Source organism: Aedes albopictus, chromosome 3 (genome assembly GCF_035046485.1).
Source record: "Aedes albopictus strain Foshan chromosome 3, AalbF5, whole genome shotgun sequence".
NCBI lineage: Eukaryota > Metazoa > Arthropoda > Insecta > Diptera > Culicidae > Aedes > Aedes albopictus.
The window spans coordinates 197,518,531-197,654,348 of record NC_085138.1 but is presented as its reverse complement, the minus strand read 5'-3'; the positions used below and the strand labels follow the sequence as shown (position 1 = coordinate 197,654,348).

Sequence of the window (135,818 nt, the reverse complement as noted above, 5' to 3'; positions counted from 1 at the left end):
TGTGTGAAGACATCAATAACGCTCCTGCAGCTGCAAGGCTCCACAAAGTCCTTTCAAAAGACCATTCTAATGGTCTTGGAAGCCTCAAAAAGGAAGATGGCAGTTTTATTGTCGATTCTTCTGAAGCTTTGAAAGAGATGATAAAGACTCATTTTCCGGGGTCGATTCCTTACTCGGCTGAAGATCAGGATTTAGACAAGGTAAACCATGTATTGTCGACAAATGCCTATCAGAAAGCCTGTGAAATCTTCACGCCATCGAGGGTCGAATGGGCACTGAGTTCTTTTCAACCTTTCAAATCTGCTGGGATAGATGGAATCTTTTCAGCGTAACTTCAACAAGGGAAAGGAGCGATTGGTCCGCTCCTAACCGAAATATTTAGAGCCAGTATCACTTTAGCTTATGTCGAATTCGTTTTTGAACCTGGGTTAGAACTGGATTGGCGGAAAATGTGTAAACAAGCAAACGTCAAACAAACTCAAACAAACTGTAGTACAAGCGAAACCGAAGTTGGGTTGGGGTTGTAACTGTGATCTCATCCAGTTCCAACCCAGGTTGGAACTGAATCAAAAACGAAAACGACATTACATACCTAAGGCATGGCGTAAGGTTCGTGTTATTTTTATCCCAAAAGCTGGCAAAAGGGATAAAACAACACCTAAAGCCTTCAGACCTATAAGCCTTTCCTGTGTTCTGTTAAAGGTCATGGAGAAAATAGTGGATGACTTTATCAAGTCTACCAGCTTAGTAGAAATGCCTCTTAGCAAGTTTCAATTTGCTTATCAAACAGGTAAATCTACAATAACAGCGCTACAGTCGCTAGTCAGCAAAGTTGAGAAATTGCTTCAAGCCAAGGAAATAGCCGTGGTTGCTTTTCTCGACATTGAAGGAGCATTCGATAACGCATCCTACAGCTCAATGCGGTCAGCAATGGAAGCAAGGGGCTTGGATAAATGCATTATCGAATGGATAATATCGATCCTTAAAGATCGAGAAATCTCTTCCGTTCTTGGAGGTGCGCAACTATCAGTCAGATCTGTGAAGGGCTGTCCTCAAGGAGGAGTACTATCGCCCTTATGGTGGTCTTTGGTAGTGGACGAACTCCTTAAAAAGCTTATTAATCAAGGTTTTGAGGTTATTGGATACGCAGATGATGTAGCTATTCTGGTACGTGGAAAATATGACGGCACGATATCCAGCCGGCTACAATCTGCGTTGAATGTTACCCTCAAATGGTGCCGAGAGGAGGGATTGAACGTAAACCCTTCAAAAACTGTAATAGTACCTTTTACTCGAAGGTTGAAACTAAATCTTATTGAGCCTTCTTTAAATGGAGTACAAATTCAGTTCTCGGAAGAAGTTAAACATCTTGGGGTAACTTTGGACAAAAGACTGAATTGGAATTCACATTTAAACAATGTTTTAACTAAGGGTACGAATGCCCTTTGGGTCTGCAGCAAAGCCCTAGGAAAAACCTGGGGTCTTAGACCAAACATCATTCACTGGATTTATGTTGCGATAGTCCGGCCTAAGATTACTTATGCTTCACTTGTTTGGTGGCCCAAAACAAACGAGGTAACCTCTCAAAGGAAGCTAGGTAAGCTACAAAGACTTGCTTGTATATCGATTACAGGAGCAATGAAAAGCACTCCATCAGTTGCTTTGGATGCCCTTCTCAATATACTGCCTTTGCATCAATTTGTTAAACTACAAGCGGCAAAAAGTGCCCTGCAGTTTATCCGTTACAATAATGTACTAGATGGGGATCTTGTGAGACATTTGAGGATCATCAAAGACTTCAAATTAAACATGGACATAAAAACAGTAGAAGATTGGATGATAACAAAGACCAACAATGATGTTCCCTTCAAAGTGGTGAAACCATGTCGCTATGTTTGGGATGCTGATGGGCCAAGTTTACGTCCAGGTTCTATTGTATTTTATACTGATGGGTCCAAGATGGGTGAAAATACAGGAGCCGGTGTTTTCGGCCCTGGTATCAGTAAGGCTATACCAATGGAATGCAGTCCCACTGTATTTCAAGCAGAAGTTCAAGCCATTCTAGAGTGTGCCAACATTTGTCTGAAACGAAAAAAAAAAGGTTTGCTAAGATCTGTATATTTTCGGACAGTCAGGCGGCTCTAAATGCGCTAAAGGCTTTTACTTGTCAATCAAAGCTAGTATGGGAATGCATTATTTCTCTGAAGCAATTGGCCAGTAGGAACGAGGTAACTTTATACTGGGTGCCCGGTCATTGTGGAATTCTGGGAAATGAAAACGCCGACAATTTAGCCAGACAGGGTGCGGCATCAAGCTTTGTAGGCCCTGAACCTTTCTGTGGAGTTCCTGAGTGTGCTCTTCGGATGAAACTAAAAACTTGGGAAATGTCCACGGTAGAATCTAATTGGGATGCCACGGATACATCCAAGCAAGCGAAAAAGGTTTATAAAACCCAGTGCAGAAAAAGCCAGGTCCTTATTAAATCTAAACAAAAAAGATCTCAGGGTAATTACTGGTCTGGTGACTGGTCACTGCCCGAGTAAATATCATCTAAGTAAGATTGGAAATATCCAATCCTCCGAGTGTCGTTTCTGTCAAACGGAAAACGAAACTGCTGAACATTTACTCTGCAACTGTGGAGTATTATCCAATCAGAGATTGGCGGTTTTAGGTAAAGGGTTTCTAGAGCCCTTGGTAATTTGGCGAAGTAATCCCAACAGGGTAATAAACTTCATAAAACTGTCAAAGGATGCAAATTCTTAGTGGAATTCAAAGGAACCGTACTTAACCCGATTTTCTTTTATTTACAGATATTCCCCTAACAAGCCCAGGTTAATCATCATCATAAAACGAGTTGTGCCTAGTTGGGATCAGGTGTTACATCAACCATTGTCCATCACAGCTCAATTGTGACAGGATATTTGACTAGCACCAAATTAAATATGGGTCATACCACAATATTTCTAAATAATGGACGCAGTGGTTAAAAGGCTCTACACAGATGAGGAACAAAAAAAATAAGGGTGAGATTATCAGAGTGTTATTTATTAGCTCTTTAGTTATCACCTGGGGTGACTTTGGGTATTATTATCGGCAGGTTTGTTCTTTTCGTCATGGACTGTTAGTCAAATATCCTGAAACTTGGCTACATAATTTAACTTGGTTGGGAAGGATTTAAGACCAATTCTAAGTTCAACATAACAAACCAACAGGTAGATCATTCCGATCCGGTATGGCACCAACTCTCTACCCGAGCAGGGAATGAGAACTAATTGAAAACAAATTGAGTTATTTAGATATCACGAATTTTGATAACAAAGTGAGTTTTCATTTTGTATGACTTAAGTGTTAACATAACAAAAATGATAACAAAATAATATACTGGAATATCTAATTAAAAACAGAATGAGTTCTCATTGATAACAAATTAATATCTCATTTTGCTATCCACATTTTACGACTTGATATCATACGCAGTTCTCAGGGAGTTATCAAATCTATAGGGTAATAACTAAAAATTAATAACAAATTTAGTATTCATTTTGATATTTTATAAGGCATTAATTTACATGAATAAGTAAAACTATAGGTACCATGATTAAACTAAAAGATTATGGATGATGTACATTGAAGTGACAAAGAAAAGTAAATTGGAAGTCAAAGGACAACTGCACGTAATATTTTTGTATAATTATATTTTACTTAAGTATTTTACTTAAGTATTTTACTTAAGTATAATTATATTATACTTTTCCTTCTGATTATATGCACTGCAGTAAAACAAATGTGGAAGATGTTCACGACATCCCAGAGCCACAGGCATCGGGACTCAAATTGAATGACATCGAGCAACGAATTGAGTCGTATTTGGCTTCTCAGCTTTTTTCCTCGTTACCCGGGGAAAAATGACGACATTGAAAAAAAAATAAGGCATCCGATTGGAAAAATATTTTACTACATTAATTCTATCGGGTTTGGCATAACGTCGTTGGGCATAGTCTTTTGGCATTATGGCAAAATGGCAAAATCTGGCATAATAGTCGTTTGGCATAACAATAAGTGGAATGGCATTCATCATGTTCAAGTATGATAAATATCTGTGGTATTTTCAAAACTCACGGCACAGACAAACAGACGTCTCACTCTACTCACTTCCAATCATTTCCCTTTTTAACGGATTATTCAAATATTCCGTTGTTAGCAAATCGCTCACTCATGGCGCTCAAATCGCTTTTGATCCTGTTTGATGTTTGCTCACTACCGCCATCTACTCAGTGGGTTTGTGCACCTGCCACAGCATAATTATTAGCATTGGGCGATTATGTTTGCGTGACGATGATTTTTATCGCAGTTTGTTCCAAGTGATACCGCTGTTTGTCTGTGATCACAGGATTCATCATTTTGATGCGGAGGTACAATGAATCCTTTTTCATGCGAGAAAACTTTATAAAGATAAAATATGTGACCTTCAACAGTAGAATGACCGTGAATTACTTCGGTTGGTCATATCCAACTTCATTTGTCTTTAATTCAGAATTATGCCTGTAATATATAGAACCTAATTACTCTACAATTGGATGTTCACGACAATGCCAAATGCGCATTATACCAATTGGCTATAAAGCCAAACGACTGTTATGCCAAACGACCTAAAGTGTGAGAAAATTTTGAGTACTCGTTATTTCCTTACGGAAGTGCGAATGGTGCAGTTTTGAAATATAGAACTGGATAAATAATCACCCTGTAGTTCAAATTTCAAAATATTTGGCAATGTTTAGATTGGAATAACTGATATAGGGGAACTTTTGTATTCTGGGCAGTTTTGTTCTCTTCGTTATGGAAGGCTTTTTGAAACCTGTTGAATTCAACGTTGGTCTCATATCTTTCTCAACCAAGCTGAGCTATACGACCAAGTTTCAGGCAATTTGGCCGATGAAAAACCCCTCATAACGAAGAGAACAACCCCGCCGATAATAACCAGTCACCATAAAAAGAATTATTAAAGTTCAAGCCAATTTAAATCAATAGCATGACCATGGCCATTACCCAGAATCAGCAAATTATAAATTTTGTGTAAATATGTAGGTACAATACTTGTGTCAATGTGTAAGTACAATAGGTAAATTTAACAAATATTTTGTGAATAATGTTAATAAAGCATATTAAACCTATTTTGGATTTTTGAAATCAAATCTTGTTATCATTGAGTTTTTGAAATGATAACAAAATGATATCTCAATTTGATATTAAATAAAAACAATCCGGAACGAAAACTTGTTTTGATTTCATTTTGTTATCAAGAACAAAATGAGTTATCAATTTGTTATAGGTTTGTTCTCATTCCCTGCTCGGGATATCTATCCATTATTTAAAGATACAGACGTATTTTTTTAATGAATCCCAAAAAATCGTTTTATTCGTATATTTTGAAAACGCGTAGTTTTAGAAAGTTGCAATGTTCTACAAAGTTATATAAAAAATCAAAATAAACAACTTTGTAGAAGTGAATAGGGTTCTAAAATGTCAATAGGGTTAGTTATGGCTATTTTTGAGCAAAAAATAGTCGTTTTTCAAGGCTCCATAACTATCTTGGATGCAACCGGATGGCGAATAGAAACACCTTCCAGCATACTTGGGCAAGTATTTCTGGAATCGTGCGAAATAAAGTCAGTTGCAAGGGTCTTAACTTTGGGTCCCACCTCCCTCTTTAAGTGCTGTAATCAGGATTCAAAACCAGCTTTTATTTCGTTCACTTTTTTGAAAAAAGTTTGCTTGGGTCTATTCGCGTTTTATACAACTTTAAATATTTTTTTCAATTTCAAGACAGAAATAACTTTTAATTCAAATGAAACTCTAAGACTAGATTATAATAATTCACCAAGTGAAGAAAAAATTGTCAAGTCGAAAAAAAACTTAAGTCTCTTAAGAATACATAGCAAATCGATGAAACGCAATTTCAATGGCGGAAGTTTTCTTGCCTATAAATCGATACTTTGCTTCTAAAATTTTTCACAAAAAAAATTAACGGAATTATCATCCCAAAAAAGGTTTATTGAAACACTGGTAGCATCCAACAAGCTAATGAAATTAAATTTTGATGAAGTTTAAAACATAATTGCCATATTTTTTACAATAAGCTATTTGTTTCTATTCGTCCCAATGTTTCTATTCACCCCGTTTTACGGTATTAATTGTATGTATCACTGGCGCCTACCCAAACCAATTACTATCGAATTATATAATATTATTTTAAAAACACTGCATAGAAGTGAGCTAAACCAGTCGGACATATGTGTATTCAAATGATCTTACCATCAAGCAAAACATAGTCATGCGTTCGAAACATGAATGTATTGCCCGATTTATAGATTCCGACGTAAATAAATGATTAGGCTTATTTTCAGCGTAGGTACGTTATAAATGTTTGTTTACTGTGCAAAACTATCACCAAATGTGTACCTAACAACACAGCGTAAAATATTTACCAGGACGCTGTCTGGTTTTATATCTGTGGGTCCACGCAAGAAAAATCCACGCAACTAATTTTTGCGTGGGAGTCTAAACAGGTGGAATAGTAACCGAATAAACAGCAAGTCAACTCATATTAGATCACAGCGTTTCTAATGTCGATTTACCAAACACTAATTTTATAATTCACTTAAATGTGTGTCAACAAGCATGAGAATTTTTGATCGCTGTGTGAATGCTCTAAATAAAGGTTGAGTTCCCAACCATTGTTTATGTGAATTAACTGATGAACATTTCTTTCGGGCATTAGGAGAAGTGACACACGAGCAAAATTAGGCAGATTCGGCTATTTCTTTCACAAATAAAATCATTAATTGTAATACTTTAATAAATGTTAATATATGAAATTTATTGCTTTCAGCGATGTCTTTCAAAATAATCAAACTCTTAGCAAAAATTAACTATCATTAATATAATGACTGTTCCAGAGGATCCACATACTGAACTGGTCACGTTTCAAGCTGAAGATTTGAAATTTATCGGCTCGTTCGCTAACTTTGTTTTTCGAGACTTTCATATCACTTTTTTCTTAATCGTCGGTTTTGAAAATACTATCCTATTAGAGTTAAAACAACATAAATAAAAAAAAAAAATAATAAAAGAAACAACATTCTACGTCGACGTGTGGGACAACTAAAAGCGCATGATTCGTCAACAGCAGGACAAACAAGTGAAAAGTTTCCAAGCAGATAGAGTAAGAATTTGTTCATTTCAGCGCTACTTAAAAGATTAGGAACTCTTCTAAAATATGTGCTATGGTCTGTGTGTGTTGAAAGGTAACGAAAAAGTGGATTACTAAAGCTCATTCGAAATCAAATCCTAAAAACAGTTTGCACCACATCTTGTGCTGTGACGTGGACCGCGTTTGTTCGTTACTTTCGATAGCCCGAATGAAAGCACTGTCTTGTTCGTCTAGTTTTGTGATTTTCGACATTGGTTGATTGCACATGGCGGAACATTGTCCGTTTGTATCCTGTGTCAGAGTGCTGGGTGCACTCCGACAACGGTCGATAATGAACTTTATCATAAACCTACGATGATTTTCGAACGCTAAGGATTCGCCGTAGGCTGATTTTAGTTCTTCACAAAGTTTCAAATCGTACGCCGCTAGGTTAAGGCAAAATAAGAACGATCTTACCTTCGATTCGTTCAGGGATTCTCTATTGGCAGTCGGGATTAGCCAGCGCAACAGATCGTCCACCGTTGCGACTGTTGAACTCACCAGCGAACCAGTGTACTGCATTAGCTCATCGAAGTCATGCTCATCGTGTTCATCGAAGAACGATGTTTCGGACATTTTCGCCAGAACGAACTGCCGATGGTTGTAGCAGCTGTAGTCGTGGATGTGCTTGCGGATGAACTTTTCCGTTTTGTAGATCTCGAATTTTAGCAGCTGAGGAGCCTTCATGATGACCCATTGTCGATGGCACCAGGCGTGATAGTTGGTAGTGCTCTTATCGGCACATTTCTCGCACAGTCCTATCTCGAAAGCCCAATCGATAGCATCGTAACCTACAAAAACATTAATTGTTAATGAAAGTTTTTTTTTGTTTTTTAAGATGAAGGTAACACGACGAAAATGGGATAAAATGAACATGATTATTATTTTATATTAATAATCTTATTGACAATATAAAATTGTGGTTTGGTGATCCATGAACAAAAAATGTTGAATAGGTGCTAAGTATACCGTGATTTCGGGTGAAATTGATCACTTTTCGTAGGTTTTGGCGAATAGTTATCGGTATGATAAGGTTAATTCCTTTAAAATAAATACGACCATGGTTTTTTATCAGTCAAAGAGGTTGAAAATTCTACTGTAAATCATTTTTGTTATGTTCGACCTAGCGTCGGAACCCTTTGCATTACACTGAATGAACCTTATTATGGAATGAAAACTGTAGTGAATTCGGATTTATAGCACAGAAGTACGAAGCATGAATAAAGCTAATGTATCAACCTCTTGGATCGTGACTTTCAACCGAGTTAGACGTTTTTATGAGTACCTCCGAAAATCAAATAATTAACTTTACAAAAAAATATCATTTGAAATAAAAAATCAACAATTTTACTTTCGGGATGAAATTGATCAGTCAATGTTGTTGTAAGTATTGAAAATATTGAAAAAAAAAAAACTAAAAAAAAACTTGATTGACCGCCCGCAATTGTAACTCCAGTATCACGAGATTAGCTACAATGAGAGTATATTACAGGTGGGGAAGAAGAAGAAATGGCTATGTATTAGTAAGTAAAGAAAAATGTAAACACAAATAGTGATGTCACTATTTGACACGCGTTCTTATTGGAGCTCGCTTTGCGTGTAGTAGTGGCATGTTTTGCACCAGACACGGATCTCACGCACACGAAGTATCTTCTTTCTCACCTTTATTAGACTCTCATTGGATCTGGCTTCTTGGGACTAACAGGCATCTTCAGTGTGTGAGTATTGGTGGTCTTGAATTTTTAAGCGACAATGGCGCCTGCTGCGTCAGGTTGCAGTCAATGGGGGGCGGGAAGTGATGATGATGATTGCAATCGCAAGTTGCCAACAGGCCGTTGAGTCCTCTGCACTTGCACAAGCTCATGCGGATGTCGGTGTGTTGGTGGGAAATGCTTTATTCAATGAGAGTCTAATAAAGGTGAGGAAGAAGATACTTCGTGTGCGTGAGATCCGTGTCTGGTGCAAAACATGTCACTACTACACGCAAAGCGAGCTCCCATAAGAACGCGTGTCAAACAGTGGCATCACTATTTGTGTTTACATTTTTCTTTGCTCACTAATACATAGCCATTTCTTCTTCTTCCCCACAGTAATATACTCTCATTGGTTTTTATTTTTGGCACAGGGCTCATGCATTGGTCCATGGATGCCAGGCGTAAAGTTATAGATTGTGTAAAGATTACTGTGAAGCGCGACACAGTTTGCTTGGTTGCATAACTTGTAGGCGTTATATGATAGATTGAGACACTGTGCTGTGGTGAAAGTTGGAAGGAAGGGAAATGGCTCTTCAAAATCCGTTTCTAGTTCTAGCGATCGCTACGAACATACGAACATACGATTATACATGAGGTGTATATGTAGGAGGGAGAGAGAGAAAGTAGATAGAAAGATACAAAGTAGGAGGAAAGGAATGAGCCAGGGTTTGAACCCAGGACCTTCTGCATATGAATCAGAAGCGGTAGCCACTACACCACCAAGCTCGTCTGTAAGTACTGAAAATATTTTTTCCACTTAAACTAACCACCCCAAAATGCGAAAAGCTATGCAAAACTTTTACAAGTTTACTTAATTTTTAATTAGGTATTTAAGCTTGAAGTTTAATAAATCCTAATAAAGTATGCAATTTCCATACTAAATATGTTATAACTAGAAAAGTACAATTTTATGCATAAATTTCAATATTTATAGATCTTTTGACGACGACATTGGGTTGAGCGAATACTTGGCAGCTAGAAACAGAAATTCGAATGTATGTATTCATTACATATGCGATACAACTACGGTATCATAAGTATGAAAGTGTCTTTGAAGTTCACCGAACACGCAGTTTCGTGAAATATTGAATTTTATACAGGAATATGTGTCTAATTGGCTGTAAAACATGTACAAATTGTTTTAAGTTTATAGCCCAGTTTCGTGTTCGAAAGAAATCGCTGCTCAAGAAACTTCTTGAACGATTCCTGGCAGAAACTTTTCACGGTGATTGCCATTTGAACTGTCTTTCCTTCGCAACTGCGTACTGCGATTGAAGAAAAAACGGTTTCTTGAGCGAATCAGGCAAGGAATTTCCCATGCTTCAAGATAGGCTGAGAAATTCCTTCTGAACTGCAAATAGCCCTTATAGCGTTATTTTCAACAAATAAAAATGACCTTCACGTCGATCAATTTCACCCTAAATCACGGTACACGTGTATTAAATTCACGACTACGTGTGATGATGATAAAAAATCTATAGTAGAAGTTTCCTTTCTTAGTTAGTTATGACTTATGAGTAAACAACATCAAAGAACAAAAACCGCCTTGCAAACCAGCCTATTGGCACCACGATGACATATTTACCACATGCATCTACTCAACAAGCAATTAACAGGTGCTTACTTTGAAACAAGTAAAGCCACCGTCTGTAAGCGAACGCCTCATTCGATTTGGGCTTTTTACTGAGCACCACTGCAGAAAACTGAAACTCCTTGGTGATGTCGAGCCGATTTTTGGCGAACAACTGCCTTCGCAGGTTCCAAAATGTCGCCACATCCGGATTGATCAAGATGGCACAGTTCAGGTACTTGATGATTGCATTATTGCCGGTGGTGCTGCTCAGCATTGCACCGGAACTGCTTCCAACTAGATTGGTCGAATTCTGACCCGGGCCTCCTCCTCCGGAAAGCTTTTGGCATTCGGCTTTGTGTCGAAGCAGCAACCGGTGGGCATATTCGTAGATATACTTGACGCACCACGATTGCAGTCCCAGGTTGTGCTCAATGTGAATGACCGGCGATTTGTTCGTGTTGGATGGCATCGGTATTATCTCAAATCCGGTTCTGGAAAAAAAATATGGATTAGGACTAATTAAAAAAATAAAGAAACATTGAATGAATAATTTAAGCTTTGAAAATCCTCACACACTGCACACTGAGAATGAGGAAGAGGCCCGAGGTTCTCATTGTCTGTGCAAATGTTTATTTAGTGCCTATTCAACAAGAAGGTGCGGCTCAAACTGCGTATTTGCTGGTATCAAAGACTCAATGAATGAAGAAGTATGAAATTTACCCACAAATTTTCATTACCAAATACCTCTTTACTTTATGTGTAAAACACTTTTTCCGCAGACACACACATTCTATACACTCAGAATATCAAGATATTCAAGCTAAACATAACTTTCAGTCCGAAATTTGAATACATACTAGCACCATCTACTGGGCTAATTGTAATTCAATTTATGTATCATAAGATCGCCCGTGGTCTTTTGAACAATTTTGTCGAAGACAGCATTATTCTAAGAAGTCACGATCAAAAGATCCAATCATTCGTGTCGTGGAATCCAATAGACCCTAGGGGTACGAAATCGCCCGGTTCAACTTTGACATAAAAAATAATCTTTAGTACGCCATGAAACTATTGGTATTTTTGTACAAATAAAGCTGATACTAATTTCATTTTGACTTTTTGCCAGAAATAGTTGTAACGAAGTCGTATAGCAGATTGTTTGAAGGGGTTGACAAATGACAAAAATATCAACAATTTGTTTTGTCCAAAAAGTTGTATTTAAACAAGGATTCAATGAAAATACGTCTAAGATGAACTTTCATATGTATAGAATTGAACTACGTTTGCCTTTTTCTTAACTGGTTGAAGGAATCATACTTGTAAGATAAACTATTCAATGCCTGTCGCACTATCAAAGTTACCCGCATTATCAAAGATACCCCGTTTTACGGTATTACAAAAAATACTACTCCACCAAGGATTTCGTCTAGGGAATCAAAATGTTTTATATAAAATGAACCAAACAAAAAGTGATTTTGCGATTTCGTAATAAATTCGTTTAGTAATAATAGAGTTCCATGTGTAATGTCTTCAAAAATTGTCTGTTATTGTGTACCTATGATTAAGTTTCTTTTTAGAATTCAAAATAAGTTATAAGAAATGTATGCAATTCCCACCAAAACATATAGAGCGACTACAGGGTGAATCGCAAACTATTGCACACCTTATTCAATAAGTTGATTCTGCTGAAACATCTCAAAGGATTCCACCAACACTATACACTATTTTATTGCAGAAACGGAGAATTTATCATATCACCATACAAAAATCCAGCTCACTACTTCCAATCTAGTACTTCACTGATTGCTTCTTATTGCATAATTTTTTTTTATGTCTTTATTAAAGAGATTTTCAGCCCAAGGCTGGTCTGACATATCAAAAGTTACGTAATGATTATTTTTTTTGCAACTGTTTTTCTTTTTTTTTTTGCTAGGTTTCTAGCTGCACTCTGAATAGAGTTGAAACCTCTACACTAGACCCGAAGATAGAAAAGAGTACGTAATCTTTCAGAAGAAGTTTGCCAGCCGTACGCGGAAAATGATATCCATTAAGACACTGTTGCCTACTGACTCAGAAAGTTACGGTAGAAGATTAGAAAGTTTTCAATTGGTCAGTCAGTCAGGATTTGCCTATGTAGTGTTATGGTCACACGGTTTGTGTTTGTCTCCTTGTTTGATTTTGTGGTATGGTTAAATATGTTTTTCTCCTCGTTAAGTCAGTTGTCGTATGTTGTTTTTTTTTCATCGATCCTTTTTAGTCGATCCTGTGTCAAATTGTTTTCTTGATTTCGCTAATCCTTTTCTACTTGTGTTCATCTCTTGTGTCCTTAAATTGTCATCGGTCCAAAATCCACAGAAACATGTAACTGAACTTCTGAACATCTAAGAGATAATCAAAAATACGCCAAGTTGGTCAGTTGATTGTAATAAAATTTTAAAATAATAAAGATTTCATGTCAACTTTCATCCTGCTACAAATACTATTAAATATCTACAAATTCGTTCAATTGTCCTATCGGTCCTACCTAGATGAACCATGCCATTTTCTCAAGCGTAGCCTAGAAATGTCAACCTAGTCATACACAAGTAACGTTGTTCAGTTAATATAAAGTTGTCAGTTTTTGTCCAAAATGTCACGTCGAACGCATTGACGTCAACAATGCGTTAAAGTGTTCGCACGTTAGCTTTGAATCTATCAGCACAATTAAGTGCTGCAAATCTCCTTCCCACTATTGATTCTTCGGTCGATTTTTATTGCTTTATTTAAAGAAAATATGACCAACTAACATTGTAAAAATTCGAAAAAGCGACTATGACATTTATAAAATACTATGTAATAAAAATCAACCGAGAAACGTGGGAAATAGAGCCCAAACAACATTTTGAAGTCAGATGGCTGTAAAAGGTTCCAAAACCTGTCACAAATCCTATAATACTTTTATTAGTGTTGTGGTCAACAGAACTGGATTGGCAACACTCCCGGTTGCACAACTACTCCCGATGGGCTCACCGATGACAGAGAAAGCTGTCACTCGTGTGAGGCAAATGTTTTGATTGTGACAGTTGAGTTTTAAGATTGTTTTGTGTCGCGTGATAGTTTTAACGTTCCGTAATAAAATTGTTAAGTTTTAATCACGTACGCGTTTTATTTCGGTTCGTCTTTTACGTGAATCGTCCACCGTTGTCCGAACAGTCGTGCGATACAAAAGTGGCGACGAGTTTGTGCGAATTGTTGGTATTTTTCTTGTGATCGAGTCATCTCAATATAACCCAACATTTCGTCACCCGCGCGTAAACGGAGGAAGAGAAGCTACAGTGCGATGGAAGAAGGACGTGATCCGCGGGATGTAGACCGACCGCAGCAGTTCCTGAATCAACAGCAGCAGCCGCAGCCGTTGAATATGCAGCAAGGAGCCACGGGTCCACAGATCCTGCGTGATGGTGATCAACAGCAGCAGCTCCCAAACCAGCAGCAGCAGCTGGGAGCCGCAACCCATCATCAACAGTTCGTTCCCTCTGGACAGCCACCGTACGTTCACACTTCTCCTCAGCAGCACGGGATAGGACAATCGGAGCTCAGTCAGGTTGTGACAGCAATGCAGCAAATGATGGGCCAAATGTTCCAGATGATGCAACAAAGTGATGCTCGCCATCAAGAGCTGATTCGTACTCTAACGGCATCGAGAGATCAGCAAGCGCCCTACAATCCGGAGCAAATCCTCGACTCTTTGGCGAACAACATAAAGGATTTTCGTTATTAACCGGACAGTAATGTAACATTTGCGTCTTGGTATACTCGCTACGATGAGTTGTTCGAAAAAGATGCTTCCAGATTGGATGATCAAGCGAAGGTGAGGTTACTGCTGCGCAAACTGGGACCAGTTGAGCACGAAAGATACGTGAGCTTCATTCTTCCCAGACTACCGAAAGACTTCTCCTTCAGTCAAACGGTCGAGAAGATGAAGAATCTCTTCGGAGCAAAGGAGTCTGTGATAAGTAAGCGCTACCGTTGTCTACAAATCACCCGAAATCCTACCGAAGATCACGTAGCCTATGCCTGTAGGGTAAACAAGGCTTGTGTAGAGTTTGAGCTCGGTAAATTGTCAGAGGAGCAGTTTAAGTGCTTGATATACGTTTGTGGTTTAAAATCCGAAAGCGATGCCGAAATCAGGACCCGGCTCCTTTCGAAGATCGAAGAAACCAACGATGTTACACTTGAACACCTTTCCAACGAATGCCAGCGTCTCTTTAATCTAAAACACGACACTGCTATGATTGAAGGGCCAGCTTCTTTCGATCAAGTGAATGCTATCAAGCACAGCAGGAGGCAGTACAACATTCGTGAAGAAGATTCACCTGACCAGCGTTCGAGTGACGGTGACGGAAAGCCCTATTCGCCGTGTTGGTTCTGTGGTGGATTGCACTTCAACCGAAACTGCAGCTATAAACAACATAAGTGTTCAGATTGTGACCAATTTGGGCACCGCGAAGGATATTGCAGCAGTGCAAACAACGCACGGAAAACTAAAAAGAAGAAGCAGAAGAAACGATCGGTGGACAGCAAGGTGGTAACAGTGGACGTATGCAGTGTACAGGATCGGCGAAAATTTGTTACGATCAGCCTGTGCGGAACACAAATTCAGCTGCAGCTTGACACTGCCTCGGATATCACCGTAATTAGCAAGGAGCTTTGGACGACAATTGGGAGTCCGGTGTTAAAACCATCGACGGTCCACGCGAAGACCGCCTCAGGAAACATTTTGCCGATCGAGGGCGAATTTCTGTGTGACGTTTCTATAGGTGCAACTACACGGAGCGCGGTGGTCAGAGTAACAGAAAAGCCGATAAAACTCCTTGGGACAGATTTGGTCGACTGTTTCAATCTTTGGTCAATTCCGATGGACAGTTTCTGCTGCAATATATCTTCCTCTCCGGCGTCTCTGCAGACGCTGAAGTCGACGTTTCCTGAAGTTTTTAGCGGAGATCTTGGCTTGTGCAACAAGGCGACCGTCAAGTTCGAGTTAAAGCCAAGTTGTAAACCAGTCTTCTGCCCCAAGCGACCTGTCGCGTACGCCATGCAGGACGCCGTCAATCAAGAGTTGGACAGACTGGAGCGGCTACAAATCATTACACCGGTTGATTACTCGGAGTGGGCTGCTCCAATAGTGGTCGTGCGCAAAGCGAATGGTGCAATCCGGATCTGCGGAGACTATTCTACTGGACTCAACTCTGCACTGCAGCCGCATCAATATCCTCTGCCTCTCCCAGAGGATATATTCGCTAAATTGGCCAACTGTAAAGTTTTCAGCCAAATTGATCTTTCAGATGCCTTTCTGCAAGTGGCGGTCGACGAGAAGTTTCGTAAGCTGCTAACCATCAATACTCACCGTGGACTCTACCTATACAACCGCCTTCCTCCAGGTGTAAAGATAGCTCCAGGGGCTTTCCAACAACTTATCGATACGATGTTGGCAGACTTACCAGGGACATCTGGATATCTCGACGATGTTGTTGTAGGCGGCAAAGACCAGGAGGAACATGACCGCAATCTTCGAGCAGTTCTCCAACGGATTAAAGATTTCGGGTTCACTATCCGACCCGAGAAGTGCTCCTTCGGTAAACCAGAAATCGACTATCTCGGGCTCATCATAGACGAAAACGGGTTGCGTCCGGATCCAGCCAAAGTTGAGGCGATCCGCAAGCTTCCGCCTCCATCCGACGTATCAGGAGTGCGCTCTTTCCTTGGAGCGATTAATTATTATGGTAAATTCGTTCCTAATATGCGAGCGCTTCGCTATCCTCTCGATAGTCTCCTCAAATCCGATGCGAAGTTCGTGTGGAGTTCTGCGTGTCAACAGGCTTTCGATCGTTTCAAGCAGATCCTCACTTCAGATCTGCTACTCACACATTTCGATCCGAAGAAAGAGATTATTGTATCTGCTGATGCGTCTTCGGTCGGTGTCGGGGCAACAATTAGCCATAAATTTCCCGACGGCTCCGTCAAGGTTATACAGCATGCTTCAAGAGCACTTACTAAGGCGGAACAAAACTACAGCCAGCCGGACCGAGAGGGTTTGGCCATCATTTTTGCAGTAACAAAGTTCCACAAAATGATATTTGGTCGTAAGTTCCGTCTGCAAACTGACCACGCTCCACTTCTTCGTATCTTCGGCTCTAAGAAGGGCATTCCAGTGTATACGGCCAACCGTTTGCAGCGATTCGCCCTTACCTTGCTGCTTTACGATTTTGATATCGAGTACGTACCGACTGAGAAATTCGGCAACGCCGATCTTCTGTCTCGATTGATTAGTCAGCATGCAAGACCGGATGAAGACTACGTAATTGCCAGCGTTACTCTCGAGGAAGACGTCAGATCTGTAGCTGCGGATTCGCTCAACGTCCTGCCTCTGAACTTCAAACTTGTTTCACAAGCCACCCAGGCAGATCCATTACTTCGCAAGGTATATCGGTACATGCAAAACGGCTGGCCACAGCCTGAGCAAATCGAGCCGGACATCAAACGATTCTACGCTAGACAGGAATCTTTCACGGTAGTGGACGGATGCATTTTGTTCGCTGACCGACTCGTTATTCCATCGCCGTTTCGGAAACGATGCTTGGACCAACTTCATCAAGGCCATCCCGGAATGCAACGGATGAAAGCAATAGCTAGGAGCTACGTGTACTGGCCATCGCTCGACGAGGACATCGTGGGCTACGTCAAGGCGTGTCACCAGTGTGCGTCCGTTGCGAAATCTCCTCCTCACGCTCAGCCAGTCCCGTGGCCCAAGCCAAGCGGTCCATGGCAACGTGTACACATCGACTACGCAGGACCAGTTGACGGCGATTACTTCTTGGTTGTGGTCGATTCTTTGACGAAATGGCCGGAAATTGTTCGAACGCACAGCATTAGTACCAAGGCTACGATTGCCATTCTACGTAGTATATTCGCCCGGCTAGGAATGCCGATTACCCTGGTGTCCGATAATGGAACGCAATTCACTAGTTCGGATTTCGCAAGTTTCTGTGCAATGAACGGTGTGGAACACCTCACTACAGCCCCTTATCATCCGCAGTCAAACGGCCAAGCAGAGCGTTTTGTAGACACCTTCAAAAGATCTGTGAAAAAAATTAAAGAGGGGAGAGGAACGTTGGACGAAGCTTTAGACATCTTCTTGCTTACTTACAGGAGCACTCCAAACCGCTCCGTACCTGAAGGCAAGTCACCATCGGAGGCTTTGTTCGGACGTAAAATTCGAACTAGTCTTGAATTACTGCGCCCACCGCCAGCACTTTCGACGGTTGAAGATACACGCTCTGATGGACTGCAAAGATCATTCAACCGCAACGATACTGTATACGCAAAGGTATATTCGAGGAACACTTGGTCTTGGGTCGCCGGCGTTGTTCTCGAAAGAGTGGGCGATGTAATGTACAACGTGTGGACTGATACTCGCCAAATGGTACGTTCACACATAAATCAGCTGCGTAGTCGCAATTCTGCTAGTCGTCTAGGCAGGAACACAATACGACAGAATACTGCGAGCCCTCTTCCGTTAGATATTCTTTTGTCAGCATGGGACTTAGCTCAGTCACCAAGAGTGTCGCAAGAATACGGATCCGTTCCTTTGGTACCCGAGCCTACAGATGCATCAAATGAAATAGCATCAGAGGTGACACCAGTTCCAGTTGTAGAGCAGCCTGCGTCTTCTACACCGAAATGTGACTCATCATCAAGCACCAAGGGTATGAAGGTTCCAAGGATATCTGAGTCGTCTTCGGGGTCAACTTCTACAACATCTACTGGGTTCGAATCTGCAACCGAATCAGAACCTAAAGTAGTTCTACCACGGCGATCTTCTCGCCCGAGAAAGCAGCCACGATGGTTCGACCCTTATCAGCTATATTGAGAGGGGAGATGTTGTGGTCAACAGAACTGGATTGGCAACACTCCCGGTTGCACAACTACTCCCGATGGGCTCACCGATGACAGAGAAAGCTGTCACTCGTGTGAGGCAAATGTTTTGATTGTGACAGTTGAGTTTTAAGATTGTTTTGTGTCGCGTGATAGTTTTAACGTTCCGTAATAAAATTGTTAAGTTTTAATCACGTACGCGTTTTATTTCGGTTCGTCTTTTACGTGAATCGTCCACCGTTGTCCGAACAGTCGTGCGATACAAAAATTAGGATTTGTAACGATCATCAAAACCTTCTCAAATCCAACCGACTTGGAACTATTGCTTGGGAATAGACTCTACTGAGCCCCGGCGGTTCCTCCTGTTTATCGAGCATGCCTGATGCATATGATCAGCCATACTCCATCTGCAGCAGCCGGTTCGGGATGAACCGTTGGAGGCGCATTAAAGTGTTAAAAAGGTGATATTTCTTTAGTTTCACTAAAGAACACTACATTACAATACAGTGGTTTTTCGATTTTATCACGGTCAAAAAAAATTTAGCCGTGAATGTAGCGAAACCGTGAATTTAGCGAAATGAAAAATAAATGTGAATTTTATATTAAAAATCGATAAGCTACAAAATTTTTGAATCGTTATTCATATATTCAAGAGTTTCAGCAATTTGTGAATGATTGTATTGCTCAGGCGCAGTATGTAAACTACGTAGACTCATTTTGGGTAATCTTAGACGCCCTTCCCCCTGGTAGACTTTCGTCCATACAAATTTAGAAAATTTGTATGGACCGTTGCTTTGACGAGATATCCAAATATTTTTTTTCCTTAAATGGGCAATGTTCAATGACTGAACATCAAAAAAAAAAGAGGAGAACGTGCCGCTGGTGCCGACCTACTGATGACTGAACATCACTATAATTTTATTTTATGAAAATCGAGGAGAATGTAGTACAAATTTGTTGATTTTTCGGCTTACAGTCTTATAAATTGCGTTGATTAATTTACTATCATCGACGACGTTTCGGTTCGGCTATTGAACCTTCCTCAGGGCCTAAAAGTTGTTTTAATTTATTCACCCAAAATACATAATCTACAACATCCAACACACAAATTGACTATTCACTCGAACAATCAACACAACTCACAAATCAAAAAGTTAATTTACTAAAAATTGAAAATTGTCGGGTTTGAAAGGTTACTCCGTCTAGTTCACATCTGGGCCATCCGGTTAGTTGGTTTTGGGAATTCCTTCAATTTCGTCAAATAAAATAAAAATAAAATATCAATAATTCATGAAAATTATTTAAACATACATACAATACATAACAGCTCTAGGGGCAAGACACTGTGCAAACGCGAGCAACTCTGAGAATTTCTGAGTAACTCTTTTTAGCAATGATCGACGAAATTTGTCGAAAGACATCCCCAAAACTGCAATTTTCATTCAGCACATGCAACACTCTGCAGTTTGACATTGGTGCTAGATCACACTTTGGCATAAATGGGAGAAATTCTGAGGAACTGTGAGGAATTCTGAGCAACACCTCGAACACAGATTTGCTCTCGTTAGATCTGTCCTGCCCCTAGTAACAGCTAGTCGAGGGTTCGAGATATACATCTCTATAAATAAAAATGAGTTTAAATTCGCTTTGAGGCATTGAAACGTACGAACGGAGGAACCGATCAGCATAAATTTTGCACTGTACGATCCGTCTTCAGGGTGGCTGTATTTACATGAACCTGGCTGTCTTTATATGTAGGAAAAGTTATGAAAATCATCCGAAAAAGTATTAAAACTGTAGAAATACTGATTTTTATTAGCCGAGAATAAATTCAGCACTATCAGCATCAGATAAATCTAGAGTGAGGTGCTGCAATAACCTCAACAGTTGTCCAACCACCACAACTTGACAAAACAAAGTTTTCCGGGACAGCTAGTATTCAATAAAATGTACAGTTGACTTAAAATAAAATTATTTTTCTTTTTGTTATATATTTGCTATGAAATTTAGAATCCACTAAAACCCTCTTTATCCAAAAAAGCTATTATTTCTTTAATCTCATAGTCAAGACTACTCCAGACTGTGGATAGCCCTAAAAGGTAGTCACGCAATAACATTTTTATGTTCTGTGCTATTTCATGTTGATTTCACAATGTTTTAGAAAAACCGTGATAAAAACGAAACGAAAGCCGTGATAAAATCGAGAGTGAATTTGGCGAGTAGTGAATAAAATGACTAGTGATAAAACCGAAACGCCACTGTAATCAAAATGAAACTCCTTTACTTTAATACCGTCAACCCCTGCGAACTTGGCCAGGGTATTTTTATTGCAACTGTTTTTCATTATGCAATCTATTCTAAATGCATGATGAAAAACAATAAGGAATAAGATATTGAAGCGGGTATGACGTTTGAAATAATGTAGATCGACACACCATCAGATTTAATGTACCCGGTGAAGTTTTTGTTTCATGAACAAAGATTGAATAACGCTTTTAACCGAAACACACCCGCAAACCGGGAATCTGACGATGCAGAATGAGCGACGTGACGTGCAGCAGCATATTTTAACAAGCTGAATTGTATCATCCAATTATTATAAATTAATACCAATTTACGAAAACGCCATAACGTCACGGCGACGCAGCAGCAGCACAAGAACGCGCGCCAATTTTGGCAAATCGCACGAGGTTAGATATGATATGATAACATTTATTTGCCTAGACTAGGAGACACATGAACTAGGCAGTCTCTGCCACTGACTGGTCTCAACGACTTCAATAATGGAAAGTTGAACTCTGAAGCCGGCGTGGCTCACAACACGCAAGAACGAATATTTCTGTTGAAGATTGTTTGATTACAGGGTGATATATTTGTATCATATTTACCATTTTGTGAGGACATTTGACGACTTCATTTATTTAATTGGGCTGCAAAACGGTGACTCGATAAGGAGAGCGTCTAACATAGCTCTGGTCCTCACAAGTTTCTACCTCATGCATCCACGGATCAAGCGATGACAAAAACCGCCAGCTAAGAGTTGTGTGGATAGCTGGTAGTGCAGTCTGGACACTGTTGTACTTCTGACTTCAGCTAGATTGAGGAGGTACGTCCCGAGCGGCTGTTCACCAAGCAGGTGCAGCTTAAACAGCGTCTGTTCTGGCATTCAACGGTTCAGTATGAAATGCTTCTCCACCGGAAGCTACACACCAAATTTGTTGAAATGCTTCCAGCACAAAAAAATCAGCAAAATAAACTGCTGAATTTCAGCAACATTTTTGCTGAATTTCAGCACAACGTTGCTGATTAACTGTTAAAATTGCTGGAAAGTTCAGCAAGTTGAAAAATAATTGCTGATACTCAATAAACTCGTATTGCTGAATGCAATCAGCACAAAAAAAATCAGCAAAGTTTGCTGAATACGAGTAAATAAAATTTGCAGTGTATCTAAGACAGCAGCCCCACCACGGTGGATAGGAGACCTTAGGGCAACAACCTACTGTTCCCGAAACTCAAAATCCGTTACTGAAACCGAAAATGAAAGATTACGAACTGTTTTAACGACAACGACTTTTAGCGCGAAACAACGGACAATAATTGGAACTTGGAATGTATTAACCCTAACCCAGCAGGGTAAACTGGCAAAACTAGCCAATAAGGCATGCCGTATGAAGCTTGAGATCCTAGGACTGAGCGAAATCCGTTGATCGAACACAGATTGACCTCGGGTCAAATTCTGCTATACTCTGGCCTACGAGGGGAACACGCTCCTCGCCACCGTGGAGTTGGTTTACTGCTTAGCGCTCACGCTTCTTCTACGCTCATGAAAAAGAAACCTATTAATGAGAGGTTGGTTCCGACAACTCGGACTATGAGCACGTCATGGGACGCCATGGTCTCGGAGAAACGAGCGCAAACGGAGAGCTGTTTGCGTTGCCGTTCTCGTTCATTTCTTTGAGACCATGGCGTCCCATGACGTGCTCATAGTCCGAGTTGTCGGAACCAACCTTCGCGTTGAAGTCGCCCATGAGGATCTTGAAATCACCTTTCGGAATCTTGTTCACGACAGCATTCAGTTGACTGTAAAAGTTCTCTTTGTCTTGCAATTTGGCAGCATCGGATGATGGTGAGGTTTCGAACCCGTGTTCTGAATCTGGCTACAATTACCCTCTCATTAATAGATTCCCACTTCATGAGCGCAGCGTGGGCGTGAGCGCTGAGCAGGAAACCAACTCCACGGTGGCGATGAGCGTGTTCACCTCGTAGGCCAGAGTATAGCAGAATTTGACTCGACGCCAATCCGTGTTCTCCAAAGTTCGGCCAACGGATTTCGCTCAGTCTTACGATCTCAAGCTTCATGCGGCATGCCTCATTGGCTAGTTGTGCCAATTTACTCTGCTGGGCTAGGCGGCTAGGGTTAATACATTCCATGTTCAAATTTTTGTCCATTATTTCGCGCTAAAAGTCGTTGCCGTGGAATCAGTTCGTAATCTTTCATTTTTCGATTCCGTAACGGTTTTTCGGTTTCAGAAACAGTAGGTTGTTGGCCTAAGGTCCCCTATCCACCGTGATAGGGCTGCCACCTTAGGTATAGCTTCCGGTGGAGGAGCATTTCATACTCAGCCGCTGGATGCCAGAATAGACGCTGCTTGAGCCGCACCTCCTTGGTGAACAAACGCTTGATACGTGCCTCATGTGCATACCTCCTCAATCTAGTTGAAGCCAGAAGGACAACAGTGCCCAGGCTGCACTACCAGCTAAGCACACAACCACAGAGACAACTCTTAGCTGGCGGTCTTTGTCATCGCTTGATCCGTGGAAGCATGAGGTAGGAACTTGTGAGGACCAGAGCTATGTTGGACGCTGTGCTAATCGACTCACCGTTTTGCAGCCCCAAAATAGACATATGAGAGCTGATTTTTAGGAACAAATTTAACTTGCATTCTTTAATAAAAATCTATGGTTTTCACAGCTTTATTCATCTTACATATTATATTAGGATCTAGTATGTAGTAAAATTATGCTGATTTAGATCGTAACAGGCTGAATAACACACTAATAGTGTATGACCAAAACACCTAACTGGCCAAAACACGAGACGAACCAGCCAAGGGCTGAAAATCTCGTTAATAAAGACAATAATAATAATAACTGGCCAAAACTGATGCTTCTACCCTATTTGTTTTTTTTTTCGAAAATATTTATTACGATAAATATGGACATGTTTTTTTAAAGTAGGAAGGAGGCACAAATACGAGCGTGCTGAGAGATCTAAGCCGAAAGAGAGAAAAATTGTAGGTAATGGTAGAAAATTACTTTTGTGATTCCGCCAGAGATTTCCTCAGAGATACTTCTTGGCATTTTCCCAATAATGCCTTCTCCAGATATTTTTACTGGGATTCCTCCAGTAATTTTTGCAGTGATTCCAGACGTCCAGAGATTTCTCCAACGACTCCTGTAGAAATTCTTCTTGGAATTCCTCCAGTAATTCTAATACTGCACTGTAATGGTATTACTGCACAAACATCTCCGATGATTACTTCTGAAATTCTTTTGGGATGCTCCCACTAATAGCTCCTGGTATTCCTTCAGAAGCTTCGGCTGTGATTCCCCCATGGATTTCTCGAAACATTCTTTTCAGTAATCTCGTAATTACTCTTAAGTATTCTTACTATTAGTTCTCCAGGGATATCCACAAGGATGGCTGTTAGTAATCCATCCCGTAATCTAGCTGGGATTACTGGCAATTACTGCTATGAGTCCTTATGAATTACCGAAGGACTCCCGAAAAAAAAAATAGATTTTTTTGAGAAATCAGTAAGAATTCCTGTGGAATCCTATCAAAAAGTCCTGAGAAAGTATTCTAACATGAACTCATAGAGGAATTTTGGAATAAATCCGTTAACATTCCTTTTGCATAACGTTGGCAGCAGCTCACTAACGTAGTGTAAGGTTTGTTTAAAAAATGACCCTAATAATGCCAAAGGAGGGTTAAGGAATCACAAGAGGACTTCGTAGATAAATCCTTGGAAAAATCGTTGTTGAAATCTCAACAGGAATTCTTTTTGGATTCCTTTAGAAATTTCTCTTGAAATACCTATAGAATTTCCTGATGGAATTCTTTCAAACAATCCTGCTACGTTTCCCAAGTAGCTCATGATGAGATTTCCTAGCAATTCCTACTGGGATCTTTGCAGGAATTTCTCAAAAGTGCCTTAAAAAGTTAAGAAATTGTGCAGACTTATCACTGCCCCTAATCGTAAAACAGCATTTCCGCAGAGTTTAATGTGCAAATAACTATAGCTTAGGTTTTGTTAAGATTTGGAAAGATGTTGTTTACGATTGCTCAACATTCGATAGAATTTAGGTCATCGTTAATTGTGTATATCAAGCCTCTTAGATTAAAAGTTGAATAAAATAAACTAAAAATCGCATTTGCTATGTACGGCTTCAAATTATTCATTTAAATCAAATAGATCAACGCTACTAGAGATAATTGAGAACCGCTGCGCTGCTGCTGCACTGAGCTAGACTATCTCACGCGCCACCACCACCGAAGATCGTCAAGTCGGTCGAACGCGATCAACAACGCAACGGTGCCTCAATTTGTGTTCTCCTTTTGCTCAATCAGCTCCCCAATTGACCTACGGATCAATGACACCCTTCTCTTGTCGCTCATCTCGCTGTACCACTCTTTGGGTATTTGGAAGGCAAGAAGATATTCTCATCATCTCTCGACTAGCCAATCTTCAACCTGCACTCATTCATTATTCGTAATTATATTTCACGCATCCCTTATTGTGTCCCCTTCACTTCCGGACTGCAGGGCTAAGGGATGACTCGTCGAAAAACACAATGATTGATGGATGTACTTACAGATCAGGATCCTTCAGGAACACCGCGTAGATCTCGTTGATGATCTTCTCGCAGAAGGCATTATTATCATCCAAATAGTCCGCAGCTTCCGTCGTCGAGGTCATTGCGTTCCCCCTTACTGCTACTGCTTATCACACGGCAAAATAGTCAATCAATGAATGCACCGCACCACCCAACAACGACACACTTCACGGGGAAACTCGGCTGCTGAAGCCAGAACACAACGCAACGGCGCGCACCACAAATTCAACCTTCACCGAGCAGAATTCTACCAAATAGTGATCAACATTGTCAGGAATTTCGCAAATATAAAGCCACCAGGCAGTACAGGAGACGATTCCACACAAAAGCGCAGAGCACGGCGGACTTGCTTCTTTTCTTTTGCTTTTGCTGGCGATTCGCACGTTTGTTTTGATAAAAACGCTGAGGGAGCAGTGGGCGATCTTCGCAAGGCAGTCGACTTTTTGGGCGTTTTAAATTTTTGGTCTAGTTTTTATTTTATCATTAAAACAACAGTTTAGGCGTTTAGGGTTACTGGCTGGGTTACTGCGTCATCCCGCATAATTATAAGCATGTATATTAGCGGGATCAAATTAATAACCTCTCTCAAAATCTTTAAATAAATAATATTCTATGGATTGGCTTGCACAAAACAGCTTTTTAAGTCACACTTCTCTTCCAACAGCGCCCAATACTATGCAGCCTGACAGTGTTTTGAATGGCCGAGGGACAGTTCGGAAAATGGGACACTTTGACAGATTATCAGCTGAGCGATGCTGATCAGCGAAACCTCTTGTGAAATTGCAAATCGTCAAACAGTATAACAAGAGATTGTGCAAGAACAAAACAAAATTACCTGTAAAATTCTCCAAAAAAATCTCCCGCTAATCAGTGAATAATGGCATCCAAAGTGGTGGCCACTGCTACGGTGCGTGCTGTTAAGAGGAAACTTATTCCAACGCGGGCAGCTCTTTCCCTGGTAAGTTGATTGACCCATCGCCGTTAGATGCGCGAGCAAGTGCGCGAGCAACCCGTGCCGCTGAATAGCCCGAGCAATCATGATATTTACAGCGGAAGATTGTCTCACAAGCATCGTACCGCTGCATCGCGCGAGCAAAATGCACCTGCAAAATTGCTACTCAGAAATATGCACTTTAAAAAACTATTACTCAGGTTTCGTCTAATGGTTGACCAGGACCTGTTGTGACATATGTTATGCACTTTTACATATCGGTTGACGCAATGATGACGAAAGCTCATCTGCTTTATAATAATACTATTATTACGCTCCATCAAAATTCCTCGACACATATCACAAGTAGCAAGAAGTAATCCCTTCAGGACGCGCGCCGTTGTAAATAGTACAACACTACAAAAAACCTCGCTCGTCATATACAGCGCAAGCGTGGTGCAGTTTCAGCTGCTTGATGGCGCGCGTCCTGAAAGATTAACTGCCGCATTTGTGAGCGGGCAACCGTACCGTCACAAGGTCTGAGGCGCTCACATGCTAGCACCATGAGGCCATGTTGAGCAGAGACCATAGACGATGTGTTGGGATGTATCGCCAAACTTTCCAGAATGGTCAACATATTTTCGAATATATAGCGCATTTAGTTCACCACTGGACTATCGCACTAGTTTTCACGAGTGCGAAAACGCTAATAAAAGTGCGCGATTGCATCAAATCAACTCGGTGTCTTCAGAGCACTTGTTCTCCATAGATTGAAGAAATAGTGCGCCGAAGACATCAACCTGATTTGATGCAATCGCGCACTTTTATTTACGCTTTCGCACTTATAATGTCGCAGTTCGCAGTCCAGTAGTGAACTAAATGCGGTATATAGCAATTTCTTTGAAGAAACTCTCAAGGAAGCTATTTGAAAAAAAAAATTGTTCGGGTGACAAAAAAGTAATATCGCCAAACTTTCCAGAATGGTCAATTAGACTTATGAGAAGATGACTGCATACTCGGTTTAGCCCGCTAGGCCGAGAACATATCGATAAAATCATATTTTCGAATATATAGCAATTTCTTTGAAGAAACTCTCAAGGAAGCTATTTGAAAAAAAAAAATTGTTCGGGTGACAAAAAAGTAATATCGCCAAACTTTCCAGAATGGTCAATTAGACTTATGAGAAGATGACTGCATACTCGGTTTAGCCCGCTAGGCCGAGAACATATCGAAAAAATCATATTTTCGAATATATAGCAATTTCTTTGAAGAAACTCTCAAGGAAGCTATTTGAAAAAAAAATTGTTCGGGTGACAAAAAAGTAATATCGCCAAACTTTCCAGAATGGTCAATTAGACTTATGAGAAGATGACTGCATACTCGGTTTAGCCCGCTAGGCCGAGAACATATCGAAAAAATCATATTTTCGAATATATAGCAATTTCTTTGAAGAAACTCTCAATGAAGCTATTTGAAAAAAAAAATGTTCGGATGACAAAAAACTAATATCGCCAAACTTTCCAGAATGGTCAATTAGACTTATGAGAAGATGACTGCATACTCGGTTTAGCCCGCTAGGCCGAGAACATATCGAAAAAATCATATTTTCGAATATATAGCAATTTCTTTGAAGAAACTCTCAAGGAAGCTATTTGAAAAAAAAAATTGTTCGGGTGACAAAAAAGTAATATCGCCAAACTTTCCAGAATGGTCAATTAGACTTATGAGAAGACGACTGCATACTCGGTTTAGCCCGCTAGGCCGAGAACATATCGAAAAAATCATATTTTCGCATATATAGCAATTTCTTTGAAGAAACTCTCAAGGAAGCTATTTGAAAAAAAAATTGTTCGGGTGACAAAAAAGTAATATCGCCAAACTTTCCAGAATGGTCAATTAGACTTATGAGAAGATGACTGCATACTCGGTTTAGCCCGCTAGGCCGAGAACATATCGAAAAAATCATATTTTCGAATATATAGCAATTTCTTTGAAGAAACTCTCAAGGAAGCTATTTGAAAAAAAAAATTGTTCGGGTGACAAAAAACTAATATCGCCAAACTTTCCAGAATGGTCAATTAGACTTATGAGAAGATGACTGCATACTCGGTTTAGCCCGCTAGGCCGAGAACATATCGAAAAAGTCATATTTTCGAATATATAGCAATTTCTTTGAAGAAACTCTCAAGGAAGCTACTTGGAAAATTTTTGTTCGGGTGACAAAAAAGTAATATCGCCAAACTTTCCAGAATGGTCAATTAGACTTATAAGAAGATGACTGCATACTCGGTTTAGCCCGCTAGGCCGAGAACATATCGAAAAAATCATATTTTCGCATATATAGCAATTTTTTTGAAGAAACTCTCATGGAAGCTATTTGAAAAAAAAATTGTTCGGGTGACAAAAAAGTAATATCGCCAAACTTTCCAGAATGGTCAATTAGACTTATGAGAAGATGACTGCATACTCGGTTTAGCCCGCTAGGCCGAGAACATATCGAAAAAATCATATTTTCGCATATATAACAATTTCTTTGAAGAAACTCTCAAGGAAGCTACTTGGAAAATTTTTGTTCGGGTGACAAAAAAGTAATATCGCCAAACTTTCCAGAATGGTCAATTAGACTTATGAGAAGATGACTGCATACTCGGTTTAGCCCGCTAGGCTGAGAATATATCGAAAAAATCATATTTTCGAATATATAGCAATTTCTTCGAAGAAACTCTCAAGGAAGCTATTTGAAAAAAAAAATTGTTCGGGTGACTAAAAAGTAATATCGCCAAACTTTCCAGAATGGTCAATTAGACTTATGAGAAGATGACTGCATACTCGGTTTAGCCCGCTAGGCCGAGAACATATCGAAAAAATCATATTTTCGCATATATAGCAATTTCTTTGAAGAAACTCTCAAGGAAGCTACTTGGAAAATTTTTGTTCGGGTGACAAAAAAGTAATATCGCCAAACTTTCCAGAATGGTCAATTAGACTTATGAGAAGATGACTGCATACTCGGTTTAGCCCGCTAGGCCGAGAACATATCGAAAAAATCATGTTTTCGCATATATAGCAATTTTTTTGAAGAAACTCTCATGGAAGCTATTTGAAAAAAAAATTGTTCGGGTGACAAAAAAGGAATATCGCCAAACTTTCCAGAATGGTCAATTAGACTTATGAGAAGATGACTGCATACTCGGTTTAGCCCGTTAGGCCGAGAACATATCGAAAAAATCATATTTTCGCATATATAGCAATTTTTTTGAAGAAACTCTCATGGAAGCTATTTGAAAAAAAAAATTGTTCGGGTGACAAAAAAGTAATATCGCCAAACTTTCCAGAATGGTCAATTAGACTTATGAGAAGATGACTGCATACTCGGTTTAGCCCGTTAGGCCGAGAACATATCGAAAAAATCATATTTTCGCATATATAGCAATTTCTTTGAAGAAACTCTCAAGGAAGCTACTTGGAAAATTTTTGTTCGGGTGACAAAAAAGTAATATCGCCAAACTTTCCAGAATGGTAAATAAGACTTATGAGAAGATGACTGCATACTCGGTTTAGCCCGCTAGGCCGAGAACATATCGAAAAAATCATACTTTCGCATATATAGCAATTTCTTTGAAGAAACTCTCATGGAAGCTATTTGAAAAAAAAAATGTTCGGGTGACAAAAAAGTAATATCGCCAAACTTTCCAGAATGGTCAATTAGACTTATGAGAAGATGACTGCATACACTGAAATAAATTTTGTTGTGAAAACTACCGATTCCATAGTAAAATTACTAACCGTACCTATGATTCTCAACCAACAACAATTTCCAGTTAATTCCACTAAAACACTGTCAACTTAACTAGCAGTGCAGATAACATAACCAAAAATAATTTTAATTTAACAAATGAGCATTGTATTTTTAACCATACTGTGTTGTAAAATGCGTGTCCTGGAAAAATTAACAATGTTTTGTTGTTGAGATAACTATGCATTTAGTTAAATTTACTACACTGCATTGTAATTCCAAGCATATTTCAGTTACCTTAACAGATTGTGTTGTCGGTTGAGAATCATAGGTACGGTTAGTAATTTTACTATGGAATCGGTAGTTTCCACAACAAAATTTATTTCAGTGTACTCGGTTTAGCCCGTTAGGCCGAGAACATATCGAAAAAATCATATTTTCGCATATATAGCAATTTTTTTGAAGAAACTCTCATGGAAGCTATTTGAAAAAAAAAAATTGTTCGGGTGACAAAAAAGTAATATCGCCAAACTTTCCAGAATGGTCAATTAGACTTATGAGAAGATGACTGCATACTCGGTTTAGCCCGTTAGGCCGAGAACATATCGAAAAAATCATATTTTCGCATATATAGCAATTTCTTTGAAGAAACTCTCATGGAAGCTATTTGAAAAAAAAATGTTCGGGTGACAAAAAAGTAATATCGCCAAACTTTCCAGAATGGTCAATTAGACTTATGAGAAGATGACTGCATACTCGGTTTAGCCCGTTAGGCCGAGAACATATCGAAAAAATCATATTTTCGCATATATAGCAATTTTTTTGAAGAAACTCTCATGGAAGCTATTTGAAAAAAAAAATTGTTCGGGTGACAAAAAAGTAATATCGCCAAACTTTCCAGAATGGTCAATTAGACTTATGAGAAGATGACTGCATACTCGGTTTAGCCCGTTAGGCCGAGAACATATCGAAAAAATCATATTTTCGCATATATAGCAATTTCTTTGAAGAAACTCTCAAGGAAGCTACTTGGAAAATTTTTGTTCGGGTGACAAAAAAGTAATACACTGAAGTTTTTTTTTACGACGGTAATGGTCCCGCGTAAAAAAAAACCGCGTAAAAAAAAACCGCGTTATTTCAAGACCCGTCGTAAAAAAAAACCGCGTTATTTCAAGACCCGTCGTAAAAAAAAACCGCGTTATTTCAAAAAACGTCGTAAAAAAAGTCAAGTCACGTTAGATGTGGTGCTGAGTATTTCACGCGTGTTTTTGAAAAAACGCGGATTTTTTTTACGACGGGTCTTGAAATAACGCGGTTTTTTTTTACGACGGGTCTTGAAATAACGCGGTTTTTTTTTAGGACGGACCGCGTAAAAAAAACCGCGTAAAAAAAAACCGCGTAAAAAAAAACCGCGTAAAAAAAAACTTCAGTGTATCGCCAAACTTTCCAGAATGGTCAATTAGACTTATGAGAAGATGACTGCATACTCGGTTTAGCCCGTTAGGCCGAGAACATATCGAAAAAATCATATTTTCGCATATATAGCAATTTTTTTGAAGAAACTCTCATGGAAGCTATTTGAAAAAAAAATGTTCGGGTGACAAAAAAGTAATATCGCCAAACTTTCCAGAATGGTCAATTAGACTTATGAGAAGATGACTGCATACTCGGTTTAGCCCGTTAGGCCGAAAACATATCGAAAAAATCATATTTTCGCATATATAGCAATTTTTTTGAAGAAACTCTCATGGAAGCTATTTGAAAAAAAAAAATGTTCGGGTGACAAAAAAGTAATATCGCCAAACTTTCCAGAATGGTCAATTAGACTTATGAGAAGATGACTGCATACTCGGTTTAGCCCGTTAGGCCGAGAACATATCGAAAAAATCATATTTTCGCATATATAGCAATTTCTTTGAAGAAACTCTCAAGGAAGCTACTTGGAAAATTTTTGTTCGGGTGACAAAAAAGTAATATCGTTAAACTTTCCAGAATGGTCAATTAGACTTATGAGAAGATGACTGCATACTCGGTTTAGCCCGTTAGGCCGAGAACATATCGAAAAAATCATATTTTCGCATATATGGCAATTTCTTTGAGGAAACTCCCAAGCTATTTGGAAAATTTTTGTTCAGGTGACAAAAAAGTAATATCGCCAAACTTTCCAGAATGGTCAATTAGACTTATGAGAAGATGACTGCATACTCGGTTTAGCCCGTTAGGCCGAGAACATATCGAAAAAATCATATTTTCGCATATATGGCAATTTCTTTGAGGAAACTCCCAAGCTATTTGGAAAATTTTTGTTCAGGTGACAAAAAAGTAATATCGCCAAACTTTCCAGAATGGTCAATTAGACTTATGAGAAGATGACTGCATACTCGGTTTAGCCCGTTAGGCCGAGAACATATCGAAAAAATCATATTTTCGCATATATAGCAATTTTTTTGAAGAAACTCTCATGGAAGCTATTTGAAAAAAAAATTGTTCGGGTGACAAAAAAGTAATATCGCCAAACTTTCCAGAATGGTCAATTAGACTTATGAGAAGATGACTGCATACTCGGTTTAGCCCGCTAGGCCGAGAACATATCGAAAAAATCATATTTTCGAATATATAGCAATTTCTTTGAAGAAACTCTCATGGAAGCTATTTGAAAAAAAAATTGTTCGGGTGACAAAAAAGTAATATCGCCAAACTTTCCAGAATGGTCAATTAGACTTATGAGAAGATGACTGCATACTCGGTTTAGCCCGCTAGGCCGAGAACATATCGAAAAAATCATACTTTCGCATATATAGCAATTTCTTTGAAGAAACTCTCATGGAAGCTATTTGAAAAAAAAATTGTTCGGGTGACAAAAAAGTAATATCGCCAAACTTTCCAGAATGGTCAATTAGACTTATGAGAAGATGACTGCATACTCGGTTTAGCCCGTTAGGCCGAGAACATATCGAAAAAATCATATTTTCGCATATATAGCAATTTCTTTGAAGAAACTCTCAAGGAAGCTACTTGGAAAATTTTTGTTCGGGTGACAAAAAAGTAATATCGCCAAACTTTCCAGAATGGTCAATTAGACTTATGAGAAGATGACTGCATACTCGGTTTAGCCCGCTAGGCCGAGAACATATCGAAAAAATCATACTTTCGCATATATAGCAATTTCTTTGAAGAAACTCTCATGGAAGCTATTTGAAAAAAAAATTGTTCGGGTGACAAAAAAGTAATATCGCCAAACTTTCCAGAATGGTCAATTAGACTTATGAGAAGATGACTGCATACTCGGTTTAGCCCGCTAGGCCGAGAACATATCGAAAAAATCATACTTTCGCATATATAGCAATTTCTTTGAAGAAACTCTCATGGAAGCTATTTGAAAAAAAAAATTGTTCGGGTGACAAAAAAGTAATATCGCCAAACTTTCCAGAATGGTCAATTAGACTTATGAGAAGATGACTGCATACTCGGTTTAGCCCGCTAGGCCGAGAACATATCGAAAAAATCATATTTTCGCATATACAGCAATTTTTTTGAAGAAACTCTCATGGAAGCTATTTGAAAAAAAAAATTGTTCGGGTGACAAAAAAGTAATATCGCCAAACTTTCCAGAATGGTCAATTAGACTTATGAGAAGATGACTGCATACTCGCTTTAGCCCGCTAGGCCGAGAACATATCGAAAAAATCATACTTTCGCATATATAGCAATTTTTTTGAAGAAACTCTCATGGAAGCTATTTGAAAAAAAAAAATTGTTCGGGTGACAAAAAAGTAATATCGCCAAACTTTCCAGAATGGTCAATTAGGCTTATGAGAAGATGACTGCATACTCGGTTTAGCCCGCTAGGCCGAGAACATATCGAAAAAATCATATTTTCGCATATACAGCAATTTTTTTGAAGAAACTCTCATGGAAGCTATTTGAAAAAAAAAATTGTTCGGGTGACAAAAAAGTAATATCGCCAAACTTTCCAGAATGGTCAATTAGACTTATGAGAAGATGACTGCATACTCGCTTTAGCCCGCTAGGCCGAGAACATATCGAAAAAATCATACTTTCGCATATATAGCAATTTTTTTGAAGAAACTCTCATGGAAGCTATTTGAAAAAAAAAATTGTTCGGGTGACAAAAAAGTAATATCGCCAAACTTTCCAGAATGGTCAATTAGACTTATGAGAAGATGACTGCATACTCGGTTTAGCCCGCTAGGCCGAGAACATATCGAAAAAATCATACTTTCGCATATATAGCAATTTCTTTGAAGAAACTCTCAAGGAAGCTATTTGAAAAAAAAAAATGTTCGGGTGACAAAAAAGTAATATCGCCAAACTTTCCAGAATGGTCAATTAGACTTATGAGAAGATGACTGCATACTCGGTTTAGCCCGCTAGGCCGAGAACATATCGAAAAAATCATATTTTCGAATATATAGCAATTTCTTTGAAGAAACTATCATGGAAGCTATTTGAAAAAAAAATTGTTCGGGTGACAAAAAAGTAATATCGCCAAACTTTCCAGAATGGTCAATTAGACTTATGAGAAGATGACTGCATACTCGGTTTAGCCCGCTAGGCCGAGAACATATCGAAAAAATCATACTTTCGCATATATAGCAATTTCTTTGAAGAAACTCTCAAGGAAGCTATTTGAAAAAAAAATGTTCGGGTGACAAAAAAGTAATATCGCCAAACTTTCCAGAATGGTCAATTAGACTTATGAGAAGATGACTGCATACTCGGTTTAGCCCGTTAGGCCGAGAACATATCGAAAAAATCATATTTTCGCATATATAGCAATTTTTTTGAAGAAACTCTCATGGAAGCTATTTGAAAAAAAAATTGTTCGGGTGACAAAAAAGTAATATCGCCAAACTTTCCAGAATGGTCAATTAGACTTATGAGAAGATGACTGCATACTCGGTTTAGCCCGCTAGGCCGAGAACATATCGAAAAAATCATATTTTCGCATATATAGCAATTTTTTTGAAGAAACTCTCATGGAAGCTATTTGAAAAAAAAAAATGTTCGGGTGACAAAAAAGTAATATCGCCAAACTTTCCAGAATGGTCAATTAGACTTATGAGAAGATGACTGCATACTCGGTTTAGCCCGCTAGGCCGAGAACATATCGAAAAAATCATGTTTTCGCATATATAGCAATTTTTTTGAAGAAACTCTCATGGAAGCTATTTGAAAAAAAAAAATTGTTCGGGTGACAAAAAAGTAATATCGCCAAACTTTCCAGAATGGTCAATTAGACTTATGAGAAGATGACTGCATACTCGGTTTAGCCCGCTAGGCCGAGAACATATCGAAAAAATCATATTTTCGCATATATAGCAATTTCTTTGAAGAAACTCTCAAGGAAGCTACTTGGAAAATTTTTGTTCGGGTGACAAAAAAGTAATATCGCCAAACTTTCCAGAATGGTCAATTAGACTTATGAGAAGATGACTGCATACTCGGTTTAGCCCGCTAGGCCGAGAACATATCGAAAAAAATCATACTTTCGCATATATAGCAATTTCTTTGAAGAAACTCTCAAGGAAGCTACTTGGAAAATTTTTGTTCGGGTGACAAAAAAGTAATATCGTTAAACTTTCCAGAATGGTCAATTAGACTTATGAGAAGATGACTGCATACTCGGTTTAGCCCGCTAGGCCGAGAACATATCGAAAAAATCATATTTTCGCATATTTGGCAATTTCTTTGAGGAAACTCCCAAGGAAGCTATTTGGAAAATTTTTGTTCGGGTGACAAAAAAGTAATATCGCCAAACTTTCCAGAATGGTCAATTAGACTTATGAGAAGATGACTGCATACTCGGTTTAGCCCGCTAGGCCGAGAACATATCGAAAAAATCATACTTTCGCATATATAGCAATTTCTTTGAAGAAACTCTCAAGGAAGCTATTTGAAAAAAAAATGTTCGGGTGACAAAAAAGTAATATCGCCAAACTTTCCAGAATGGTCAATTAGACTTATGAGAAGATGACTGCATACTCGGTTTAGCCCGCTAGGCAGAGAACATATCGAAAAAATGTGAAAATATGATTTTTTCGATATGTTCTCGGCCTAGCGGGCTAAACCGAGTATGCAGTCATCTTCTCATAAGTCTAATTGACCATTCTGGAAAGTTTGGCGATATTACTTTTTTGTCACCCGAACAAAAATTTTCCAAATAGCTTCCTTGAGAGTTTCTTCAAAGAAATTGCTATATATGCGAAAATATGATTTTTTCGATATGTTCTCGGCCTAGCGGGCTAAACCGAGTATGCAGTCATCTTCTCATAAGTCTAATTGACCATTTTGGAAAGTTTGGCGATATTACTTTTTTGTCACCCGAACATTTTTTTTTTCAAATAGCTTCCATGAGAGTTTCTTCAAAAAAATTGCTATATATGCGAAAACATGATTTTTTCGATATGTTCTCGGCCTAGCGGGCTAAACCGAGTATGCAGTCATCTTCTCATAAGTCTAATTGACCATTCTGGAAAGTTTGGCGATATTACTTTTTTGTCACCCGAACAAAAATTTTCCAAGTAGCTTCCTTGAGAGTTTCTTCAAAGAAATTGCTATATATGCGAAAATATGATTTTTTCGATATGTTCTCGGCCTAGCGGGCTAAACCGAGTATGCAGTCATCTTCTCATAAGTCTAATTGACCATTCTGGAAAGTTTGGCGATATTACTTTTTTGTCACCCGAACAATTTTTTTTTTCAAATAGCTTCCATGAGAGTTTCTTCAAAAAAATTGCTATATATGCGAAAACATGATTTTTTCGATATGTTCTCGGCCTAGCGGGCTAAACCGAGTATGCAGTCATCTTCTCATAAGTCTAATTGACCATTCTGGAAAGTTTGGCGATATTACTTTTTTGTCACCCGAACAAAAATTTTCCAAGTAGCTTCCTTGAGAGTTTCTTCAAAGAAATTGCTATATATGCGAAAATATGATTTTTTCGATATGTTCTCGGCCTAGCGGGCTAAACCGAGTATGCAGTCATCTTCTCATAAGTCTAATTGACCATTCTGGAAAGTTTGGCGATATTACTTTTTTGTCACCTAGCGGGCTAAACCGAGTATGCAGTCATCTTCTCATAAGTCTAATTGACCATTCTGGAAAGTTTGGCGATATTAGTTTTTTGTCATCCGAACATTTTTTTTTTCAAATAGCTTCCATGAGAGTTTCTTCAAAGAAATTGCTATATATTCGAAAATATGATTTTTTCGATATGTTCTCGGCCTAGCGGGCTAAACCGAGTATGCAGTCATCTTCTCATAAGTCTAATTGACCATTCTGGAAAGTTTGGCGATATTACTTTTTTGTCATCCGAACATTTTTTTTTTTCAAATAGCTTCCATGAGAGTTTCTTCAAAGAAATTGCTATATATTCGAAAATATGATTTTTTCGATATGTTCTCGGCCTAGCGGGCTAAACCGAGTATGCAGTCATCTTCTCATAAGTCTAATTGACCATTCTGGAAAGTTTGGCGATATTACTTTTTTGTCATCCGAACATTTTTTTTTTTTCAAATAGCTTCCATGAGAGTTTCTTCAAAGAAATTGCTATATATTCGAAAATATGATTTTTTCGATATGTTCTCGGCCTAGCGGGCTAAACCGAGTATGCAGTCATCTTCTCATAAGTCTAATTGACCATTCTGGAAAGTTTGGCGATATTACTTTTTTGTCACCCGAACAAAAATTTTCCAAGTAGCTTCCTTGAGAGTTTCTTCAAAGAAATTGCTATATATGCAAAAATATGATTTTTTCGATATGTTCTCGGCCTAGCGGGCTAAACCGAGTATGCAGTCATCTTCTCATAAGTCTAATTGACCATTCTGGAAAGTTTGGCGATATTACTTTTTTGTCACTCGAACAATTTTTTTTTTCAAATAGCTTCCTTGAGAGTTTCTTCAAAGAAATTGCTATATATTCGAAAATATGTTGACCATTCTGGAAAGTTTGGCGATACATCCCAACACATCGTCTATGGTCTCTGCTCAACATGGCCTCATGGTGCTAGCATGTGAGCGCCTCAGACCTTGTGACGGTACGGTTGCCCGCTCACAAATGCGGCAGTTAATCTTTCAGGACGCGCGCCATCAAGCAGCTGAAACTGCACCACGCTTGCGCTGTATATGACGAGCGAGGTTTTTTGTAGTGTTGTACTATTTACAACGGCGCGCGTCCTGAAGGGATTACTTCTTGCTACTTGTGATATGTGTCGAGGAATTTTGATGGAGCGTAATAATAGTATTATTATAAAGCAGATGAGCTTTCGTCATCATTGCGTCAACCGATATGTAAAAGTGCATAACATATGTCACAACAGGTCCTGGTCAACCATTAGACGAAACCTGAGTAATAGTTTTTTAAAGTGCATATTTCTGAGTAGCAATTTTGCAGGTGCATTTTGCTCGCGCGATGCAGCGGTACGATGCTTGTGAGACAATCTTCCGCTGTAAATATCATGATTGCTCGGGCTATTCAGCGGCACGGGTTGCTCGCGCACTTGCTCGCGCATCTAATTTGGGTGATTGACCCAAATGTGTTCATCCGAGAACGTCTCCGAGAATGCTTACAGAATTTTATTTTTCAGACACCAGCAGCCGTAGCAAGAGTAAAACAGCTCCTAGAAGGGAAATCCGAATATGTACGTATCTCAACGTTGTGATTATTCGCAATCTCATAAATACTAAGTCTTTCTCCGCAGATTGGTCTCAAAGTTGGAGTACGGCAAAGGGGCTGTAACGGGTTGAGTTATACGCTTGATTACGCTACTTCAAAAGGTAAGTTTTGTTTCAAAAGTATACATAGGGTTTTAAGTGAAGTATTATATAACGCAGTCATTTATGTAAAAGATTGCATGCGCTGCTAGAAAGCGACGAGCATTGTTTTTGTTTACGTTCTCGATGGAACCACAGATGCTAGAGGAACAGATGAAAACTCGGTTGTTAAATCATTATCATCAGTACAGTAGAAATTCGATAAGTGCAATGAGCCATTCTACGAGACGTTTAGGATCAGCTGATCGCTCATTTCATGAATGAAAATTTGACAAGAGGTCGCGTCCGTACTCGTGGATCACTCCATTTGATCAACATGGTGATTCATAAATAGTGTACAAAATTAAGGTGATTCATCGGTGTGGGGTCACTGTACCGTCTACCCCCGTTGGTTTGACCTCATTTAATCTGAACACTTCAGGCAAAACATTTCTAAAGGTCCAATCTGCAGAAAAGAGGCTCTCTTTGGTTTCCCTCTCTTTCGTTAATATCTCAGCTGTTTATTTGAATTATGATTGTCTCCTTGCATAAAATGATGGTCGAAACAATCGTCTTTTGATTTGTATTACAAAAGTAGTTGAAAAGTGTATCATTACATTGGAATAATAGGACGTAATCAGTAAAATACTAGATTGAAAGTAGTGAGCTGGATTTTTATATGGTGAGATGATCAATTCTCTATTTCTGCAATGAAATGGTGCAAACAGCGTGGGTTATATGATTTATTGGTTAATTTTATGCTGTTTGAGCAAAAGTTTGGGTAACTGTGTTGTTGTATTATTTTTTTGCAACTTCAACAACACAGTTATCCAAACTTTTGCTCAAACAGCATCAAATTAGTCAATAAATCAAATAACCCACGCTGTTTGCACCATTTCATTGCAGAAATGGAGAATTGATCATCTCACCATACAAAAATCCAGCTCACTACTTTCAATCTAGTACTTCACTGATTGCCTCCTATTGAAAGAGAAAGTGAACAAAGAGAGCCTCTCAAATGCAGACAGGACCTATTGAAATGTTTTGCCTGACTTTTTAATTTGACCCCCCTCTAATCTGCACATCGTTCAAACTAAAAATGGTTTAAACGTCATTCTGCTCATGAAACGGGGTGAAACGGAACGCAGAATCAAAACAAAACAGCAAAAACGGTTACCATCAGTGTGTTTTACGATGTCTACAGGGTTACTAGAAGTTCAAATTAAAAAACGAACCCCGTTGATTTGCATGAGGTGTCGTTCAAACCAACGGGGGTAGACGGTAGTGCAATGAATGCATGGTTCGTTTAGCTGCTAACTGCCATGCAAACTGACGTGTGAGTATTTATTTTTTCTCTACGAAGAAAACGAATAAAAAATGCAATAGGGAATCGCGCCACTTGGGCGGTGGCTTCTATATTCGTCTGTTTTCCACTATAACTCAGTCAAATTTGAACCAATGGACACAACTTTTGGAATGTGGTGAGATAGGTATAGTATCTACCCGTGTACAACATTTCAAATCAATTGGTTCAAAATTGACTGAGTTATAGTGGAAAACAGACGAATATAGAAGCCACCGCCCAAGTGGCGCGATACCCTATGTAATTATGTAATTATGAATTGTTTAAAGGCCGTTTCATAAGCTGGGCCTTATGGAAATCTTAAGTTTATTTGGCTGAGTGTATATACGATCGATGTCTATAAGATCATTTTCGTCAAGAAAGCTTCAGCAGCATGTGTGACAGTGGAATGATAGAGCCATTCCTCTGCCAGACCTCCTGATCGCTCCTTCGAGTAGAATGTTGAACATAAAATTTGGAACAGCATCACTCTGCTTAAATCCATCGAAGGTCACAAACGAGGTAAACTCTTCGTCTGCGCTCACAAACACTTGTTTTTGATCCATCCAGCGTTGCGCATATCAGCCTAATAAATGTTACCGTAAAACCATGTTTTGATAAAATTTTCCAAAGCTCATTTCTTTCAATTGAATAGTACGCTGCTTTGAAATCAACGAACAGTTGATGCTAGTTATTTTTTTTTTCTTGCAGATAAACTAGACGAAGAGGTGGTACAAGATGGTGTCAAAGTATTGATAGACAAAAAAGCACAACTTTCGCTTTTAGGTAAATATCATAACATGTAATAATCACTAAGACGGTCGATTCCAATATCATTTTTCTTCCGACTGTTTTAGGCACTGAGATGGACTATGTAGAAACCAAATTGTCCGCGGAGTTTGTTTTTAACAACCCCAACATCAAAGGCACTTGCGGCTGTGGAGAATCGTTCAGCATCTAGGGCGGTGGTCGAAAAAATTGTAGAGTGATAACCAATAAATTATGAGCATGTCAGACATACTTAGCCTAATTTGTTTAAGTAGACTTTTTGAAGCAATTATCGGTTTTATTCTTTTATCATAATTTATGTACAGTTTGACGGTTTGTAATTGACACTGCAAACGCCTTGCTCGATAGGACCGACTTTTGACCGAAAATCTCGCAAATATAGCAAAATGCAAAGGCGTTGAGGCTATTGTTTGTTATATGCATGGCTTAATGGCTTTAGCTTACTTTTGAATATATGTTCATATCAACACGAAAGTTGTTGTTTTTCGGATAACCAACCAAAATGGTATATTAGACATACCAAGGTACATACGTAATGCCTGAAGATCATAGACACAAAATATGTTGAAAAATAGACTAATTCGAACTAAAAATTGCAAAAAAAATCCACGTAGTTTTTGTGTGGTTTGAACCCACGTCTCCCCAATTTCGCTAGACAGGGTGCGTTCGCCAACTTCGCCATTTTTTGTCTATGAACTTTAGGCATTACAGATAAAACTTACATATAAAACTAGAGAGCCATTTGGCTGTGCACATGAAAAAGAGAAAAAATAATATAGATGAAAGTATGTTGATTTAAATGCGTATTTATTCATTTTCAAGATTCTAATCATCAACTTGTCTGTGATAATATCATATCCTTAACAGAGACATAGGCATAGGGTAGATAATCATAACTTGAACCAAATTGGGTTTTTAAATTAAGAATAATATATTGATTTTTTGATTTTATTCGAAAGAGCACCTTTTTATAAGCCAGTATGATTTTTTTCAGATTTTTAAAACTTTATTTTGATACCTAAATTCAATTACAAAAAGATTTTTTGAAATCACCTTTTGACAGCTGGGCAACTGCTTGACAGCTCCGCCCAGTACGAAATGCGACGAGGGGTGATTCGACAAATCGCTCCCATACAAACTTTAAATCGATTTTTAAATAGGTTCCCGGGTACCAAAGTTCATGAAAATTTGGATTTCGGCTCAGTTTGGCATGTAGATTGTGAATATGGAATTATCTCAACACCACTAAAGAAACCAATTGCGGCTTTCTAAAGAAGCGAAAAGTTTGACCGATGTTTTCTCCCACATGAAAATAAGTTACTATACGTTAAAATGTCATGTACAAGAAAGCCACGGGTATTAGTATTGTAATATGATTGTAAAATGATAAAAAGTTTGTATTTGAAACAAATTTCATTGAAAAATTTGAATATTCTTCAACAATGATTTTAATCTTAATTTGAATTTGTAAACACTTGCTTCAACTGAGATGCATTCAAGAGCATTCAAGTGAACACTCAAGTCATTTGCTCAGTCTAAACACATCATTTCATTGGATTGAACATTTTTGAGAAGTTAGCAAGTGAAATGTTCGTTTCAGTTGAACAATGTAAACTAGGCATAAGTTTTATTTTGGTAAAGATGGGCGGAGCAAACTGACATTAGAAACGTCGCGTTAAGCAAGCCATTTGGGCGATTTACTGGGGGAAACATGGGGGAAGAACTGGCGTCACAAATTGAACTGAATTTGTTCCTGACATTTATCTTACTATTAAATCTATGGTAACATTGCTGCATATGGCCCCAAAGATAGCACACTGAAATCATGGCTACTACTGCAAAATGCAGTGATGCCCATCGAATAGTTTAACCCGACGGGCGGATCACTAGCGCATTTTCGATTTAGCCTTGTGTATTGACATAACGCATTGGTTGCATTTTTTTCAACGCATTAGGCCAAATCACGAGTTTTCTAACGCATTTTCGATTCAGTTGTTTTGATAGTGATCCGCCCAAGATAAGTAAAAGGAATGTATTCCAATATGATATATCATACAATCCGCCATATTGGAATTCGGAATGACAGCTGGCAATTTTGTTTTGATTTGGAACTGTATACAGTAGACGTTCGGTCGGTGCAAACGGTTTAACTGCAATGCTTTTTAACTGCAAGTCCGGTAAGTGCAACAAATTTGCAGTTATCGCACCGCCAAACGTCAAAATGGTGCGCCATGTTAGCCCTAATGAACAGTCGAATGAATTTTTCGTTCATTTTACGTCAATTGATGGCTTGTTGACACTGTCAGGCGTTGCAGTTATCGGATTTTCGTTCGCTAAGTGAAACGTAAACATGTTGCAGTTATCGAACGTCTACTGTACATGACATACAAGCCTTGACCCAAAAGTGTCAGAGCCTCGAAGCGATCACTTTTGTGCACTTTTTCTGCACGTTCCATCCGAAAGACTTTAGGAATGCCACAGACACCACAGAGTGGTTTAACAATCATGAGTAAAGCACATAGAAAAGTAAAGATTTCGGTTCTGGATTAAAATCGATAACTAATTAATGAGGCCTCCGATTGGAATGCGGTCTTCGGCAAAGTTATAGCTGTTAGAGAAGCCTAGGATTACCAAGGGTCAACTATCCCACTAGGGTACTTGGGGAAATGCTACGGTGGATTGAATGAAAAACATCGTTTCCCATAGTTATAGGCTCCTAAAGGCCTATCTCAATTTCTGCATAATTCGATCAAGCATCGATTAAAACGACATGTTTACTCATTTTTTAAGTATTCCTATTAAATAAAGCCCATAAAATATATTTCTGGAGCTCGATTTGAATAGGTCGTATGTGCTTTTGTCGATTAAAAATTCGATCAGTTGGATTCGCTTATTATAGCGAAAACCGTTGAAATTGAGCAAAGTTTATACATACAACAGAATCCTCACATAACAGGCTTTGTGTTCCATCATTAAAAGTTTGCAAAACATCTACCATATTGCTACAATGACTAAAATAAACTGATCGAATTTTATATCGAAGAAAGCACATACGAGCTATTCAAATCGAGCTCCAGATTTTCAAAAATTTTAATAGTTTTTGCAACACTCCTTGTTTAGCACTAAATTTTGGGTAAATTTTGTTTACCGTGTATGTCAAACAGGAACATTTCTGGAGCTCGATTAGAATAGGTCGTATGTGCTTTCGTCGATATAAAATTCGATCAGTTGGATTCGCTGATTGACGCGAAAGCTGTTGAAATTAAACAAAACTTATACATATAGCCGATTCCTTACAAAACAGGCTTTCCGTTCAATCACTAAAAGTCCTCGAAAAATAATTCATATTGCTACACTGCCGTGTGCAGCATAGTTGTCCCATGTTCTATGGGAATCCCTATTAACATGGGACAATTATGCTGCACACGGCAGTACAGTAACTAGAATAAACTGATCGATTTTTATATCGACGAAAGCACATACGACCTATTCAAATCGAGCTCTAGATTTATTGTCAAAAGTGAGCCAATGTGGTGTCTTTTGCAACCCGCCGTTTCACTTTCGTTACGTCAAGGTTGACCTCGAACGTCAAACAAGATCTGCTCATCATTATTTTATTTTCAAGTTTATTAACTATTCTGTTATTGTTTAAGTTCGGAAAAATTACTATTGAGATCAGAAAAGCATGCTCTTTCGTGTTATGCAGCAAAACCGGGGAAATATTTTTCATTTTAGGACCCTCCCAAGTAACCACAAGCATTATATCATTGCACGAATTAGACTGAATATGAACCTTTGCAATGCAAAATGCAGTAATTCCACACTTCTCATGCAATAATCCTTTAGATTGGCATTATCAATGTATTGATGCATTACATTTTTCCTTTACATTAGGGTGCATTAAAAGGTGATATACGATAATTCAATAATTCAGCACTGCAAAAACTGGATAGATGCAATGTACAAACTAGCAAAGGTTGCTCTAACAATACAATTATAAAAGCTTGACTCTAATGGTAAACAAATGAAATCAAGAAGAGTGAACAACTTTACGGTCAATTCTAGCGGTCTTTAACACTTCTGGTTCGACTCCCGACCAACTTATTCTCCGTTTGAACCACCGATCCACGACTTTCTTCAGCAAAACCTTTTTAGAGATGACTTTTTCTCTTAATTTCTGTTGCCTGCTATCGCATGCCAATAATGCTGGAAACCACAATTAGCATATGAGTAGTGTGCGAGGGGTGTTTTAATTTTCTTATATTGAATATATATATCCTAAAATGCATTATGTATTTTTCAGTGATTTATCAGAATGTAATTACAGGAATTCTATTACATATGGCATAGTCGTTTTGCACTCTACAGCAATGATTGAGACAGAAGAACAGTTTCCTTTTAGTCAATGAAATTTCTGTTGTTATCACTGCAGCAGAAACAGTCCAAGGCGCCAGCACGTATGGAACTCATCTAGCGGTCTTCAACACTTCTGGTTCGACTCCCGACCCGACAACAAAAAAATGATGGTTAAAACATTCATGTGTGGGGCATTAGTACCGTCGATAACGAAACTGTGCTAAAAATAGATTTTTGTTTTGGTTTTTCGTGTTGCACGTATTAAGCATGTGAAAATGCAAATGTACAGCACATGCATTTATGTCACTTTAGCAATGGCTGTCAACGTGCTGCAATATGAGGCACTCCCGCATAGAAAAATACAGTTTGCATTAAGGTTCAAACAGTATGTCTCCTTTATCTGTCACTGTTACTGTATCACGAACAGGTGATTTTCTGTTGAAAACTATTAAACTCCGACATTCGATCATAAAGAACGGTCTACGTAACCCATACCAAGTTGTAACAATATGTCATATTGTGTAGAAATCGTCAAAACATATAGCGATGAAAGCTTGTGAAACATGATGGCAAACTGGAATGACCATTTGTCAAATGGTTTGTGATTATATTTGCGCAACACACTCACACATGGGTATTACACTGTATGCCACTTAAACTCAACAGTTTGCCAAATAGTTGCACACATTGGTGTATGTACCAATCAAACGCCGCAGTTTGCAGTTTTCTAGAAAAAAAACGAAAAAAACTTTTCTGTTATTTACCTGAGTGAAAACAAACGAAAAACTCAAACGGATCACTTCGCGGTAAGCAATTTGAAATAACTGGAGAAAGAAAATGGTAAGTTTTGAGTGATAATTCTATTTTGTTTTTCGGTGCTTTATCTCATACATGAATATCGTTTTACAGAATTCACGAACTTGAATTCAAAGGAAATCAATAGCATCCTGCCCGAAATTGCAACTACAGAATGTTTCGCACAATCCGGGAGAAGCGAAGGATTCGTCCTGATGCCGGTGGAAATTGTGTCTCTTTCCATTAGAAATCCGCTGCCGCTCAGGAATGTTCACAACTTTAATCGCCGTATGTGCTGCCGGGCGAACGATAAGATGCGTCGCGAGTCGGAGAACTTCAGCAGTCATCACTGCTCTCGGAATGACCCGGATGCGCTGGATATGATGCGAGGATGTCTTTGCATGAAGGTAAATCGTCTTGTTCATCCACAATATAAATATGATGGCAAATATGTATTGTATAATAAATAAATCGTCAATAAACGCATAACCGCCTTTTTATTTTTAAATGGTTCAAATGCACTAGACCCATATATCATTTGCTTAAAAAACCATGGAAAACCTTAAATCAATAGTAACACATATAGTGTGCATTTTTCCTGCAGATTTATTGTTAAATTGTTCTCTAACCATTTGCCATGCAGTGAGTTGTCTTAAAAACTGGATAATATATTGACTGTTTCCTTTACTGTATTGCGAAAAATTTGTTCGAGAAAGCGAGCGATTTTTTATGGTAACCTATCTTAACCGCCTATTCCACATACTGTAATTTGGCGGCTTACCATTTGTCAAACTGGCAAATCTGTACATGGAATGGTTATCTTACTGTTATCTCAAACAGCCTGAGAATTGGTTAAATGATATTATGCCTCTCAAGAAAAATCAGAATATGGCGATTATCTGCCTCTGGCTTCTGATATCAGCGCGAAAGTCACTAATCATAACAGCGTCACCAGATTTAAAAGTATCTAATTCCACTACATGGGGTTTGACAGCAAGAACACTCATTCCACTGAGCTACTCTTGCCGTTCGTCACAAATACATTCAAAAACATCTGTCACTTCGTGAAACCCACGTGCTTTTGTTTTTGGCGGGAACACTTTTTCTTTTGTTTTGCCTTGCGACTGTCATGCGGCGGTATGCCTTGCGAGCGTACGACCGCCGCAGGACTCTAATAAAAGATAAGCGCGACAATAATTGTTTATGGTCATCTACAGTATGAAAAACGTTCAATTTACAGTTCGTGATTATGCGGGTAATTTGATTTCAGTGGGGCCCTTTTCGACTTTAATATTGCTTCAATGAGGTGTTTAAAGTAATGCAGCATTATATACACAATTTTAAATATAAATATATGGCAAAATTGATGCACTTATATGCGGCTTCGTGGTTACTTGGGCTATTCCCATACAAACTTTGAAGGGCTTGTGCAGTCTCAATTTTCAACCGAATTAACTCAAATTTTGGGAGAAGGCATATAATCTGATTAGGAATCGAATAAGCGCGGTGTGGAGCAAAAACGATTTTTTGAATCACGCTAATAGGTATAGGCGTTTCAATGGCGTGAAAAACTCGTGAAAACCGTCTATCCGCGTCCCAATCGAATTGGGTAAAACGGGTAAATAATGATAAAACTAACGTCCGGGGCAAGAGTGCAAGAGTACATCTACAAAAAAGGCACGCATACATTTGAACGTGATTACCTCTATTTACCGTTTACCAGTAACGCCAGTAACGATCTTTACCGTGCATCAGTAACTATTGACAGTTTGTTATCTGAGCTCGGTAACACCATAGGGCACTGCATCGTTTTGATTTTGTATGGGGCTTTGACGTTTCTTGGCCTTGTTGTTTTCAAAATTTCTTTAAGAGTGAAAGAGAAGGAGAGAATTTCATGCAGTGACCTATAGGGCAGTGCATGAAATTATCTCCTTCTCTTTCACTCTTACAGAAATTTTGTAAACAACAAGGCCACGAAACGTCAAAATCCTATACAAAATCAAAACAGTGCAGTGCCCTATAGACTTGATAGTAACACATTTACAGAATATCCGCAAAAGAAACAACCGAGCGTACCGAGTTCAATCTGCTGTTGAGAACCCGCATAATCACGAACTGTAAATTGAACGTTTTTCATACTGTAGATGACCATAAACAATTATCATTTAACCAATTCTCAGGCTGTTTGAGATAACAGTAAGATAACCATTCCATGTACAGATTTGCCAGTTTGACAAATGGTAAGCCGCCAAATTACAGTATGTGGAATAGGCGGTTAAGATAGGTTACCATAAAAAATCGCTCGCTTTCTCGAACAAATTTTTCGCAATACAGTAAAGGAAACAGTCAATATATTATCCAGTTTTTAAGACAACTCACTGCATGGCAAATGGTTAGAGAACAATTTAACAATAAATCTGCAGGAAAAATGCACACTATATGTGTTACTATTGATTTAAGGTTTTCCATGGTTTTTTAAGCAAATGATATATGGGTCTAGTGCATTTGAACCATTTAAAAATAAAAAGGCGGTTATGCGTTTATTGACGATTTATTTATTATACAATACATATTTGCCATCATATTTATATTGTGGATGAACAAGACGATTTACCTTCATGCAAAGACATCCTCGCATCATATCCAGCGCATCCGGGTCATTCCGAGAGCAGTGATGACTGCTGAAGTTCTCCGACTCGCGACGCATCTTATCGTTCGCCCGGCAGCACATACGGCGATTAAAGTTGTGAACATTCCTGAGCGGCAGCGGATTTCTAATGGAAAGAGACACAATTTCCACCGGCATCAGGACGAATCCTTCGCTTCTCCCGGATTGTGCGAAACATTCTGTAGTTGCAATTTCGGGCAGGATGCTATTGATTTCCTTTGAATTCAAGTTCGTGAATTCTGTAAAACGATATTCATGTATGAGATAAAGCACCGAAAAACAAAATAGAATTATCACTCAAAACTTACCATTTTCTTTCTCCAGTTATTTCAAATTGCTTACCGCGAAGTGATCCGTTTGAGTTTTTCGTTTGTTTTCACTCAGGTAAATAACAGAAAAGTTTTTTTCGTTTTTTTTCTAGAAAACTGCAAACTGCGGCGTTTGATTGGTACATACACCAATGTGTGCAACTATTTGGCAAACTGTTGAGTTTAAGTGGCATACAGTGTAATACCCATGTGTGAGTGTGTTGCGCAAATATAATCACAAACCGTTTGACAAATGGTCATTCCAGTTTGCCATCATGTTTCACAAGCTTTCATCGCTATATGTTTTGACGATTTCTACACAATATGACATATTGTTACAACTTGGTATGGGTTACGTAGACCGTTCTTTATGATCGAATGTCGGAGTTTAATAGTTTTCAACAGAAAATCACCTGTTCGTGATACAGTAACAGTGACAGATAAAGGAGACATACTGTTTGAACCTTAATGCAAACTGTATTTTTCTATGCGGGAACGCAGTAAAAAGATGGGATTTTGAGCATTGCAATTAAATAATTTTCCCTTAATTTTAATGATACCAATGCGACACCTAATGTTCGCCCGCGCCGAAGGGTCGATAAAACAGACCTAACGTATGTCTGTTCCTTGCTTGATTTTCGGATGACAGACGACAGCTTTGCGACGTTCTTCTCCCTTTTCTTAGCGCTCTCCAATTTTTTCCGATTAATCATCGATGGTTTTTAGTGAAGTGAAATTTGTGAAAAAATAGCAAATAATTGCTAGAAAATGTGAAAAAATAGTGCAGATATAATGTAGAAGTGTACAAGTAACGCGTAACACTACAGGTTAGTAGTTTCCGGTGTGTTTGGATAGTGTTTTTCGCGTTTTCCTTTCGGCCCGTATCAATATTGATGTTTTTGTTGTTTTCGGTGGATTGTAGAAAAACATCAAAAATTTTATATTTTCATATTTGCACCTAATTAAAAAAAATTTTAATAAGTGCAATTCGTCATGTATGATAGTTTTCATTGTTCTACAGGGTTTGGAAAACATTGTTGCAAACTTAGGGACAGCAGAGGTCTTGTCTGATTAGGGGTGAGTGTCGTCGAGGTCGCAAGGAAGAGGGGATTGCAGTAAAAGGCGCAGGGTGGGGACAGAAAAATACAAAGAAACCATGGCAGATATGATGAGAATGAGCGGAAGTGGTGCCCTTGGAGGATTTCAGCGGGATAAGCTCGGATCACCGTCTACCGGGTCGGAGGACGGTGGAGGGATCGATCTGGGGGACATGGCCCAGGAGCTGGATCAGGACGAATTCGATGGGCCTGTGGCGTTCAATGGTAGGACTTCTGTGGGATTGTACGTTATGAATTGCATTAAAGCTATGTTTCGTTCTTTCACCTGCAGGTGACAGACCAGCAATTACGGCTCCCCCCGAAAGCGAATGGTACCACGGTCGTTTGGACAGATTCTGTGCCGAGCAACGTTTGAAATCTGCTTCGAGGCTGGGAAGTTATCTAGGTAAGTCAAAATTTTGGAATATTCTATAGATTGTTATATTGTTTTTATATCCCAATGCACTATGGGCGAATATGCTATCGAATAGCAATAGATCAGCGACAGATCGGCGAAGTACTAGATTTGTAGTAATGAGCTGAATTTTAGTATGATGAGAAGGTCAATTCTCCGTTTCTGCAATGAAATGGTGCAAAAAGCGTGGGTATTATGATTCCTTGCCTAATTTTATGCTTTTGCTTTTTTATTCCTTGCCTAATTTTATGCTTTTGAGCATAATTTTGGGCAGCAGTGTTGTTGTTTTCTCAATTTCTTGCAACATAAACAACATAGTTATCCAAAGTTTTGCTCAAACATCATCAAATTAGGCAAGGAATCATAATACCCACGCTTTTTGCACCATTTCATTGCAGAAACGGAAAACAACTGACCTTCTTACCGTCACCATACAAGAATTCAGCTCATTATTACAAATCTAGTACTACATCGAACGTGCCCCATATTTTCTCAACGGAAAACGACAGTAGGTAGGGTATTGGTTCCCTTATTAAGCATGTGGCTCCCATTTTCATCCTACGAAAAACAAAGGATTGAAGCGCTGTTTAATTTGTTTATTGTTTTTGTATTTTTTGTTAGAAATGAGCGCCCATGAAAACAAAAAGAACGGAATCAATCGGTGCCATAATCGCTTGTTTTCAAATAGGATGAAAATGGGAGCGTGAGATTACTAATGTCACACATACCCTATATGTACTGTTTTTTCCGCATTGAACTAAACTGCCCCCGCTCGAAAAACAGTCCCATATGAATAGGAAACCCAGCAAAGATGGGATTGTTATGGGAGTGGCGGCAGTAAACTGAACACATTGAATAAACAAGAGCTACTTGCAATGTTCTAAGCACTTCCACAGTTATTAACTGTGCGCTTCCTCTGCCGAAGACCATTTTGAATTTGTCGTGCGACAGACACGGAGAAATTCTAAGCCCAAGAAAGTCAAGGAAATTTCCTTTATGAAAAGATCCTGGACCGACTACGAATCGAACCCGTCTGGAGCTACAAGTAAACAATTCAATGAATTATTTACAAGGTTCCGGGTCGTTTGGCTGAAAAATTAGGATGAACTTAAGGACAAACGTCTACAAATCTAGTACTTCACCAATTTGTCCTATAGGACACGATTGGTGAAGTACTAGATGTGTAGTAATGAGCTGAATTTTTGTATGGTAAGATAAATAAGGTAAGATGATCAGTTCTCCGTTTCTGCAAGAAATGGTGCAATAAGCGTGGGGTTATTATTTCTTGTCTAATTTGATGCTGTTTGAGCAAAAGTCGAAATCAAAAGGCTCACAAAACTTACAGAATAAGTAAAAACCAGGATAATCGATCGATCGATGAAACATTACACTTTTTGCTGGATTGATACTTTTTAGATTTTTTTTTGTATAGTGACCAGGTGGAGCTGCATGACAGCTGATAGCAAAGCCTGGACCCTTTCCCAACTTTCCCCCTACTAGTACCAATACTCACGATGGACTAGACGATGTCGTCAACTTGAGCAAAGTGTGTAGTAATGAGTATTGGGTCGTAGTAGTTTTTAAAATTACTGTGTTTTAACTATTCCCATCGCACTAGTGTTTTGACCGAATGGAAGCTCCAAAGATGATATGATAATTGAACAATATTTCAATAATCGAAAATCTCCGAGATCACTGGACAACATTCAGAGAGAAAAAAAGCTGTAGGGAATCGCGCCACTTGGGCGGTGGCTTCTATATTCGTCTGTTTTCCACTATAACTCAGTCAAATTTGAACCAATTGACACAACTTTTGGAATGTGGTGAGATAGGTATAGTATCTACTCGTGTACAACATTTCAAGCCAATTGGTTCAAATGGTGTTTTCCACTATAAGAAAACAGACGAATATAGAAGCCACCGCCCAAGTGGCGCGATACCCTACATGTTAACGCCTTCAAGGCACTATTCCTGAGAAATATTACAAAGAAGAGCAAAAAATTTGTCAAAGCTAATTTTACAGGTTTGATATTTTTGAAAATTATTCGGAGACAGCTGCCAGAGCTAGCGTTTTTAGCCGATATGGGCAACTAGTTTTCTGATAGCATCTCTAAACAATAAATCAAATAATAACCTAAGTTTTTTACAATACATTCTAAAAGTTGTTTCAAGCTGATTACCAATAGTCCCTGCCCTTCAGTTCAGAGAGGGTTTAGGCAGCGTCCTGCCAATTCGGTCGAGGCAGGATTCTTGGGAGAACAAGTAAGGGGTTGTTGAAAGATTATGTAATGTTATTCATTGTGTAATTAAAATCTAATATCTAATCTTTCCTAAGCATGTTACGTAATATTTGAACAGCTTCATCAACGCTGATATTCTAAAGGGCTAGAATGAAGCATTGAGCTTGTAGTGATCCCTTGAAGATGGGATGTAAATCATTATCTCGCGATCGCGTTTTTCGTACTTTATGGAAAGGGTGCATTACATAAACGAACCATTTTAAAAACACATCCGATATGTTACCATATTTAATGATTTGCTATCGATGTCCGTGGAACCATTCTGAATAGCCATTGAGTGAATACACTGGATTGTTTTATATTTTCATCTTGCGAATCGACCAGTCATATAGAAACTGAATCCAGTGTATCACCACAGCCTCTCAAACTAATGTATTTACTGAATAACAACTACTAATCATATTCTTTCCTTTCCTTTTCTTTTCCTTTCTTTTTACATGAGCAAAATAACTTCTCCGAGTATTACTATCACCACGCCCGAAGGCAAAACACCATGCATCATAAACAGCGGAATCGAATGAAGAGGAATCGTGAGTAAAAATCATAAAAACACCTAAGGTAAGAACTTAACTATTCTGTTTCCAACGTGTGATTAACTATCAAATAGATTCACTGGTCACGTGGAAGACGGATTTTTGACGCCGGAACGTCGCGTCATGACTAAATTCGACAGAAATGGTTCATTACTTGACTAGGTTGACATCGTGACAGGTTCTATACGTTGACGTTTTCAATGTAGTTGGCATTATAAAAATAAGACAAGTTTGCTTACAGTTGAAGCTTTTATGTTAACATTCAAATTAACTGCTATTAGAATATTCTGCTATTCTGCTATTATCAACGCATCCCCTGGCTTTCGCCCATCTGCGTATTCTTTTCACTAGGCAATACGTCTACCAATTGATGTTTATGGGCTTGCCGGACCAAGTCGTGTAGCTAAGCCAAACACCCCACCTACAACTGTTGGGTAGGCAACATTGTCCCGCCTACTGGTCTTTTACAGCTAGTTGTAGGTGCATGTTTGCGTGTAAGTATTGGTGTATGTGTGTTAGTGTTGGTGTATTGTAGGCGCCAACTCGTTCTAATCCACTCTGATTGCTAACACCCTATTGAACCATTACCCTTAAATCTGGCAAATCTATGAAATAGAATGAGTTAAGCGCCTGTACATAATAGTCAGTTAACCCTCTAATACCCAATCCCGCCTTTAGACGGGGTATAGTTTGAGCATTTTTGTAATTTTTGTTTCGTGGACAATCAAAATTTTTATATTTTTGGCTGACATTTCGGACTGTTCTGTATGGTATGTGGGGGCAAGATGGGTCAGGGGGCAAGATGGGTCAGTACCGTTTTCAATCGCACAATATAAGTTTTGAATCTTTCAATAATTTTCCCAGATGAACGACGGGGATACACAAAAAAGTGGTATATTGTTTTGAAAATTCTATACGTTCCTCGCACAGAAAAAAATAAAATATTTTTTCGTTAAACTCCTTATGCTATACATTCCATATCACTACGTGTATTGTGTAGACGGGGCAAGATGGGTCACCCTAATTTTTCGGTATGTTTGCATAGTTTATAAAAATGTTTTATTTTTCATGGAAAGGCTATTCTGTGACCTACATTATCGAAGCGATGAGAGCACTGAAAATTTGAGAACATATTTTTTAAATTTTCCTTCAAAAAATATAGGTTTTCAAAGTCCGTTTATGGCTACCCGAACAAAAATCTTCTAGTTCTGAGAATAATCTACCGATATGTTTCAACACTTTCTTCATGTAATCTGTACGTCTATGAAGCTTAGATGTATAGAGAAAAACTAGAAGATATAGTATTTTTTGTTGGAGGAAAATCGAGTTTTCTTATAGCTGACCCATCTTGCCCCCGTTAAAATTAGGTGGGGCAAGATGGGTCATGTTTCAAAAATTATTTGTCAAGACGCAGGTTTCAAACTTTATAACCTTTTTATACTCTTATATCATAGCTGACTAGTGTATCTGAGAGTCGTGGTAGAATACAGAGAAATGCGATTTATATTCAGAAAGTTATAGGGATCCATTTCTTAGGTGACCCATCCTGCCCCCACTTACCATATATCTCTAAATGGTTTTTGGTGCCTTTTAAAACGTATTTACATTTTTTAAAAATCATTGAAAAATTGATGTTTTAGTCACTTTTTAGAAGTCATTGTTTATTTTGTATTGAATCGTTACAAATCACATATTTTAATTTTTTCTCAAATCATTCTATCATAGTAAAATAGTTTGAGGGAGTCGAATACACTCTAAAATTATTTTCCTTAAAATTACATGGAAAATAAAATATTACATGAAAAAAAATTAAAATATTAATATTTCAACAATAGTCAGAAAATCTTAAAATGTTTTCGTCTCAAAAAATCCGCATACCGAAAAGGCTTCCAGGAAAAATATAAAAGTGGGGGAATGTTTAAAAATAAAAATTAGAAAAATCAAAAACCGAAATTTACAAAATCGAGAATTAAAAAGAATCATCTTCCAAAACATGCTTAAATCGATTTTAGATGACGAAAAATGAAATTTAGATCAAAATCAAAAATTTGGGTATTAGAGGGTTAATCAAACAAGGTATATTAGTAATCAAGCGAAGATACAATGAAGCAACGCCCCGAACCTCGAGAGCACAAACCCCAAGAACCAAATGACAGGCTGCGCAAACAGTCGATCGACTGGCAACCACCAGTGAATAACCAATCGAGCAAACCCTCCAGCACAAACCGCCACCAGCTCTCCCGACCTGCGCCCAACAAATCCGAGGCACAGCCCAGCCATAGCTTCACCTTAAAACCAAAATCTAGATTGCAGAGCACAATACTTCCCAAGTAACCACGCAGCTCGGACCGCAAATCACGCACAACACGTAACAAATAAGACAAACACTACCCCGCCCGTACAACCGAAACCGATCTAGGGTAGAGAAGGGTCTCTTTTCACTCCAACCCGGACTCAACTGCACCCACAGGGTAGCGCACTCCACACACACTGCACTCATGCATCCATCACGACCCGAGCCGCACGGTCACCTGGGTTGCTTCTATCTGCATGACCTCACCCAACCCGTAACGCAGAGTTTAAATCCCTCTCTTACATTACAAAGCAGTCCCTCTTCCCAAAGTTTGTGCGTAGTATAAATGAGATTATAAAGCTGAAGAAATCGTCACCAACACAACCGCCAACAATGAGCACTCAATGGTGTCGGCAGAATCAATGACGACCCCTTCAATCCCAAACCCAATTATCCTACACTACCCAAGTAAACACAATGCTGAAGCCGTACGCACTGCACGTACGAAGTACATACAAACCTACCCGCACCGCCTAAATAAACCACCTAGGCCGAACACAAGCGAAAAGCGGCGCCACCACTGTTGAACCACGACTATACCAGTAGGTATAATCGCAATTAAGCAATCGTAGATCCATTCCCCGCTCCTACTCAGCCCTAACGATCCATAGCAATGCTTGTCAATATATGCACCCCACACACGCAACCCAACAGTATGGTCACTTGAGTATCCCTGGGATTTTGATTAGGTACATGATGGTCAGGGATCACAGCCATCAAAACGTTCCACACTTCACCAGGGCTTGCGACCTGTAACCATGATGATTTCCGCTATGGGAAACCATTATGGCTAGCGGTGTTAACACCAAACTCCGTCATTATTTATACATATAAAAAACGTTGTAAAAATGTTTGAAGGTGTTTAGCAAAACATAATTTTTATATTGGCCCCAAATAGTATTGTGATTATGCCAATAGCTTCTTGAAATTGCGGTTATGAGTGCATGTTAGCTAACTGAAAATTCTGTCTTTACAATAAAAATAATTAGTAACTTTTTTCATAATTTCAGTTCGCGAAAGTGATCGAAAGCCTGGATCATACGTGTTGAGCTACTATGGCAGGACTGGAATAAATCATTTCCGCATTACAGCCGTATGTGGCGATTTCTATATCGGAGGAAGACAATTCTTCTCGCTGAGCGATTTGGTGGGCTACTACACTTCGTGCAGTGATCTGTTGAAAAGGGAGCGCTTGGTAAGCCCGGTGGCACCCCCGGAACCAGTCAACGATAAGAAACGTGTGGTAGCCATTCTTCCGTACACCAAAATGCCGGATACGGATGAGCTCACCTTCCAAAAAGGTGACATTTTCTTCGTTCACAACGATATGGGCGACAACTGGCTGTGGGTAACGGCTCATCGTACCGGTGAGCAAGGTATGATCTTTCGGGAGTTGGTGGAAGACCTCGATCCTAGCATCGATCCAAATACCGTTTTCTCCTGGTTCCATCCGACCTGCTCGAAGAACGAAGCCGTAGATATGCTCGTTAAAGCTGGACCGGGAAGCTTTCTGGTACGACCGAGTGACAATTCACCCGGAGATTATTCCCTGTTCTTCCACATCAATAATCAGATTCAGCGGTTCCGTATCGAGAAGAAGGGCGTTCGCTATCTGATGGGTGGACGTACTTTTGAGTGTTTGGATGCTGTTATCAACCGCTACCGTAAGGAACAAATTGTAGAAGGCCATACGCTGATGCACCCAGTTATCAACGGAAGCCAACCGGAGTACCATCCGCCGTCTAATGTGGCAAGTGCAGCGGAGAAGATCTACGCTACACTCCGGGAATGCCGCGATCAGAACATTCTAAAGAAAACCAAGGGCATCAAGCATCACGGCTATCTGCTGAAGAAATCGGACAAAACGGCCAAGTGGAAGCAGCTGTATTTTGCCCTGCTGGTTGAAGGATCGGAAACGCATCTTTGCTTCTACGACAATCCGAAGAAAACCAAACCGAAAGGGTTGATTGATCTCTCTTGTGCTTATTTGTATCAGGTAAGGAGGCATAGAACTCCCAACGATTATTAATAGGTTTGCTATTAACTTCCGTCTATTTTCCAGTGCCATGAATCGTTTTGGGAGAGGCAGCATTGCTTCCAGATCGTTGAACGCGCTCTGCCGTGCCTGGCAACGATCACCTATCTTTGTGCCAACAGTCAGGAAAGTTACGTCGAATGGGTTAATGCGCTGAAATCGCACTGCGTGTCCCAGCTTAGCAAAGCCCAGTCCAAGGTGCCACGTTTGCGTGAGCTGCGGTGCCTGAATTTGCAGATACTGGAAGCGCACCGTTTACCATTCAAATTGGTTCCCCATCCGTACTGTGTTGTTTCGTTGAACCAGGTCAAGGTGGGCAAAACCCGAGTCAAAACCGCCCCAGATCCAGTGTGGGAGGAGGAATTCGTGCTAGAGTGAGTATTTTACGAGACACATGATAGGCATGTTTCTATTCAGTGAGTTGTTGGAGTCTTATTTTTGCCATTAAATTTTGGAAGCCGTTACTGAATATGTATAACTGTGGCTTTTGTCATATTTGAATGAGTATGCAAAGAAGGGAGGGAAAGAAGATAGAAAGACATAAATTAGGATGAAAGGATTGAACCCAGAATTTACTGCATACGAATCAGTAGCGGTAGCTATTAGACTTCCTGAGTCCAAATTACGATAAAAAACACAATTTTACTAACCGATTATTCTATTCACTCCACAGTGATGTCCCTCCGGATGTAGTGACCGTGACTATTACCGTTCTCAGCAAGGGAAAACGCGGTAAGGATTCAGAAGTTGCGGAATTGACTGTCGACTTGTGTGGTTTGAAAAATGGACAGGAAACCGAGGAGTGGTACCCCCTGGTCGGAATGACCCCAATGGGCGAGTGGGGATCCATTCGGCTTCGTATACGATATCTGGATGATTTGGTAATGCCCTGCGATGAGTACAGTCCCCTTCAGCAGCTCTTGGTGGAACCGGAACTAAATGCAGTTCGGGCATTAGCCGAAATCTGCCACAACGATCGCATTCCCCTAGCTACGTCTCTGTTGAAGGTTTTCCGCCACGAAAAACGTGAAACCGAACTGCTGAGAATACTGTGTCAAGCCGAAGTGGCTCGGGAGAATGAAACAACAACCCTGTTTCGAGGTGCTTCCCTGGCCACAACCCTGATGGATCTCTACATGCGAGCGGAGTGTACCGTTTTTCTACAATCCGCCGTGTCTGACACAATCCAAAGAATACTCGACAGCAAGCAATCCGGAGAACTGAATCCAACCAAGATGGATGTGAATGACGACGCTTGCTCGAATGCCGAATTTCTGCTGATGATTTTGGACCAGGTGACGCAGTCCATCTTCACCTCGCCGGATGCTTGTCCTCGCACCGTGCGCTACATTTGCAATTGTCTGCAGAAGGCAGTGGTGGCTAAGTGGCCGTCGCCTAACGAGCGGCTGGTTCGCACCCGGGTCGTGTCCGGGTTCATCTTTCTGCGTCTGCTGTGTCCCGCTTTGCTCAATCCCCGTCAATTTGTTCTAGTCAGTGAAACTCCTCATCAGATGGCGACTCGCACGCTCATAATGGTTGCGAAATGTCTGCAGAATTTGGCAAATCTTGTGGAATTCGGCGGAAAGGTATGAGTTGATGTTTCAGTGTGTCGAAAGAAGTTCTTAATAGAATTTCATTTTTCGTTTTCAGGAGCCCTACATGGAGGTAGTCAATCCGTTCATACTGAAGAATAAGGAGAGGATGATAGTTTTTCTGGATCAGCTATCCTCCGTCACGGATCCTAATCCCCCTCCTGGGTGCATGATTGAGCAGAACAATTCCTCTACGCTCTCTAGTTCCGATGCAGGTAAGATCATTCATTTTCCATTTATTTAGTATTACATCAAATCACATAAAACTCCATCCTCGATCGCGCCCAATTCTCGCCAGGTCAAGCTCTACCTGGTCCGCCCATCGTGCTTTCTGCGCTCCACGCCTTCTTTTGCCAATCGGATCAGTAGCGAGCGCCAGCTTTGCAGGGTTTCAGTCCGGCATTCTGGTAACAGGCCCTGCCAGTTGACAGCTTTCGCTCGCAGACTTCGGTCGTGTTTGCATATCGCTCCCGTACATCGCTCTTCTTCCATTGTTAAAATGAGCTGTATTCGAAAAAATACACTCATGGTTGATTTTGGCGTTCTTCGTACGCGACCCGAATTAACCGTAGTGTGGCCAGCAAAAAAAACACCTGTAGAATGCCTACTCTCATTAATCATAAAAATATCGAGATTTGAAATCGAAAAAGGTAACCGGGTATCCTGCTGGCCACATAAAATCGAGTGTTTCCTGGAAAAGGAAATTAAACTAAATCTCGCGAACGTAAAGTGTATTCAACTACACAACACCCGCAACTGTGTCTTTAATGAGATGATAGACGGCGCTGCGGTATGAAAAAGCGCACAACATCCAACGGTCTATTGTGTGCAATGGCAAGCCGTTCAAGATCCCTGTGTATGTGGATAGCGAGGCTGTTATAGTTCGTGTGTGCGACCTTCCTCCATGCATACCTTACGTAGCTGCCGCGGAGTATATGAGAAAATTGCCACCGTATTTCATACAAACCACGTTAAGACGTGTAGATGGTGCTGCAAACCTGTTCATCCGTAGCAGAAATGTTTGGAGGTAACTTCCTCTAACCCCACGTCTCCAATAGACAGAAATGTCTTACCATTTTAGAGACGAACCAGCCAAGGGCTGAAAGTCTCTCAAATAAAGATAAATCAATCTTACCATTTTGCTGTCAGAAAGAGAAAACGCAACAGAAATGATCAACACCGCTGCTTTCCATGCAAACAGCGAGAGAACATTTCTGTCATGTCATGACACATCTGTCCAGCAAAATGGCAAGACATTTCTGTCTAGTGGAGACGTCGGGTAACATACATCCCGCCGCCGCCGCCGCGGTTATCAATTAATCATCATTCCACCGAGCAGAAATTCAACGAGGCTGATTTCCCTCCAATCAGTCCATCGGTCGAAGTAAGATAGAAGTTGCTGGGCAGAGGCTAGTGATCTCAATGGGATCTGTATTGCACGAATTACCCAGCTTTGCCAAGAAGATCCTATACAATGAATTAATAATTTAACCTTTCAAAACGCGCGCCATCAAGCGACCAAAACTGAACCGTGTTTGCACTCTTCATACAATTTCGTTTTTTTTTTTTACAGGACGCGAACTCGCCACGTTGCATCACATCTGCGTTTCGTACCTTCCGGAATTGCAATCGATGAGTAAGTCTAACAATTCGCTCAAGAAGCTGGTCACCGTTACGGAGATGCTTTCGAAGCACAAACTCAAGTACCGTGAGATGATTAGCTAATTTGCTGGGCCGGATGCAGCACCGTGCGGGCGAATTTTTGCATGACACATTTAAAGGATGGAGAAAACCGATAATCTTTATAAACTCAAAAGTTATAAAACAGAACAAACCAACACAGGATTAACATTTACCGAGCGTGTATTACAAGCGTAATAGTGAAACCCTTGCAGATAATCAAGAAGAAAAAAAACGAAGAAATATTTTAAGTTTCAAAATTCCGGTACAACGGCAAGTAGGTATAAACAATATTGATAACATCGGCTTCCGAGCGAATGGCTGTTTTGCAATTTCTCATCACAACTTTTTTTAGCATTTTGCTGTACTCAGGAGAGGTAATTTTAGGCTACAAACAATATTTAAAACAAAAAGATATAAAGTACGAAACGAATCAACAGTTACATATTCCACGATGAAATAGAGCATCATCGCACAAAATTTGCCAGTTCGTTTAGCAGTTTAGGTGTCCGGTTTTCAAATCTCTTACCTACTCCTCACGAGAGAGTTGTTCAAATGTACTACTACAACATACCACTAACGCAGAATCGAAACCAGTTTATTGTGATCATCCAATAGCAACCAGTTGGGATGAAGTCTCTAGTACCTAGTAGTAGCAGCAGTCTGCAGTTCTGAGTAGAATACTCAAATTGTTCTCCTGTAAGTAATAGTCTTTCTTTTCTATCACTATTCTTGCGCGCAAATCAACAACAAAAGATGTAATTTTTACGTTCCTGACTTGCTGCTTTTGCATCTCAATTTAGATGTTCATTTGGCTATATTTCCCTACTTTTAAGCGATGTCGATGAAAAGTTTGCATAACAACTGGATCTAGAACGTACCGTCCTGGGATCGGAAACAGTCAATTGAACTCATCAACTAATCCTAATGAAATCCTAATAATTATTTTGCATTGTTTATCGAACATGTCTGGAATATTCAGTGATTTCTGGAACCAATCAGGAAATTGTTGATGAATGAATGATGATGTAAAGAATTTAGTTGGATTTTTTTGCATCTCTCTTGTTTAATGTTACGCGGGCGTAACTGGAGTGATCGTTCGTTTCTCTTCATCGATTTTCTCTTCGGATTACTCCGGAAATTGGATCTATACTCGAACAAACTCAGTAGAAGGCCGATTAGGTCTAGGGTCAAACTAGAACAACAAAAACAACCGGAAAACAATTTCCATATTTTTTTCTAGGATTCATACTGAGATGAATCATGGTTACTGACTGATTCTTTTTGGGTTTCTTTAGAGATATCTGTCGTCCTGCGATTGTGTCGCCGATACATTTTTCTCCGTTCACTATCGCGAGTGTAAGTGGACCATCCCCAAGCCAGCCATCTCGACGGCACAATCGGCAAGTGCCCTGAATCGTACTGGTCATGGGGCGTCGCCGATTTGCCATTGCTAATCTACGAGCGTCTGGCCGCCCGAGCATGGTCTTCATGTGCCCCCTCAAGCCCGCTGTTCGCCGGTTACTATTCGCAGTGATCGTTGTTGACCTGTAAAAGCAGACCGGCGCGAGTAACCAAGCGTCCGGCCACGAGAGCCGGTGATTCCGGGTCGTAGTAACCCTCAGACCGTGTGGGTCAGAAATCTGCCTGTTGGTTGCAGCCCTCTCAAACCAGTTGCCCAGCGCCCGGCCCTCCCGGGCCTGTTTCCTCGAGACGAAGTTGGCACACCACGTGGGCCAGAAACCACGGCCTTTCTTTGGTCGCGATCGATGCTAACCTGGCCAGCCACCGCCGCTGTCGACCCGCCGTTGTCCACCACCCACGCCGTCCGCGGCCAAGCATCCGGCCATTCCGGGCCGGCTTCTTCGGGACGAAGCCATCGTCGCAACACGTGGGGCAGAAACCCCGCCATCGCCGTTCCTTCCAGGTCGGTCTCTTCGGGACGAAACCGTCGTACCTCGTGTGTCAGAAACCCCTGGCTGATCCTAGCTACCCACGAGCGCACCGGTCCAGCCACCGCCGTGTTTGCCCCGCTGCGGTTTACCGCCCACGCCGCCACGATTTGATCGTGGAATCCACCCAAAAACTGTTTGACCGTAAGTACCTTGTTAAGAGTTAGGTTCCCGCCTCCGAAAGCTCCCCCTCCATCCGTTCGTCCTGAGACCCGGTCCCAAAAGAGTCCGTGAGTGCACACCCCGGAGACTTCCGCCGGCTTAGACCAGCAGCCTGGGGTTTTAGGCCGGCTTCCCTCTGAAATCGAGCCGAGAGGTACCGGGGCCAAAAAAAGGGTCTTATACCCTCCCGGAATTCTTTCACATATTCTTCCGGGTTCCTTTTAGGGATTTTTCCTAATATTGTTCCTGAGTTTCTTTCAGGCATCTATCCTGAGATTTCTTTTGAGATTTCTCACGGGTTTGCTTCAGGTATTCTTGCGGAGTTCCTTCCGAGATAAATTCTTTCTCAATCTAGGAATTACAAAATCTTTTCTCCATTTTATACGTGACACTTTAAATTCTTACAGCTTAATCTAGAGAAAATGGCCCTGAAATTATTTTTATAAAGCTGTTCCACCCTGTAAAAAATCAGGGAATTTTATTTATATAAACAAGTAGACATTCTATTACCAAAATCGGTTGAAAATTAGGAAAAGTGGACCAAATTACCACCAACATTGAGTTGCTCAAATATGTTAGGAACGTAAAGATTTCAAAAGGAACTTATCTTCTTCCTACCCAAACATCATACATTGCAAGTCAACATTATTATCTAAATGGATGTAATTGAACCAGTAATAAACCAGAGGAGAATTCGTTAACAAAAGGTGTTCACAAAACTACAAGCAACGGTTGCAATTGTTCATAATTTCTTTTTTCTATACATAATTTATTGAAAAAAAAAGTTGACGATCGATTGCAAACGATTTCAATGGTTCTGTGGACACCTTCGAGAGTAGAGACGGCAATAACATTTGTAGGAAGTAGCCAAACCATTATAAAATACAAAAAAAACAGCAACTACCAACCAATCAACCAACAACGGTATAAGGAAAAAACGAAATAATTTTAATTCGGAGGTATTCTTAGTCGAGGAAGACAGAGGGGAAACAAAAATGAGAACAGCGCATGTTTATACCAAAAAAAAAAAGACGAGATATTTAGTTAACGTTAGGAATTAATAGACCGATTTGTGTTTCGATTCGCCCTCTCTCCTTCCTGCTATGCAAACGTTGATATATTATGCGTTGCGCGAAAATTTGTACGCGCAAGCGCCCATACATCTCCGCCTGTAAGAAAAATCATTTCGGTATTTTCGGCGCAGTATTCCTTGGCCAATTCGCGCACTTATTGTAGAAGACACCATAACGATTAAACATACCAGCGGAGGTCTATTAGCGATTTTGCACCTTTTGCGCTCTCTATTTTCTTGCAACGGGTAATATCTACCACGTGGAACATCGCCGCCAATCGGATGAGAAGTATAATAGGAATGCGAATGCCTCCAGGCGGGCGGCACTAGTGAAAACGTTCAAAAAAGCAGACGCCATTTTAGTTTGTATGTTGTATTTTTTTTATATGCTTTTATATATATTTTTACAATTCTATGTCATCCAGATCAATTAGGCCAAGCTTTAGCCCAGGACAATTTTCAATGCATTTTTATAATCGTATATTTAACAGTGAATATAATAAACTATTACCACTCAAACTGATTAGATGTGTTAGAATTTTATTTTTACTGAAAGAAAATCAATTCGTTACTTGAGCTTGACTGCGGCCCACAAACTAAGCAGGTATGTACAGGGGATACTCAAAATAACTGGGACAGGTAAAATTTTCACTTTTCAAAAAAATTTCAACTCGCTGTAACTTTTCGAAAACGGCATCAAATATTCTCAAATTTTTATTGTAAGTTCATCAACTATTTGTATATTAGTGGTCAAAATTTGGAAAAGATCGGGCCATTCTACACAAAGTTATAAAGGTTCTAGAAAAAAGGTATAATTCGACAGTGATTTTTCTTAAGGGCCTAACTGACTTGATCGATTTCCCCTCGTCGACTCTCTCTTACGCTAATAACTTGATCAAAACAAACAAAATCATTATTCTTTTTGTTTCTATAGCAACATGTAGTCGTCTTCTTCGCATTTCAACCAAAAAATCTTTGGAAAACTCAATACAAATTCTGTGATAACACAAAGAGAGAATCGATGAAGAGAACTCGAAAATGTCAGTTAGGCCCAAATGAATAATCAGTGTCGAATTATCCGATAGCTAACTTTGAGCTGTTATATCTCCGGATTCAATGATCCGAATGCAATAAAATTTTGATCATTTATGACTTATATAATGAGCTATATAAAACATTTGACTAAACTTAAAATTCTTCACACGAAAGAAAATTATTTCGATTAGATTATTTTTCTAATATAACACCAATTTATCCAAAACTTCATCATCGTTTCAAAATTCGAGATAGTAATTATAGTTCATTTAAATTCCCTCTAATTGAATTGAACATATTTATGTTTCAAAGGAAAGCAACCAAATAGCCTTCATTAAATTGAAAAAGTAATGGGATGCATATGAAAAATAGATAAATTTACTGAAAAAAACATGGAATAAATGAAAACGCCATAACGCCATTTTTTCTTGTTAATAATTTCAAATTAAGTCAACTGTTTTTCAAAGTTCATTATATTAGTCATTAATGATCAAAATTTCATTGCATTCGGTTCATTGAATCCGGAGATATAACAGCTCAAAGTCGGCTATCGAATAATTATACCTTTTTCTAGAATCTTTATTACTTCGTGTAGAATGGGCCAATCTTTTCCAAATTTGAGCCACTGATACACTACCCATGATCGCATATCAGTCCCATATTTGCTGGGTTTCCTATGCATATGGGACAATTATGCGATCATAGGCAGTACACAACTAGTTGATGAACTAGTAAAAATTTGAGAATATTTAATGCCCTTTTCGAAAAGCTACAGCGAGTAGAACAGTTTTCGAAAAGTGAAAATTTTATTTGTCCCAGTTATTTTGAGTATCCTCTGTACATGTTGGTAAAGAAACTGAGCGAGTAGGACAAACCTTGGCAGCAGCGTTACGATGGACGTAAATATGTTGGATATGTACTGAAAATTTGTAATTAGAAGGCATAGAACGTTTCAATTTGCAAATTGAAAGATTAAATTGTGCAAAAACCGCGTTCTGGCGGAGTTTAGAACCACGATTCCGTATTCGCTAGACCGGCGCTTTAAGGTTGAAGGATTCGTCATTGATAAAATCGTCGTCATCAGAAATTCGAAAGCAGTTTTCTCACTCAAAACTTGAATGATTGCATTGAAAATGTATTCAAAGTACTCCATTCTGCACCCGCAATACAGTGAATACATTTTCATTGCGGAAATTTCATCTTTGAACGAGAAAACTGCTTTCGAATTTTCAATGATGACGATTTTGTCAATGACGAATCCTGCAACCTTAACCAACTATGTTACAGTTACAGAACAGGTAATGATTCTGCGGAATAGAAAGCCAAACTGACTCCGAGTCCACTCCCTTTTTTTGTTGGATGTGCTAGCTAGAGGAATTTGTCTACCTTGGATCCTTGTTAGCTGTTGACAACAATGTGAATCGTAAAATACGAAGACGCCCAATCAGAGGAAAGCGTGCCTACTATGGGGTCCAGGACAATATACATCTCAAATTGGTGCAAAAACGTTAATAAAACTGGAGATCCTCTAGTCTATACACACGAGTTTTAGACCATGCTCGAGGAGGATCTAAATCTAGTACGATTGTCAAAGCAATAGAAATAATCAAAGATTGCCTTGGTGATCGCGACGTTTAATCAGTTTAATCGGTTTACGCTGTTAAGTGAATCCCCCTTTTATGTTCTCTATGTCTGTCAATCAACCTTCTGCCCAAGAGCATCGCCACGGGCGTCCCTATCCGTATTTCCGGGTCCTGAATAGGGACCCATGTTCACACCGGTGGTATCTAAACGGGAATGAACAATAAGGACGCGACATGGGATTAGCGATGGGTTTCCACATTTGGGGGCCCACTCAAATCTTGCACTGAGTTGCTATTCCGATGGTTTGTGTGACGTCACTTTCTTTATTTATACATTTTGCGGTGAAGTGAGCTGAGCTGAGTGGATAAATAAAGCAAGAGGTGAATATTGATGTAGGGTAACGAACCACTTGGGCAGCGGCCGGTATTTTGGGCACTCTTCGCTATAACTCAGTCAATTCCAAACCAATTGACTTGAAATTTTGTACACAACTAGATACTATCTCATCGCGTTCCAAAAATTGTGTCAATTGGTTCAGAATTGGCTGAGTTCTAGCAGAAAAGTGTCCAAAATAGGACCCCTGCCGAGATGGTTCCATTTCCCTACTTTGTCTTACGTGACAAGATGTTTTCCAGAACCCTATCACAAACAAACAGACGCAGTACTAATAATTCCCACGTACACCGATTCACGTTTATTCAAAAATTTAATAGTTGACCAACTGCTCATCTGTGGCGTTCGCAGCGTTTTTGTTCAAGTTTTACATTCGCTCACGTAGTTTAGTCAAGTTTTACATTGTCACGTAGTTTATGATTGGCCACTCTATAGGCCAAACTCAGTCCTTTTAGATTGGGTGAATATGTTTCCACGACTATGATTTTGAATAGCAAACATATCACTTGAAAGAAATTGCTATTAAAATCATCGTCATTAAACATTAATCCCCAATGCCAAACACGCTATTTTACAAAACGCTCAGTAGGTGCCGGTAGTGAGCGAACGTCAAGCAGAAGCAAAAATTATGTGAGACGGCGAACAATTTGCAAACTACAGAATAGTTGTTTAAATTTTCTTTAAAAAATAAAACGATAAGAGATGACTAGAGGGAGACCGGAGACGTCTGCTTGACTGTGACAAAATGTTAGAAGTGTTACGTGTGCTTGTCTGTGACCCTTTATGCCATTTTATGCAGGATTCATCAAGAGTTTGGATATATTTAATGTTTTAGTTTCTACTACGTCCGATAAAAAGTAAGGACCACTTTTAGCAACGCACGGTGGAAAATCAACATGTTTTTGAATTCCCTAAACCCAAAATAGAAACCACTGGTGGGAAGGTGGGATGCTATCCTAAAATAGCACCCGAAAAGGAGTGGTATAATAGGGATAGCTATGAGGACTCCCGTGGCGATGCTCTAAGTAAAGTGTCCTAATTAAGCTATGGATTTCGGCGTAAATCAAATTCCCATTTATCCGACAAAAGTGTAATAATAGTATTTGGAATCATTGAGGACTTACAGAAATCAACTTCAAACCGGATTACGTGTAGAACAGTATCGAAGCGGCCATCAATACACAAGCCAGCGCCACCCACGGGGATTTCCGTTCACCGATCCGTGCTAGCTTCCAAAATATGCCCATCATTCTGCGGATAGTTGGAAAGATGTTTCCATTAATTCGTTTATATGGAAACCATACCGGAATGGCGTTGTACTTACCCAGTTTTATTCCTATCAATGAAAGAAGGAAACAGGGACCGAAGATACGCACAGGTGCAGATTGCCAGCAGGATCACCGAGAGCAAGCTTTGAAAGTTGAATATCGCACTCTGAAAGAGGTGGTAATTTGCAGTTTAAAACGATGAAAGTGAAACGGTGTAATGTCAAAATTGAACTAGAACTTACCATTTTTAGTATCTACAATAAAACTAAACTTTTAAAAGCAATATTTTACTTAAAAATTGATTCTCAATTTTTGACCAGTGATCCGAATACGAATGACGTCGACGTATTTTTTGCTGTTTGGATCCAATGAGGTACATATACAGGTGGCGCAGATAAACATTGCAAACCACTAGTTGTCTCTTTTGTTCTACCGCTGATCGAATGCAACTCAATTAGTGACGTCACTAATTGAGTTGCATTTGATCAGCGGTAGAACAAAAGAGACAACTAGTGGTTTGCAATGTTTATCTGCGCCACCTGTATCTGTACCTCATTGGTTTGGATCAGGTTTCGGAGTCATACGACAGTGCTGCCAAACATACTGAATTGTTAACATGGAACCGAATACGGCTGAAACAAAAGCTGCTCACAAGCCTCATCAGAGAGTCTTGAATTTGTTATGCGTTGATGAAAAATCAAAATATTTATCGTGAAACAAACTATAGGAAATGGCTTCAAAACCTTCTCAAAATCGAGCTCATAAATTTTACAAGTAGTTTAAAGTTAAGATGTGTGTGAAAATTTTCTGGCAGCCCAGAAATTTGTTTGTAACTGGAGAGCTAACGTGGCGCACTTGATGACAGTTAAATTTATGTTTGGGCCACCCTATGAAAAGCCTCCTTTTCGATGACCCGATTGAGAATTGCAAACCACATCTAAAACAAAATGTTATAGCAACTTTGATTGGCATGATAAAATTTAATTAAACATGATTGATTTACGACCCCCATTAATAGCAAACTTATTACAAATTTCAACCCAAGCAATCTTTCCGACATTCATTGCTTCGGAAGTGGATTTCTAGTACAAAGTTGTGGCAACGAATGTCTATCTTATTTTGTTCTCATTACTTGTTCGGGACACCGCTCTGAACAGCCCGCGGTGTCAGGATGGTGAGGATAGTTCACAATCAAAACATAAACATTCTTCCAAGCACGAAGCACGTGCATTCAATAGTCGGTGCAATCTTGTGAATATTCGCATAGTTTTTAGATTTCTGCATGTAAGCTTCGTTAGTTTTCGATAACGCAGTGTATGTTTAGTTGAATAAAACAAACTAAACAATGTCCAAGTTCAAGCAAACTAACGCGCAGATATATGCGAAATCGGCGACGGTGCTGTCTCCGGATACAATCTATTGGAAAAAGCTTGGGGTAAGAAAGTAATATGCTACAATGTAAATATCTGTTTTTTACCGTATTGATTATTTTGTAGTACACAGCGAAATAGAGTACAACAATTAATATAACAAACAATAATAATAAAACATTCGCACTAACCTCCAATGATATAAAATTTATAATATCTATAATATAGGGGGACTAGGGGCATAATGGACACCCGGGGCGAAATGGACACCCCTGTTTTTGTCGAAACCATTGATTTTTATATTAAACTTTTAATGCATAAGTGCAAAGGAACAAGTAATGGTTCTATTTTTTAAATGTACCATTTATATTGCCCCAAAATAATTAAAATATCATTAAAATTGAAGTATGTTTTTCATATGGTGGATTTCTTATAATTTCGAAGCAGCATCAAATAAGGTATCACGAGTGTTGAAGTGTGTCCACCTTAAAAACAAGTGAATTGTTACCTTATCTACATGTATACGAAGATTTAGAAATTGATGAAGTATGTTATTTTTGATCAGAATGTACTTAAGATAGCAATTTTAATGTTGTAGTCGATTCGGGGCGAAATGAACACTTGCAATTACGAAAGGATGTATGCGCATTGCATACTGTTAGGCGTTTTAGTGAGTTTGGAAAAATCAATCCGATAATTTTAGCATAAAGTTTATTTAATTAACTGTGATGTTATGTAAACTCGTCTTAGATGGAGTCAGACGCGCCAACTTGGTCAAATTATTGGGGGGGCAAAGCCTGGTTTTTCTGATTTTTTGTATGGGAAAATCGAAAAATCATCAAATATTGGGGGGGGGGGGCAAAACCATGCTTGCCCCTGTTAAAGCATCGAAGCAATCGGTGCTAATTTGAATTTGGCAACATCATGCCGTTGCTATGTATTTTCCATAGCAACCATACTTGTAGCTCATAGACCTGAAATAAAGATTTTTCATTAGTAGTTCAACCATTAACTGGACCACACGTGTTCAATTCATTTTCTCCCGGAAAAGTCTCTTCCTTGCGGCCGAATCTCCAATAGGTTATTGGCCCAGCCGGAGGTTCCAGATCAAGAAAATTGAAGCGTGGACGTTTGCTGTTTTTTCCCGACGGAATGGAGTGGGCGAAAATTGTGAAGTTGAATAATTCGAACTACCAATCATGGTCGTTCTCCGTGAAGGCGTTGCTGCGAAGGGAGCAGCTCTGGAGGCACGTGGAGCCGGGTACCCCGCCGGTACCGTTGACGGACGCTTGGACGGAAAGCGACGAGAGGACGCTGGCCACGATTCACTTGATGGTGGATGAGAGCCAGTACGGGCTGATTCGTGACAAGACGACGGCGAAAGACACGTGGGCGGCTCTGAAGGAACATCACGAGAGGACCACGTTGGGGCAACGGGTGACCCTCCTCCGTCAGATCACGAACCAGAATTACAAGGTAGGTGATAACATGGAGGCCTATCTCGCCGAAATAGAGAAGCAGTATGCACGTCTCGAAAATTCCGGATTCGAGATGCAAGAGTGCCTGAAGGTAGCGCTGATACTGCGGGGACTTCCGGAATCGTTCAATCCGCTGACGACGGCGCTGGAAGCACGCAACGAAAATGAGCTAACCCTGGAGCTCGTTAAGGTGAAGCTGCTGGACGAAGCGGATAAGCTCCGGAAACGGTCCGGTTCCGACGAACAAGTGCTGCGAACGGGCGGAGCAAGTGCATCGCAGAAAAGCGTGGTGTGCTATCACTGCGGCAAGCCCGGACATCGGAAGCGAAATTGCAAGGCGTTTTTGGCGGAGAGCAGCGGCAAGATGGATCAGAAGCGAGAAAAGGCCAAGGCCAAAACAGTGCGCGAAAACGACGCAAAGTCGTTCACGTTTATGGTGCGGTCCGATAAGCAAGATTCGAGTGCGTGGGTGATCGATTCGGGCGCGACGTCCCATTTAGCGAAAAATCGCAGTTCTTTTACGCGTCTCGATGAAACTGTGCGTCCGATGATGTCGACCGCCGACGGTAAAGTGCTGCACACGGCAGGTGTCGGTGACTGTGAAATCGAGTGCGTGGACGGTCGTAATGAAAAAGTGTCGATTACGCTAACCGGTGTGATTTTTGCCCCGGGACTTGAAGGCAATTTGATTTCCGTACCGAAGCTCGCGGAGAAAGGTGTGCGTGCAGAATTCGATGCGGACCAGTGTCGATTGGTGTACAACGGGTCGGTGATTGCGACGGCGGATCGCACCAGTGGATTGTACCGACTAAACGTGGCTGAAAAATCGTTGCAAGTGAGTGATAAGCAGCACAACGGCGATTGTCTGCACACGTGGCATCGAAGGCTCGGTCACCGAGATCCGGATGTGATTGGCGATATTGAGCGGCGAACTTTAGCTACCGGAATGAAGATCAAGCCCTGTGGCATCCTGAAGACCTGTGAGTGCTGCGTTGAAGGGAAGATGGCTCGGCCGGCGTTTCCACAGGCAGCCGAGAAGAAGTCGAAAGCGGTGCTGGATATCGTGCACAGCGATGTATGCGGTCCTATGACAACATCACCGGGCGGGTGCCGATATTATATGACGATGATTGATGATCACAGCCGCTACACGGTCGTCTATTTCCTGAAGGAGAAGTCCGAGGTCGCCGACAAAATCCGTGAGTATGTGAGGTTCACCGAAACGCAATTCGGGAGGAAGCCGAAGGTCATCCGTTCCGACCGGGGTGGCGAGTACACCAGCAAAGCTTTGCGCAAGTTCTACGCAGAGGAAGGAATCAAGGCTGAATTCACCGCTGGGTACGCTCCACAGCAAAACGGCGTGGCTGAAAGGAGAAACAGAACGTTAAACGAAATGGGACTGTGTATGCTGTTGGATGCTGGCTTACCTCGTCGTTTTTGGGCAGAGGCTGTGAACACAGCGGCGTACATCCAGAATCGGTTGCCATCATCAGCGATCGGATCGACTCCGTACGAGATCTGGTTCGGTGTGAAACCGGATTTGCAGCACCTGAAGGTATTCGGTTGCAGCGCCTACGTGTGGATCCCGCCGCAGAAGAGGAAGAAGTTTGAAGAGAAGGCAACCAAAATGACCTTCGTTGGATACGCGTCCGACAGCAAAGCCTACCGTTTGCTGAACACTTCTACAGGCCAGGTAGTCATCAGCCGTGACGTGCGATTCCTGGAGCTCGACGAAAAAGGTAAAAGCGTGAAAGATGGCACCATTCGTGACCTACCAGGTGAGTGCTACAACGACGATGAACAGGTTGCAGTTCGATTGTACGATTGTGCACAAACTGGCGAGCAAGTTCCCCACGACGATTCCCAAGACGAGGAAGAATTTTTCGGATTCGAAGACGACGACGATGACGGTTTCATCGAGGCAGTACCAAGGCAGGAGGAGCAGGCTGTCGTTCCAGTTGCTCGGGATAATCTGCGGCGTTCACAGAGGACGAACTTTGGCGTTCCACCAGCGAGATACGACGGCACGATTGGGCTGGCCGTGAGCGAGTGCGCAGAACCAGGTACGTATCGAGAAGCGATTGCGAGCCCGGAAAGCGAGAAGTGGAAAGCTGCCATGGACGAGGAGATGGCATCTCTTCGTGATAACGACACGTGGACCCTCACTAAAGCACCCCAACAACGCAACGTGATTGGATGTAAGTGGGTGTACAAGTGTAAACTGGACGAAACTGGGAAGACCGTGCGATACAAGGCCAGGTTGGTCGCACAGGGTTTTTCCCAAAAGTACGGAACGGATTACGATCAGGTGTTCGCACCGGTGGTGAAGCAAATCACGTTCCGTACCGTGCTAACAATTGCAAGCAAGCAGCGGATGATCGTCAAGCACATCGACATCAAGACCGCGTACCTGTATGGCGTGCTGCAGGAGGAGATTTTCATGAAGCAGCCTCCGGGGTACTCGAATGGTGATCCGTCTACCGTGTGCCGCTTGAAGCGGAGTCTCTACGGGCTCAAGCAGGCTGCGCGGGTATGGAACCAGCGGATTGATGCAGCATTGAAAGGCATGGGGTTTCATCAGTCATCGGCTGACCCGTGTCTCTACTTGCGAATCGTGGACGGCGTGTGCACGTACATTTTGATCTACGTGGACGATATCGTTGTGGTGTGCAGAACGAAGCAGGAATATCGGAAGCTGGCGGAGTCTCTGAGCAAGTCCTTCAAGATAGCAGAGCTGGGGGATTTGACATTCTTCCTGGGGATCAACGTTCGACGAGATGAGGACCGATTCACGTTGAGTCAGAAGTCGTACGTGCAGAAGATTTTGTCGCGGTTCAACATGGAGAACTGCAAAGCATCTCGTGTTCCGATGGCCAGTGGATTTGTACAACAAAAGGAGGAGGATAGTGACTCGTTGGCAGATGGACAACAGTACCAAAGTCTGATCGGTGCTTTGTTGTACATCGCTGTCAACACGCGCCCGGATATTGCGATCTCGACCTCTATTCTCGGGCGGCGCGTCACGAAACCAACAACAGCGGATTGGAACGAAGCTAAGCGGGTGTTACGTTACCTCAAAGGTACAGCGAACTACGAGCTGCGCCTGGGTGCTGATAGCAACCTTCAAGTGGAGTGTTTCGTCGATGCGGACTGGGCTGGTGAAGTCGACGATAGGAAGTCCAACACTGGCTATATTTTCAAGTTCGGCGGAGGGCTCATCGGCTGGGGAAGCAGGAAGCAAACATGCGTGTCCCTGTCAAGCACTGAAGCCGAGTACATCGCGATGGCGGAATGCCTACAGGAACTGCAGTGGCTTCGACGACTGTTGGGCGATTTGGGCATCCGTCTGACGTTGCCCATAATGGTCAATGAAGACAACCAGAGCTGCATCGCACTAACCGCGGCGGACAGGACGTCTCGAAAGTCGAAACACATCGACACCAAGTACTGTTTCGTTAAGGATTTGGTAGCAGCTGGTATCGTCTCCATTCGGTATTGTCCCACGGAGCAGATGGAAGCGGATCTCCTTACCAAGCCTTTGGGAGCGGTGAAGCTGAAGCAGTTGCGAGAAGCCATAGGGATTCTACCACATGATGTTGAGGAGGAGTGTTAAAGCATCGAAGCAATCGGTGCTAATTTGAATTTGGCAACATCATGCCGTTGCTATGTATTTTCCATAGCAACCATACTTGTAGCTCATAGACCTGAAATAAAGATTTTTCATTAGTAGTTCAACCATTAACTGGACCACACGTGTTCAATTCATTTTCTCCCGGAAAAGTCTCTTCCTTGCGGCCGAATCTCCAATAGCCCCCCCCTAAGTTGGCGCCTATGGATGGAGTAGTATATCTGTGGTATTGATCTCCGTAGGCAAATTACTTAACTGGTCGATGTAACCAAAGAATAAGCATAAAATATGCAGGGGTGTCCATTTCGCCCCGTACCTTTCCTGCCAGCCCTCAAAACACATAAAGACATGTAAATGATTGAAAGACGTAGAAAACAAGTTAAAGTTGTAAGTCAACTGACAATATGTTAAGTTCTACTCTGTTATACAGGCCTAACGTACTCATTTGCTTAGGGTGTCCATTATGCCCCTAATCCCCCTATTATGTATGATTTTCCTTGATCTGTCCAACAGGGTGTCGTGATGTTACTACTAAATTACAAATAGAGATAAGTGACATTTCAACACACGAGCACTAGTGCGGATTTTTTTCCAAGGCTACTCAAATTGTATATGCAAATATTACCCAATCGAATTGTAAAACTAACGTCCGGGGTAAGAGTGCAAATGTTTTCCTCGCAGTTTCACAACTACATCTACAAAAAAGGCACGCATACATTTGAACGTGATTATCACTATAATAATAACAAACGGTGATTCAGTTCGCGGTAAACGCGCGGGTATACAGCAAGACCGTGCTGAGGAGTGTCCGTTCAATTCTCGATCCGTCAAGGAACTTTTTGTAATGGAAATGTTCTTAGCTTTCTTGGGTAGGACATATTTCTTTATTTTTCATGCCAAACTTAAAAGAAACGACTATTAGAAGTGATAATCTTCACAATAATTGGCGTGTGTGCCAGTCAGGTACCGCATTTTCTATTAAACTTAGTACCTGTTTGGGACGAGAAGCCCAAATTTCTCGAGGCCCCATTAGGCCCTTATCCATAAATCTACAGGCAGCGCTTGTAATAATGCAACCAGAGCAACACACTCGCACAAAGTTTTTAGTCTCTAATTAACAAAGTCGACTTTTATCTTCTTGCAATTTTCCAATTGATTTCAGGTAGTGTATGCAAGGGCAGTTATAGCCAATAATGATACCCCGTACATATAAGTGCTTAGGTCAGTGGTGTTTAAACTGCGGCCCGCAGAGTACTTAAAAAAAGTAATTATTTAATTGTTCAAAAAAAAATGAATAATATTTTTTTATAATGCTTAAAAGTTTCATAACATTTGTTGTTCATTTTTGATAATATTAATTAAAAATGACAATATCAATGCTTTTTAACAATTTCTATGATTAGTGAAAAAGTTTAAAAAAAGTAGCAAAACTCTTACAAATATTGACTGTAGATAACTTAGTTTATTTTGATTATTGGTTGGTCTGTTGGTGACGCTGTTGGTCTTACTGAGATGAAATTGAAAGTGTTATTGTTATAAACGACAAATACTTTTTAGAAGAGTTTTTCATACAGTCCACAGCTTAGTCAATTTTGCTATTTTTTCTAATTAGTGGGAATTAAGTACTATAAACAAACATTTTGATCAATTCTGTTTGTAATAAGAAATTAGCACCGAAAATATTAAATATTTATTTCTTTTGGTTCTCTATTTCAAACTAATCAAATTAAACTTCATGAAAATTCACAAAGAGATGGAATTCTCGATGACTGTTATTTTTTTCACCGTCCTATTTCATCACGTTGGGAACAGTTTGCTGACGTAGTGTACGGTTTGGATAAAAACAGACCCAAAGAAGGGTTAATGACCAAACTAAGTTTTTTGAGGCAAAGGTATTTAAGTGACAAGAGCCGAGAATTTCCAAATATCTATGATTTTTGTTTGAAATTGCATTTGTGAAAAGATTATAACACCCTCAATAAGTGTTAGAGTTAATTTAGGTTTCTTTTTCTTCAAATGATGATTTTTATTCTGCGGCCCGCGACTGAGCCGCAAAATCACAATTTGGCCCGCGGTATGCTTCAACCTGAGCACCACTGACTTAGGTCATGTTTCAGGTTTATTGGGCTTAATGTGTTAAGCCCAATAGACGTTCGATAACATGTTAACGTATCACTTAGCGAACAAAATTCGATAACTGCAACGTCTGACAAACGTCGATAAATCATCATTTTTCGTTTTATGAACGTCGAGTTTGATAGATTGTTTATTTATTTATCTATTTATGTATTGACAAAAATACAAAAAGTCTTATGATAACTGTTAAAACGATTTAACTGAGATCGATGTTAGAATATGAGAGGCGTGATCTTGCTACAATTGTTTAATTTCACATTTACAGTTTACTAACTATATTATGTTTCCAGTTAAATACCGAATTAGCGACATTTCTTCTTTTACTTGCGCTGCTTTTGCCTTGCGTTAAACACAATGTCGGAAGTGGGGTGCTGTATTGTACACCTGGTACTCAACCAAAACTCATAAGTATTGGTTATCAAATCTAATCTTAATAAGCTTACAACTAAAACACAATCCAACGTTTAAGTTATTTCAGAACGCTGAGAGTTTGGATGACAACACCTAGGCTTAGTGTACCAGTTGTGGCTATAGTACCTCAAATTCGCCGTAGTGGATTTTCAACCTTTAATTATGCAAATCAACAAAAAAAAATCGTGTTCACAAAAGACGATTGCAATCATTCAAACATCACAATTTGCTCAAATTATGATAGAAATAAATCATTTTCCTTAATTTTTCGGCTTCCTTGCACCCTATTTCGCCATAGTGTACCAGTTATGGTCAATCCCATAAGGAATGCATGTAAATAGTGCGAAGCGGAACCCAAATTAACAAATGTGTCCATAACTGGTACAGGGTTCCTATCATTGGCACACGCCGTAATAAATACTTAAAGTAGTTTTGGTTCCGTTTCTATATTTTTCCTGTAAAGTATGAAAACTAATCAATCATTTGGCATATCGATGACATTCGTAGGTCTTCTTATTTTTGTAGAAATACTTTTCCTTAGGTAGTGCGATAACTGGTACAGGCACCCTACTTAATTGCAAGTTTACGCTAACTTAACACAAAACGTTTTATTATCTTTTTAACAGGTTCCCACTCTGGTGAAAGAATTCGGAGCAATCGACTTCATCGACTTTAGCCCCGTCGAACCGTACGAGTTCGCCGTGACAGCATCGGTGCGCGTACAAATCTACAACCCGGTGACGAAACTTGTAGTGAAGAACATCAGCAAATTCCAGGAAGGCGCCCACGGTGGATCCTACCGGAGCGACGGAGAACTTCTGGTGGCCGGTGATGACCTCGGTAAAGTACGAATCTTCGATCCCAGCTCGAAGTCTATGTTGAGATGTTTCGACGGCCACAAGGCTCCAGTTCATCGGACGTTCTTCAACGCCGATCGGCATCATGTCAGTAGCTTCTCCGACGACAAGACTGTGCGATATTGGGATATTGCCACGGAGAAGCACGTCAGTACGTTTTCGGAACATTCGGATTATGTGAGGGCCGGCTGTACCAGCCCGGTGAGTCCCAATATAATCGTATCCGGGGGTTACGACAAGAAAATCAACATGTACGACACACGGACAAAGGAAAAGGTTCTAACGCTGGATCATGGAAGTCCCGTGGAATCGGTTATCTTCCTGCCTAGTGGAGGCATTTTCATCAGCGCTGGAGGTACCTCGGTCAATGTATATGATGCCCTAGCCGGTGGAAGGAAGATCGCCCAATTGTCGCAGCACCATAAGACTATTACGTGTCTGACACTGGCCAGCGAAGGAAAACGCCTACTTTCCGGAAGTCTAGATCGCCACGTGAAGATCTACGATATCGCCACCTATCAGGTGGTACATACGATCGATAACTCCAACGCCGTGCTGAGTTTGGGAGTTTCCAAACAGGATGATACCCTTGTGACTGGAATGGTTGACGGTTTGATTGCGATCCATCGACGGGATGTCGACAAGGATAAGGATGATGCCGAGCTGAAGAAGGCTCGTCAGTCAAAGGCTCGGGCCCGGTATGAGAACATTTTCGAATCGGCAGACCAAAAAATCGGTGAGTTCCGTCACGACAGGATAGAACAGTTCGATCGTATGTTGCGGCAGTACGAGTACTCCAAGGCTCTGGATAGCGTCATGGTGCCCAGCGTGATGGGTAAAACTCCGGAAAAGACCGTGGCGTTGATCAAGGAACTAATCAGGCGAAAAGGATTGGATCGAGCGCTCACAAAACGAACACATCAGTTTTTGGTACGATTCATAAGCTTTCTCTTGCGGAACATTGGAGACTATCGATTTACAGCAGCTCTAGTCGATGCGGCCAACATCTTGCTGGACGTGTACGAGGCGGATTTTCAGCAATTTGCCGGAACCGAGGTGGGTAAAATGCTCATCAATCTCTCGCGACGGTTGAAAAAGGAGGAGCAAATCATTGGCGATTTCCTGGAGGTCCAAGGACTGCTGGAGATGATTTCCGCCGCCGCCGATGTGGGCCAAGCCGTCAACGAAGACGAGGAAGCCGAAAAAGTGCTGGAGAAGGAACTTCAGGCATCGGCGAATGCACAGAAGCAGGCGGTTATTAATATTGATTGATTTTTGAAATATATTAACGTCCGTATTGGGAAAGAAAATGCTTCTAATGTTATTGTTGATAATTTCACATCAATACCTATCATTATGAAGACAAATAAAACACCAGCATATCACTACTGTTTGGACATATATTTATTTTGCAAATTCAAAGGTTTCACGCCATAAATAAAGCGCTTACTCAGCAGTGTATGTTTATTTGTATTGTATATGTATAGTTTAATGTTTATTAATTGCGCTGTTAACTAAATTTGCTTAGTAAATTAACCCTTAAACTATAGAAGGTAATCGTGACCAAAATAAAAAAGGGCAATGAATCAACCACTGTTGGTGTGTGAACTGTTAGAAATTTCCAAAGAAGGTCGATGGCTGAATGTACTACAGAAGGTAATACAGAAAATTGCGAATACAAGAAATCTTATCTTATTCCTATTCTCTGTACTCTCTTCAACGGTAAGCTAAACTGTATTTTACGATCTACATTTGTATCATGGGCAAACACTTCCGTTCTACTTTTATTGCCAACGCACGGAGGTTTACTGCCTATTTCCGGAAATAGAAAAACGAATCCTAACTCGCATATTTATAATGTATAGTTTATACAGCACTATCCCAGCCCCTACGTTTACGGCGAAGGCGAATCGTATTCCTCATCGGTTGTACCATATTTATCCTCCTGCGAGCCTTTCGTTCGGTCACTCCGTTTTACAAAGTCCATCGCTGATTCGGCCAGAGCCTTTTGAATCATTTCCCGCTCGCTTAGTTGTGCAAAACCTACGGAATGAGGGTCTGATTAGTTTGTCACATCTCTAGCTGGGAAAGTTTCGACATGAACTCACTACCATCATCGGTGTACGAAGATTCCAGCAGGGATTGGTAAAACTCCGATACCGGTTCTTCGCGCGGGCGATTTTCGTTTTTACCAGTTCCCGATGTGCTAGCACCACTGTCAGCTCCATGTTCGGCCGCAGGATTGGACACTATTTTAGATTTTTTTGGTAATAATTCTGTGCTGGGTTTATCCACACTGAAGAAAGAAAATCAAACATGTATAAATTGATTGCGGGATTGTTTATTGGAATTGTTGATGTTATGTACTCAGTTGAACTGGGTGTTATATATATATATATTTTTCTCTAACGAAGGCTGCTTATTCAGCAACTTCTATGCTCCTTTATTAAGCTCGTTGTTAGTTTAACACAAGTTCAGGCCTTAGCTTCTTAAAGCTGAGATAAAATTGTTATGAAATTTGGTCAGCGTCAAATCACGAGCGACATTGGGTTTTTAGATAGCACTTTTGATGATTGGGTTTTTAGTGTATGCTTTGTCACGGAAAAAAAAGTTCTTAATTTAAAGACCATACTTACGGAGAGTTCAAATTGCGTTTCTTTCGTCTATTACTGTTGTTGAAGAAATATTGAACCGAACAGGAGGTTTCCGGGAGGGAACTATCCATTTCGAAGGAGCTGTTTTTCGAACTCGACGAACAGCTTCCCTGGTTGAAAGAATGGTTCGATGGCGATGGAGACGACGATTTCCGGAGTTCGCACAATAACGACTCCGAGTACGACGTTGCAGCTTCCAGACTCTGTTTCGGTGATTTCTCCGGGCTCACCGATGTACTGCTACAACCATCAGCTCCACCTCCGCCGCCACCGCCGAGATCGCTGGATGTGACGGTACTGGCTACTGTGCTTTTGCCGTTCTTACCGGAATTTTTACGCATATTATCACGACACCACTGCAAGTACGATTCTCTAGCTATTTGCTCTTCGATTGCTTCGTTGGTTGCTTCCCAGTCAGTGGTTTTTAGCTTATCCTCGAACATGGTTTGCTCGATTTCCAACTCTTCGCTCATTCGGACTGCATCTGACATTTGCTTGATGTCTAACTCGTCGGGCCTGTAACCCGCTAAACCTAATCCGACTCCGACTGACGCTTTGTACGGATCTAATATTGCATTGTAGTGCGAACACCGTTGATAGGACAACCGCAGCGGTTCGTTTCCATTGTTCAATTGTTCGGAATTGAAAATGTTGATTGGTTCTGTGAATCGAAAGACAAAGACATGTTACAATCTGGATCTATATAAAATGTTACAATAAAAAAATATAACTATTTACGTGGACAACCAAAACTAAATTGTTTACATCAAATTCAAATTTTCCTAAATTTTCAATGAGCTCGATAACAAATGATCAATTTTGGTTTATTGCATGAAAAAGAGTCTAGCCAAAATAAGGATTGAGGAATCCCATTTGCACTAAGCCATAATCTTCATCTCAAAATACAGTCATCTACTCACCTAGTTGATAGCAATACAGCTCCACCGAACGGTTGTACATTTCCGACATTGCTTGAATCTCAATGTGATTTCCATGAACGTGATTCGCCCGTTTCCTAGTCACATAATTGTTGATATCTTCCGTCACAAATTGTGCAAAATATTCTCGATTTTGGTACTGTGAAGGAAGAAGTAGTTTATTTCATGGCTCAGGCTTACCCTCGAGCGTCACTTACTATGTAATCCATGGTCTGTTGCCGAATCATTTCGTGCATGTCTTGATCGCCAAAGATTTGCATGGAAATAGCCCTGAACAAGCATGCACCATCCTCAACCATGTCCTTGATGACAAATCCTCTCTCGGACATAATTTTGACGAAGGCATCGTCCCGCTTCTTCCACTCGTCCGGACTCAGCTGGGCGTCTTTTTGGCCAACGTGTTCGTCCCCACTGTTGTATCCGGACAGGGCTTCTTCGATTGCTGCCTTCAAATTGATCGAATTGCTGCTGTTGCTGCCCGTGGCCACCACATTTAGATTGCTGCTCGACGGGATCGCACTCATCGGGGACCGGCCACCGGCATTTCCCATCGGACTGGAACATGACGGTGCAGCTTGCTTCTTGTTGCTTACCGTGGGTAGCACAGGGGGATAGCTAGGCGATGGGTTTTTGTCCCGTTCACGATTTTCTCTCTTGTGGTGGTGATCTCGTTTGGTGCGACCAAGGCTGAAAAATATATTGTATCCGTTAGAGCTTTTTTAAAATAACCTATACTTTTACATAATCAGAAAGTAATCATAATACTTTCAAAAGAATTTTCAATCTTCATAAGGAAATCGAAAAAAAAAGCAGCTAGAATCCTAGCAAAAAAATACCTCACAAAATATACTCAATTCGATTAAAATAACAGGCAATTGAAGGGGATAGAAGCAAAGGGGTGTAAGTAGCAAAACCCCACTTTTGAGTAGATGAGATTTAAAGTTTTTACCAAATTTTCATCTCATACAAAATGTAAGAGTTTCAAAGTCGACCCTATTTTTTTCGATTTATTGCAATTTTTCTAATCATCGTAAAAATTTATCTTAAAAAAGTTACTAAAGTTTGAAATCTGAAGATTTTTTTATAAGCTCAATTCAAAATCGACAAAATATGCACTTACACCCCTTTGCATCTGAGCCCCTCAATTAAATTGTATCAAAAATGCTTCAAACACGCTGAATAAACAAATAAATTATGTTCGATCATTGCGAAAACGCACTGAACACAAATTATCTCCAACATATCTCAATAACGTCAATGAGCATACAAACAAAAACAACCTTGCTCACCACACTATGCATCATCATTAGCTCAGGGACAGCTATGCTAGCCGCCAACAACTGCTGTTGTAGCACACCTGAACATAACATAGACAGCAGTGAACAGTCATCACTGGGATAGTTATGATTCGGACGACCATCACTAGATGAGCAATAAGTGCAAAGCGTGTGGAGTAAAATTCTCATGTACACAGAAAATCGAACCAAAAGGAAAGAAAAAAATCAATGCCAGCTAGCTTGCAACTAGTCATACGCTACTGGTGGACATGGTGTAAGCTCCCTGCTGTACCTTTGGGCCAGGGGTTACCAAATTTTACTGAAGCATGTAAACGTTTTTTTTTTTTTTATCTGTATTAACGAGATTTTTAACCCTAGGCTAGTTCATCTCGGGACCCACGCTTTACTTCCCTTCCGCAGGAAGAACTCACATATTGTGAGTTTGTCGGGAGTGGGATTTGATCCCAGGTCCTCGGCGTGATAGTCACGTGTTCTAACCATCCAACCAGGTCCGCTCCACATGTAAACGATTACAAAAGAATATAGATTTTGCTTGTGGACTTTCTCTTTCAATTATTGCAATGTAATGGTTCACTATTCAACTACTTTTGCAGTTACAAATCAAAAGATGATTATTTTGACCATTTTTCTGAGATCTGAGTACCTACTTTTTGTGGTTTAGTAACAGGTTACTGCTCAAGCGAATACTTTTTAAACCTACTAGGAATTTTGGAAGATGACACTTGTCGATTCTGTAGAAGTGGCGAGGAAGCTTCGGAACATTTATTGTGTAACTGTGATGCACTTTTCCATGAAAGGTGCATATAGTTTGATAAGAGTGTAATACAACCATCAGACGTATGGATGACTTTTATTCGTTATACATTATATTCGATTTGTAATACCTTTTACTGGGATCATGGCCTACAGGGGCCCGCCACAATAGATCAACAATTGGTCGCAGTGGAAATGTACCCAACAGGGAAAAAAACACTAATAATTTACCCATCTGTACAAGCACGTTCACATGTGAAGAACTAGCTTTAAGTTAAAATACACAAGAATAAAAAGACAAACATACATATGTATTAGGGTGGGTCAACATTGTATGGGAAAATTTAAAATTGATCAAATTCAATCAGATCAAAGTTTTTTAGATGCTCTCTTCAAGGTCCCAAACAACTGTGCAAAATTTGGGCATGATTGGCTTGGCCTACATTTTGCGTATCGCGATTGAAGTTTGTATGGGATTTTACATGGAAAACATGTTTTTTCGTATTTTTCTTGAAAGTTGCTAAAAAGTGTCCTATACCATATAATTTCTAATGTAAAAGTATAGCCCAGGATTTGTCGAAAAACTTTGTCGAAGACCGCAAAGCGTTCCGACGCATGTGGAAAAAGATTTACTCCTGGCAATTCTGGCCAAAAATTGAGATTTTATTATTGATGATATTCGTTTACCTGTTAAGGACGCGTAGTGCGTCGTCAGCATCATTGAAATCTCGCTCGAAATTTCAAAGTGATAAAACTCAGTCACCAAAGCGCATACTTGTATGAAAATGTATCATCTCATATGCTCATTCGTGGTGAATATAATGATACTTTTTCAGCTGGGAGACTGCAGAATTGCCCGTTTTTATCACTTCAAAAAACGCGAGGCAAACAATCATTGACAACGAAGGAGAAACAAAAAACCTTCATCTGATAACGACCTCTATGACCCACGATAATACATGTCCAATAACCTGGCTCAAAGATTTACACCAAGATCCATCTCATATATGGAGTTTCAAAATAAACGCAGTTTCTTCTTATTCTTCATTTGTAATTAGATTACCGTGAAATGGAGTGTGTTAAGAATTCATGGGGTGTTAAGGGATTCATCTTCACACATACTTTGAAAAATCGCCAAACCGTATAAAAATTGATGTACTTATTCCAAATTCGCTTCAAATGTGTGTTGGAAATAAAGGCATACTATGAAGATTACAACTCATTAAAATACGTTTTAACTGGACACTAGACATCAAAATAGAACGGCATTGCTTTTTATCAATTTCGCCCCCATTGAAACATTCATTGTTGTGGTAAGAAATATTATTAGGAAAAATATGTGAGTAATCGTAAGGTGTTCTACAACTCATTTCAAACGAAACTAGGGTAAAATATTTGATGTAGCTAAGGTGGTTTTCGAACGCCGAAAAAAGTCTAGTTTCATAAACTGGTGGGGTGTTAGGGGATTAAATTTCTCATATAACTTTTTTATTTGTGTCATGAAGTTTTGAGGCGATTCATTCATTATATAGCAGTTACTATTCTGAATGACGTATTACGGATTTCATTTTGGGTCATAGACATCCCAACAGTTGCTATGGATGATAAATTCAACTAATACAGTATAGATCTTAAACAAGTAGATTGGTATATATAATTAAAAAATTGGTCAAACATTTATTACTCATTGCCACAATAGACCCCTCTTTACAGAAGTTTGTGTTCTTTAGGTGTTTTGTTATGTTTCAACGAAGGCGTATTCTTTAAGATGGATTTTTCGTCTGTTTTCTTATTTAAATATTAATAAAGATTGGCACTAAAGGGTGACAGCTTTTTGAAAATGTGGAATATACTCATTTGTTCCATATATTATGTAAACCAGACTGCCACTAACTCTTGCAAAAGAAAGTATTTATGAAGATGACTTATGGCTGCTAAAATATCTCAGAAATTAAAATACAACCTGGAACATCGCTGATCCGGAGTAGCAATATCAGCATTGAATACACAGTTTACACCCTGGGCCATCCAATGATAGTTGCATATAAAACATTTCAATGTAAATGAGCTTTTAAGTGAACAAAAAATTGTACAAAAAATTAACGTTATTTTTTCAGAATTCGAGGCTTTAAAAAAACTCATATACAGAGGTAGATGATAAGGAAACTGTCCCTGCACCTTCACTGCCCCCACTCGCATAACAGTCCCATTTGACTTTTCATCACTTTTGAGTTAACGTTATGAATAGTCATCATTTTTGATGTACTTCCAAAAACAACAATAAAAATTACGAATTTTTATGTCAATGTGTGAAAAAAATACCAAGTTATGAGCGTCCCATATCAAAAGTACCCGCATAACAGTCCCATCATGGATTTTTGCGTTACGTAACACAAAACTGAACAACTTTGTAGTGATTGTAATATTTTTTACAGTTATATATTCATGTGCAAAGCAATCTGTGAAAGTTTCGAGATGATCTAAATATTTTTCAAATTTTGGCGATTTTTTAAAGTTTTATATGGAAACAAGTTTTCAAACTTCAAATGCCGTTTTCTGAATTCCTACTTTTTGCAAATGGGACTGTTATGCGAGTGGGGGCAGTTCAGGACTATGATAATCTTTTTCGGTGATGTTCAACAAATATTGCAGTCACTGTTTATATTTATCCATTTTTATCTTTCTTTGAAATATAAGAACTTTTACATTCATTCCCTTAAATTCCTTAACACCCCATTTTCATATTTTCCAAAAATTGGCACATTTTGTTACATATCTTCAATTTCTCCAAAAAATCGTCAAATTTTGTAATTTATATGCGTAGCAGGCAGCAAGACAAAGATCGGACTGCTTTTCCTGAAAGTTTTAAGAAGTAGAACCCATGAATTAATGAGGTCGAAATTTGTTTCCGTCCCTTAACACCTTATTTTACGGTATTTATTCTCAACGATAACCTATTGGTAAATACTAGAAATCCTCTACATAGAGATGAGCGGAAGTTACATACGTCGATTCGGCAACGCTGTTTGTTTCGTTTACAACAGCTGCCAAAACTTGCTACAAAGCTAGATGTTCAAACTTTGTGCGTGACTTCGTTGTGGTTCAAGTTGTTTTGTTTACATTTTTTAACTATGGTAGAATTTTTTTTCCAAAATTTTGTTGAAATAGCGGAGTAATCGAAGAAATCTGAAATTCATTGCAAAAGTGTTACGCTAATCATATCGGCAGAAGTGAAGCAAGAAGCAGCAATGGATGTTTTTTCGACAAGTTCAGCAACAAAAGTGTCGTCATAAGCATGAGCTTTTGAAAGCAGAATTAATAAATTTTTATCTTTTTCTAAACATACATATGCCGCCAATATCTCGATATTAAAAATAAATATTTTTTTATTTATTTAGTTCCGATTGCAATACCGTTCAAACAACGCCTTCCTACGAACAATAATCATGTTCATTTGGCTCACACTTTGACAGTTCTCTCTGCACGATTGGCTCACAATGGCCGCCTCCGCAGATCTCTATAATGTAGGATTACTAGTAAATACCTTACATCAGGTAAAGAATGCGACTGACTGTTATATAAAATAGAGGTAGAGTAATGCGGAGCAAAAGTTCGCACCTAACAGACTTCACAAAATAACTAATAAACGAAAAGAAAACAATATCATTTTTCTTCGTTAAACGGGTCCCTATCATGTTGCCTTCAAAACGTAGTACTAGATTTTTTCGCGTTCCTTTTGTAGTTTTAGTAATACAAATTGTTAAAACAAGTACTCTCATGCAAACTTTTGCCCCATAGTGGGGGCAAAAGTTCGCAATATGCGGGGCAAAAGTTCGCACCTTGTACAGGATAGTTTATTGGTGTGATGTTCATTTATTTCACGTTAGTTCATGTTCGTCTTTTCACTCTAGCCATGAAATCTGTTCCTTCTGTTCTTAGCATTACGGCCCAACTGGAATACGACCTGGTGTTCAGCTTTGGTATAGAATGTGTTTTATGATGACTTCCCCAACTATTAACCAAGAGCTGTCCTTTCCTGCGTTACTGAAGTTTTCAAACTACATTGTGGGGTAATTATAGAGATAAAGGGTAAGTCGTTAATTATTGTGCTACCTTCAACTGATTCGCAAATTGTCTACAGTTAACGAAACGAAACCAAAATTTTACAGTAGTTTAGTATGTATATGTATGTATTTCAACTTTTTGGTATAGGTTCAAATTTAGGATGTGCTTTAGTGAAATTCACGACATTTTCAATCAACGCCCTCCATGTGGACATGTTCAGGCTCCACTTGAAACAAATAATTAAAGCTCTCTGGTTTGTTTATGCACATCCTCGTGCGCATCGTGCATGGTTTTCACCCAGCTCTAAGCTTATGTTTCACTGGAAACCGTTCCTAAAACCATAGAAAACAAATGTTTATGCTAGCATACTGCATATGTGTAAACAGCAGCAATCGTCATTTCAAATGAAATAACCCAACTAGCAACCATTTGTAGATGGCGCAACGATCGTTTTCAAATCGCTTGAGTCCAGCTGTCAAACATTAGTTATGGTTATGTTTTTGTTTTTCCCATCGATTTGAAGTGAAGATCGGAAATATTTAAGCGGCATCGGTGGTATTGTACTTTGAGTGGTTGCCTCTCACCTCATTAGGTCTAACTTCAGTCCAAGCCGCTGGCCGTCTGAGCAGAGCATGCCTTAAGATGGGAAATATCTAAAGCCGTTGGTCCCACTCCTGTGTTGATAGGTTCGATCTGTGGGGTTTAGGTGATGTGCCCACTGACCGTCCGCATTTGCAACAAATGATATATAGAAGGTGTTGGTTGGCCAAATAGAAGAAGGCCATGGCCATATGAGTGAAAATCTGCAGCTCGCCGGAAGCAACAAGCACATTGAAATTGGGATGCGTACAGTTTTTCCGAAAAGTTGCAGCTTAACTCCGATATTCCGAAGCTCATCAACGAAAATAAGGTGGACGAAATTCAGCTCTTGGAAGCTTTTTAGTTAACCCCTTTGCGCTTGAAGTTCACCGGCCACCTTTTCCTTGACGGGCAGCCGTTGCCATGATGGAAAATTTCATCAACTACTAACGGGAAGAGTAATTATTGCTTCAATATTGAGTATGCTATTTAACACCGCTAGCCATGATGGTCTCCCATAGCGGAAGGTCCGAAAGAGCTTGAAACTATTGAGAAATCATCATGTCTACAGGTCGTAAGCCCTGATAAAGTGTGGAACGTTTTGATGGCTGTGATCCCTGACCATCATGTCAAAAACCCAGGGATACCCAAGTGACCATACTGTTAGGGTGTAGGGGTTGCATGTGTGAGGCGCACATATTGACAGGCATTGCTATGGACCGTTAGGGCTGAGTAGGGTCGGGGAATGGATCTACGATTGCTGAATTATACTGAAAAAGTCGTGATTCAGCAGTGGTGGCACCGCTTTCCGCTTTTGTTCGGCCTTGGTGGTTTGTGCGGGGTGGTGCGTGTCGGTGTGTGTGTGCTTTGTGCGTGCGGTACATACGGCTTCAGCAGGGTGGTTACTTGGGTAGTGTGGGATAATTGGGTTTGGGACTGAGGAGGTCGTCGTTAATAAGGCCGACATCATTGAGTGCGCAGTGTTGGCGGTTGTATTGGTGACGATTTCTTCTGCCTTAAGATTTTATTTATACCACGCACAGACTTTTGGGAAGAGGGAGTACTTTGTAATGCAAGAGAGGGATTTAAACTTTGCGTTACGGGTTGGGTAAGGTCATGCAGCTAGAAGCAACCCAGGTGACCGTGCGGCTCGGGTCGTGATGGATGCATGAGTGCAGTGTGTGTGAGGTGCGCTACCCTGTGGGTGCAGTTGATTCCGGGTTGGAGTGGAAAGAGACCCTACTCTACCCTAGATCGGTTTCGGTTGTACGGGCGGGGTAGTGTTTGTCTTATTTGTGACGTGTTGTGCGTGATTTGCGGCCCGAGCTGCGTGGTTACTTGGGAAGTATTGTGCTCTGCAATCTAGATTTTGGTTTTAAGGTGAAGCCATGGCTGGGCTGTGCCTCGAATTTGTTGGGCGCAGGTCGGGACGTTGCTTCATTGTATCTTCGCTTTAATACTAATATTCCTTGTTTGATTAACTGACTATTATGTACAGGCGCTTAACTCATTCTATTTCATAGATTGCCAGATTTAAGGGTAATGGTTTAATAGGGTGTTAGCAATCAGAGTGGATTAGAACGAGTTGGCGCCTACAATACACCAACACTAACACACACACTCTAATACTTACACGCACACATGCACCTACAACTAGCTGTAAAAGACCAGTGGGCGGGACAATGGTGCCTACCCAACAGTTGTAGGTGGGGTGTTTGGCTTAGCTACATGACTTGGTCCGGCAAGCCCATAAACATCAATTGGTAGACGTATTGCCTAGTGAAAAGACAACGCAGATGGGCGAAAGCCAGGGGATGCGTTGATAATAGCAGAATATTGAGTATGCTATTTCTCTCAATGTATTATACAATTGATTGATTGATTGATTTGTCTTTATTTGAGAGACTTTCAGCCCTTGGCTGGTTCGTCTCTTTATGTATTATACAAGTGATCATTTAATGTTTCAATTAGTAATGCTCAATAGATACTATTATAAACAGGAAGTAAATATAAAAAAGTAACCAAAACACAGGCTTTGTTTTGTTTTGAAGCATGACAGATTGCTTCGCGCACGCACAGTTGAACCGAGTCAGCTGATTCATACTGCCGCAACCAGTTGCATAGATGGCAGTAGTGAGCAGCCAGTTTTCAACGTATCTGGTTTACACATGATTTTGTTGAAAAAATGTTCTAGCATAAACATCTGTTATCTGTGCTAAAAACTATTGACGAACATTAAGGTGTCTCTATAATGTATAATCATCAATTGTTCCAAGGCGCGATACCATGATTTTTTATTTTTGCATGTGATTGTACAACATCTTTTTTAGAACTGTTAACTAAATTTATTCTATATCAACCGGAATCTCACTGATAACTGCTTCATTATTGTTGAAGAGCAGTAAGCTGCGTCAATCCTAGTAGTCATAGGTTTTATTTGAATTAATAAATGTTCACTTTTCTTCCAACCATCAACCGAACTGGACGTTCTTCTTGCGCACTCCCAATAGGTTATGGGCCGACGTGCGAACGTTCTGTTAGGAAGTTTCTAGAAGTCAGCAAGATTTTTTCAAAAGAAGATTTTTCCATCAAGCAGTGAAGATGAATTCCAGCGCAAACGGATCAAGCGGCACCGGAAGTTACCAGTCGATATCAAGCCTGCCCGGGATTGAACGCCTCATCGGTCGCGAGAATTGGGCAACCTGGAAGTTTGCGGTGCAAACCTACTTGGAGCTCGAAGATCTCTGGAGTGCGGTGAAACCGGCGCGGATGGATGACGGTACCTTTGAAGCGGTAGAAGCTGGCAAGGATCGGAAGGCGCGTGCGAAGATCATCCTGCTGTTGGAACCGGTGAACTACGTCCACGTCCGGGAAGCAGGAACAGCTCAGCAAGTATGGTCCAAACTGGAGAAAGCTTTCGAGGACTCGGGTCTAACCAGGCGAGTCGGGCTTCTTCATAAGCTGATCAAAACGGAGCTGTCATCGTGTGATTCCATGGCCGACTACGTCAATCAAATCGTGACGACAGCGCACCAGCTGGACGGGATTGGATTCGCGATTTCTGAAGAGTGGGTTGGCACGTTATTGCTGGCCGGGCTCCCCGATGAGTATCGTCCCATGATCATGGCCCTCGAGAACTCAGGAACACCGATCACCGGAGATGCCATCAAAACGAAGTTGCTCCAAGAGGTCCAGGTTCCGTGCGTGGATTCGGCACTGGCTACGGGTAAAAGCGGTAGCAGAAATGGCATTGTCGGCTGCGGTACAAGAGGCTTCGTGGTGGAGAGGACTGGTGTCGCAGTTTGGTGAGACGGACGCAATCGAGCTACGCTGTGACAATCAGAGCACAATCTGTATCGCGCGGAATGGCGGATACACACCCCGGACGAAACATATAGACATCCGGCACCATTACATCCGTGATGCGTTGGACCGGAAAATCATCCAGTTGAACTACGTCAACACTGAGGAGCAGGTTGCCGATGGTTTGACCAAGCCACTACAACGAGTCAAGCTTGAACGTAACCGAAAAGCGATGGGTTTACTCAACTGAAGACGCAAGCTTAAGGAGGAGTGTTGAAGAGCAGTAAGCTGCGTCAATCCTAGTAGTCATAGGTTTTATTTGAATTAATAAATGTTCACTTTTCTTCCAACCATCAACCGAACTGCACGTTCTTCTTGCGCACTCCCAATAATTATATGTAAACAATAAACTATAAGGAAAAACTGTGCAAAATTAGATTAATTTTGGTGAAGTAGGAAAAAAGTTACGTTAGTTTGAAAATAGCACAAAGCCAAGGGCTGAAAGTCTCTTTAATAAAGTCAAATCAATCAATCAAAATGGCGCAATAATTATCGACTTACCCTTTACATTTTGCACAAAATACATGAAAAAAAAAACACAAATATGCAGCAAAACTGTTGAACGAGACCGTAATCGAATCTTATCCCCGTCAGTATGGTGATGAGTTATAGCTGTCAATTTACAAACTAAGCTATGAAAGACCCCGATAAAATTGATGAACATAAGAACTTCAGAAACATACGAAAAGACACGACGAGGATGACGAAGAAAGTGTTTTAATAGTTATTTATGTAACGAGTTGCAAAAAGTTGATTTTTTCAGCACGAGTCGTACATTTATCCAACGAGGCTTGCCGAGTTGCATTATGAACATTATACAACTATTTTTCATTATGCAACTCATTTCAGTTGCATTATGAGCCAATTCGGAAAAATTGGCCATTATGATACCAAAATGAGTTATATAAAATGTAAATTATGATATTGAATTGCATAAAATGTTTTTCAAGCCATTTTTCATTTCTTGATCTAAATGAATGAATATAAAGTTTGCCTTACAAAGGAACTTCTCACTAAACTAAGTTCAAATCCACTGCCGGAACGATTTCAGGGTGCATACTACACAGATTATACATATATAGTAGTTTCTATACGAAATCATCATTGCTTCAAAGATTCTGTATTTATATTGATGTACTAGATTCAGAAATCTAGTGAGAACTTTTGCCCCACAGCTAGGGGTAGTCGGGGTAATTTGGCCAATGGGGCAATATGAGCACCTCATGAAAAACACATAATATCTTGTAATTTCTGCAAATTCACCTTACAGATCTAACACCGGCTTGATATTGAAGCGATTGAGACGTTAGAACGATGCGAACTTTTGCCCCACTGTCGAGGTTTTAACAATGTCCCTTTCTGCAAGAAACACTAGTAGTTTATCGTTTATTCGAGTGCACCTCTCGAACTACTATGGAATAACGATTCTCCGACATCAAGAGGTTATGAGATTCTTCTTTTTCCTGTTACTACAAATTTTTATTCCAAAAGGTCCAAAAATTCTATCAAAACACCTAGAAAAACATTTTTCGCATAACTCTGCCAAACCATAACGAAATCATTCCAATTTTTATGAACGAGTTACTGACCTGATTATGTGTCGAACCCATACAGATTTGTTTGGGTTTCTAACTTGTGCTCAGAAAAAGAGCCACTGCAAACTTTTGCCCCGCATTACTCTAGCAGATACCTCGATTGCCCTAATAAATTATAAATTTGCGTAAAAAATGCGCTAAAAACTAGCAAACGTCATTTTTATGTTTCAATTAGCTCAGATTTTCATTGTTGTGAACCGCACAGACTTTGCGCTTGCGAACCCCTGTATGGACTGTTTCGGAAGCAAACGAGCAGACACAATGAATAAGATGGCGATCCGTATGAATCTTCCTTGCCCATTCCTGCACTTTATATGGAGCACTTCTAAACCGATTCTGTGCGCACTCAAGAACAATCTACCGTCCACCGCAAATCCAGTGCCCGATGCCCTTCCGGAAAGCATTAGAACGGCATCTATAAATACCCCTCCTTCTTTGGGTGGGTATTTTTGGAACATCTTCTAATGCAACAGCAGTAACAACATAGGGAGGAAGCATCCAGAATAAGGAAAACACGAAATGCAGCAGCTACTTACTTTTTGTGGGGGCTCCTCCTGTGGCGAACATTTTCCGAGTCGAAATTGTGCGGAGTGTGCACCCGTTTTTCCCTTGGGAGTGGCTGAAAGAAACACGATGATCACAGTTTCGGGATTTCACTATCGCACGGAGGGGTCTGGTTTCTTACTTGACTCTCTGACGTCGACAGCTGATTCAGGACAACATTCCGATGAGTGTTCCGACCCACCACCGATCCGTTCTGGACCAGGTTCTGCGAAGTGGTCCCCTCTTGGCCATCTTCCGCACTACTCTGATTTACCACCACAGGTTTGATCGTCATGGTCGAATTTCAGGCACCACACTTTCACCCTTCCATGAGATTTTTCCCGAAAACAAATTTTTCAGCAATCGCGCACTAATGGCGTTTCCACGACGAACACTTTTTCCACTGTTCCGCACTCTTTTTTTCCTTCTAATAACGACGACGATGATTGAACTTGTACATGGCTGCCGAGCAGAGTGACACAACGACAGAAAACTTTTGCACAGGCTGCTTTGCGTTTGCTTTGCCACCAGACCAAACCAGCAGAAGAGTGTTCAAAACGCTCAGAGCACACACGAAAAAAAAGGAAAATATTTACGTTTGATGAGCTGTAGCACCAGCACTGCTGATGGGACGGGGAAAACTCCTCCTCGGGGGCGCTCGCTCACACAAAGAAACTTCGCGACGACGACAACGACCCGAACTCGAGAAAGAGCAACAAAAGACTGCGACCAAAACATCGTCGCGCTGACAGTGACAGCCAGGGGATCCGCATGCGGCAAGGTAGGCCTACTGCTCATCTTTTGCGAGTGTGTTAGTGTGACTGGCAACGCGACCAGAAGTCTAGTCGAATCCTGCTTGGAAATCGGTTTGTTTTGTCGATGGGGGTGGCCCGCGAAATCGCATTGTGTTGTTTGGGAAGGCCCGCTCGATGCATGTTAGGTAGGCGTAGTTTGTTCGAGTTTGACGTGCCTGCACCTTCCCTGGTGACAGCGGGTCAGGTTGGTTGCTATAAAATGGCATAACGTTTGCGATAAAAAGTTACCGAGGGGTAACAATCTTAAGATACACTGAGCCAAAACATCCACTTTAAGCGTCCTCACTGAAAAAAATCGACACGATCGATTAATGTGTTTTGGCTTGTGAGCTGAGTCAAAAGCGTCCACGTTAGTTTGATGTTTTTTTCCAATGGATTGTGTGTAATTTACACGTTTGAATAATCTGATTCATAACATGGATCCCGCAGCAAAGCTTACATCACCGAATCAAATGTAACTCACTTCAATATAATTTTTGTTGCACTTGGAGTTCAAGTAGCACTACCTTTAACTGAATCCATCAGCCAAGACATTCAAATCTCATATGTAATATGATTGAAAATGAAGTAATTTTTCAATCGAATTTGCGCTACTGTTTTTTTTCCAAATGCATATCATAACTGGTTACACATGAGCCATGAAAAAACCGTCAAACTTCAACGGTTTTTCATAATGGCCAATCAACTGGTGGAAAATACAGCTGAGTTGCAGCTCACCCTCGTAAGTAAAAAATATTCCTACAAAATTAAATTAAGTTTCAATTTATATAGAACCAATTAATTAATTTGCTGCCAAATTATCGTTTTTTACAGGCATTGCGTGTAGAATCCGTGATCCAACATTGATGTTGGCAACCCGCGAGGTGAAATGGCGTCTAGCAGCAAAGGATTTTTTCAGCCTTCCGTAACCAGACTGGTCACGTCGCCGAAAGAACGACCAGGCGAAGATTCTTCAGTAGAGAACAGGAGAGGTCGGCGGCTCCGCGGGGCAGGATGCGCATAAGGTGGTATTTACAGTTAGTGATTATGCGGGGACTCATTACGGTTAAGATGGACCTAACTGCATTTATTGTCCGGGGTACTCGAAGTGATTGGCCTAAAACCGGGTCTAGTAGGATGCTTCATTCGGCGAACATTCAACAAAGCGAATTCAAGTATCCAAGTGAGTAATGCTTGTAATGTATGAACTAATAAACAAATTCATACAACAATTACAATTTTTGAGTGTTATTTAATAGCTTGCGTGAAATAAGTAACTAAGTGTAATAGACCATTCCCGTCAATTTTTTTTATGTGCTCTACGGCTTTCCGACAATTTATTGAGCAAACTTTCCCAAAGAACCCATATGTTTTGAAGACCCTAACTATTGAAAAACAATGAAAAACCTGCGAAGTAGCACCATAGACTAATTTCAAGACCTCGATGTACCAAAGAAAACGATCAAATTTTCGGTGACCAGTCCGGTACCCAATAAATATTCATAACCGTGTATTTTTTTCCGTGTAAATTGCCTTTTGTGTAAATTTTATTTAGCGTGTTACACTGATCTGACAGCTCTGACAGTAAGGGACTAAACATAAATTACGTAAAGTGAGTACCGAGGATTGTTCACAATCTGCGAACTTGACTGCGGAAAAAAATGCGACCATGACGCCGCTGGTAGCACTTTAGCCCTACAGTCTCCTAAATTTTATTTCACCCCAATTTCCGTCGTGCCCCTCTCTCCTCTATGGGTCGACAGCAGCGACGTGGTGAGTTTCTGATTAACGAACTGTCAGAAGCTTGTTTTGTTTTTATTTGATTTGACAACCGGTCAAATCTGTACAAATCGGTTCCGAGAATTCGTTTGCGGAACGAAAAACGTTTTTTGCACCAGTAGGGGTGAGGGAATGCTATGGTAGTGAGTAGTGATTATTGGAAGTTAGGAAGCTTTATACTGGGTGGCGTGTTTTCTAACATCTATTGAATTCAAAAATTCCTGTTGATGAAAAAAACATGTAGAAATGCCAAAATAAAATAGAAACAAACATTGAAAACATGCTTTTTAATTTGAGTTGCTGCATGTCCCTAAGAATTTTTCCATGGCGTAGTGTAATAGCTATAGCGAGACACTTCCGCGGGTCAGTTGAAAATAAGTGTGTTTCAGAAGTTCTCTGGGAATTTTCGTCCAACTTTTACGCCAGAATATCCATAGGTGCTCTTTTTGCGAATAGTGTGACGTGATTTAAGTTCTAGCAACGGCTTAGATAATCTGAAAGTTTCTTTATGCTTCATTCTCATGCTCATGCAAACACAAACCACATGGTTTATGGAGAAATCCAACACGTATTTCTCGTTTTACACCTGTCCCTACTTTTCCTGTTGTTTTTTCTCAACAACATGTCGAAGAACTATAGTATAGTATACACGAATGCAAAAGTGAAGGAACAATTTGAATCCATTGATCCGTTCCCGATCCAAATCGTGACATGCAAACGCCATAGCATTTTTATTTAACAAATCAGGTTACTTCTGTTAATTATACTACTTTTACTAAAACTTTTAATCCAAATGGTTATCTCCCAGTCTGTAGCTCAAAAAATTTAAGCAAAACCTAAATACCGTAACTGAGGTCAAATTGATCTTCGGATCGAAATCAGTTGATTTTTTTTTCTGTTAGATTAAGCAATGCTAATAAGCCATGTAATAAGCATACTTGAAAGTATCGTACATTTGAAATCAGACACTATATTTAGTTAATAAACAGATTATTCCGTGAAACATGATTATATTTTTGGATGATTTTTCGGTGTAGCCCAATGGAGAACAACTAGAACCAGAGGGATTTGTTTCCCGGAATGAAAAAAAAAATCCCAGGATTCGGTATTTTTGTTATTATTGTATTTGATATCCTAACATTTCCCGGGATCCCAGGAAACCTTCAAATTAAATTCTCATCTCCTTCCAAGTTAAGCAATCTAAGATCCTTAAACGATTTAGTCACATTAGAACGATCAAAGTGTTTGGCAGAACTTGTAAAATACTTGATGATGAAATTTCAAGAGTAGACATTTAGGCATGTAAGACATGAAAAAGTTCTAAATTAAATTCCAATAGAAGTAGTCATATTTTTCAACTTATTTCTTAAGGTATTCGTCATTCATAGAGAAAACGAAATATGACCAAACAGAATTTTAGGGAAAATTTTTACATAAACCGTAAGGTATCGTCGTTGGGGGTAACAATGGGTCAGAGAGGCGAGATTGGCATTATCTTAAATATCTAATTAAATATTGTAAAAATCAAATCAAAAATTATTTGGTGTCATCGTAGTGGTGTCGTGGTGTCAGCAGTTCCTGTCGAAAAATTAGGTTTCTAAAACAATAATCTAGTTAATTTTTGAAAAATCGTCGATAAAAGCTTGAAAATAAGCTATTTTTAAAATGTCGCTTTTAAGGTGACTCCCTGTATCACTCCTATTTCAGCACTTCTTTTTCGATTCTTATTTCTAACAATCATCGAGCGCAACAGTAGTGGTGTTGCCTATTAACATTTGTTCTATAAACAAACAAACAAACAAAAATAGCACCTCTTTGTCTCGCTTTCACCAATGTAAACATTTCAGAATTATTGATCATCTACAAGCAATTCAAGCAGTAGGTAGACTACTCTGTTTTGCTAAATAACAATGGAACATGTCTCAATATTACGAAAAACACCGAATTTTATGTGTAATAAGCTAAAAATGATCGAATATTCTTGATATGTTCTTCCGCTGTTGATGTTTGCAAGCAGCAGCAGTGTTGGCGGACAGTGCGGACCATCTGAACCATTTCTCATATTCTACTGAGGTACATTATATGCCACTTTTGTCAAGGCAATGTGTAATTGTGCCAACCTGTCACTTGAATCAATGATCAATCATTGCAATCATCAAGAAAAAGCAAAGCTACTATGTTTGACTTTCCTGCCTGCCAGCAGTTGCGTCAACCCCAGGTATCAAAAAACTCAGAATAGCTTCTACTTTTCGATTTTTGTGATTTTTTCCGTAGATCGGATAAGAAAATGATGTATGGCAGTATTGTTCAGAATATTGTGGGTAATCATATAATGGTTTGAAACTTTTGATAAAAATTGAGTGTTTGAACTTCGTAGAACAAAAACTGTTGTAAAATGTAACTTTTTAGCATACATGCATGTCTGAAAAACGAATAAATATGATCAAAACATCCTCCTATCAGTACATAATGTTCACAAAAGTTGTAAGGAACATACATATCTTTCATTTAAGGGTTACCACGATATTTTATATGGCTTCTAGCCTCCACGGGCATTTTTTAAAGGCGAAAAATGTCCAAAAAACACAATTTTGACTTGAGGCACCTCGAAATCTTAACCAATTTAGCTGAAAATTTGACCAGAAGTTTGTTTTAGCATTAGAATTAAGATGTGGGGGTGACTGGCTGAATTCGAGAAATTTCATTTTTTATGAAGAGGTCTAATATATAGTTATTTTCTCCGGAAATTACACAAGAATTTTCTTGTGGGATCCCTTCAAGAATTGCACCCTGGATTGTTTTTCTCCAAGATTCCTACAGAAGCTCTTGGGGGATTCCTCCTAGAAATAATTCTGGAATTATTTTAGGAACTCCTTTCGGGATTGCTTGGGGAGAGCGTTTCAGCGTTCCTCCTCCATCCTCGCAACATTTTTTTTTATTAAATTTCTCCAGCAGTTTTGAAAAAAATTCTCCAGATATTCGTTCTGGTTTTTTTTTCCAAAAGTTCCTTCTGGGATTACATATCTCCATGAATAAAACGCAATCAGTGAAGTACTAGATTTGTAGTAATAATAATAGTGGGCTTCGTGGCCGAGCGATTAGCGGTGTCAGTCGTTTAGGTGTCTCGTAAGCCTCGGAGTGTGGGTTCGATTCCCGCTCCAGTCGGGGAAAACTTTTCGTCAAACGGAAAATTCTCCACTGGGCCACTGGGTGTTATATGTGTGTTGTCCGTTGTCTAATGTTGTAATGTTCAGTCTGTAGTGGCCACAAGGTCGAAGACGGTGTAATTGTCTTTTATAAGCTGAATTTTTGTATAATGAGAAAGTAAATTCTCCGTTACTGCAATAAAATGGTAACTGCAATAATGGTAATAAAAAAAGCAAGGGTTTTATGATTGCTAGACTGATTTGATGTTGTTTGAGCAAAACTTTGGGTAACTGTGTTGTTGTATTCTCATTTATTGCAACTTCAACAACATAGTTCCCCAAAGTTTTGCTGAGGCAGCATCACCGTTTCAATGCAGTAACGGAGAGTTTAGCATCTCACCATACAAAAAACCAACTCATTACTACAAATCTAGTATTCACTTATTCCTTCTGGGAATCCCCGATGAAGTACTTCTGAAGACATTCCAAATCTCGGAAGGAATCACAAAAATAATTCTTGGAGGATTTCTGATACTTCAAAGAGAAAACTTCTGAAGGAATCCTGGAAAGATCCCTCGAAAAATATTAATTAAATTGTTCATATAAAATCGCGTTGGAGATTTACAGAGTCACTTCATCCCAGAAGACCTTGTGGAAATCCTTAAAGGACGGAGTGAATTCCAGAAGGAACTTTTGGAGGAATACTGGTATAAATCCCGGTTGAAATTCGCAGAAGGAGGAATTTTTGAAGGAACTCTTGGATAAATCACTGAAACAACTTTAAAGGAATTCAAGAAGGAACTCCGGGAGGTATTCGTAAAAAAAACTCCTGAGGGAATCGTTGAAGGAGCTTCTGCAGGAATCCAAGAAAGATTCCAAGAAACCCCTATAAGGGAATCCTATAAGGAACTTATAACGAATCGAAGAAGAGAATTCTTGAGGATTCCTAGAATTAATTCTTGAAGGAACATCAGAAGAAATTGCTGGAGTAATTTCAGTAGGAACTCCTGGGGGTCCCTCGAAGAACCTCTGGAGAAATTTCAGAAAAAAAAACTTTAAATCAATCTCTAAAGGCACTCTTGGATGAATTTCAAAAAGAACTCCTGAATGAATCTCTGAAAAAAAAACTCTAGGAGGAAACCAAGGGGAATGACATATCCTTTTTCTAATTGGAAAATCCGCATTTATCCGTTCCTAACCGTCGCTAACCGCTGCTAACTGAGCCGCAGGCGCAAGGAAACCGATTAGTCCGGAATAAAACTATCAGTATTCGAATAAACTCACAGTTCACTTCGGAAGAACAACGAAATTAATCGAAATTAAATATTTTCATTCTCAGGTCCGGCTCCGGAGCTTATTTTTTGTAAGCACGGAATGGATGCAATGTCTTGCACTCTGCCGTAAGAAATTTGACGTGCACTTCTCGCGCTTAGTATCATACGGGCGTATCTACAATGATCGATTTCTTTTCATCGACTTTTTCTTTGGTTAATAAATCGACCAGCAAATCATTTTCGGCTGTTTTTGTTGTTTTAGATGCTAGTTCTAGTCGTCCTTTACTGAAACACGCCCAGAGATCATCCGAATATTGGTCGTATTTCCCGGAATAATCCGAAGGGAAAATCGATGAAGAGAAATCGATCATTGTGGATACACCTGTATGATACTAAACGCAAGACTTGGTTGGTGATCTTCCGGATTTTTTGTAAGCTATCCAATAACTAAAAAGCACTGTCAATGTCAAAATAGATGTCAAAGCGAGTTTGACGTCTGACCGCCGTCGCATCACAGCTCCTGTATACAGAACGCAAGTATGTGAGTGTTCCGTGAAGTATTTCTCGTCACTTGCGTGTGTCTAGAGCATTTTGATCAGTTGTCAGTTGCCCCAACGAACGAACACGATTCGCTAATCGGGGCGCAGTCGTGACCCAACCAGCGAATCCGGACTGTATAACCGTGTCCACTGCGAGGACAAATTCAACAAATTTTGAGGGTGAAAATTTTAAATTTCAAAGTTAAACGATTTCGGTGACTTTACAATGCGGCAGCATTGAAATTCTTCTACAGATTTTGATTATTTCACAGCTAAGTAGACTATTTATATTCGTAGATGTCATTTAATGAAATATTATTTTGTTTGTGTACCTATATTGTAAATCGATTATTTATTAATCGATTATTTGGGAACAAAAAACTTCGACACCCCTAACATCTTTTTTCGAGAAATGTCACCTTGCACGGTAAACTAAAATTGATCAAAATTCAATTATTGACTTTTTCTGACAACAGGTGGTGCTGTGATCATTCGTAAACGGCGTCTCCATGTCGTTGTATGTGAAAACACTAAGTGACCTATATTGTTAATATAGTATATTTGAGAATGGCGTAGAAATGCGATCGACAATTTACCTGAAAAAATATCGGTTTAAAGTGGAACGATCAATCTCGATCCATTTGCGTCTCTAAGTCGCAAGCTCGCTTTTTTTTACTAGTTCTAGCGGGCCCGCGAGAGGCTGGTGCGCCGCGAAAACAGAGTTGGGAAAGCGCGGGTCTATTATCTTCTTCCCCGTGTAAGGTAGCAACATAGTACATTCGCGTATTCAAAACAAACGATTTCCAGGACTTTCGATGCAGGAACCACTGGCGTACGATTCGTCTAGCGTGAGCATTACGTTGATCTCCTTCTGGCCTGTTTGACATCCATCCAACATTCGTGGCGCCACATCCTTTAGGGGCCTGGTCCGTGCTGGATTACTTCCGTAAAGTCGTAGTCGAGGTCGTAGCGGTTTTACTCAAAAGTTTTATTCCAGACATCCATCAGGATTACGTGAGAGGTGGTTGCCATAATTTGGTCCAGTTTTGTTGCTGTTTCCCCGTCGTTCCTTCCGATCTCATCATTTCAATCTGCTGGTTGATAAGCTGGTAGGATCCGTGGACGTGGAAATCACCTTCCCCGTCGGATATCTTTCCGGTAATGATTGTACACCGCCGCAATGCAGGTCTTCCACAATCCAGTCGACGGTTGTGAAGATTACTTTCAGGAATCTCTGGGACGTGTTCCCGGCCAATTCGTTTGGAACCCATATTGAAGCGATTGAATGTGCTGGCCGTTCTGGAACTGATTGAATCCGGCAGTTTGACATTTCAGAACATAAACAAACTTTATAGAATAGGGCTCCCATGGTGCACCTCATTTTCTGAGTGGTGAAGAAAAAGTTCACCATTGTTAGGGTAACCAAAAACTACTTCGCATGGGGGTTTTAATTTCAAAATGTGGTGAAATTCCCGGTTTTTGAAAATTTGTAAGAAAATCAGGAGTGCATATAAAAAAAATCTGAAAACGTCAATAATCATCAAAAACATGTATCTTTCGAAGAAAAATATAAAAAAGGGGGGTTAGGTCAGACGGGAATGGTCTATTATTGCCTGGAGGAGTACATGAGCGGCATAACATGAAATTCATATGCTTCATAACACGTAATTTATGTTCAGCATAATATGACATTTATGCGTTTACAAGTTGCAATGCATATGTATTTAATTCATATTTTGTGTGAGGTACACATTAGAATCATATGGATTGTCCATTGATCAAAGCAAAAATTATGTTAGCGATTCTATATGTGTCACACGTGACATTCGTGAGTTTTACAATTTGCGCAAATCTATATGTAAAACTAAAGGAGGTTCTCTTCAGATGGGCGAAAGAATGAAACGGAGCTTGAACAATTTAAATTAGCTTTATTGTAAGTATGTGTAAACTGTTTGAAGGCTTGTAGTGGAATGACATTAATAACTGTCATGGCGGAGTAGCTAGGTTTTTCATAGCCTACTACTAAAAACTGGATCGGTCCAAGGCCTCCTATTTCTTCACCCCCTCTCGATCCTGGAGTCCTAAGATTTGACGCAGTCTTTGAAAACGCCCAACATCCAGTGACTTCGTGAAAATGTCTGCGAGTTGATTCTCGGTCCCGATTGGTTCCAGGTTGATGTTTCCAGCTGCTACGTGGTCCCGGATGAAATGATGTTTTATATCTATGTGTTTTGCACGCTTGCTCTCCAAGTTCCTGGCCATTCCTATGCACCCACGATTGTCCTCATAGATGGTCACCGGTAATGCGGTTGGAATTCCAAGATCGTCCAGTAGTCCAGCCAACCATACCGCCTCTGTTACACCAGCACCGAGCGCCACGTACTCCGCTTCACTAGATGACGTGGCTACCGTTTGTTGCTTTTTGCTTGACCAGGAGATGACGTTCCCAAAAACTTGAAATACATAACCACTCACCGATTTCCTGTCCTGCTGGTCCGTCGCCCAGTCGGCATCAGCAAAGCCAACTAATGGATCCGTTTTCTCGTCACGAATGAACCTCAAAGATGTCTGCATGGTGCCCTTTAGGTATCGTACCACCCGTTTCAATGCCGTCCAGTGCGAAGAATCCGGGTGCTGTTGGTAACGTCCAAGATATCCCACCGAAAAGCATATGTCCGGACGAGTGGCCATCATCACGTACATCAAACTGCCCAGTAATTCGCGATACGGTGCTTCAGTAGGTTCCGACGTACCTTGAGTTAATTGAAGTCCCTTTTCCATTGGAGTTCTGGTAGGGTTGCAATCATCCATGGAAAAATTTCTTCAATATTTTTCTTATACTGGTTTCTTGAGAAAGTTCCATTCGTCCTTGTTTGCTGTCGTAAGTAATCTTCATTCCGAGGAAGTGCTTCGCTTCTCCACAATCGGTCATCCGAAAGTAATAGAATAGCTTCTTCTTCAATTCTTCGATTGTTTTCAAACGTTCTCCGATTATAAGCAGGTCATCGACATACAGGATCACGTAGACCACGTCGCTCCCCCTCTCGTTGATCCGTGTGTAAACGCAGTAATCGTGTTGTGATCGTTTGAATCCAAGCTGCAACAAGACGTCATTCAGCTTCTCGTTCCAACATCGCGGGCTCTGTTTCAATCCGTACAAAGACTTCCGAAGGTGGCACACCAATCCTGGAGCTGCCTTAACGCCATCTGGAACCGCCATGAAAATGTCTTCCTTCAGTTCTCCGTGCAAGAAAGCAGTTTTGACGTCCATTTGGTGAACCAGATATCCTTTCCGCAATGCCACCGCCAGTACAACCCGGATTGTCGTCAGTTTGGCCACTGGTGCGTACGTCTCGTGGTAATCGACTCCTGGCTTTTGTAGGAATCCCTTAACGACCAGCCTCGCTTTATGCCGGACGACATTCCCATCCGCGTCCTCTTTCACGCAGAACACCCATTTGGATCGCAGTAGCTTCACTCCGGCTGGGCACGGGACGAAATTCCACACCTTGTTGTCCGCCATGGATTGCAACTCGTCGTTGATCGCTTCCAGCCAGGCGTCCTTGTCGTCACGATGCTCGATCTCATTGTAGTTGGTTGGCAGATCTGAAGACACAAAATTATCAGCAGCAGCGGATGCCCTGAATCCCGTGAAAAAATCGTATAGCTTACCTGGGAGCCTGCGCTCCCGTTCGCTGCGCCTCGTGGTTGACTCTGTACAGTCTTCACGTCTTTCTTGCGAAGGGAGCGCCCCAGGGTTTTGAAATTCTGATCTTGATTCTTCGAATTCATGTTCGGATTCTGAGTTTTCACCATCAACGTTCAGATCTTCAACCTCAGCTGCATTCGGTCTTGGAGAATTCAGTTGCTCCCCCTCTGGCTCGTAGAACGTGGGAATCACCAGAGGCACTGTGGTTGTATCATCATCATCGGCAAACGGAAAACTTTCCTCATCGAACTTCACGTCTCTTGCAATTATTACCTTCCTCGACGAGTTGTCCCACAAGCGATATCCATTGGGCGCATACCCAATCATGACTGTCTCACGGCTTTTCGGATCTAACTTCTTCCTCAGCTGGTTTGGAACCCACATCATGGCCTTGCACCCGAATATTCGAAGCTTGCTCAGGTCCGGTTTGGATTTCGTCCACAGTTCCACTGGAGTTACGTTACCATCGATTGCCGTTGTAGGACTCCGATTCAGAATGTATGTGGCCGTTAGAGCCGCCTCCGACCACATTCGCTTGGGCATCTTGGAATCAATTAACATCGACCTTACCTTTTCGACCAGGGTTCGATTGAAACGTTCGGCAACACCGTTTTGTTGCGGAGAGTACGCCACCGTCGGTTGAACTTGGATTCCCCTCCTTCGGTAGTATTGCTTCTGCTCATTGGAAAAATACTCACGGCCTTGGTCGACAGTCAACTTGCAGATCCTGGATTGCCAGTGGGTGGTGACCATTGCTTCATACTCCTTGAAACAGCCGAAGACTTCACTCTTCCGCTTGATAGGGTAAACCATCGCCAAATGCGTCCAATCATCGATGAAGGAAACGAAAAATCTTGAACCATCCCAGGCTGGTGGATCGATCGGTCCGCACACGTCCGAGTGCACTCGTTGCAGTGGACGACTGGCTCTTTCACGAACTCCATCAAACGGCTCACGGCACTGCTTACCCATTACGCACGTATCACAGAAGCCTATGCGGTCTATCTTCTTCGTGAAACCCGTCGCCATCTCGTGACTTGCAATACTTTCCATCGCTTGTTGACTAGCATGTCCTAGCCGCCGATGCCACAGCCGGCTTGCCTCCACCGTGCTGATGTTCGCTTGTCCCGTTTTTCCAACTTGCAGTTCTAATTGATACAAATTACCTTTCAAGTAAGCCACGCCAATGATTTCACCGTTGAGCTTGAATTCCGCACGCTCCACACCACCTTGGCCGGTGAACAGGACATCAATTCCGGCTTGAGAAAGCTTCTTCACCGAAAGTAAATTTTCTCGTAGTTCCGGAATGAAAATAACGTTCTTCATGCGAAACTCCACACTCTTGTTGGACAGCCCGATCAATTCTCCAACCGACTTGCCAATCAGGGACACACCTTCTTTCGCGACTTCAACGACGAACGGTTCCTTCAAGCTTCGCAAACACGTCAGATGGCTTGACTCGTTAACCAGGTGGTCACTGCAGCCCGAGTCTACGCAGAACGAGATTCTTCCTCCATTTGATGCCTTCGGATGTTCGGTTCTTCCCATAAAAGCAACTGCCTTCCTATTCCCGACCGCAGAATGAGCGTTTCCATCGGATTTCTTCAAGGGACAGTCCTTCTTCATATGGCCCGATTTCTTGCACCGGTGACACTTACCATGGAATTCCCGGGTGAACTTATTCTTGTCATGCTTCTTCCCTCCAACGAACGCCGCACCTTTGTCATCGCTAACGCAATCCTGACGATCGACCCGCTTCGACTCTTCAGCTAGCAGCCGCTGCTTCACTGTTTCCAGAGTCAGGTTCTTCTCATCCAGGTTCTCGAGCGCTGTCACCAGGGGGTCGTAGCTATCCGGAAGGGTCAGAAACAGCTGTGACACCAAGTCACTTTCCTCCAGCTTGGCACCAGCCGACTTCAATTGCCGGATAAGGTCGTCGAACGCCACGAAATGGTTTCGCATGGATGATCCCTCCTTCATGCGTAATCTTGCGAGCTGCTTCCTCAAAAGGGTTTGACTAGTCACGGAGCGCTTCGCAAACGTTTCTTCGAGGGCCTTCCACATCAACCAAGCGGTTTCCTTCTCTCGGACTACTTCCAGGCATTCATCCGATAAGAATCCGACCAGCAACGACTTCGCCTTCCTGTCCAGCTGGTCCCACTTCGCTCTTGACGCATCATGTTCAGCTGGAGCTTCCGCCTTCAACACCGTCGATACTTCCGCCGCATCCAGGTAAAGCTTGACTCGGAACTTCCAATTTTCATAGTTTGGTCCAGTCAGCTGCGGGATGCCGGAACCTTCTTTCAAAGACGAGCCCATAACCTAAAGGAGGTTCTCTTCAGATGGGCGAAAGAATGAAACGGAGCTTGAACAATTTAAATTAGCTTTATTGTAAGTATGTGTAAACTGTTTGAAGGCTTGTAGTGGAATGACCTTAATAACTGTCATGGCGGAGTAGCTAGGTTTTTCATAGCCTACTACTAAAAACTGGATCGGTCCAAGGCCTCCTATTTCTTCAAAAACACATTACTCGGACGTGTAAATTTTTTGTACTACAAATTTATAAATCTGGCGTTCGATTTGAATAGGTCGTATTGTTCATGCAGTTGAAAATCGGAATTTTTGACACGCGAAAATCGATTTTTCTCCTAAACCGTGTGTCGGACGTAAGAGCCGATGCATACGGGCGGCGCGTCCACGCAGCGTGCACGCAAGTGCGTCCCGCACCGTGTGTGCCACGCAATAGTGGTTTCGCAGCCTGGCGTCACGAACACTAATGCAAATGTACTGGTTGAAAATATGCCCATTTGATTTTGCCGGGAACAGCTGATTTTTGTTTACTGTTTTCCACCAGTAACTCAAGTAGTGTTCGTGTAATGCAACGTGTACGTACACGCAACACCACTAAAAGCAGAAACCACTATGTCAACGCATGCCCCACAGGAAAGCTGCGGCGACGCAGCGTGAATTCACGCAGCGTCAATTAACGCTCGTGTCCATCGGCTCTAAGTAGAGCACAGTGCGCTGGATAGAGGGCCAGGCCCGCTGTCCAGCGCACTACGTCCGACGTTAGGTTTCACGTATGGATTTTGAGAAAATTCGATTGTCGGATGTGGGGAAACTTCGCCCTGGAAGGTGGTATGCGACGAGCCGGGCACAACAGCCGGGGTACGATCTTCACGAAATCCGGCAAATTTGTCTGTTTTGCGGATGGCATGGATACAAGTTGATTCAGTATTATCATGAATTTGATGTTATCTAAATAAATGTAAATGAATGTGAGGGAAAACTTCGGGTTTCAACCGCGACGACAATATAAACATAGGAATCACAGCAAAACATTCGACCTATTCAAATCAAACGCCAGAAATAATGTACAGGACCGATTCGTTCGTTGAGGGCAAGCCCTCAGGCACATCAGCCTGTAAGTACTTTCCAGCTAACAATGATAGCTTTCAGTACTTAGCGCCGTGCCCCACTTATGGCCTTAGTATGGACGTAGCGACACTAGTCAGAACAAGAGTCAGAAGCTTGCGCTTACTGGTATACACCGCAGAGCTATTGGACATCATCCGGTGCAGTGAGCTATGTATTGCTGTGAAAGCTCTTTTACAGGCGTAATCAACGTGGCTACCGAAGGTAAGCTGTTGATCATCACACCCAATCGCCTAGACTAACCACCACAGTCGGAGCAGCTTTTGGTTGGTCTCCGGGTGGTTTCCCCGCCTTTAGTAATAGAACCAGGCTCTGTCTCTTCCATACGTCTGGGAAAACTCCCTCATTCAGGCGTTCCTGCATAGCAGACCTGAACATCTCGGGAGCCTCTGCAATAGCTACTTTCAAGGTCAGGTTCGAAACTCCGTCCGGACCTGGGGCCTTACCTACCTTCGTTATCCCCGCAAGTTCCACATCGGTGATTCTCTTCTCATCGCCAGTCCCAGTCCCCGGCTGTCCTACGAGAAGAGTCCAAGGACTAGGTTCATGATGCGGAAAAAGCTCCTCGATGATCCCCTCCAACATCTCTGGAGGAGCCATTACACCTCTCGTCTTGGCCTCACGATCCTGTAGGCACAGACAAACAGACGTAACACCTTGAACGATTTTCATGGAAATCCATCGCCCAGTTCACACTACCATCACCTGGTGGAAAAGTTGGAATCACTGCGTTGTGCAATATCGTCAACAGAAGGCGCTAGTGTGAAACGTCAAACGCATAGAAAAACGATGCGCGCGCCTCTGGTTGTGAAAGCCACAACTATGAAAATTTAAAATGGTCGTTAAAAGCGTGGTCGATGGAAATTTCACAAGTGTTACGTCTGTTTGTCTGTGCTGTAGGCATCACCCCACGGATTCGCATTGGCACTTTGAAAGAGACCCTCAAAGCAAGCCTTTTTGCTTGCTCTTATCTTAGTCTTCAGCGCGGCTTTTACAGTGGCAAACACCACCCACCCGCCGTTCGTTTCGCTCTTCCTCAGATCGTGCTCGCTGCATCCGCCGTCTAGCTCGTAGGCAGGCGCGGTGCAGGTTCGCAATCGCGTCGATCCACCACGTGCATTACGTTACGTCCCCATTGTGCTCAAATCAAAGGCCCGCCAGGGTAGGACCTGTAGAGTGCCTTGTTGCAGTCCCCGGCGAGATTAGAAGGAACTGAATAGTCCCGATAGTTCACCCAAAATCTTTACATAGATTCGCGCACCGTCCATCGTTGCCATGATCAGTCTAGTCAGTTTCTCAGGAAAGGTGTTTTCTTCCATGACTTTCCATAGCTCTGTGTGGTCTGTACTGTCGTATGTCGCCTTGAAGTCGATGAACACGACATTTCTAGAGGATTTGGTATACGGAGAAGATCTGATATGTTGCCGACCGTCCGTAGATGATGCCGGCTTCTTACGAATTTAAGCGTGACGTACTTAATGGATGCTGCCTTAAGTGGTATTCAAAATGGTAATTTCTCGGAAGTTCTCACATTCCATTCTTGATCACTTTGTGAATAATGGGACAGATAGTCAAGGTTGTTCGGAAGAATAATTGGTTCCCGAAAGATTTACTAAGCCGCAGTTTATTGTTTTTTCTAAACCAGGCTGGAACTACCGATTTGGTTTATTGAACTTAACAGTAGTCGATTTTTTTTCGTAACAAATGACTGATTCTGTCCGATTTTGCATAAAATAGCGTTGTAACAGATTATTGGTAATACGACATACGAACCATCCTTCTGACTTCTGATGCGATAGTTTCACAGGTGCGTTGACTAAGCCGACGTTGTTCCGAAGTTCGGGAGGAGGTATCCGTAGCAAGGCTCTTCGAGTAGGTAGTAGGTTGGTACACATAATCTATCGAAACTCGTGCGATTATCCACATTTTAGATGAATTCGTACCCTATTCCAAACTGGAATCCCTTTTTGATGCGATCTCCGGCTTCGAAGGACAGTGGTTGGCAGTAGTTGAACTCGATACGAGCCTTTTGGCCTATCCTAATCGCCAGACCCGCGCCCGCTGTGCTACGAAGCTTATCTGAATGGGGAAAATGTGAAATCATATGTAAAGAGTAATATGATTGAGGATTTCAATGAATTGAGCTTTACCTGTCGTAAATGTATTGCATGTTCCGAAATTGTAGAATAAATGCGTCCTAAAGAGGTCCCCAAAACCACCGAAATACCGACTAAATGGCAATGGGCTCCACACATGGATTCCCGACGCCCAGTAAGACTGTAAGAAAAGGATAAATTTAGTTTTCGAATGACACAAAACCATGATTGCAAATGGGAGTGGGACACTCGCCATAGTCATTTTAGAATAACGGTCATTAGGCATACAGAAACTACCTTTATGCCAAATGTGTATTAAGAGAACTATTGCTTCCAAAAAATCTTTGCGGACAATAAGACAGACCAAACCAAACAATAAGAAGCCCACCTAGTTTCAGTGAGAATAACCATGAATTCATAATCATACATACCTGACAACCAGCAGCGACACCGTCCCGGTAGGGACAGGCACCGGCAATCTCGAACCCTCTCAACGACTGCGGACCCCCGGGGAAAAACAGCTGATTGATGGGGATGGTTTCCTTCCTTTTGTCATTTAGCAGCATCCCAAATCGGCCACACAGTTGTAACGAAATTCCAGCGAACAATGGCATGTTAATCTCACAGTGCACGTCGCTTTTTACCATCCCGAATTGTTTTAGTGTGCTGCCCATCAGTTCGTTGGTAGTTTTTACAAATATTCCATTCGTGGGAAATACATTGCTGTCACGACCTTCGTACACGCCAATGTATCGTATGATGGATGCCAGCTTGGGACCGCAGTTTTCCCGTACGAAGAACGGTGTCTGCTTGTCCAGGGCGAAGATCTCCTTCATACCTACTTCATACTGTAGACTGTTGCTCAAGCCGAATGGTAGTGTAAAGGAGAAATCTAACAGCACTCCGGTTTCGTCAGTGCGAAACTTGGACCATGGTGCAGGCGAAGAGTGTTTGAATATCCCTATAGAAGTCCTGTAACGAAATGAGCGTTCAATTAATCATGGGTGATTTACATTCTTCAGTTTTGATTAAAGTTCAATCGCTATTTTTTTTTTGGCTGCAAAACGGTGAGTCGATTAGCAGAGCGTCCAACATAGCTCTGGTCCTCACAAGTTCCTACCTTATGCTTCCAAGAGTCAAGCGATGACAAAGACCGCCAGTTAAGAGCTGTGTGCTGGAAGGGCAGCCTGGGCACCGTTGTTCTTCTAACTTTTGTTAGATTGAGAAACTACGCCCCGAGCATCTGTTCACCAAAGAGGTGCGGCTCAAACAGCGTCTGTTCTGGCATTCAGCGGCTGAGTAAGAAATGCTGTATCACGCCCAGCTAGATCCAAGCTGGTAGCCCCATCAGCGTAGTCGTCCCAGTGTTGGTTGGGACGTTAAACAGAACTGGCACGATGGCCCTCCGGTGAGACAGGAGTGTTGGCGTAGGCCCAATAAGCCACCCGTAAAAATCTCCATTACGAATAACATAGGAGAAAATACAACTCGATGCAATCGGCAAAGACCCGATGAAATGAGGACTACAATTAGAAACTTGGAACATGGAATTGCAAGTTATTTGGTTTCGCAGGATGTGACAGGATAATCTACGACGAACTACATCCCTGCAACTTCGACATCGTGGCGTTGCAGGAACTTTGTTGGACTGGACAGAAAGTGTGGAAAAGCGGGCATCGAGCGGCTACCTTCTACCAAAGCTGTGGCACCACCAATGAACTGGGAACAGCATTTATAGTGTTGGGCAAGATGCGACAACGTGTGATCGGGTGGTGTAGGAATAATATGTGTTAAAAAGAATGGTTATGTAGATATACTGAAGATTAAGATTAAAATATCTGTTTTGAAAATCTTTACATATATATCAGAACTAAATTCAAATTCAATTACATGATTTGCGCTAGTGTACTAGCTCACATTTGGAACGATTCGGAAAATGGACAGGCTCGAAGGATGAACACGAAAGAAGCGCGTGTGCTGCTGCACGAGCAAGTTTCCAAGAACCGACCTGAACGTCGCCAGTCAGCTGATGGATGATACGCAATATGCGGAGAGGAGAAAGAAGGTTGAAAGAGAAAATTCATTTGAATGGGCATAAACGGGAGAGTGGAAAAAGACAATCAGTTTGTAGAATGATGTTATGAAGTGATGTTGTGCGTGTTGTTAGTGAATTAAAAATTGTGCAAAATAAAAAAGAAAATGGAGTATGTGAAAGTGGAATTTTACTTGTGTTTTCAATTTAAATTCACGAATCCCGACAGGTGGAAGCCGATCAACGCAAGGATGTGCATGTTGAGAGTTAAGGGCCGTTTCTTTAACTACAACATCATCAACGTCCACTGCCCACACGAAGAGAGACCTGATGACGAGAAAGAAGCATTCTACGCGCAGTTAAAGCAAACATGCAATGGTTGCTCGGCGCGTGACGTGAAAATCGTTGTCGGCGACATTAACACGCAGATAGGAAGGAAGGTCATGTACAGACCGGTGATCGGACGAAACAGCCTGCACGTCGTATCGAATGGTAACGGCCAGCGATGCGTAAACTTTGCAGCCTCCCGTGGTATGGTGGTCCGAAGCACTTTCCGCCCCCGCAAAGGTATCCACAAAGCCACTTTGAGATCACCCAACCATCAAACAGAAAACCAAATCGACCACGTTCTAGTCGACGGTAAATTCTTCTCCGATATAATCAATGTCCGCACATACCGCAGTGCGAATATAGATTCGGACCACAACCTAGTCGCTGTATGCATGCACTCAAAACTTTCGACTGTATTCATAACACGCGTCGAAGTCAAACGCCGCGGCTCAACATCGAGCAGCTGCGTAACGTAGAAGTGGCTCAAGACTACGCGCAGCAGTTAGCAGTGGCCCTACCAACGGAAGAGCAGCTTTGCGCAGCTACACTTGAAGATGACTGAAGGGACATCCGATCCGCCATAAGTAGTATCTCGGCTGCAACACTAGGCTTCGCGACTCCAAATCACAGAAACGACTGGTACGACGGCGAATGTGAACAGTTGAAAAACGAGAAGAATGCAGCATGGGCGAGAATGCTGCAACACCGTACGAGAGCGAATGAGGCACGTTATAGACAGGCGCGGAAAAGGCAGAACTCAGTCTTCCGGAGAAAGAAGCGCCAGCAGGAAGAACGAGATCGCGAAGCGATGGATGAGCTGTACCGCGCTAAGAACACACAGAAGTTCTACGAGAAGCTGAACCGCTCGCGCAGAGGCCTTGTGCCACAAGCCGAGATGTGCCAAGACAATCACGGGAATCTTCTCACGAGCGAGCGAGCACCTTAATTGCGACGTTGCAAGCACCGAAGGTGACGTGGTAACAGATCTAGGAGTACGTGCGCAGGACGAAAAATTTTCAGCCCCCAACCTCCAATAGATTGAGGAGGTTGGTCGTTTGAAAAACAACAAAGCCGCCGGAGCAAATCAACTACCAAGCAAGCTTCTAGAAGAGAAGCACTGCTGAGAGCACTACACTGGATCATAACCGAGTTTTGGGAGGAGGAAGTATTACCGGAGGAATGGATGGATGGTATCGTGTGTCCCATCTACAAAAAGGGCGACAAGTTGGATTGCGGAACTACCGCGCGATCACACTACTGAGCGCTGCCTACAAGATACTCTCTCAAATTTTATGCCGCCGTCTATCACCGATTGCAAGATAGTTCGTGGGGCAATATCAGGCTGAATTTATGGGTGAGCGCGTTACAACGGACCAGATGTTCGCCATCCGCCAGGTGTTGCAGAAATGCCGCGAATACAACGTGCCCACACATCACTTGTTCGTCGATTTCAAATCGGCGAATGATACAATCGATCGAGACCAGCTATGACAGATTATGTACGAATACGGATTCCCGGATAAAGTGATAAGATTAATCGAAGCGACGATGGATCGATTGATATCCGTAGTTCGAGTATCAGGGACACTCTCAAGTCCCTTTGAATCTCACAGAGGGTTACGGCAAGGTGGTGATCTTTCGTGCCTGCTGTTCAACATTGCATTAGAAGGTGTAATAAGGAGAGCGGGGAAAAACACGAGTGGGACGATTTTCACGAAGTCCGTTCAGCTGCTTGGTTTCGCCGATGATATTGATATTACAGCTCGTAAATTTGAGACTATGGTGGAAACGTACATCCAACTAAAGAGTGGAGCCAGGCGAATCGGACTAGTCATTAATGTGTCGAAGACAAAGTACATGATGGCAAAGAGCTCCAGAGAGGAATCTCCGCGCCCGCCACCCCGAATTTATATCGACGGTGGTGAAATCGGGGCGGTTGAAGAATTCGCGTACTTGGGCTCACTGGTGACCGCCGACAACGGCACCAGCAGAGAAATTCAGAGGCGCATTGTGGCAGGAAATCGTGCTTACTTTGGACTCCGCAGAACTACGATCGAATAAATTTCGCCATAACACAAAGTTACGGCTACTATCTACAAAACGCTGATTAGACCGGTAGTCCTCTATGGGCACGAAACATGGACCAACGCGCCTTTGGAGTTTTCGAACGGAAGGTGTTGCGTGTACCATCTACGGCGAAATGCAGATGAAAAACGGGACTTGGAGAAGGCGAATGAACCACGAGCTGCTCATCAGCTGATGAAAGAACCAACCATCGTCCACGGTGTGACACACTGCGAAAATCGGGAGGCTACGGTGGGCGGCAGAACTGGAGACACACAGCCATGGCCCGAGCAAAATGGAGACGACTCAACGTACAGCAGAGGACACTCAGGCCTTGGTCTGACCGGTAAGGTAAGTAAGCATTTGCCCCTCTGAAGAGGGGCACGCTTAGTTTACATCTCGTAACATGCAAATACAATCCAAATTTGCTCTGCATAAGACACCGATTCTTCCGGTAGCCCTCTACGTTCACGAGACGTGGACTGAAAGATAGACCGAAAAGCTTTCGGTGTTTTGGAGCACAAAGTACTGCGTACAATTTGCCTTGAGAAACTAGAAAATCATGTATGCGACAGGCTTGCGAATCATGAATTGGTATCCAAGCTACCTAGATAAGAAAAGCCCGGCAAGTGTTAAAAGTTCCACAATGACACAACGTGGACTTTACAACAGGCTTAAACAATTCGTTTGTACAAAAACGACCCAGATATTTTCACTCAACCTGAAATACTTTCTGTTGCTTTTTACTTACTCTGGATTATAATCTCCAACCGCTGTGTGATAGTAAGGCTTAGTAAACCTCAAATTAAGTACACTACTTCGAACGTAACTATAGCTATAGTTCAAACTAAGCCTTTCTCCTCGTCCAAAGATGTTGGGTGATGTTAATTCTGAAACCAAGAGAACATAATCAATTATCGTTCATTATGAAGTAGATGCAATCCATTCCGTGGACCACTTCCAACCTGCAGTTGCAGCTCCATCGTTCTGACCCAGCTCGGTACCGATACTTCCCGTAATACGGGAAAGTTCATCTCCCTGGAAAGTCACCTCGTAGCCATTCTTTGTCGCACCTTCCCCCTTGCTAGTGTCGATATGAATCTTTAAATTTTTAAAAATGCCTAACTGCATAAGATTATCTTTGACGCTGTAAGAAAATTTGTTTTAAAAGCCTTGATAACCATGTCTAGAAGAACAAGACTAACTTAGTCGTTTCGACGATAACGTCCTGGAAATTGGCCGCCGTAAACAGGCTCTTAATCGCTCGCTGAATGTAGTCATCGTGGGTTCTACTGAGACCACTGATGTTCACCCGGTCGACACGGGCTTTAAACCGGGTGAAATCGACCTCACCTCTCCGACCACCACCAGCAGTAGGTTCCTAAAAAAAAAGTTCCGGCTCATTCACCAACAAAAAAAATTCACGAATCCAGCAATCAAAACAAAACCTCACCTTCGATTTGCCGCTACCCATTTGGAATCCGCCGTTATGTAACCGATTTTCAAACCCGAACTAGCGTCCCAAAATTTGCTTCTATGACGGATGATGTCAGCGGCTGTCTTTTGGTCACTTTTTTCGATGAAAACATCAACTTTTCACGACTGAATTTATCCCATCAAGGCAAAAATTTTCTGTCTTCTACACGGCACACACTTTCGCGAGTTCTGACGACGACGACGGTTCGCGATCGTGAAAGGGAAATCTGCGAAACCGAGGTTTTGACGTTTCGGTTGTTGTTTTTGTTGTTGCTTTGTTTGACATGTTTGGGTAGGCGTAACATTGCACAGTGGTTCGCATCGATATCGCTAATTTTCACGCTCGCGTCAGAATACCCATTTTTTCATTGCTATCTCTGTCGCTCTTCAAGAGGCCCCATTTAAAAATACCCATTTTCAAGTTGGGCCGCCCAACTTGAAAATGGGTATTTTTAAATGGGGCCTCTTGAAGAGCGACAGAGATAGCAATGAAAAAATGGGTATTCTGCCGCGAGCGTGTTGGCCAAAATCCTAATCAACATTAGCCCTTTAGACGATGCCCACGAATGCGTGAGTAAACCCAAATTGGCAACCGCCATCATAACGCACGAACCTCACCTTCTTCATGATTTCAATCTGAATAACAAGCTAACGGGGTCTCCTGTTAGCCTAATGGTTAAGCAAGGCTATGGATTGCCAATCCAGAGACGGCGGGTTCGATTCCCGTTCCAGCCGGGAAAATTTTCTCGACTCCCTGGGCATAGTGTATCATTGTCCTTGCCTCACAGTAAAATTTAATCTAGATTGAGTTTAAATAAGGGCGAAAGTAACATGAGAGAGTTCTCTTCATCGACTTTCTCTTCTGCAAATTAAAGTGACAAGATGCGCCCGCATAACCATGAACCATACTAGTACTCTTTGCCATACTGTTCGAAATTATTCATTACAATACCCCAACAGTATAGTATAACATCTAAAGCAACAATAAACCAACAGTACCATGAATGAATTCAACAGTTTGATAGATGGTTCTCGGGCAAACAACAGTATGGGGAATAAGCGGTTAAGTTATGTTACAATAAAAAAACGCCAATTTTCTCGAACAAAATTTTTCGTTTACAGTTTGTCAAAAGGTCAATATACTATCCATTTTTTGCTCAGTTCACTGTTCAGCTCACTGTTCTAGAACAGTTAAACCAGCGGCGTCATGGTCGCGATTTTTTCCGCCGTCAAGTTCGCAGATTGTGAACAATCCTCGGTACCCACTTTACGTAATTTATGTGTAGGCCCTTACTGTCAGAGCTGTCAGATCGGTGTAACACGCTAAATATAATTTACACAAAAGGCAATACACGGAAAAAAATACACGGTAATGAATATTTATTGGGTACCGGACTGGACACAGAAAATTTTATGGTTTTCTTTGGTACTTCGAGGTCTTGAAATTAGTCTATGGTTACCCGCATAGAGAAATACAGTTTGTCTTAATCTCCAAACAGTAAATTTCTTGTATCTGTTGTTGTTAATGTATAACAAATAGTTGCTTTTATGTCGAAGATTATGAGGTTCAACGCATTCAACTATAAATCACAGTCTATGCAATCCATTCCAATTGGTGACATTATATTACACTGTGAAGATATTATTGAATGTTATGAAGATGGAAACTTGCAAGTAATGGTGGCAATATTAAATCACATTATGTCAAACTGTTTGTGCTGCTTATGTGCAATACACTTACACACATGCGTAAAAACGGTAAGTTACTAATGTTGAACAATATGACAAACAGTTGCACGCATTAGTAATTGTGAATCAATGAAAATTGGCCTACGGCTGCAAACTTTCAAAACAAAGGAAAAAAAGTTGAGAGCAGAAAAATGTGCAATTTCAATTTTGTTTTAGAGAATTTTGATAAATGTCTTCCGCAAATAGTTGTTGCATTGGAGCATAAGCAGTAGTTCACGTGTTGATAGCGGTAAGTATTTCATTCAATGGAAAAATACGCCCACCCAAGCAAAAACTTACAGTAAAACATTTCTTTTCGTAGACGGAACAGAAGCGGTTCGCACCAGGAGACGTTTATAGCCATCCTCATTGGGTGCCTACAGCTGGTCATCGTACACGACATCACTCCGGCGACCAACTTCCTTTTCACCTGGAATTTCTGCCGTCTATATCGCGCATCATCCAGACGGTTCAGCAACGAGGCAAGAGGTGCATCGTCCACCTATGGTGAGCAATCAGCAGCAAGATTCTGGTGTTTCTACGGGTGGACACTGGACAGTGAAGCCTGCTGACACCAAGGTTGTTAATCGATAAATTATCGTTATCGTCGATAACGATAATTGTGTTCAACGTTATCGCTCACTGCGATGATGATAAATTATCGCAAGATTTATCGGCGTTCGATAATTCAACGTAAGTTAACTGAAGTTAACTTGCGTAATTTTGATCACAGCAATCTTAGCACAATATCTTTGACTTTTATTCACACAAATTCCATAACTCGACTGCTGCTAAGTAATTCCAATTTCCTTGGAAGAGTTATGAGAAATCATTTCGCTTCTTCAGGAAAAAAAACCTAAAAAAATGAGATGACATGTTTGCTGTGCCCCACGTAAGCTGCGGATACTCGTCTTCTACAAATTTGAGAAGTATTGATAGTAAGTTGGTATTGATTTTTTTTTTCTATACTTATTTCTTTGATAATAACTTATTTTTCATGCTAGCAAAAGCATAAATGGGACACCGATTTGTTCCGGATGGAATTCCATACTCAGAAAATTGTGGACAGCCTCATTTATCAACGAAGGACTGCACTTCAGTATTACAGACTCACCGTACTTCTAAAGGGCGATTGAGCTGGAATTGCCGGAGAATCTTTCAGTTGGCTGTCGTCAATCAAGAAACGGATGGATGCAAGGTTTAATGAGATGATCGAGAAGCTAAAATCAAAACTGATGTCGGTGGAGTACGTAGCCACCACTGCAGACTGCTGGACCCAAATTCCATAGAAGCTTTTTAGGAATGACTCTGCTCTGGATGTATGAAAACACCATGGAAAGGATGTCTTGCGCCTTGGTATTAAAAAGGATATACGGCGGATGCCCTTGGGGCTGCAATCCATGCGGTCCATGCGGGCGTTGACTTATTTTAAAAAGTTCGTCGATACAAAACTGACAGTGCAAATTTACGAAAAGCTGAATAATAAATAAATTGTTTTCAATTGCATTAAGTATCTTTATTATTAGCCTATTATGTTTATACCTGCTTTTGAATCAATCATGGACTCAAGTCCCCCAATTCAATAGTTCATAATTTGTCAGATCGAATTTTGAGGTACAATTCGAAACCATCATGATATAGAGTTATAGTACAATTGGTAATCTTACACTCGGGATTTCATCCTATCGTAAGTCATAAAGATTTATACGAATTGGTTAAAACGTTAGATTTGGCCCAAATTAGTGTAGCACATCCAAGGTTCACCCTCTGGTCATACAGATGGCGTAGAAGCTTCAATTAGAGGCCGTTCATAAACCACGTATCCTCAGACCCCCCGTAGATTTTTATGCATACAAAAATTTTAAAATTTGTGTGGAACGTAGACTTAGATCAGACGACCCACCTCCTCCCCCCAAAAAGTCTACGTGGTTTATGAACGGCCCCTTACTACATTAAAAATGTCACATTGAATGTTTTTTCTTCGGACATCTTGTCTTGCATTCAACAGTTAACTCGATTATTTTCGATAAATTATCGAAAAAACGATAACGATAACGATAATTTATCGCATTGCTTACCGTTATCGACTGATTATCGAAAAGCCATCAACGAAGTCAAAGTTGGCGTTAATTTATCGACGATAATTTATCGATTAACAACCTTGGCTGACACCGGTATGAATGATTGACGACGGAGTTGGAGAAGCAGAAGGACACATTTTATATAGGTATTTGATTGTAATTAATAAATATCATTGTTTTATTGATTAATCTTTGTTTTGTTCTTTATTTACTGTTAAAACACATTAACAGTACATACTATATCAGCACTAATCCGCATACAGTTATGCTACTATTGAGAACTGTAAGTCACTAGTTATACATACTTTATACGTTTGTCTTTCAAATTAATGGTTAAACTGTTCTCTAACCATTTGCTATGTTATGAATTGTCTGAAAAACTGGATAATATATTGACCATATGCTTTACTGTTTTGCGAAAAATTTGTTCGAGAAAATGAGCGAATTTTTATGGTAACCTATCTTAACCGCCTATTCCACATACTGTTATTCGGTGGATTACCATTTGTCAAACTGGCAAATCTGTACATGGAATGGTTATCTTACTGTTATCTCGGGTAGTCTAAGAAATGGTTAAATTACAATAGCTAATAGTCATCAACAGTATGAGAAACGCTGCATTTACAGTTTATGATTATGCGGGTAAACTGTAAAATCGGAAAGAAAATTGGCAATGCATATGTAACTGTTGCTTTATTCTACAATATGGTTCAAAGGTAATATCGCAGACAGACGTTCTAGCTCGAACAAATTTATTCAAATTTTCTATGTAAATTTTCACTAGCGACACCTAGGCAACCGATTGCCACAGTGCAGTCGCGAGCAGTTGACAGTTTGAGAAACCACGTGCTTCCAGCCGCTTACTTACCACCCAATTCACCACCCACCGAAAAATAAAATCAAAACAAACACTGTCAAAATCATTCCTACATTTGCGTCACATTCACAAAGATTTCCCAATGCGAGTGAAGTTCATCCAAATGCAGTTTTATTCAAGCAAATCTATGTAACATAAAAGTAATAATGTGTAGAATATTTTACAGAAGTCCTGCGCTAATTTGTGCAAAAGATTTTAGACATTAAATAAAAGTCATTTACTCTGCACAAATTATGTGGAAACATTATTAGCGTGCAACACGTGCGGTCTTTTCCCGCCATCCGGCTGAAGACGACCGTGGTGATAGTTGTTGGTCGCAACGCACATGTGAGGCAGCGATTGAATATGAACGCCGCTAACGCCATCTGTTCGCTGATTGCCACTTGGCAATTTGTGGCGGCCATGTTTTTTACACAAGCTGCTGAGTCAAACTTGAACGTCTGTCTGCGGTAATATATTATACAGTTGTGATGCAGTTAAAATTTTAGAATAAAACTAGCACAATATTCAAATGATTGAAGTGTTTTTATTCAAACTACATAAAAAAGAATTCCTAAATCAAAATATGCTCATTTTACTCATCTTACCCCTAGTAGGTGCCAGCAAAAGCATGTAAAACATCGATACGAATAAATTGAAATAGTTTAAGCGGGTTTCCTTCTCGAGCTTCCGGTCCGGTGGTTCGTCAACATCCTCTTTTCAATCTTTTCATAAAATACCAGCTCGACGTGACCATCACTACAGATAATCCTCCAATTCCTTGCTTCGTACGGAATTGTACCAGTTAGTCACCTCAAAAAACATCGTTGACCGGGTCGAGCCGATTTGGATCAGCTCCTTATGCATCCGTGTTGCACTGTGGAACTTTGAAATGATCACCACGTCCGGTTTGTAAATAGGTCCTAAGAGGGAAAGAAAATTCATAAATGTTTGGAAATTGTTTAGTTAATGCGAGGGAAAAACTTACCAATTTCTCTCAAAATGCATTTCCGATACCGGTTGCAGACCTCGTTGCAAGCTGTTTCTAATCCACTGTGGGAGTTTTGAAGGGGTTATTTTAGTAAATAAACAAGAATTTTCATTACTTACAGGAGGAATACCCTTTCGAGCTGCTGGATTTCCTGGTGAATTCTAAAAAACTTAATTTCGCAACCGATTTTCACTGTGGATGTGGATCATTCATGGCAAATTTTGCTGTTTTTTTTCACTTTGTGAAAAACAAAACAAACAGCTTGCTGCATTTTTCAGTATAATGTCGCACACACAAACTAATGTGTGGAACTGTTTACCATACTGTTGCCTATGAGTAAAACATAATGAAGTGTGAATGTGTTAGTAAGATGTTGAAATCCAAACAGTAACTGTTTGACAGAATGTGGACTCACATTTCTACTATTCCTTTCAGCATTATCTTTCAACAATGTGCGGACATCATAACATATTGTGACTTTTTGCTATGGGTTTGAAAAACCGTGTTATACAATCCAATGCTTTAGGTGTCATATTGTTGGACGTAAAGGAGACTGTTTGTGGTAGACTGACACTAAGTGGTAGAAGACATTTACTGTTTGGACCTCAAGGCAGAATGTTATTTTCTATGCGGGTAGATGTACCATGGCCGCAAATACGGTATCGATGTTATTGTTTATAAGTGTAATGTAAATAAAAAATCATTCGTTCGAGTACTGTTGAAGAGTACACCGGTGTATAAGTTTCTTTCCCGGTCCGTGAAATCCTTCCGCCTGTCGGAGCCAACTAGGCCCTTTATGAAATACATAATTAACATAATCAGAGATTTGGCAACACTTCCTGACGAGATCAGTCAGTTAGAGATACGGACGGACAGCGCGACGTCGTGGCCGCGAGGTTAAAGAATAAAGTAAGTTTTATCAGGAAATTATAGGTTTATTACTCGATCGATCCGACATTTGGCGACGACGGGATAAAACTAATTCTTGAACAGTGATAGTTTTGTGTTTCTTGGTGGAAAAAGTTATTTTCAGGAGATATTGTCAAGCCGTGCGAATGCGTATTTAGCGATAGCGTCCAGCATCGGCTGAAAAAAGGCGGCCATTTTGAATTGGCAGTGAAAATTTTCCCGGAGCGCGACGAGCCGATCTGCGAGAGTAAGTGAGTGAAAGAAAAGAGAAAATATTTATGTGCCTCAAATGTAGTGGTGTAACAGCGGTAAATATCATTGATGTGCATTCTCAGTGGGGGTAAGTAGTGTGGAAGAAAAAAACTGCCGACCTTGCGAATGGATAGCGAATATGGCTCGAGAAGAAAAGGAATAATGCATGGGTGTTGATTTGTGTTAGAAAGCGATTACCGTGTTGGAGCGCCAGTTGAAGTTGAACACTACAGATGTGAAAAGATTCTCTGCGTGGTTTTGTACCAATAAAATGGAAGGAAATGGATATGTTCCAAGAGGAAAAAAAAAAAGAAACAAATCATTGGGAGTACAGCGAGCGTTGGTGGTGGAGGTAAATTCAACAGGTGCGGAATGGGAAGATTTTCAATGTGGTAGTGATAGAAAGTTAAGGGCTGGAAAACCGAAAGTGATGAATACGACTGAAATGGCATCAATGTCTTCGAATGTGTTTCTGAATAAGCGAGAGAGAGAGTTGGTTTGTATCACTCAGAGAAGCTCGCCGCGGTGAAAAAAAAAGAATGGAAGCGAGAGTGTGTTGGTTACCATATTGAAAGGTGTTATGATTGTTCAGTGTGATGTGTGCGGAGGAATGGTTTTGTACCAATGCTACTGTAGATGATTCGTTATGTATGTAGTACATATGTACATGGTGAATCTCTTGTTGGTTTACAACAACATGTTGGGTGCTGAAGAAGGGTTGCCAATGCAATCGTAAAAAAAGTGGTTGTGTACCAAAGGGAAAAAAGTATTGGTTTTGTACCAGTGAAAAGATAAGATGTTATTGTTTGTTAATCTAAATACGGGAGATAAGGTTATGTACCAGAAAAAAACAGTTGTACACAACTAGAAGTAGTGGAAATATTAAAAAAATGTGAATAATGTTTTGAAAGATTGCAGAGTGACCTGTTGAGGATTTCTTGGTGTTGGGCCATCAATGAAGTTCGTTACCTAACGAGCTATGCAAGGTTGTATAAGCAGCTCAGGTAAGTCAAACCTTTTATTATTTTCTGGTAAATGTATGCACGACAAAACGCAGTGAATCACCTTTTGAACGATGAATGGTTGAGGTATTTTGTGTGGTTTATTTAAATCTGTTATTATTTGGTATAATCGGTTACTACAACAATTATTACAAACGTATATGATATCACTGGAGAATGCACATCAACATTATTTGAGGCATATGAACAACTTGTATTCAGCGTTTTAGGGTAAAAAAAAAACTAATGATTTTACAGGATGGCGTTGCACAGCAGAATAAAGCCCTTTGATGTTACTACCATCGAGACAAGTCGATTGCCGACCGAGTGGGAAACTTGGAAATTAGACCTGGAATCATTCTTTTTGGCACACGGCGTAGAGAAGCAATCAGACAAACGAGCACAGCTGGCATACCTTGGTGGACCAGGGTTGCAAGAACTACTTCGTCACCTTCCGGGAGTTAGCCAGGTGCCCCACGTTACAATCGATCCACCTTTTTATGACGTAGCGATCAATTGCCTCGATAAATATTTCGAGCCTTTCCGCCGCAAGACGTATGAAAGGCATCTGTTCCACCTAATAAAACAACACCAGGGGGAGAGATTTACGGACTTCGTCATGAGAATGCGAAAACAAATTGGAAGGTGCAATTATCACCCGGAGGTCGTTGACGAACTCATGGCCGACCAAATTGCCCAAGGATGCAATTCAGAAGAGCTACGAACGAAACTGTTGCAGAAAGATCGGCCGTTGGAAGAAGTTATTTGGTTGGGCACTAGTATAGCCGAGTCACATCAACAGTCGAGAAAGCTTAGCCGGCCTGCTGTACGCCAGGAACAGGATGTGTATGCAGTGTCGCATCGGCCATATCGAAGTGATTTTCCACCAAGCAAACGTCAACCCTTCATTCAACCCAGGAATTACCAAACTAACCGGTTTACCTGTTACGGATGCGGCCGTCGCGGACACGTACATGGAAGCAGCGATTGTCCAGCCAAGCAAACGAAATGTGCCATTTGCGGTAAAATCGGACACTGGGCAAAGAGATGCTACAGTAACGGCGGGCTAAAGCGACGATTAGATAACCCAACATCGTACCCTAAGGCTAAGCGGATCCGTGCGGTAGTCGAAGAAAGCGAGAAAGAACAATCGAAAGACTACGTTTTCTATGCTATGGGCGGAAACGTATTCACATTCAAAGTTGGTGGAGTTCAAGTACCTATGACGATCGATTCTGGATCAGATGCAAATATCATCACTAAAGAGGTGTGGGAACAATTAAAACAGGCCAACGTAAATGCAATGGACATGACTACAAACACCGATCGGTCGCTCATCGGTTATGCTAGTAAGCAACCGATGAAAATTGCCGGGACCTTCAGCGCAGAGGTAGAAGCAGGGGAAAACAAGGCGGTTGCGAAGTTTTATGTAGTCGAGGGTGGTCAACGTTGTTTACTGGGAGACCACACGGCAAAAGCACTGAACGTGCTTAAGGTGGGATTTGATGTCGATGCTGTTGAAACCAACCCAAAAACTTTTCCAAAAATCCGGGGAGTGGTGATCGAGATACCAATCGATCAAGATGTTCAGCCAGTACAGCAAGCATATCGAAGACCTCCAATCGCCTTGGAACCAAAGATTGAGGAAAAACTACGGTGTCTGTTGGAAATGGACATCATCGAACCAGCACCAGGGCCATCTCCTTGGATATCACCAGTGGTCCCTGTTATGAAAGATTCCGGGGAAATTCGGTTGTGCATTGATATGCGCAGAGCAAACCAAGCGGTTCTTCGCGAAACGCATCCGCTACCGCTCGTAGATGAGCTGCTGGGATCCGTTAGTGGAGCTGTGCGATTCTCGAAAATAGATATCAAAGACGCCTACCATCAGGTCGAGATATCAGAACGATCGCGACCAATCACCACGTTTATAACAAAACAGGGCCTTTTCAGGTAGACTAATTAATCAAATAAAAAATGTTCCGAATTACTCTTATTCGGCCAGTGAATATCGGGTTCCTTATATGTATATTTAAACTTTTATCATTTAGGTACAAACGGCTCATGTTTGGAGTAAGTTGTGCCCCGGAACTTTTCCAAAAGGTGATGGAGTCTATTGTCGCGGGTTTAGATGGCGTAATTGTTTACTTAGACGATGCTATCGTGCACGGTTCTTCCATTGAAGAACATGATCGTAGATTGGCGGCAGTTCTTCAGAGATTTTCTGAATACAATATTATTCTGAACGAGAAGAAATGTGTGTATGGTGTAGAGTGCTTGGAGGTGCTGGGTCATCAGCTATCAGTCCAGGGTGTTAAACCAACGGAAAGCAGAATAGCGGCCATCCAAAATTTTCGAGAACCTCGCAATTTATCTGAGCTAAGGAGTTTTCTTGGTTTGATTTGCTACGTGGGAAGATTTGTTCCAAACTTGGCCTCACTGACAGATCCCCTTAGAGAGCTACTTCGCTCCAAAGTTCAAAATTCAACTGGACATCCGAAAAGTCTTCCGCTTTTCAAAAGATTAAGGATGAAATATGTAAAATCCATCATCTGGGATTTTTCAACCCACAGGATAACACAAAGCTAATTACCGATGCCAGCCCAACCGGGCTCGGAGCTGTACTTTTGCAAGAAGACGCACAAGGCACGAGCAGGGTTATTGCCTATGCCAGTAAAGCCCTGACTGAGCTAGAGAAAAAATATTTTCAAACGGAACGGGAGGCCCTATCGCTAGTGTGGGGCGTTGAAAGATTCTACTTGTACCTCTTGGGCATACAGTTTACGTTGGTTACCGACTGTAAAGCCCTCAAGTTCCTCTTCAATCCCAGATCGAAACCCTGTGCTCGCATTGAATGGTGGGTCCTCAGACTGCAAGCGTACACATTCAAAGTAGAATACGTTCCGGGTCCTGACAATATTGCAGATGCTCTATCGCGATTAAGTGTTCCCGAGAGCGCCACATTTGACGAACCGACCGAAGGGTACATTCGAAACATTGTTGAACAAGCAGTACCTAAGGCAGTTACGATCGAGGAGGTTACCAACGACTCAAACAACGACGAAACGATCCAAGCCGTTCTTGAGGCGTTACAAGAGGGACAACGTGACAACATTCCGAAGGAGTTCAAACCTTACATGAATGAGTTATGCTCTGCTGAAGGGGTCCTACTGAGGGGCAATCGGCTGGTCATTCCCACAAAGCTACAAGAACGAATTATCACCTTGGCTCACGAAGCTCATCCTGGAATGGCAGCGATGAAACGACGGCTGCGGCAGAAGGTCTGGTGGCCGCAGATGGACAAACAGATAGAATCATGTGTGAAACGGTGTAAAGAGTGTACTCTGGTGTCCTGTCTTGGAGCTCCGGAGCCACTGAAGCGTACAAAAATGCCAGACAAACCGTGGACGGATATAGCCGATGATTTTATGGGCCCTCTCCCCTCAGGGCATTCACTGTTCGTCATAGTTGACTACTATAGTCGATTCACAGAAGCGGTGGTCATGAGATCAATTGGGTTCTTTAGGGGTATCCAGATTATTCCATAATCAGAATCTCCGTCCAAAAATTAGTCGAAATCCAGAATTTCATCATTTTTGGTGCCCGGGAACTATCTTTAAAATGCATTTAAAGTTTGTATGGAGATTTTTTTTTGTTCGGAATGAACTGTCATTTTATCGATTGAACTGTCATTCTATCCACAAAAATAAAAACTGTTTCGTTTATATAACCATCAAAACAAAGGTATTGGAACGCAATAAAATCACGTTATACTCAGAAAAATGAGCTCTTTCTATTAGAAAATAGAAGATAGGAATACTTTGTTCACTAAACAACCCAATTACAGCTGCGCGAACTATTGAGGCCTTACACGAGACATTCAGTAGGTTTGGGCTTCCTGAAAGTATTAGGTCAGACAACGGACCACAATTCATTAGCGATGAGTTCAAGTCATATTGTGAGGAATATGGAATCACATTGCTGAGAACAACACCTTATTGGCCACAAGCTAACGGCGAAGTGGAGAGGGCGAATAAAACAATCTTGAAACACCTCAAGATAAGCCAAGAAACGGATAATAACTGGATGTGGGATCTACGATCGTTTCTGTTAATGTATAATTCAACTCCGCATGCATCAACCGGAGTCGCACCGTCAACATTAATGTTTGGACGCCTTTTCCGTGACAAGTTGCCTGCTTTCGGCGATAAAACTCTGCGAACGGATCAAGAAGCTGTATGCGACCGAGATTGGGAGAGGAAACTTAAAGATGCGGAATATACGAACACACGCCGTCAAGCAAAATCATCTGAACTGAGAGAGGGAGATGTGGTAGTATGCAAACGAATGACAAAAGAAAACAAGTTGTCCACCACGTTTGCTCCGGAAGAGTATGAAATAAGGGAATTAAACGGGTCAGATGCTACACTACGATCATTCGAAACAAATCGAGAAGTACATCGAAACGTAGCACATCTGAAGCGGTTGCCAAGCCATCAATCAAATCAAAGCCAAACACCGGGAGATTCGACACCAGCGCCAGAGACTTCGAGTACAACATCGAGTGCTGCCAACAACGAATCACTGGACGTCCCTCCATCAGTGCAAGACGAGAGTATAGCTATCGACGAAGATATTGAGCCGATCAACATCACGAGGCCAACCAGGACACAACGAAGGCCCGCATACTTGAACGAATATCATACAGATGCAGTTTGTGACTATTCAGAATAGGGGGGATGTCGGAGCCAACTAGGCCCTTTATGAAATACATAATTAACATAATCAGAGATTTGGCAACACTTCCTGACGAGATCAGTCAGTTAGAGATACGGACGGACAGCGCGACGTCGTGGCCGCGAGGTTAAAGAATAAAGTAAGTTTTATCAGGAAATTATAGGTTTATTACTCGATCGATCCGACACCGCCGATTCGTTTCTCGTCCGCTGTTGTTATCCGCTGTGTGGTACCTCCAACAACTTTTTTACACTTAGTTGCTAGATTACATCGCAACCTAGCGATGTATGACCAAAAAGTTCAACAATACTTGCTTCTTGTCACTTTAATTTGAAGAAGAGAGAGTCGATGAAGAGAACTCTCTCATGTTACTTTCGCCCTTATTTAAACTCAATCTAGAAATATACAAACTCATGCATGAGTGCATGCAATAGCAGGCAAAGAAAGCCCTTCAATTAATAACTGTGGAAGTGCTCAAAGAACACTAAGTTGAAGCGTGGCAAGCCAAGTCCCAGTGGGGACGTAGAGCCATAAATAAGAAGAATAAGAAGAAGAAGAAGAAGAACAAAAAAAAACAAGACAACTTTCTACAAGTTAAAAGTGATTACACAATAAAAAATAAATGCAATCTGCACAGAAAAAAACTGTTGTGTAATATTTATTACATCTGAGAACTGCTGCAACCCGATTAATACGTCGGTTGCATGAATATTACATCGGACGATGTATTTACACATAAGAACAAAAGCACAGACAAACAGACGTCCCACTCTACTCACTTCCCATCGTTTCCCTTTTTAACGGATTATTCAAATATTCCGTAGTTCGCAAATCACTTGCTCATGGCGCTCGCATCGTTTTTGCTCCTGTTTGACGTTTTATCACTACCGCCATCTACTCAGTGGGTTTGCGAACCACAGCGTAATTAGCATTGGGCGATTGTGTTTTCGTGACCATGATTTTTATCGCATTTTGTTCCAAGTGATACGTCTGTTTGTCTGTGACAAAAGATTTTATATCAAAACGATGTAATCGTCCATAGGAATCGTGATTAGATTGATTATTTAGCTTGTTATTTAGTACATCGGAATGAATTACATCGGGCGGGTTGCATTTATTTTTTGCTGTGCGCCCGATGTAATTCATTCCGATGTACTAAATAACACTAGTTTACAGCATTTTTGAACTCGGTAAGCAGATGATCGTTTTTGGTGTAGAATCATGCCCTGAGATCGAAAACGCGAAGGAAAAAAATTACAGTAGAGCGGAAATTTTTTCGACTTTCCATACAAGGTTGATGATTTGAAATCGATTTTTGTTCTATTTTTAAGCAATATCGCTCATTTCACAAATCTCATTCTCCGTAATCAATGCTCCGATTGAGCTGAATTTTTTACTGTAACTCGCCTACATATGATATGTCAAATAAACGTTGAGAAAGAATTTTTAAATTGATTTTTTCTTATTGATAAAAATACATTTCTTCATATATTTTTGGAAAATCTGCTAAAATTCAAGGAGATTGTCCCCAAAACTCGCCAATATTTTGAATTTCATCAGTCTGACGCAAAACCTGCTTTCAGATGATTGAATGGTATTATATTCAGCTTTTAATTTATGGACAAAGATTTAAAATTAGTTGAACAAAACGCAAGATATTTGAATTTTATTAAATTACATATTTTAAAAAGCTGTAAAACTCGATATTGAGCTAAAACTCAAAAACTGTTCTACTTTAATTTTTTTTAAGCACGGTTTTAAGCCCTGGCCAAGTTCGCAGGGGTTGACGGTATTAAAGTGAAGGAGTTTCATTTTGATTATTGTAATGTAGTTTTCTTTAGTGAAACATATCACCTTTTTAACACTTTAATGCGCCTCCAACGGTTCATCACGAACCGGCTGCTGCAGATGGAGTATGGCTGATCATATGCATCAGACATGCTCGATAAACAGGAGGAACCGCCAGGGCTCAGTAGAGTCTATTCTCAAGCAATAGTTCCAAGTCGGTTGGATTTGAGAAGGTTTTGATGATCGTTACAAATCCTAATAAAAGTATTATAGGATTTGTGACAGGTTTTGGAACCTTTAACAGCCAGCTGACTTCAAAATGTTGTTTGGGCTCTATTTCCCACGTTTCTCGGTTGATTTTGATTAAAAATTTATTAATGTCATAGTCATTTTTTACAATTTTAGTTGGTCATATTTTCTTTAAGTAATGCAATTAAAATCAACCGACGAATTAATAGTGGGAAGGAGATTTGCAGCACTTAATTGTGCTGATAGATTCGAAGCTAACGTGCGAACACTTAAACGCATTGTTGACATCAATGCGTTCGACGTGACATTTTGGACAAAAGCTGACTGCTTTTTATTAACTGAACAACGTTACTTTTGTATGACTAGGTTGACATTTCTAGGCCACGCATGAGAAAATGACATGGTTTATCGAGGTAGGACCGATAGGACAGAACGAATTTGAATATTTTTCATAGTATTTGTAGGGGGATGAATACATAATAGTTGATAAGCAATTTTTGTTTTAAATATTACAATCAACTGACCAACTTAGCGTATTTTTGTTTATCTCTTAGATGGTGCTATGACACCAAAAGAAAAATATCAGGAGTTCAGTTACATGTTTCTGCCGGTTTTTCACAGATGACAATTTAAGGACACAAGAGATGAACACAGAGAAGTAGAAATCAAGAAAACAATTTGGCACAGAATCGACTATATTTTAACATACGGGTTCGACTGATTCGATGAATCTATCTAGAAGTATCTAGAAGACAATTGACGCTAAGATTGGAAAAAAGCTTGCAGTTGGGACTAGACTAAAATAGTGGCGATAGGAAACAATGCGATAAACAGCATTATTATTCATTCTTTAATATTTAACCGTAGGCTTTTCGCCGGTTGACAGTACAGTATTTAGCTGTGTACGAAGATACGGATTAGTTGGTGTATAGATGACAGGGTTCTCACGGAAAGTGCTTCAAGCGAGGCTTACATAACAACTGACAATAAAGAAACCTATTTTCCTTGACTTTCTACGCAATGGACATCCGACCGAAGACAAGTGTTTTTGTTAATCTCCTAGGCATTATTAAGACATGACGTATGTATGTGCATGACGAAACAACTAGCAGGACACAGTTCCAGACGTCTCTTTTTAATAACTACATTCAGCATATTTCCAATAAAACTACACTTCAATAAAGCAAAGACTAAAGCTGCTATGATAGAACAGACCAGAATGACTTAATTGACTATTACCTTGGAGATCTACTTCGAATAACTGACAAATTGACAAGAACCTAACTAAATACATGGACCATACTACAAAAAAAAACAATTGACAAAAAGAAAAAAAGGGGAAACTTTTATTAAAACTATTTTTGTTCAACGCAGGCCAAAACAGTGTCGACTTGGGCCACGATATGCCTACGTACTTCTGTGTGTTGAAACAAAAATAGAGGCTCATAGAAGCAAACGTAGGGAAAGGGTGCGGTGTTAGAACATAAGCACAGTGTCAGAGAAGAGAAGGGCATCTTAGAACAAATCGACCACACGAAAAGTGATAAATTTTTGACGTCGAAAATCGACACGATTTATTTTGTTTTTGCTCATTTCGTTTCCATCGTGTCTAAACGTCAAAACAACTGCATGGCTCAAAGTATGTTGATAACTTTCAGGTATAACCAAAATTAATGAATAAATGACGTCATATCGATGATTGATTCTTTTTTTTTGATAATTTGTTTCATTGAGAGCATATCAATTGTTGTTTCGACCACTATGGCAATAATATGGTAGACGTACCAACGATGTTTTTGCAATTGCAAGCTGTTATAAAGCATAATAATGGTGTTTACCCATTTTTCTTAGTTACCATACGCATATTCCCCGCATTTTTGTATCGCGTATATTTTTACGATTTTAATGAATGAGCAACGTTGACTGTGTCCCGGAAATACATTCTAGTTGAACACAATCTTTTTGCAAATCAATTTTTGAGTGGGTATACCTGCCTCCAAAATACTTTGCTCTATCGTTTCAATTCGGTTGAAATTTTCCGTGTAAAAAGTGTGGTTTCAACCGCTAGGTGTCGCGACCAACAGCATGAAATTTTAATCAATTTCTGACTCGGGAGAGGACCTTCTCTTCTCTGACAGTGTGCTACCGCCGTAATCACTATGAAAAAAAATATTTTGTTCTTATGTGTACATCGTCCGATGTAATATTCTTCATTACACCAACAAATCCAGCCATGAAAACTTGCATGAAAATGTTTGACACTTCTCAGGTCATTTTGACAGACCACACACTTGCACGAAAAAGGGAAGATTCAAAAATTACGTCCATCGTTTTTCGGGATTTCTAGACCCCCCTCCCCCCTCTGTCACGCATTTTCCCTATACCCATTACACGTACTGTCACACTTTTCTAGACCCCCCCCCCCTCTCCCCCAAATGTTGGAAGTAATTTTTGAACGTTCCCAAAGACGGATCATATATTCTACTTTATCGATTTTGTAGCCGTCCTTTTCATCTTCATCTGTCAAAATGACCTGTGAATTGTCAGTCATTTTGAGGTTAGGTTCGTTGGTGCAATAAAGAATAGTCCGTTTTACGAGCCGATTTTATGAATGAAAATTTGACAGGATGTAGCGTCCTAACCCGTGAAAATCAATATCATCATCAACATTGTTGTCACTTCGTAAAATGGCTCATTCATGCAACCGACGTATTGATCGGGTTGCAGCAGTTCAGATGTAATATTACACAACAGTTTTTTCTGTGTAAATAAGTAACATATGTGCATATGCATTTAAAATTGCGTTTATCATAAATGGACACATATTAAAGATAAAGTTTAATGCCGGGTGAGGTTTGATGTGTCGCAAGATTCGATTGTCGGAACAAACCGAAGAACGGTGAATTTCTATACCTAAATATACGAAAACTTCCTTGAAATTTCCACCGGGAACGTGCAAATATTTCGGCAATCCAGAACTGCCCCGAGTAGAATAAAAAAAAGCGCCAGCTAATTTGCTTTTTTATCTGTATTAACTAACTAACTAACGAGATTTTTAGCGCTAGGCTAGTTCATCTCGGGACCCACGCTTTACTTCCCTTCCGAAGGAAGAACTCACATTTCGCGAGTTTGTTGGGAGTGGGATTCGATCCCAGGTCCTCGGCGTGATAGTCAACACTTAAGAGTTCTAACCACCACACCAGGTCCGCTTCGCAGCTAATTTGCTGGCTGCATGGCTCCATTCCACATTCGTCCACATAGTATGTAGTGCTTCTCCAAAAAACACTCCGCAATTCTTCTGCAATGCTTTCAGGGATACCTTCAGGAATTCCTTGGCGAATTTCTCCAGGTGGTCGTTGAGGTTCCATTAGGTTTTTTTTGGATTTAATTCATGGATTACAAAAATAGGAGTACCTTCGAAAAATCCTCCAGAAGCTCCCTCCGAAAAATTTCAGACATTTCACCAGGGCACCCTCCAGAAGTACCTTTAGAGATCCGTTTTTCAGGAGTTCCGTCTGGGGTACCTCCAATACTTCAAGGATTGTTCTTGAAATTTCGTCAGGAATTCCTTCGGAGCATCCTCAAGGATTTCAATTGAAAAATCGTCAACAATTTCCTTCGGAAAATTCTCCAGGAATTCCCTCAGAGATTCTTCTAGAAATTCCTTTGGTAATTCCTTTGGTGATCCCTTCCGAATTTTCCTTCCGGAATTCCCTCAGGAATTTCCTCGGGGATTCTTCCCGGAATGTCCTCGGGGATTCCTCCCGGAATGTCCTCGGGGATTCCTCCAGGAATGTGTCAAAGAATGTGCACCATGGTCCTGAATGTGCGATCTTGAAAGACATGTCCAAATTTTACTCGCCGTGGTAGTATCTCACAAGCAGAACAATCCAATGAATATTTCTACACAGCAAACAATAAATGCAACCCGCACGATGTAACTCATTCCGATGTACTAAATAATCGATGTACACTGAAATAAATTTTGTTGTGGAAACTACCGATTCCATAGTAAAATTACTAACAGCACCTATGATTCTCAACCGACAACAAAATCTGTTAAGGTAACTGAAATATGCTTAAAATTACTATGCATTGTAGTAAATTCAACTAAAAGCGTAGTCGTCTCAACAACAAAACATTGTTAATTTTTCGTGGACACGCATTTTGCAAACCATTATGGTTAAAAATACAATGCTCATTTATTAAATTAAGATTATTTTCGGTAATGTTACCTGCACTGCTAGTTAAGTTGACTGTATTTTAGTGGAATTAACTGGAAATTGTTGTCGGTTGAAAATCATAGGTACGGTTAGTAATTTTACT

At 40.7% G+C, this 135,818-nt stretch overlaps 9 protein-coding genes across 14 annotated transcripts; 4 read left to right on the top strand and 5 right to left on the bottom strand.

The window, feature by feature from the left end:
* Window positions 1–6,842: 6,842 nt before the first annotated feature.
* Window positions 6,843–25,786, bottom strand: LOC109428131 (protein prenyltransferase alpha subunit repeat-containing protein 1-B). Of its 2 annotated transcripts, none has more exons than XM_062858299.1 (3): window positions 25,367–25,786; window positions 10,628–11,067; window positions 6,843–8,040 (listed from the first exon to the last, which is right to left on the bottom strand). In XM_062858299.1, the coding sequence occupies exons 1-3, from the start codon at window positions 25,468–25,470 to the stop codon at window positions 7,331–7,333; spliced, it is 1,254 nt and encodes a 417-aa protein (XP_062714283.1). In that variant the 5' UTR covers window positions 25,471–25,786; the 3' UTR covers window positions 6,843–7,330. The 2 variants fall into 2 exon arrangements, with proteins under 2 accessions (XP_062714283.1, XP_062714284.1); XM_062858300.1 differs by lacking the exon at window positions 25,367–25,786 and adding an exon at window positions 23,807–24,929.
* A 341-nt stretch (window positions 25,787–26,127) lies between these two features.
* On the top strand, window positions 26,128–41,760 carry LOC115261433 (iron-sulfur cluster assembly 1 homolog, mitochondrial). Its single transcript, XM_062858301.1, has 5 exons — window positions 26,128–26,345; window positions 38,664–38,717; window positions 38,778–38,853; window positions 40,883–40,957; window positions 41,029–41,760. Exons 1-5 carry the CDS (start codon window positions 26,265–26,267, stop codon window positions 41,130–41,132), a joined length of 390 nt encoding a protein of 129 aa, XP_062714285.1. The 5' UTR covers window positions 26,128–26,264; the 3' UTR covers window positions 41,133–41,760.
* Window positions 41,761–49,743: 7,983 nt separating this feature from the next.
* LOC109411635 (ras GTPase-activating protein 1) lies at window positions 49,744–64,801 on the top strand. 3 transcript variants are annotated; one of them, XR_009998902.1, is made up of 9 exons: window positions 49,744–49,914; window positions 50,109–50,409; window positions 50,477–50,590; window positions 56,796–57,781; window positions 57,848–58,194; window positions 58,494–59,406; window positions 59,471–59,627; window positions 60,986–61,369; window positions 61,448–64,801. XR_009998902.1 is itself a non-coding variant. In XM_062858258.1 (8 exons), exons 2-8 carry the CDS (start codon window positions 50,244–50,246, stop codon window positions 61,135–61,137), a joined length of 2,835 nt encoding a protein of 944 aa, XP_062714242.1. In that variant the 5' UTR covers window positions 49,744–49,914; window positions 50,109–50,243; the 3' UTR covers window positions 61,138–64,801. The 3 variants fall into 3 exon arrangements, 2 of the variants coding, with proteins under 2 accessions (XP_062714242.1, XP_062714243.1); XM_062858258.1 differs by having other exon boundaries at window positions 60,986–64,801; XM_062858259.1 differs by having other exon boundaries at window positions 50,092–50,409; window positions 60,986–64,801.
* Window positions 64,802–68,364: 3,563 nt separating this feature from the next.
* On the bottom strand, window positions 68,365–68,932 carry LOC109411665 (protein kish). The gene is made up of 3 exons (XM_019685227.3): window positions 68,801–68,932; window positions 68,615–68,724; window positions 68,365–68,541 (listed from the first exon to the last, which is right to left on the bottom strand). The coding sequence occupies exons 1-3, from the start codon at window positions 68,801–68,803 to the stop codon at window positions 68,436–68,438; spliced, it is 219 nt and encodes a 72-aa protein (XP_019540772.1). The 5' UTR covers window positions 68,804–68,932; the 3' UTR covers window positions 68,365–68,435.
* A 792-nt stretch (window positions 68,933–69,724) lies between these two features.
* LOC109428125 (U3 small nucleolar RNA-associated protein 15 homolog) lies at window positions 69,725–79,748 on the top strand. Its single transcript, XM_062858257.1, has 2 exons — window positions 69,725–69,993; window positions 78,208–79,748. The coding sequence occupies exons 1-2, from the start codon at window positions 69,904–69,906 to the stop codon at window positions 79,708–79,710; spliced, it is 1,593 nt and encodes a 530-aa protein (XP_062714241.1). The 5' UTR covers window positions 69,725–69,903; the 3' UTR covers window positions 79,711–79,748.
* A 72-nt stretch (window positions 79,749–79,820) lies between these two features.
* Window positions 79,821–94,955, bottom strand: LOC115260369 (OTU domain-containing protein 5-B-like). Of its 2 annotated transcripts, none has more exons than XM_062858256.1 (7): window positions 94,369–94,955; window positions 94,220–94,302; window positions 82,228–82,717; window positions 82,013–82,169; window positions 81,075–81,753; window positions 80,550–80,734; window positions 79,821–80,481 (listed from the first exon to the last, which is right to left on the bottom strand). In XM_062858256.1, the coding sequence occupies exons 1-7, from the start codon at window positions 94,519–94,521 to the stop codon at window positions 80,333–80,335; spliced, it is 1,896 nt and encodes a 631-aa protein (XP_062714240.1). In that variant the 5' UTR covers window positions 94,522–94,955; the 3' UTR covers window positions 79,821–80,332. The 2 variants fall into 2 exon arrangements, with proteins under 2 accessions (XP_062714240.1, XP_062714239.1); XM_062858255.1 differs by having other exon boundaries at window positions 80,547–80,734; window positions 94,369–94,954.
* Window positions 94,956–103,807: 8,852 nt separating this feature from the next.
* On the bottom strand, window positions 103,808–104,539 carry LOC134290527 (uncharacterized). Its single transcript, XM_062857685.1, has one exon. It carries the CDS (start codon window positions 104,537–104,539, stop codon window positions 103,808–103,810), a length of 732 nt encoding a protein of 243 aa, XP_062713669.1.
* Window positions 104,540–110,510: 5,971 nt separating this feature from the next.
* On the bottom strand, window positions 110,511–117,129 carry LOC109411631 (SAM50-like protein CG7639). The gene is made up of 7 exons (XM_019685192.3): window positions 116,878–117,129; window positions 116,630–116,805; window positions 116,390–116,571; window positions 116,176–116,314; window positions 111,430–111,970; window positions 111,053–111,179; window positions 110,511–110,981 (listed from the first exon to the last, which is right to left on the bottom strand). Exons 1-7 carry the CDS (start codon window positions 116,896–116,898, stop codon window positions 110,830–110,832), a joined length of 1,338 nt encoding a protein of 445 aa, XP_019540737.3. The 5' UTR covers window positions 116,899–117,129; the 3' UTR covers window positions 110,511–110,829.
* A 1,233-nt stretch (window positions 117,130–118,362) lies between these two features.
* On the top strand, window positions 118,363–127,215 carry LOC134290990 (uncharacterized). Of its 2 annotated transcripts, XM_062858233.1 has the most exons (3): window positions 118,363–118,878; window positions 118,951–119,566; window positions 119,633–127,215. In XM_062858233.1, exon 3 carries the CDS (start codon window positions 124,978–124,980, stop codon window positions 126,673–126,675), a length of 1,698 nt encoding a protein of 565 aa, XP_062714217.1. In that variant the 5' UTR covers window positions 118,363–118,878; window positions 118,951–119,566; window positions 119,633–124,977; the 3' UTR covers window positions 126,676–127,215. The 2 variants fall into 2 exon arrangements, with proteins under 2 accessions (XP_062714217.1, XP_062714216.1); XM_062858232.1 differs by having other exon boundaries at window positions 118,951–127,215.
* The last annotated feature ends 8,603 nt before the right edge of the window (window positions 127,216–135,818 follow it).

Excerpts from the sequence above, each read along its gene's own strand:
- LOC109428131 (XM_062858299.1), bottom strand. The coding sequence starts at position 25,470 with ATGACCTCGACGACGGAAGCTGCGGACTATTTGGATGATAATAATGCC. Across the intron at positions 11,068-25,366 it reads TTCCTGAAGGATCCTGATCT|AACCGGATTTGAGATAATAC; the intron begins GTAAGTACATCC and ends TTTTTTTTCCAG. Across the intron at positions 8,041-10,627 it reads GTGGCTTTACTTGTTTCAAA|GTTACGATGCTATCGATTGG; the intron begins GTAAGCACCTGT and ends ATGTTTTTGTAG.
- LOC115261433 (XM_062858301.1), top strand. The coding sequence starts at position 26,265 with ATGGCATCCAAAGTGGTGGCCACTGCTACGGTGCGTGCTGTTAAGAGG. Across the intron at positions 38,718-38,777 it reads TAGAAGGGAAATCCGAATAT|ATTGGTCTCAAAGTTGGAGT; the intron begins GTACGTATCTCA and ends CTTTCTCCGCAG. Across the intron at positions 38,854-40,882 it reads TGATTACGCTACTTCAAAAG|ATAAACTAGACGAAGAGGTG; the intron begins GTAAGTTTTGTT and ends TTTTTCTTGCAG.
- LOC109411635 (XM_062858258.1), top strand. The coding sequence starts at position 50,244 with ATGGCAGATATGATGAGAATGAGCGGAAGTGGTGCCCTTGGAGGATTT. Across the intron at positions 58,195-58,493 it reads GAGGAGGAATTCGTGCTAGA|TGATGTCCCTCCGGATGTAG; the intron begins GTGAGTATTTTA and ends TTCACTCCACAG. Across the intron at positions 59,628-60,985 it reads GCTCTCTAGTTCCGATGCAG|GACGCGAACTCGCCACGTTG; the intron begins GTAAGATCATTC and ends TTTTTTTTACAG.
- LOC109411665 (XM_019685227.3), bottom strand. Across the intron at positions 68,542-68,614 it reads ATTGATAGGAATAAAACTGG|AATGATGGGCATATTTTGGA; the intron begins GTAAGTACAACG and ends AACTATCCGCAG.
- LOC109428125 (XM_062858257.1), top strand. The coding sequence starts at position 69,904 with ATGTCCAAGTTCAAGCAAACTAACGCGCAGATATATGCGAAATCGGCG. Across the intron at positions 69,994-78,207 it reads TCTATTGGAAAAAGCTTGGG|GTTCCCACTCTGGTGAAAGA; the intron begins GTAAGAAAGTAA and ends TCTTTTTAACAG.
- LOC115260369 (XM_062858255.1), bottom strand. The coding sequence starts at position 94,521 with ATGACGATCAAACCTGTGGTGGTAAATCAGAGTAGTGCGGAAGATGGC. Across the intron at positions 81,754-82,012 it reads GCTGTATTGCTATCAACTAG|AACCAATCAACATTTTCAAT; the intron begins GTGAGTAGATGA and ends TTCGATTCACAG. Across the intron at positions 80,482-80,546 it reads TTCGTACACCGATGATGGTA|GTTTTGCACAACTAAGCGAG; the intron begins GTGAGTTCATGT and ends CTCATTCCGTAG.
- LOC134290527 (XM_062857685.1), bottom strand. The coding sequence starts at position 104,539 with ATGGAAAAGGGACTTCAATTAACTCAAGGTACGTCGGAACCTACTGAA.
- LOC109411631 (XM_019685192.3), bottom strand. The coding sequence starts at position 116,898 with ATGGGTAGCGGCAAATCGAAG. Across the intron at positions 111,180-111,429 it reads GTGTCGCTGCTGGTTGTCAG|TCTTACTGGGCGTCGGGAAT; the intron begins GTATGTATGATT and ends CTTTTCTTACAG. Across the intron at positions 110,982-111,052 it reads ATGCAATACATTTACGACAG|ATAAGCTTCGTAGCACAGCG; the intron begins GTAAAGCTCAAT and ends TTCCCCATTCAG.
- LOC134290990 (XM_062858233.1), top strand. The coding sequence starts at position 124,978 with ATGGCGTTGCACAGCAGAATAAAGCCCTTTGATGTTACTACCATCGAG.